This window comes from Phycodurus eques, chromosome 18, assembly GCF_024500275.1.
Source record: "Phycodurus eques isolate BA_2022a chromosome 18, UOR_Pequ_1.1, whole genome shotgun sequence".
In the NCBI taxonomy this organism is placed as follows: domain Eukaryota; kingdom Metazoa; phylum Chordata; class Actinopteri; order Syngnathiformes; family Syngnathidae; genus Phycodurus; species Phycodurus eques.
Window position 1 is genome coordinate 12,406,216 of NC_084542.1, and position 121,896 is coordinate 12,528,111.

Consider the following 121,896-nt stretch of genomic DNA (forward strand, 5'->3'; position numbering starts at 1 on the left):
CACAGCACAAAAGGGTGTGTCATAGCTACCTATTCATATCTATGGTTGTTTACTTGAGTTTACGCACCATTTCTCATCTCTCAAACATTCTATACTGATTATGGTATAGTATACAATTATTTTATTGTGAAGCCCTTCTCTAATGGCATCCAATCGGAACTGCGGTAAAAAAAAGGAAGTGCACTAACCTTAGTATTAGTCACAAATTGAAACTCGTTAAGAAATTGGAGTCGGGTGTTTTCGTCACCAGACTATGTGAGGAATATGGCTTGAAGAAAAAAAAACTAACATACATAGGAGTAAGGAAGAAAACTTACTCAAAAATAAAGCATTTGCAATGAAGTTTGATGTGGACCCTACCAAAGATAAGAAGGGCGTTGGGCATTAGCGTAAGCACATGAAAGTGTATCAAAGTAGGGACCTGGAGGAAGCTGTTTACAAGTGGTAATGTGCAACGACACATTCACGGCAGTATTGGACCATCACAGCAAGGCTTAAAAGGTAAGTTTAGATAAACTTTAAAACATTTCAAACATTCTCAAGCTTTTTTACATTTACAATAACTTTGTACTGTAATGTTTTTTTTTAGGCCACGAAAAGAAGTGCTTTATATTAACAGAAATGCTTTAACAGACAAACCCTCCCCCCATTAGTCTTGTTAATCGAGGTTCCACTGTACTATGTATTTTAAACAATTACACACGTGGACAGAGTTGTTCATACCCCTCTGTTAAGGAAAAAACCTCAATAGTGAGGGATGTAACTTGAAACTGACAAGTAGTATAAATTTAAAAATACAGAAAGTTATCCAATGAAAATCAGATATTGCTTTTATTTGTGGTTCAGCAGAATCATTTTAAAAAACAAACTAATTAAACAGGCCTGGACAAAAATGATACTATCATTAACTTAATATTTTGTTCCACAACCTTTTGAGGCAATCATTGCAAACTATTTCTGAAACCTGTCAACAGGTATTCTGGCCCACTCCTCGATAGCAAACTGCTCCAGTTGTCTCGAGTGCCTTCTCCAAACGCCATGTTTAAGCTCTTTCCACTGATGTTCAGTGGAAATTTTGATCAGCTTAAATTTTCTCCAAAATGAACGTGGCGAGGTTTTTAGCTGTATTTTTGTTTTGGGGGGTGGGGGCCATTTTCCTGTTGGAAGACCCATCACCTGCGACTGAGCTCAAGCTTTCTGGCACTAGGCAAGCACATTTCTCTCCAGAATGCCTCGAGAGATTAACACCCTGCGCCAGATCTAGAAAAGCAGCCCCAGAACATAATTGAGTCTCCTCCATGTCTCACAGTAAGGAGAGTGGTCTTTTCTTGATATGCTTAATTTTTGCATCAAGAACAGAGTTGATGTGCCTTGCCAAAAAAAAAAAACTCATCTGTCCAAAGGACATTCTCTCAGAAGCTGTGTGACTTTTCAATGTGTTTTGGAAAATTCCACCCTCGCTTTTGCTTTTGATTTGCTTTCAATCGGGGTGTTCTCCTTGGTTGTCTCCCATGAAGTCTACTTTGACTCAAACATTGACGCATGGTGCGATCTGACACTGATGTACCTTGACCTTGGATTTCACCTTTAATTTCTTTGGAGGTTGTTCTGGACTCTTTGGGTACCATTCGTTATGTTTCTTCAATTTGTCATCCAGTTTCCTCTTGTGGCCACATCCGAGGTTGGCTAGTCCTGTGGACCTTATACTCCTGCATTAATACTTGCAACTATAATCACAGGAACATCAAGATGCTTGGAGATAGTCTTAAAGCCTTTGCCTTGAACATGCTTGTCTTTAATCTCCTGAGACAATCTTTTCCTTCGCTTTCTGTGGTCAATGTTCAGTGTGGTACACACCATGTCACCAAACAGCAGAGTCACTATTTGTCACCTCAGACTGACTGGTTACAAGTTTAAAGACTCCTCCAATGCTATTTAGAGCAGTGGTCCCCAAACCCCTGGTCCGCGGACCGGTACCGGGCCGTGAGGCATTTTTTAGCGGGCTGCAGAGAAAGAATGACCAATCTATAGAATTACTGTTGCATTGTGATTCGCGTGTCAATGTGTTTTATTTTGAGAATTTACTAGATCTTCGCCGCCGCAACAGCTGTGCGACTCAACTGACACATCAAGACGACACAGAACGCTTCAGTTTCCGGTCCGAGCGGGCTGGCTAATGGCGGCAGAGCTCAAAGAACAAAATCATTTCATAAACAAATTCAGTTAATTACTGAAAAGATTTGTTGTGATTTGAACGAAACGAAAAGATTTGTTGTGTTTTGAACAAAACGTTCACGAATGAAACAACACTATATCAGAAGTCCTACTTAAAATACGGGTTTATCGCAACAGCTAACTCTCATGCACAAAGTCCGCTCTGGTACAGTCATAGGTTTCTGCTTGACACAGGCAGAACTACTTTTACAGAGTTAAAAGTCTACTCTCACTGAGGAGCTACGGAACTACGGTCTGCTCCGGCTGCCTGCAACAACTCCGACCCCCACTCCTGCATGGCGCCCACAGTTGGACGTGCCACGAACGGCCTCACCCAGCATCTTCCCTTGTTGTGTCTCGCCAGTCTCGTCCACGCTGTTGGCTGTCTCACATACTGTCTCTTAGTGTTCTGTTCGTGATAACTTTTTTTTGTTTAAGCAATAACTTTTTTTGATTAGTTAAGTCCTTACAATGCCGCCTAAGTACTGTGCTTCTGTGAAACCTTCTTCCGGGGCGCCCAAGAGGAAGACGATGATGATGATGATGATGATGACCATCAGCGAAAAAGTGAAACTTTTAGATATGATCAAACAGGCAGATGTCATGCAGCTGTGGCACGCCATTATGGCGTGAATTAATCTACAGTGCGGTACATCAAGAAAGAAGAAGCAAACATCCGCTAAACTGCTTCAATAAGGAAGCGAAACGTGTGGTAACTCCGCGTAATAAGAGACGGGGTTATGTCCTTGTACAGGGGAATTTTGAAGCAAAAGAAAAAACAAAGACAACTACCCATCACCATGTTTTTCTCCAAGGTAAACCCCCAGCTACACCATCAGTGCCTCCAACAGAAGAGTCTCCGAGTGAACCTAAAGCCTCTACGAGTCAAGTGAGAGCCTCTCCTCCGCCACCAACACAAGCCTCTTCGCCTCTCTCAGAAGGCAATGTTGATGAATGTTAATTACTGTATAAGGTTTTATACTTAAAGATTAAAGTAAATATGTGTACGGTTGTAATCTTTGTCTGAAATATGTAAAGTATAAATATTTTTTACATATTTTAAACATTCTGGTACCCACATACACGAAAATTCCTGGGGGGGCGGGGGACAAAACCTACTTCGCAGTTTTTCACCTTTCGCGGGGGGTTCTGTTCCCCATTAACCGCAAAAAACGAGGGATTACTGTATTTATATTTAATACTATTACTTTTGTCAGTTTAAAAGGTATTTCAATAGCCATTGTGGGTTTTTCTTTCATCAACAGAGGGGTGCGAACAATTTTACCATGTGTGTAGGTCTGCAGATGGTACATGAGGTCAAAGTACTCACGTCATCATTTTGCTGAGACTCCTGCATGACAAATTCTCGTACCATGGAGGGGTTGTACTCCACCAGATAAGAGAAGATATCTGTTGCTGCCCCCCGCACCTGAACGTCATCCATTCCCTGTGTCACAAGCATAGGATGTATCAGTCTGTGGATTTTAATGTTTCCACAAAGAAGGTAAACAGGAACAATTAGCTCAGCTTCCTTAAATTGCGACAAATAAAAGACAGAAAACAAACAATTGATGCAGCTTCTTCTGTTTGCTACGCAAAGTACATGACAAAATCCCAATAGTGAAGCAGGATCGCAGTACATACACTAAATCTGTGTTCAAGTGTGTCTACTCACCAGTATGACCTCCAGTGCAGGAAGAATACCCATGTTTGACAGTGTCTTGAAGAAGGCATCTCTGTTTTGAGGTTGTAATGTTTGTGAGAATGCACAGAATTCCTTCAAGAAGTTAACCTGCAGGGGAAATGCTCTCTTAAATAAGAAACATTTAGAAATGATTGGTTTGGGTTTTTTTCCCCAAATTAATCTCTGTAATACCAGTTCGTGTCTTTTGTCATCATCCGTAGCCTCATCCGTTAGCTGTGCAAAAAGATCTGTCAGGAACTTCTCATCATCCTGTCATCGAAGAGGAGAAAAAAAAGTGGTGCACACCATGTATGAATTAATCATAGAAATATCTAAAACTATGTAAGATTATCCTTGTGCTCATTTTCAAACAACTGTATTACAACCAAGTGAAAAAGCACACTATATATATCCTGATTTAGCTTTAATTTGTAATGAGTAAAGAAAATATTTTATTCATTATTTTGAACTACTTCAGTTGACATTTTGCCTATATTCCAAGTACGTTTTACTCAGCATTAACATTATGAACTAGGTTCCACGATACTACTTATGTCAACTGCTACTTGAAATGAATGTTTGTACTTTAATTTGCTTGATATGAATCTACTCTTGTCCTTAAGACTATTTCATGGTAAAATAAGGCGGTCAACTTGTACTGAACGCCACCTGAGGCAACAGCACGCACACACATTTCAGTTTTATCTCAACATAAGGCGACAACTACAAATACACACTGTTCACACATAGGGTCATATGAGCATAAACAAGTCAGATGGAAGAACAGGAATGTTCTAATGGAAAAGATTTGAATACTCAGACAAAGGATTTACAGTACGGTCCACTTTGCCGTTGACGTACTTAATTTAGTATTTTAATTTTTTTCAGGACGCGTCGCTGCTTGTATTCACAATCTGGGTTTACCCAACTATGAACATATTTTTCCTTAAAATTCAAAGGAAAAACTGATCTGATTGAATATGTGATCCAAGCTCACCTGAAGCATGCCCACAATCTCCACCTTGTTGAAAAAGATGAAGGAGTGCAGGGTGGACAGCATGTTCTCCTCAAAGACAGAAGGAGTGGGCAGTACCATGTCCTGAATGTACTGCACCCGATACGTCTGGTGTATTTTCTGACGCAGTTCAGGGTCTGCAATGGGTATCACCTCCTTAAAGCGGGCCGTCTTTGTGAGGAACTCCCGGTGCCGCCGGGGCTGCTGGAGCGCCGGGTCAAACTCCAGACAACCGATGACGTCCATGATGCATTCGTCCGAGAACATGACCTCAAAGAGCGCGGTGCGGTTGAGTAGAAAAATGCCTTTGATGATTTCGTATAGGTGGTGCAGTCCCTCCTGGTTCTCCAGATCCTCGCACACACGGAACAGTTCGAGGAGCTTGCGAATGTAGCCCTCGTTCTCCACAGCCAGTGCCAGTTTCTCGCGCCGCAGAGGCGACGGTAGCGAGGAGGCCACCAGCTCCGCCAAGTCCTCGAGCCGATTCAGCTCGCACGGCGGCAACTCCAAACCAGGCGATGACATGTCATCGAAGCGCTCTTCTTCCAGCTCGTCGACCACATCTTGGGTAATGTCCACCGAAGGGTCCTTTCCTTGCACCTTGAGAATGGAGAAAAATAATGAGAGCTGATACAGACTATTGGGGATGGGTTTAAAAAATATATTTATTTATATATATATATATATATATATATATATATATATATATTGCGTTACCATAGTTTAGTGATGGCGACTACGTTTACAATGTTGCTATCGTAAGGACAGAACCCCGCCGTAAACAGAGGACCCCCTTTCTAAATATCTCATAACTGGCAAAAGTATTGTATCGCAATAATCTCTGTGACTCCCAATTCAATACGCAAACGCACAATGCCCTTGACAGCAAAACAAAACAGTTGTAGGTGACAAGCACGCGGAGAGGTCCAGTCACCTGGCAAATCTTCTCCCAGATCTCATCGCAACCGGCTTTCTCCTGGAAGCTGAGGGCCAAATCATAGTTTTCAGCCTCTGACCACACGATGAGCGTATCCTGTCAAAAGAAAGAGAAAAACATGCATATTAACACATGCAAAACGGTCACACTGAACTCTAGCTGTATGAAAAGCACTGACCTGCTGTTTCTGGTACGCTGTGTTTGTGTTTATTTTGGACTCCAGTAGTAGAGAACCTTGCGGGTGACAAACAAGAAACAAATTAGAGTGGAAGGTATTGGCAGTGATGGGAAGTAGCGAAGTAAAAAATACTTAAGTAGGTTTTTGAGGTACCTGGACTTTACTTGAATATTTAGTTTTCTGATAAGTTTTCACTTTAATCCCCACATTTTAAAACAGACGTCTATACTCCCGAGTCCTTACTTTGCCAAAATAGGCTTGTTACTTTTTTCAACCTTCCCTAATTACATGATGTAAACATTATGTCAATAGAAAGAGGGGAAGTCAATTCATCAAGGCAGAAAAAAACAGGGGCTCTAGTAATATTGAGGATTGTAACACCAGGCAGCGTCAACTGTGACAGCAACAGATTTGGAGAGGCAAGATATTCCTCATCCGCGGCCTTATTTAAAGAATCGTTTGATGTTGTCGGCTATAAGAATGATTTAAGCCGAATATGTCTTGAGGGACACTGAAAACCTCTTGCTTCTGGCATTCAAAAATTAATCTGAAGAAAAAAAAACTTTTAAGTATTATTTTCAGCACCTGTTTTGATAGCATAATGTCAAAGCCAACGCTAGCTAGCTTGTAAACAACGTGCAACTTTTTTTTCTTCTCCTTCTTGTGAGCAAAATGTAAGTCAATAAAAGAGGGACACTATTTTATGTAGTTTTTCTTGTCCTAAGTTATCAAATTGGTGTTGTATCTAATTGACAGTAAAATGTCCTTTTTACTTTTATACTTTAGTCTATTGTTGTCCTACGTACAGGAGATGAATCAGTAGTTCTACTTTTCTAGGTCTTTTTTTATACTTATACTCAAGTATGGAGTGTGAGTATTTTTGCCACCTCTAAGTATTGGTGTGGGGTCCAGTGGCTGTCTCGGTGTTCGTAGGCTGTTCCGTCCGTGCGAATTGAGGCCAGTGAGAGAAGCCTATTTTACTTTGGCCCTGGTGTGGACTCAAACTGACCTCGTTGGCCTCTTTGTATGGTTTTCAACTAACAGTTGCCGAGTTTGTTGATACCAGTTGCTCCTGCTCTGACGTGCAGCACTACAAATTGACTCATAAAATTTTCCTCATTGGTGTTGTGATACGCTACACTGCTGCTGTTTTGTTGTGCTTGCATTATGTACATTTGCTATTTATTGCTCTCCATTCTGGGTGGATGGTAGTCTATTGAAAGTCAGTACTGTCCTCTTTAATGTTCTTTTTATGTACACTTTGTTTACTTTTATGGATACTGTGGATACTCCGCCTTCTTGGCCTGCTAATCCTTGAAAAAGAGACCTCGGTCTGAATGGGTTTTTATTTTCTGTTGAAATTAAGGTTTTGATTTGATTGCTATGCAAGCCAAACGTACTCACCGTCACTCTCGGCTCGCACCAGTAGAGACGTGCCTTTCAGTCGGTCCACATAACCCGACGAGACGTGTCCGGTGCCGCGGTCGTCCCACTGTCTGTCCTCGTTGAGGGTATAGACTTTGACTCGTCGTCGAGTGTCCGTCATCCTGGCAGGTGGTCGTAAGCGGTCTCCCCCACCTCCAGCCAACCCCTGCTGGGCTGTTACAGGGTATCTGCGTCACCTTAGTAACGCCACAACTTCCAATTCAACTTTCGGACCCCGTCCAACAATCGAACACCACAGTGGCGTTACGAGCTTGTCAGAAGAGCCAGCAATTCTTTCTCTGTAGCAGGTGCAACTCTGCCGAACCCCTCTTTCCACACGAATATATTTACACTATATTATTTCCCCCAAGAAATTAATATCACCGGATCACCACGCACTACATAAATGCCACCGTGAAGCGTACTAATACATGACAAATGTACAACACGGAGGGGATAGGAGTTTATACAACTGCTACACCGCGCAATGTTGACATTAATTTCGTGCCCATATGTGTGAGAATAAATCCAGAGGTCGACTAATTCTGCCCCAAACACTCTGCCGTTGTTAGTTAGTTGTGCTCTGACGGACACAACGTTAGCGAATAGCACAGCTAACGAGTTGACTTGCCTCCATGTACGCCAAATAACAGCGATTCGTACATTGACCGCGTTAAGGCGAAATGACCAGCGCTACACAGCGAAAGCATTATTTTCACATTTGCGGGCAGTACTGAACGTTTGTTTTAATCCGGAACAATGTTTCTAAATAGGACTCAATAATGCGCCAGCTGGCTAGCGCTAGCTGCTATTTCTTCCCAAAGTGTTCCGCCATGTTCTGGCTCGGGGCCGCGGAGAGAAAACTCTCTCCTTTCTGGTACTTATACATCCCCAAAATTATGCAAAGCAACAAGCCGTGAGCGTCAAATCACTTCGAGCGTTTTGCTTTACACCGTATTGCTATTTGTCATTCATTCCCTTATGTCTCGCTCGGATATTTGCTAACAGTCCCCCGTGAGTATTCAGCCATCTTGGGCCCCAACAGGCTGTACGGGGTTTCCAGCACAGCGACAACAGGGCTGCCCGCCACATTTAAAGAAACAGTACATGACGCCACTTGTGCTCGCTTTATTACGAGTGCGTAAGAAGAGGAAGAGCAAAGGTATTCACACACGCGCGCACACAATTTAGGATAGTTGTGTGGGGTAAAAAAAGACAGGTAAAAGTATAAGTACTGTAATATCTGTAACTCGGAGCGTGGGCCTGGTGATTGGCGGTTGTGACGTCAGCAGAACAATGAAAGCGCAAAGGAACATTTCAACTTGAACGCTGGCTTAGGGTTGTCAGTGCGTGTGGGGTAGACTGGGTGTGAGTTTTAGCTGATAGCAGCTCTTCTATAAATGTGCAGTCTGTTACGCCTAATGGTAGTAAAGGCATTACAGTACTGAATGGTATCGTTCATTTCAAAGAGCCGGTTCTAAGAACCGGGTTGTTAGCGACCGACACATCAAAACTTCTATAGCTAGCAGAGCGAGCTTAGACCATTCAAATCAAAATCAAAATCAAAATATTCTTCATGCTCAGCAGAGTATCTCCACTTTCAAATTTGCATCACTCATTTGCGCCATTGGAGTGCAGTTAGCCATGAAACGCCTCTTTTGTAAATTTAAGAATATTACTGTCTTGAGACATGAAATTGCTCCTTTGCCCAAAAATGGATACTTCTAAACGGTAGAAACCTTTTTTTATTATTCAAGTGCTGAGTGGACAATAAGACCTTATCCAACTTGTATGATTCAATCCAGTAAATAAGGAATTAAAACATAGTTTTCATGGGTTTCAATTGGCCAATAGTGGACACAATAGAACCAAAAGGAACAACTTTATGTTAACAGAAAATTACTGATATATTTTAAGATATGAAGCTGGAAATCCGATATCCCCAGCCTTGGGGAGCTTCATTACATTTGCATTAACACAGCTAAAAGGGTTTGAAAGAATAAGAAAAATACACCATAGAGCCAAGAGGATTAGATTAGTTCCTAGCTAGCCTTGGCTCGACATTCATGCTAATCATTACGTGTTTCCATATTCTAAAGTATGCTAAGGCTGTGACCTGAGTAACAAAAAATACTCAATTAGCTAATGAAAACAACTGAGAAAATACACCACTTTTTTTCCCAGATTAGACAGAATTCTGAACACCAGATGCTTGGTTTTTAGGCTGGCACAAGACAGCGCATTCGCCATGAATCATTCTTGGAGCCAACAACACCATTCTCTTAGCCATGGATGGGAAATGTCTTGTTTCGTCAAATCTGTTATGTAATCGTTGGTAATGCTCCCTGGTTCACGTTCCTCCATGTCGCTGCTTTTTTTGTTTTATCCCAATCCATCAAGATCTTGACCGCAGTTGCCTTCACCTCTTTCCATTCAGGTTTGTTTTCTTGTGGCATCATCCACAGTGGTAAAAAAACATAAAAAGCCTATTTTGACGAAATAACGTGTACCAGTAATCTGTTTTTCAAATGTAGGGAGTCAAAGTCAGAAAAATAAATACTCATGTACAAATACCTAAAAAAAAAAACTCACTAACACCGTTAGACATTTTTTACATTTCAAAATACCTTTGAGACCATTTAATGTAAAATTTTTGCACATTTTTTTAGTAAAATTTAGTAAAAATGTTCATGTAACAAGGCACCATTTACAGAATTTCCCCCGTTTTAGCATGTGTGTATCTGTGGTGAATTCATCCAATAAGACCTTCTATATGCATGAGTGCACACAAATTAATGCAGACTTTCAAATGACAACAGATATGTAATAACTTTAAAGTTGTTTATTAAAGAACACTCCCAATACCAAAATGATTACATTTGAATCAAAAGAAAATGGCCCCACAATGCCGTTTCCTTGGAATCAGATAGAATGTAAAAACAAAGAGTTTACCCGAAAAAAAAAGACAGAACCACTGTGGTCAGAATAACATAACAACTCTTGTAAATTTTGGGGAGGTCAAGTCCCACACATTTTAAATATACTGCAATCAAATACAAACCAAACGTGAATAGGCTTGTTCACGTTACTGAGAATAGCAAGTAAAAAAAAGTGTAACCCAGTTCGAAACTACAAGGCCACAGCTAGGTGACCCTGACCCAACATCATCATAGAACATCGTCCTCTATCGCACAGAACTCTTGAGAAGTTTTTGAAATGTAGCTGTGCTCCCATACATTCCTTCGAGATGCATTGAGAAGGACAACCTGCAAATCATCTGTTTATTTCCCTGCTTGGTGAGCTTGACGTCTCAGCAGGACGTAAATCTTCTCCTTGATCCAGTCTTTGTTGTACGGCTGGTATGTTTGGGTGTCCGCTCTGTAACTTCATATGACATAGGTACATAAATTTGGATCAAAGCAAATTAACACTTGAGTCGTATGACACTTACACAAGACAGCTCAGGTCTGCCAAGTCGTCAACGAAGTCAAACAACTGACTAATATCGTATGTGATGGATGGACTGTTTGGATTCATCCTTTTGAGATGCTCTTCATACATTTTGCACACACCTAGGAGAAAAATGAAGGAACAAAGTCATTAAAAACCGGACTGGGCAATATGGCCTGTAAATTAAATTTCAGATTTTCTTTAAGTTTCATTTGTTTTCTCTTCTTCACTTATAGAAAAAGCAAAAGACAATGACATTATTCAAAACATGTTTTGCTTATTTTCTCCTTCTACAATTCGCTTTATTTCTCCTGATACCAAGCAAGCTTTGAAGCAGATTTTTTTCCCAGCAGATCTTTTGCATCAACTTCCACTGAAATAATAAAAATACATCTTTTTCTTTACATATAATTTCATAAATTATTCCTCTTTGGGGGGGGGGGGACTTTTGTCAAAACATGCATGTAAAAGGTGATGAAATTTAACATAAAATGAGCAGTCAAACTGCATGGCTCGCTGGGAGACTTCCAGCTCTCTCATTTTCTTTTCTCACACAATGTTGTACAGGTGAGGCAAGGCAACCTCAGCAAAATATTTGCAGCATGGAAGCACATGACTCGGGTCAAAAGTTTCCAACATCTTGATATATCACTGCTTTTGTAACATATGAATGGGCAACATGTCTTCGGCAATGTTCAACACAATTGACTCTGCTATTGCCTGTCATATAAAAACAACGTGAAAGTTATTCAGCTTCTGTCTGCTTCCTAACAGGAATTAGGGTATTCATTTGAAAAAGTCAGAAAAGTTGCCAAATATGGTGACCAAATCGCAAAGTTAACATTGTCCGCGCTCATGTAAACTCGCTACTCTTTGTTTAAAACTACACTTAGCTGAGTCAATAACAAGTGCGCAGTACCATTGCAAACATTTACCAGTACAGATGTAAGCCACGGGTAGAAGTTAATTCGTTTTTTTAATAGCAAAAAGTCCTGACCTTCCATGCATTCATTCACCGACTCGTAGTCAGCATATGTCCGGCCTTCGGGTCTCTTGGTGGGCTGAACCAACAGGATTGTGTGCGACTGGCAAATGGACAAAAGTCAACGAGTGAGACATATTAAACATAAAATATTTAATGAAGAGTAGATAAACTGTGCATAAAGAAGTTCATTATTTAGATGTTTTACGTAACTCCTTTGACTGAGTTAGCCAGCTAGCTCGGTAGCTTAGCTGCAGCTGTCCATCCACGCCAAACTTAAATAGGGTGCAAATTTACTAGGTCGAGCCTAAAACGACGTATTCCCTTACCATGTTTGTGTTGAATGTAAACGTTGCTAATAAAAAAAAAATGCTATAAAAAAATTGGGCTTCGCAGCACTGTACGATTTACAAATCCACTTGCTTTGTAGCTGTTTATGCTAAGATAGCAAAGGGAAGTGAAGTGATACATTTCCGGTATCAAGAGAAGGGGTTTCAAAATAAAGTGTTGCTGTCAAAGTAAGAGTGAATTCTTCATTATACATTGTTAATTAACATTAAATTAACATGGTTTACTGTACACCACTATATTCTTTATGATGGTATTCTTTGTCAAGGTATTTGTTTTTGCAATAAGCAAGTTGTAAATAATTTAATATGTATTAAGTAGTAGTATATTAGTATTAGAGTAGTAGTATATTAGTATTAAGTAGTAGTATATTAGTATTAGACTAAACTGAACTAACTTATCGCCATATAGTTTTTGATTAGTGGTCTTTAATACATCAATAATACAAACAATTTGAAATTTAAATTAAAAATGGCCCTTTGAAGCACAAGGTGCACATCATAGTGGTCAGTACATCGGCCTCACAGTCGAGAGGTTCTGTTGTGGAGTTTGCATGTTCTCCCTGTGCTTACTTGTTTTTTTTTTCTCCAACTACTCTGGCTTCCACATATTAAATATAACCAAAAAAACATGCATTTTAGGTTCATTGAAGACTAAAGCTTGTCCATAATTTGAGTGTAAATGTAGGTTAATTGAAGACTAAAGATTGTCCATAAGGTGAGTTTAAATGGTTATATGTGTATATGTGCCCTGCGATTAGCTGGAGATTATTCCAGGGTATAGACGAGATAGCCTCCAAATCATCAGTGACTCTTGTGAGGACAAGCGGTATGGTAAATCAACTGATGGAAAGGCCTTTTGAATAAAAAAATAAATGCTAAAAAATTTGTTTACATTATTTAATTTGGGGAATTTGACACTTGGGCCACAATACACAACAAAATATATAAAAGTTACCAGTATCAAAAAATATGTGAATAATGAATAGGATGACACAGCAAACAGCTGGGAATATATTTCCCATTATACGAACAAAACAAAATTCAAATGAAAGGAGATAGTGGTGAGTTACATTTGCTTTGTAACTTTATACAGACAGTACATAAACACACTGTATGTAGTCTCAAATTTCATGGACTTATGGTAAAATTATGCATTACATTTTAGGATGTGGCTGCATATGGAGGGTGTATGGCCACAAACTCACATGCTCTCTGACATGCCTCAAGAGAGTCAGACAAGTTTAGTCAAGGGCAGCATAGTATTGCAGTGGTTAGCATGTCTGCGTCAAAAGGTTCTGGGTTCGAATCTCAGGTCAGGTTTGCATGTTCTCCCTGTGCTTGCAGGGGTTTTCTATGATAAGTATTTTATAAAATACTGCACTCGCCATACACTTCATTTTGTACACTCGTGCAATTGAATCAGTGCCAGAAAAAAAGCTGAATCAAAGGTTTTGCCTTTAAAAACATAATATTGATATCATTTGATTCATACTGAGAGCTCTTTCTCACCTCATTTGAGGAAATATATGTAAACGTGCAAATGCAAGCAAATAAATCCATGTTCCAAAATGAATATTTACATTTATGTTACAGCTCTGAAATGACTTGGATGATCCCACACAGTTATGACCCCCATCCATCCTAAAAAAGGGACAATGAGATCATATATTAAGGGAAATTATATGCACAAATGATTTATCTCATTTGTCTCATGCCTGTATAATGCTTTATGCATAACTGTGTAAAAAAAAAACATTTGATCTAAGTTACCCAAGTCCTCTCTATGCTATATCTACATTCATCGTGTTATTCCCCCTCCAAATAATAACAATATACATGCAAAGGGAGTACATTGTGGCCTAACCTCCATCTTACCTTAATGTAATACATTTCCCGGTCCTCATTGCAACTCCGGTGCCACAAGAGCGGCTGCAGGGGCCAAAGGGGCCAAACTTCCCCCAGCGGTCTTGCAGTGACTCTGATTGCTGCACGTGCAGATGTAAAAACCTCACTCGGTCGTAAGGGCTCACATGTTGTACAGTAGATATACATACTTAGACTGTATACACTATGAGTGTATGAGACTGCAAGCTACTCCCCATATAACACATCACATACAACATAGCTATAATACTATAGCTGGCACATTCACAGTGCAAGTATTTCGGGAACATACTGTACTGAAAATTTTGCATTTCAAACATTACCAGATGTGAGACTCACACTCAAAGCGGGTGCAACCAGCAGCTGTGGGAGAGCCAAGACACTCAGCTTATCCATTAAAAAAAAATAAAAAATTTAATCACCAAGAGGCACTGCAAAAACATTTGAGGACAGACATTAAATATCACTTTTTTACTGTATATGTATTCAAGTGTATTAACTAAAAATATAGCATTACTATTTCTGTGTTTTAAAAAATATTTTTATCCATACAATACAGTTTTATCACCGAGTAGTTTAGAAATGGAAGCTGTTCATGCATATTTCTATAACATGAAAGGTGTGTTTATGGTATGCGGTCTCATGTATGGGGGATTTTAACAGTCTTATCATTTTATAGCCACGTTTACTGCAAAGTGAGAGGAGCTTTTTTATTATTTATTCTAATGGTTTTATACAAGAATATTGAAATATTAAAGCAATAGTCATAGTCGTTTTGAAAAGCATATTTAGTATTAGAGATGCTTCTAAACAAATATGAATACAGCAACAACAAAGAATAATTAGAATTAAGGTAACAAACAGAATCTTGCATTCCACAAATGAAAAAGATCTTCTGGGAACTTTATTGCAATAATATTGTCCACAGCATGATTGCGTTCTCTGATGTTAAGAATTACATGAAGTTATTTCCTTGATGCAAAATTATTTAAGCATTTTATGTGAGATTAGCATCAATTTCAAGATGCAACCTGCTATGAGCAGAGGCACTTCAGCTTTGTTTAAGGAATAATTGTAATTCTCATACTAACAGCAGCCACTAGCGGGCTCCCAATAAATTGTCGCCAAGTGAAACGACCAGGGGCGTCATTAAACACAACACTTCAAAAAACTCGACTTAAAGTCCCTGTAAAGTGAAATTAGAGATTTGTTTCTAAATACATTATACTGTATAGACCATAAAAGGTGTTCAACAAAGCAATCAGGTTCCAAAAACAGGGTCAGTTCAAGTGACTCTGTTAATCGTCTTTTGAATTACATTTATTTGAATATGATTTTTTTTTTTTTAAATGAAATAAAAGACAGGGATAACATTTTTGGGCCATACTGTTATCATTTTTGACAGTGTTGGGCTTGTTGTGACCAGATTTAATATTGAAGGCTAGCATGCCAATAATATGTTTAAGATCGCCTTTTAAGCATATGTAATTGTATCGGAATTACTGAGTAATGGCAATAGAGAGTGACTTGGCAAACATTGTTGTCAGATACAAACCAGACCGTCATATGTCAATCTTGTCAGTGGATTGTTTTAGAGCAACTCTGTAATGATCTGACTTTAAAACATCTATGCATCTATCCATTTTCTATAGCGCTTGTTCTTATTAGGCTGGCTGGTAAGCTAGAGCGTGGCCTATCCCAGTTAACTTTGGGTGAAAGTGGGGTACAACATGGACTGGTCCATTGCATACTTAAACTCACACGTTCAAATCCAAAAGCAGAGCCATTATTCTTCTACCACGAGGCCTAAAGTCACTCTGTGTCCTTCAAAACTGCTTGCTCAGCTTCTCTACATCCTTCTCTCTGGCCTCAAAGGCGCTCTTGGTGATGCAAATGTCCTCTAGGGCTTCCATGATCTCCTGCATTTCTGTGGCGAACTCCTTGTAGCTCTCCGTCAGCTCATCCTGCTGTTGTTTCAGCTCCGTGGCAGCGTCAAGCAGCTCCTTGGCCTGGTTGCTACACTGGCTCCTCAACTGCTCCACGTCCGACAACATCATCTCCATGCTCCTCATCAGCTCATTCAAACCCTCGGCCGTCACCTCGAATGTCGCCGGGCTGTCGTCTAGTTGGATGTTGTCCGCCTCCGCCGCCGACGTCCCCGGCGCTGATATCCACTCCGCCGATGTTCCCGCAACTTGTTCTGGTTCCACCTTTGAATCTTCTTCCATGACTCCTGATGCTTGAGTTGATTAGCTGGAAGACAAGTGGATCATTCAACTTCTGACGTATGGGCTGCTCAGCTGGTGCCGACTTTAAGCTCCTTGCAGAGAGTGAAAAAGGCACTTGTAAATAATCTGCTGTGCTTGGGCACCAATAAATGTGTGTGTTTGTGTGTGTGTGTCCAGGTGCCCACCGGTGTGCTGACCTGTAATCCATTTAGGGGAGCTATCCCAAGCGACACCCTCCAGACGGATTAGCGGCCGCCCTCAGCCTTGACACTCAGGTGCACTCTCACTATACAACCAACCGAGCTTTTCATTTCAATTATATTTAATACAGAACAGTGACTCGATGGTGCTGACTCTTTGTCCCAGCAAACTGCAAACGTTTTCGATTCAGACAGACCAGTGGGTGTGCCTGCCATGTGCATTGTTTTTGGGTTAGTCCATTTGCTTAATGAACTCTTCCTAGCAACAAGTGATGTATTTGAGTCCGAGTCAGTATCTAAGTCGTTTTGTCTTTCACACCCGATTGTGTGTTATTTTATTGTTTTATATTACTATCCAGTTGCATCTCAATACATTAGAATATTGTAGAAAAGGTACCCTCTTTCAGTAGTCCCATTCAAAAAGTAAAACTCACACAATAAACATTTATTAAACGCATCGGAAAATACTTTTCAGTAGGTCTTCCTAATTTGTACATAAAAAATCATTTCGATTGTTTCTTCTAATTTCTTGAAATGGTGACTTTGGGCACTTCGTTGGTTGTAATCTTTAATCTTTAAAAATATAAAACATACATAATCATTAATATTTCACTCTGCAGTGAATTCATATGTTATGCTTTTCGATTGAACGATTGAAATGAATTAAGTTTTCCTTGATATTCAAATTTATTAAGATGTACCTGTAGTACTATAAAAGGATGCAGTCTATTGTAAAATTAAAATAATATCTATCAGTTGAGACAGCTTTGGGACACCCCATATGAGTAAGATACACTTTTTCACCAGCTGCAATTTCTAAATAGAAATGCAGATTTTTGCAGACAACCACAATGAGGACACAACAGGACATAAAGCGATGTCATTTCACAGGGCTTGAGGGTTACGATTAGCATGCATATCAAGTTTCAACAACTTCAAGCATGAATAAATTCCATTCCACACAAACAATAATACTATACAATTGTAACAAATCACGAATAAACACATATTCCCTTTTTGGGGGGCAGAAATTGGAATTTAATAAAACCTGGCTTACAAATTTTCCATTTGATAATGATTTAATTGTGAAATATGAAATATACTGTACACATGCACTGGAGATGCAATATAATTATACAGCCTTTCATGAGGGTATTCTCTTTTTTTTTCCATCATCACCTCATGGGGAAAAAAAAAAAGTGATGTGAAGGTACCTACCCTTTAAATGGCTGTAGAGATAAGGGCTGAAGAATGACCTCACCAGTCTCTTATCAAGGCAAGACAACTTGCTCTGAAAGGGATGATGTTCTTTTAATACAGAATTGTCAACAAACTCTACTGAAAACATTTTGGAATTCATATTCAGTGTATTATTTTAGATATTTTTTAAATATTATGTATCATTACTAAGGTCATTAGATGTACTGTAGTGTACTCTTTTTAGTTGTGTAAGTAGACCGAATGACTGAACACTTCCAACTAAAACACCTTTGTAAGAAATGTATGCAGTTTGTCATACATTTACACATTAAAATACAATAGCAAACTGTTCCTGATGTCACTGCTAAATACACGTTGCACATAACAAAACATGACAGTAAAGTTATTTAAACTAACCAGCGCTGGTGCGACACCGAATATGGATCGATATAATATCACATATGATGAAATAACTCAAATTCAGGGAAAGCCTTACCTGTTTCTCTGATTGTTATGTGCGAGTATCCACAGTGTTCCAGCATGTAGACTGAAGACTAGTGGATCCTTTCAGGAACTCGCCCACTTTTCACTGCTGTAAACACACACACACACACACACACACGGGCATGCACAAATACACAAAAAAATACATTTTAAAAAAACCTTGGCTTTTATTAGTATTTCTTTGTCATTTTTATAATCAGATTATTGTAATATTTAATTTTTGGACTATTTTTAGTTACAAACTAAATAAAGGAATATTGTAGTTCTTGTTTTTATTATTTGGATGCTTTAATTAAATATGTATGATATGGTATTTACAAGGGTTTGGAGATAAAGGAAGAAAAAATAAGTCAAACTGTGGATTTGATACACACGGAGGAAATCATTTATGATTATGCTAATTTGCCAAAATGAATAGATTGTAGATATTTTGTAGCTTCACAGGCAGTCATGGCACACCATTTTAACTTCAGTTTTGAAACATTGTGCCCCTCAACGAGGAGTTGAAGCTGACGTTTTTTTTTGTAAGTGCTTAGAATTTCCACACGAGGGCAGTGTTGTAACATTCTTGTTAATAATGCTCATCATAATGAAGGTAGTTTGTGTACTGCATGTGTTTTTATTATTAGTCTTTGAAGGATGAACTGTTTGAGCATTCCCTCAGAAACTGCCCAACACGTGTGATCATTTAAGTTCCAAGTGTGTGTGTGTGTGTGTCCGTGTGTCTCTGTGAGCTTTTGTGTTTGTGTGCACGTGAGAATTGTGTGGGGGTTCAGGGGTATGGATTATTTGCTATTCAAGGAGCCCAGCCAAGCGTGAGACAGAAGGGAGAAAAGGATCATTGTTGTGGTCCAGATGAGTGTCAGAGGTGCCTGGCAGAATAGATTCACTCGTGAGGTTTTTTTTTTTTTTTTAAACAAAAACACTTGCAACAACTGCCTGACCCCTTCAGACGTGGACAATCTTTTAACCTCTTTTACATCAACAACAAAAAAAGGATTAAATTACATCTGAATGTGGCTTACGGCAGATGTAAGAGGTTCTACTGTACTTTGTGTCAAATGGCATTTATGGTGAACGGGAGAAATTAATAAAATTTGTTCGGTCAAGAATAGAAGCGTAAGGCTACTGGAAAGTTCTCATTTAACCACCAATTTTTTTTTAGATTCTCTTTTTGAAAACAATTGAAGGTTTGTCACACCGACGATGCATGCCAGGCCAGTAGTTGCCGATGTAATTACGAGTATGCACACCAACTCTTTGTCCTCCAGAAGGCATCGGTTAACAATTTGACGTACAAAAATAATGTGACTCCCTTTTGTTGGTTGCTCCTTGTCCACTGCGTAGTACCGTACCTGGCTCTGCAAAGTTCTACTCATTATCCATTGGAAAAAATAGAGACTAGAAATAAAGTCAGATAACAAGCTTGCCAATACTATATGGGTAACCACCCTATAACATTGAATACGCTAGAAAAATAAAAAATAACCACATATGCTTACCCTGATAGTGCTGTATTATACTCCGCAGTCCCCACTTTGCTGCAGCGCCCTGTTTTCTTGGTTTCCTCAATCTCCTCATAGATAAAATTGGTCTATTTTCTGCAATGGTGAGAAGAAACAAAGGTATCTGTATTCTGTACTGTACTTTCCTTGAGACCGGTCTGCCATATTGTCACTTGCACGAAAATCAATATATGGCAGTTTTGCGCTCCGCCGCAGTTGTGCAGTCCTCAAAACTAGAGCCCTAAGGTTTTAAGGCCGTCTGGTTTTCGCTGTTTCCTGTGTTACTTTGTCGAAGTTGAAAACTGAGCTGTGCTAGTAGTCTGCAGTGAAAAAGCAGCATTAATGTGTACTTTGCTGGAGAAGCATTACAACAGCGCTGTAGTCTACCATTATTGTAGTCTACCATTATTGTTTTGGTTGGAAAAAATACTTAACATGCACACATATGGCCTCCATTTTCAGTGTCATTTTTAAATTTACCCACTATAATGGGTCTAATGGGTCATATATGAGAGCCATTTTCAAATGTTTACCTTTTTAGGCTCCAAAATGGTGTTGACAGGTAAACCAACAGCCAAAACAACACTGAAAAAAAAAAAATGTCTTCATTTTATAATGTGTCGTGCAAAGGTTTCCTTCACGTATCAAATGGTTGAGGCTTGGCCAGTGAGGGCAGTTTGAATGGCGAGGAGTGGAAAACTCATATATCACAGTGTAAAACAATACCTTTAGATGAATAAATTGCATCACACGCTATGTCCACATTTCATTCTGCACTTGCCTGTGAACTCGTCGCTTTTCTTTATTTGTGGCCTCGGAAAAACATCTGGTTAATTTCTGTTGAATATTTTCAGACATCCCGTCATCGCCACCAGCCATTTCTGCAGAAAATGGCACTGTTTCCCCTACTTGATTTTGCTCAATTCAATGAAAGCAATAGAAAAGCTCCCTGTCACTCGCAGAATGGGAGAGAATTATGGGCTGACACTTTGCGGTGGTGGACCCTCACAAGAATGGTCCCTTAGGGAGGACTGTAGACTAGGATTGATATCTTTACCCCCCCAACACTACTTATGGACTCTACTGGGTGAGCTTGCGAGATTTATGGCTCTCCATCTGGTTCTCTGGAGGTTTTGTTGTTATTGCTTGAAACACATGGTCGACACTAGAGTGCATGTTATTATAGGGATGGATTTGTTTCTTCAAACTTCAAACCCATAACATTTAAGTGCTACAGTAACACTCTGTTACGAATATTGTGCTTTTTGGGGGGGTAACACGGCAACAGGTGAGACCGCAAAACGAACCATCAGTGTTAACGTTGCTCTATTAAGTATACCTTTCAAGTATCTGTAATAAACATAATTCAACAGTGTGTGGTTATTTATCAACAAAGATATGATAAGTTTCTAAGTAGTCTAGCTAATTAACATATTAATTCAAGTATAATAAATGCTAACAGAAAAGCATGTCCTGGCTGGTCCACCATAATTATAGCCCACTAATGATCAGAGATAAATTTGACTGAATGTGATTTCACACACAAAAAAACACAAGCCCCTAAAGCCAACCTTAGTGGTATTTCTACTCAAACATTTTAAAGAGATTTACAGTGGTTAAACAACAAGAAAGACAGAACTTCAAACTAAATTCCACAAGTGAATATTTTCTCTAATGGGGAACTGCACAAACAGTTGAAGCTTGTGCTCCAGCCTGAGCCTTTTATATCTGGATCATTTTCCTTCTTCTGGTAAATGGGTGGGATTCCGGATCGAGCCCCTCGGGGGGATAGAGTACTAGTGCATGAATGGCTAACCCCCCACCCCCTCCCCCAACAATGGGACCTCCCTCACATCCATAGAATTTTCTTCTACACTGTCGTTGACAACACGACAAAGTCTCAGTCAAAATCCTTGAGTTTTGATGAGGAAAAAGCATGCCGGGAATGTCATGGAAAAGTGTGGGCACCTGTTGAGAAAGGCTAGGAATAGCTCATCTATGGGGTATGGTTGGATATATTAACACAAATAAAGTCTATAAAGCTGTCAAGCACATGCCGGGAACTGTCGAAACAGACACAATCCTGCTCTTGGGAGGTTAAAGGGTGAACAAGAGTACATAAATTTTGGGGGAAATTACAAGGATGTCCTTTAAGTGGGAATGCGTCAAGTTGACTTTCCAATTAATCGTCAAGTGGAACATGTGGCTCCTTTTAATAATTTCAGCTCACTCACTTTTCCGACGAACTGCTTCGCTTGGGAATGCTTGCGAAAGTAATGTAACCCAGAGCTTGAGCAGAGATGAGAGACATTTCAAATAAGATGAGAACAGATGTGCATTTTATGTTGCTGTTCCATTTAAAAATCAGCCCCCATGAATTGACGAAACAATACATCAAACAAGAGCTAAACAGGGAATGTTGACCCAGTTTTTGTTGTCTCGTTCACTCCAGTTTTTCCTATCAGAGAATCCCACTTCAAGTGATTTCATGCTGTCATGTTTTGCTTCCTTTTGGACATTTCCTGCCCTCTGCAAGGACCTCATTTTGTCTGATTGAGGCTGGAAAGCAGGTTTTTCGACACCAGGGGAAATCTGCTTTTCTTCCGCTCCTCTCACAGCTCATTATAGTGTGAACTAATTGCATGCTAACTTTAGCGAAGCGGCAGCCTACTTCCATCTGTCCGCTATCAGTAAAGTAGGGTGGGATTCTGATGTGGTTTACACCCTACAGTTAACATCCTTACTTCTTGAAGAACGTTCTAGAGAGAAACCTTTACATCAAGAGTTAGGATGATGCTAAGGAAAACTGCTGTTTGTTGTGTTATGAGATTGTTTGTCAAAATGTGTTTGTTTATGTGTATGTTGCATGTCTTGATCAGGACACTTTTTTTTTTTTAAACCCTGGCTGAATAAATAAGTTGAGCTACACTAAGCTTATCTAAGTTGAGGTAAACTAAGCTGAAATATCATATAATTAGAGCTAAACTAAAATAGCATACACATTTGTTAAGCTAAATTAAGCTAACTAAAACCTTATGTTAAAATGTGCTACACTTAGCTAAGATTAAACTAATGTAAGACAATATTTGAGCTAATTACATTATACGAAACGTAGCTAAGCTAAGTGACGCTACACTGAAGTTAGCTTTTGAACAGATCAACTGATTCAAACTAAAGTAATGAGTTAAATTAAGATAAAGCAAGTTCAGCTAATTTGAGCTCAACTAAGATCATTTGATCTAAACTGAACTAATAGGCCCCATAGTGTATAAGTAACTTTGGCTTGTTTGGAGCTAAACTAAGCTTAGTTCTACAGTACTAAGATAAGCTAATTTTAACGATGCTAAGATCAATTGAGTTAAATTAAACAGAATTAACTATAATAAACTTGGGCCAATAACTAAGGAAATTAATCCCAAAACAATTCTTTAAGGATTGTAAGTCATCTTCGTTTATAGACTTTTGCTGTTTCTTTTATAAAAATATGAACATTCAAATGTATTAATCATGTGAAGAAACATAAAGGATGGTTAAAAAAAAAAATTATTTGAAAAAAAAAAACCAGCATCATCTTGTGGCCTGGAGGGGCACTGCCCTTAATTGCCACAATGGGTAACTCCTCCCACTTTAGATACAGGAAGTGTCTCATCAAGCTCCTGGAACTTCAACCAGATTACTTCATCAACTCTGCACCAGGTGAGCCCAAGTATGATAACAAATAATCATTTGGCAGGTTAGGTTATCTAATGAGGGTGTTCCTAAGATGAGCTGACAATGCCTTCTTGACTAATGAGTTTTACATGTGTCCAATGTCAACCAGTTTCTCGTACACTGCAAAGCATTCTGGGGGGTGATTCAGTCTGCTTCGTGGCTCTCCAATGTGTACATGTTACATGTTTCCTGTGCAGACTGAGTAAGGGCAATTGTGGTGATGACAGATACACAGTATTTTTTCTTCCTGTGCTGATTAGATAGCAGCTTGCGTTCCCTGTTTCACGACCTAGAATGAGACTTGCCTTTGACACTGGCCGTGTGAACAATATCCCTACTTCAATGGTTACAATATATTTATCACGTAGCTTGCAAATACAGTATAATGTATACTTGCAATTAAAATGTAGTGGGAAATCGTACGAATGATTGACACTAAAACAGTCCTGTTTTTCAGCAAGAAGAAAGCCTCTGTGGTGATTATTTAGTAGGAAATCATTATTATTATTTTATGACAGTTCACTAGCACTGCAGTATATTCTGCTCATAAGTGACTTATTTCCCAGCGACCCTGCAACAATATTTTAGTAGGAAATTGTGCAAAAAGGTAGACATTGTAACAAGGTCATAACTGTTTTATTTTTTGTTTTTTAAAAGAGGAGATACTCTGGTCAGTATGTTGAATATTTAGTAAAAATCATACAAAATATTACCATGTTGCGCTGTACATTATTAAATTCATAACAGGACTATTAAATCAGATGAAAAGTCACACTGTTTGCGGTCATAAATGGACAGTTTTACAGCAAGAGGAGAATCACTGCGGCAGTAACATAACACTAAAACTATATGACCTTAATTCATTCATCAAAAGGTTTTTTTCCCTAGCAAACTAAAAGCCACAGCAATGTTTTGCGAATTATGCTACTTTCTGTTCTATATTAAATCCTACAAAATTCAATACAGTAAATCGAATAGACTTTTAATATTTAACTGCTGTCACAGACGTACCCTGCAAATAAACGCCTTTTTAGCACTGCTGTACAATGATAGCTATACATACAGTATAATTTAAAGCAGCAATTGTTGCACATAATCGCTTCTGTGTACAGAACATTCTTAATACCAGATGTGTGTCTTGAAAGCTACAGAACAATGGTTTATTTAACATGGCAGACATGGCTCTATATTTAGCATCTGAGTTGTCTGCCATGTATATGAAAGCGCTGCTTTTTCCCCCCACTTAATCAGCACATACAGCATAATAGGGCTGCCACACGGGCAATGGCCAGAGATGGCATTACACACCCTCTCAGGCATTTCCTGCTTTCCTCATGACCTCATGTACTAATGTCCATTAATCCTGGCAAACTCTCAGCAGCCCATTCTGTCTCAGGGTATGGTATCACAAAGGCTCTCCCACACACGCGCTAACACACAAACACACACACACACACACAGTCAGCAGACCGTGGCTCCCAGTATTTCCCAGCTGATGGCGGAGATAAGCTTTCTCATGATTGGAGGTGTCTATGTGCTTTGTATGTGTGAGAAAGCACATGGAGGCCTACAGTATGCAGCCGTATAGTTTGGCCCAGGGGAAAAACTGTAGAACAATGTAATCCTGACGCCAATCTGTTCAAAACTGCTGTCAGAATGTCTGTAACACGGTGCTAATGTAAACAAATGTACACATTAGTCTGACAGATTTGCAACCTGCAGGTGTTTTTTCTTTTTCTTTCAATGTCTAGTAATTAAAGAGCTTGTTGAAAAACATTTACATGTAGCAGTGTGCCTCTAATGCACAAATGTCTCCACTTGATTGATACTGACATTGAGGGTGTTTCTAATATTTTGGTTTGGTTTGGAACGGAGTAAAATATTACAAAATGCGAACTACTCTCTGACAGCGTCAATCATAATCAAATATTACCTTTGCCAAGTGTGGAGTGCTAAAGAACTTGCTTTGATCGCCTATTATTGGTTCATTTCTCAGATTGAAAAAAACAACAACAACTGATTTCAACAGAAAAACTGAAGGGATGGACCCTTTCAATTTTGGGGAAGAGTTTTGCTCCGAGAATTTTATTCACTTGTGTTACAGTCTACTTGTTTTAGGGCCAAATGATATGGTGTCCAACCTGATCAAACAAATGGAGCTGCATCTACACAGTTGAAACTGTATTGCCTTGGCTGTCATGATTTTTCTATGAAACAAGCCAGTTGAGACATTTACTTTACATTTTACAATGCATAGTCCAAATAGTCCTGTCCTTTCTAGCTCATAAATTTTCTTTTCAAAACTAATGGTCATTTTTCATAAAAACACATACATACAATAACTATACTATAAAAAAAATATACTGTACGTGGTCATCTTGTGTATCCTAATGCAGATTGGGTACTAACTTTTGAATACTATTGCGAATGTGATATTATTCACGGTACGGTCTTCAGAATGTGTATTTACTGGTCTCAGTGCCATATATTATAATTATGCTATCCCTGTAAATTTGTCAGAGAAGTACAAAACTATGGCAACAATGAAACTACTGTATATAGCCCCAGAATCATAATGGCAACTTCTGTTTGTTCATCACCTGCTCAACGTTCACTGCTAAACCGAACTAAAATCAGGAATCTTCAATTTGATTCAATTCAAGTGTTTAATTTGTGATGTTAAAATTTATTTGTTGACACCTGGGGTGCAGCGGTGACAGTCATGAAGCACATCCATGAACATAAATGTTTGACTTGAACTCCAAACTATTTGGACTATGAGACTTGTCCGTTCATGTCGTAGGAGGGGGGGGAAAAAATATTATAATAATCTATAACGTCTTTCACTGGAAGCCGAGACGCTGACATACCGAGAGGTCAGCAATGTTAATAGACAGCTTCGGCATTGTTTGTCTGTTCAGCTGCTACCTGAAGCCAAGTGTTTATCACTGTCAGGATTTTAGTGGTTTCAGTTGGCAATGTAGTCATCTAGCTTTGGGAAAGCTGATATTGTTAGCAAAAGCCTTTAAGGCCGATTATTGTTTGTTACAAATTATGCTGGGACGTATAAATCACATTGAAATTAACAATACCGTCACAAAACAAAGAAGCACACACATCCCCTTTGATCACAGAATGTGAATCAGATATTTCTCACTGGAATAAGATTATATTCCATGTGGGAAAAATAAAAGGCACAGCAGGGAGGGGCCGGGATGTGCGTAATAGACATATGTTGCTTCGTTCCCTGGGGTTCCTGATTATGACCCCATTTCATTTCCATTCAGGTGGGACAAACAAATCAAACACATGTTTTTGTGTCCCAATGATGGGCTTTTAATTCAGACAAGAGGACGAAGACTGGTTTTGGGTTATGGTCCCTCTTATGGGAGAGATTTTCAGGAAATATCATCATGTCTACATACGCTAATGGTGGCCTCTACTTAAGGTCCACACATTAATTGTCTAATTCGACAGTTTAGTGATGAAGTGCCGCCTCCACAACTGAAAATACAATCGGCGTTAACTGTCTTCTGGAATGTGTTTCATTGTGCTCTTCATGGTAACTAAAAGCTCTCCACTCGTGAAAAATTGTCTCCTTTAAAATACTGTACCTCAAAGTTGAGTTAACTAAGGTCACATGGTTAACCAGGTGAAAAACTTTGATTGGTCGCACAAATATCCCAAATTCAAACCGTCATTCATTGTCACAAGAAACTTCAGTAAATCTTGCAAGACCTCAGTGAGCATATAAAGGATTGATTCCGCATTTGTTCCACACTCATTCCAGATGTCACTACAGAAGGGTACCAGTGATGTCAAAGAGGAAAATGTGACCGTGTAAAAAAAAAAAAAAAGAAATGATCAAGATGTGGGAAAGTGACATGTCTCCATCCTGGTTGCTCAGCACAATAAGGCTAAATAAAAGTTTGCACTTGGCGAGTTAAAAGGTTACTCCAAATATTTTCTGCACAGTTAATAACAGTTTATGATTTCATGTTAAACACATCCGTGGAAATTGGTTAATAATTAATTATTTCTAAAGTGATGCATTTTAGATTTTTCTACTGTATTCAGGAGAAACTAGCAGTGGAGTCAAGAATGGTTGCTAGGCACACGCAGCTACAGTGGAGTCAAGAATGGTTGCTAGGCACACGCAGCTACTGTACGTCAGTCACAGTAGTTGCAGTGATTACTATCTTGACATAGAGGCATGGCATGGATAGAGGCATTTTAAGCACAGCCATGGAAAAAGAACATATGCTGACTTGACATTTACCCTCAAGTTGTAACGTCGAACAAATGAAAGATGCTGAGGTGTGTGTTTTGTCGATGAAGAATGACTGGAATGAATCTACCTCTTTGCGACCCCTCAGTGACGTCTTAGTCACATGAAAAAGCTCCCATGTCACATCTAGAGAAGTAAAGTCTCATCTAGAAGCACTTACAGGTGTCATTCATTAACAAGCGTTCCAACCTGGCAGTTACATCTTGTTGTGCACGTCAGACTTGCTGTCCGGATCGGTCTAAATGCTGATTGAAGATAAGCAAGAGATTTATGGTGGAACACATTGTATCATTAAGAAGCAGCGATGTCATGGACATGGACATGGACATTAAGACATGCTCTTAAATTTGACATTGCGTAATGCAACATTGTTCATAATAGGTCATGATGAGCACAACAAGAACTTCAACTTTTTTTGCCCCACTTCTTATCTGAAAGCGCACTTTAGAGATCAGTGGTGCTGCTACAATGACTGACATGTGAGACCATCCACTGGTTGCACGAGGAGTAGGGCCAGAAATGCTGGCCAATCTTGGTCACACACTGCAAGAAGAAAGTCAGTGCGGTAAGTAAATACATCATATTGTCGTTATTTATATGTTATTTTCTTTTTACTTCCTTTCCAATTTACCTTTTTCAATAAAAATATTCTCTATCTGCTGTATGTTTCGATCTCAAAATGTCGACTCTTCATGGCAAATATGGACGTCTGGTCACACTACAGTAAATCCATTTAAGGCCGCTAAGTTTACCTGCTATCTTTTTGCAGAACGTAGACTCATACATTACGATTGATATAATCGATCTAAAGGAGAGAAACAATTCAGCTCTTTGTCTTGTGTAGTTGCACTATACCAATTTAGAGCTACAACTAGTCAACAAAATGTAGCTCATTTAGTTTAGCATAGCTGCTAAGATCTGGGGAGATGGCTAACCTAAAATAAATTTGCCAGCCGATACATTTATTATTTATCACTTGTCCCGACTGACATGAGCATGATCCTGATCTTAAAATTAATAATTTAATGTTAACCAGATGGGTATGTGGCAGCTCATACGTGCGTTGGTAAATCAAAGCTAATTCACCTTTAAATCTATGCCAGTTGAACAATAGATGTTTTTTTTTTTTTTTTTGCCCACATCACAGCAGGTTTATTTTTGTTTTTTAAATCTCGTGAGAACATAACTGGAGACTCAACAACCTCGAGCAGTAGGCATACGGTGTAAATGTAAACCTTTAACACAACAAACATCTCCTGCCGGCATTACCAGACAACTAGCAACCCTTTATTGTTCAGTGACTGTTTTTCTCAATGTCTTTATGTCTCAAAAGTGTTCTCTGTCATTGGACTGTCTGTTGTCATACTAGAGCGGCTCCAATTACCGGAGACAAATTCCTTGTGTGTTTTTTGGACATACTTGGCAATTAAAGATGTTTCTGATTCTGCCCTGTTGTGGCAGATGTTAGATCTGTGAGATTTATTGTCCTTTTTCCCCCCTTTTTTTAACAGATGTGCTTACAGGGAGAGGCACTTAGTTGGTCATATGGAGTCAATACTACATGAAATTATAATAATACTTTCTGATGAGCACACTTCAAACAGCTCCTGTTAAACTTTGTCACACTGCAGTAAAATGATGAATGGTGAGCGTGCAGCTGTCAAGTCGCTTTCGCCCTCTGTCTCCATGACGAATGTTTTTAGACTTTGAAATGCTCCACAGGATGGCTTTGCTTTTGTGCTGTATCACATTTCTGTCTCTTGAAGGTAATCTCAAATCAGCCCCCGAACATTTTTCCACCAAGCAGTACAGTTAGGTTCAGTTCCCTACAATACGCAGTTTTTGTAATTTCTCTGTCAGAAATTGTAAAGATTCCCAAAATATCTGACCTGTACCATATCATTTTTTTTAGCATCTTTTTGGTACCAGATGTGGTCTGATACAGAAGTGTAGGCTAGAGTGAGAAAACACTTTGCGCCTAAATGTGGGGACCTTCCCCAGCAACCATCCGGACTGACACATTGTCAGACAATCTGTTATCAAGGATTTATGTGGGTGACCTGTGGGTTGCGGTGTCAGATCGTTCTCCAGAAAGTGTGCCATGTCTGGCCATAGTGTCTGAGTTTGAGAAATTTGGGTCTCCTTGACCCAATATCTGTTTGTTTCAGAATCGTGCCATTTGTATCAAAGGATTTTCTCAAGGGACTTGGTACAAGACGAGTTGGCTTTCTCTAAGGTCAGTGGTTAATTTCCATAAAACAATCAATCAATTAAATCAAATAATCTAAGACAATAATTCCTCTGTTGCTGCTGTCATCTTGGGTTGGATATCCTACAAATCGGGGGGATGTTTCTGTTTCTGTGAGAACGAGACCAAGATACTGGAAGCAGATCAAAATAGGAAAATGATCATCTGCACACCAAACAAAAAGCGCGAAACTACTTGAAGAGGTAACATTGGTCCGTCTGCAAACACACTTTGGTGTGGTTTGGGTCAGTTGATCTGTCACACAAGCACTTCACGGCCCAAAGACACAGACCAATTTTCACATGACATTAAACAAACTCCAAACTCCCCAGACAAATCTTGGTCGATCAATCCATGTATCATTTTCTGTTTTGGTCTGGACCAGAGAACCAAATTACAAGAAAGACTATGCCCTTAAATGCTCTTGAGGTGCTGTGTTATGGAGCTGACACCGCTATTGCTCTAGCCTCCACATTGGTAGAAACCCAAGCTAGAGCAGGGATCAGCATTCTAAAACATAATGTGGTGAATCCAACTGAATGTCACCACTTAATGGAAACATGGCTTCAGTTTGCATCACCAGTGTCTTTGATGGTGGTACTAACAGAAGTGAATATTATTTTATGAGATCACAGAAACATCCTCAGTCAGGCTTATGTCAGTGAAAGCCAATTTTTCTTTTGTAGTTACAGCTGTTTCAGTACTTTAGGATCGAAAGTGCATGATTTCTAGTTGTTCGTCCCGTCAGCATGACCACTAAGCCTAAGACTTGACTGCCAATTCCTCATATTTTTTGTTTTTGTTTCCAGTGCAAATAACCCTAAATAATGGCAAATATATCGTTACGATTGAAGAAAGAATATTTGTCATAAAGCACTGAGTTGAGAGATGTGATAGCCGCTTGTTTTACAAATGCTTGCTGGAGGCAAAAGGCTGAACCTTCTCTGCCCGAAGGAGGAGGGCGCCAGGAGGGGTCGTGACCTTTCACCTTCAACTGGCGGCCTCCCCTGCTGGCATGTCACGTCAGAGCAGAGGCGTGAAGTTACTGACAATAGGAGGAGAAATTGAGGAGACAAAGTGGGAAGGGCCAGCGCTGAACCATAAACAGTACTTCATACAGTATATTCTGACAATGTCTCCTTTTCCACTTTAAAACCAGTTTTATCCACTCCTAGGTTAAAAAAATAAATAAATAAATACATGCCAAGGCACCCAAATGAATCTTAGCAAATCTGGAAGCAAGTGATAGTTACTATAGTTAAGTATGTTAGTTAATTCACACTGAAACAAAAAGTTAACGAACACCAAATAAAAAACAAAAAAAGTGGGGTGTCATACAGAAAAGTTAGTTTTCAGCAAAAACACTTTTATTCCATTTTTATGTGGATGAGATTGATGACTAACAATATGTCCAAAAATTGGTTTCATACTGTACATCATAACAAAAATTCATAATATTATGCGAAAATAGTAATCATTTTACATGGATGAAGCACTAATATCTAAGTGATGGTGTAATTGGTTGTCAGTTTCTATACATGCCCAGGAAATTTTACAAGAATAAAGCTGTAAAAGCTGTTAAAATTTTAATGAGAGCAGTTACCAGGAAAAACTCAATAGTATACTCAAATAAAGTCTTTGTATTACAAGCATAAACATATACTGTATAGTACTTGTACTATTTAGAAACTTATAGTGAGGAAGTTACATTTCTATAGCAGTTTAAAAAACAATGACGCGCTCATATATTAAATTATTCTCATAATATTGTGACTTTATTTTCACCATGTTACTATTTTTCATCTGTCATCTCAGTTTTACTACCTACTTGGTAGTAATCTTTTTATTACACTGAGTCCAAATGGAATTAGTGGTTGTGCTTGACTGATAAGCTGTAGCACATCCATCATCTCTTGTGGCTTACGCTGCACAGCTGAGTGATATTTTTTTTCCTGCTGGTCACACAGGAACGGGAAATGAATGTTTGGGCATCGAGCTTTACACTTGTTCATTGATACTCGCTACATGATAAATAATAAATCCCTAAGGTATGTTGTTAAGCGCGAGTGAATAGCGCATCTGTGGAGTATCAGCACTTGCACCATGTTTTTTTGCAATATGTACTCATGAGAATTCCTTTGAAGTACTATGAAAACATAAAACACTATCGGGTTAATACACGAGAGTGTTTTAAGTTTGAACTGGAAAACAAACAATACCATCATTTCAAGATCGATAGTGTCAGGGCATAAAGACGAAAGCTACTCCACAGAACAGCGATTCCCAACCACTGTGTTGCAGCACATTAGTGAGAGATCATTTAATTATCCAATTTGATGTAATTTATCAGAAAATTATTGTTATCCTTTTTTCATCTATCTAGGACAGTGACATATATTGACAGGCACAGGAATGAAATTCTCTTTTACTGGAGGGCAGACGGTCCAGTTAACCTGTATCTACCGCTTGTCATTCCTAAAACAACAATAGCTTTGTGTTCAACTAAACAAGCCCACATTTCACACTAAGCAAATTTGTGAGTAAATTGAGACAAGAACATGACCTCCACAAAGGCGAAACTATACCCTATCTTTTTGTCTGTCCTTCAATTTTTAAGGAGGTTAAGGATGTTAAGGGTTGCTTCACAAATGGTTAGAGTCGTGTCTGTTTCCTTCTGAGATACAGCTGACATGGGATAAATTTCCATATTTTCCATTTACACTCTCCGAGTGATTGACTGATAACAATTCAGGACCTGAACTCAACCGTGACCCTAAAACCAGTAGTTTTAAAAAGCAGTATAAAAGATGGATGGATGGGTTCACTTAAACATCCATCCATCCGTCCATTTTCTGAGCCGCTTCTCCTCACTAGGGTCGCGGGGGTGCTGGAGCCTATCCCAGCTGTCATCGGGCAGGAGGCGGGGTACACCCTCAACTGGTTGCCAGCCAATCGCAGGGCACATAGGAACAAACAACCATTCGCACTCACAGTCATGCCTACGGGCAATTTAGAGTCTCCAATTCATGCATGTTTTTTTTGGGATGTGGGAGGAAACCGGAGAGCCCGGAGAAAACCCACGCAGGCACGGGGAGAACATGCAAACTCCACACAGGCGGGGCCGGGGATTGAACCCGGGTCCTCAGAACTGTGAGGCTGACGCTCTAACCAGTCGCCCCACCGTGACCCTTCACTTAAACAACATTGCATTTTGTATGAGAATCCCACTTATTCCAAATAATCCTATTTGGTTGTTCCATGGCGGCACGGTGGCCGACTGGTTAGAGCGTCAGCCTCACAGTTCTGAGGACGCGGGTTCAATCCCCGGCCCCGCCTGCGTGGAGTTTGCATGTTCTCCCCGTGCCTGCGTGGGTTTTCTCCGGGCACTCCGGTTTCCTCCCACATCCCAAAAACATGCATGAATTGGAGACTCTAAATTGCCCGTAGGCATGACTGTGAGTGCGAATGGTTGTTTGTTCCTATGTGCCTTGCGATTGGCTGGCAACCAGATCAGGGTGTACCCCGCCTCCTGCCCGATGACAGCTGGGATTGGCTCCAGCACGCCCGCGACCCTAGTGAGGAGAAGCGGCTCAGAAAATGAATGAATGAATGAATGGTTGTTCCATTGTGTTGCTTTGATGGATAAGCACTATGCTGCTTCCTGACGGAATCCAAACAAGTTCACAGTGCTTGTGTTGTAGGGCCAGACGTGATGGATATCGCCATGTGTTTGCTGTTGTAGTCAGGTGTGTATGTGTATATTTTATCTTTTATAGGGGGTAGTTGGTGTCTCTTCAGGTCCAGCCCACATTTCCATGCCAGAGACTGCAAGCAGCAGACGGACATGCTCAGACGTGCGCTGTGCTGCTGTGATATTTTTGGACTGTTGTATTAGTGAGAGAACTGACTAGAGATACTTCCCTTTTTAAAAGTGAATGATAGTCCCCCTCCCCTGTTGGGTTATTGTGAATTGCTATGCAAGAAATTTTTTTTTTACAAAGATTCCAGTTCTAAAAAAAAGAAAAGAAAATGATCGTCCTTACATAATTGATCTGGAAACAACTGACCATCAGCTCAGTGAGCACGTAAATCAGGGATTCCCAAATTGTGGTGCCTCCTTCATGGGGGTGTGCGGTTCGCAAGATTAAAAGTGTATTGATAGTCCAGTATAATACTCACAAATTTGCATTGTCTTCTTCTGAAGACCAAAAAAAGACTTCTCCCCAAAAACAGAATAATCTGATCATTTAAAAAAATGACAGAAATGCTCTTCTGCCGGTCTCCTTCTATGTCATAAAATCATAATCACATGTTTTGATCATGCTAGCTTCAATTTGGCTTTTCTTTTGACCTTTTCTTTTAGGGTGAGTGTGTGGGAAAGAGGGTGCGCTATCTCTGTCGGGATGTTGAAGCGGTGTGGCTTGAAAGGTTTAAAAAGACGTTTTTTTGCCGCCTTTATTGATATTTTGCGTGTTTCTTTGGGATATCACTGACGAAACGTGTAATGATGATCATAGAATAGGTACGCGTATATCGACAGTAAAAAGTGCTCATCTTAGCAGGAGCACATTTAACCTGAAACCTCACCTCAGTCCATTAATTCAGATAGGTCCCTAATAAAGACCAAGGTACCAAACACATGGAAATAATGGTTACACCACAGACTTGATCTGACCTGTCAAAGTAAGACAGCAGCTCAGTTCATGCATGCCTGTTTAACCCACACACACACATACACACACTCGGTAAGACAGAATTTGTTGACTATGCACCGTGTGTCACAACAGATCCCGTGCATTTGCCGACAAATGGATGTCAGCGGGGAAGCACGTTCCTGGCATCGCACCTGTAAACTGTGATTTAAGTACGCTTTTAGTCTACATCCAACCCCCACCTACTTTTGAGATTTGCTGCAAAAACACGTTTTGTGTAATTATAAGCTTTGAGAGGACAGACGGGAGGGAAGGTTTTGCCCCATTTGGCTTCAGCTGGTGATCTTTGAAAGTATTTAAATGTGCTTTTGACAGCAGACCATGCAATAGATTAATCACTTCTCTGCCACAAGGATGTGTGTTTACTGTGCATACATTTACGCACATTCCTAGGCACAAGTTTAAGTCTTAAGTTGATAGATCCTATACTTTGAGTGTGAATGTGCATATGCACGCTTGATAAATAAGGCCCCAGGACCAGGTGCATCTCCCCTGTCCTGCTGCTTGTCCAAGACACCATACGTGTTAGCAACACTATTAATGGCGTATATGTTGATGTTTTTGGAGGATACACATTTTACTAACTCCTCATGCACTTTTAAGCAACTGTCAACAGTTCTTGTGAACAAAAAGAAAAGTCGCTGTTGTATGTGTACTTTAGATTTGAGTTCAGCCACGAGAGCAGCCAGTATACTTTTTGCATTTAACTTCGGTTCCCAGCATGCATTGCACCATGCAATACTGAAATTTTGTCGTATTGAAGTTGTTCATGCGTGTTTATGTTCCCCTTTCATGTTGTGTTAGCACTAGCTTCTGCACTAACCATAAACCATAAGAATTGTCCAAAGGTTTCTGGGCTGCAGTGATCAGAGTTCTGCTCATAAAAATGATGTTTATTGTTATATAGGATCTGCAAAAGCTTATGAAAACATTATTTATTATTTATACTTTAAATGAACCCTGAGCATTATAGCATCGAACATGGTTTTTCCATGCACTAAGCCACCCCTTAAGGCCCAGTGCTCCCTGGAGGTTGTAGCTGGGTAAACTGAAGGCCAAAGAGCCAGGAGGTCATATAGGGTTAAACTGAAATAACGCTGACAGAAGCAGGCCAGTTGCAGAGAGCATGTGAAGAATCCTAACCTTAGCTGCTGTGTGTCGCGGGGCACCTCTACCATGTGCTGTAAAGCATGACGAATTTTAAAATAGCAATAATGGATGAATTTCACCTTGTTCATCCCTTTTTTGTGTAAGGGCTTCTTTGTTGGGACCTGAAATCTGGGATGTCATCAGATATGATTTAGAAAGATTAAAGTCTGTCAAAGGGGGATTTGACGGGAGATTATACCTTCATTTAAATTTCAACAACTCTGCAGGTAATTATATGATACACTGACGACTGCCCCGTTTGCGCAGGTTCTGTCAAAGAACAATAGTTTTTATATCTAAGGTCAAACGTGATCTGCTCCAGAATGCTTGTCAACCTCTGCTTTGTTCGGATACATAAAAAAAAAAAAAAAAAAAAAGACTATAGGAAGTTATGGAAATACAATGGAACCTCTGTTTTCATGATTAATCCTTTCCAAGAAGTCTGACTGAAACTGAATCGTATGAAATCTGAAGCAATATTTCCCATTGTCAATCTGTTCCAGACACCCAAAAATATAAACAAAAAATACATTTGCATAAAGAATAAATTGCATTCTAGCTGTTCCTCTGTATTTGATCCAATAAAGCTAAAGAAAAAGTCAAGATCCCTTAAGTAAATCCTTCGATGCTGAATAAAAATTTAATTCCAAATTGTACATCCTCAGCTTGCATTTGAGTTGGGAATTTTCATTATAGTATGTTATATATGTAAAAAAAAAAAAAAGCCATAAGAAAAAAATAAAACCACACACACACATTGAGTTAATCCTGAACTGAGATTATTTACATTTATTTTCTTTAAAGTCTTTGCTCTGAATTCAATTACAATTTTGGTTCAAGTACTGTTAAGTTAGAGCAAAGCTAAAGAAAAAGCAAAGTTAATATTTTGATGATCAAAACCAAACATTTATTCCCCACTGTTGCTTCACATACATACCGTAGATTTGGATTGGCGTTCCATGTTTAGCCTCTATGCTAATGAAAACAGCAACTCGCATATAAAGCCAGATTGTGTTGCATTGTGGGCCCCCCGCCTGGTCTCTCGTGTGCCCTCCCCGATGCCTCTTATATGTTCTTTCCTCCCTCGTCTTGTTATGTCTACAGTCTCCATGAATACGGCGCTCTATTCTCGGCCGCACATTCACATGAATGTACGTGAGAAAGGCGGAGGGGTCATAATGACCGGTATAAAAAGCAGTGGCAAGGAAGTTGGCAAACATTTAAATGTATTTAGCTGCACTATTAAATTAGAGAGCAGGCAAGCTATGTGATCTGAAGTAGCTCAAATAAATGTTTTTAAGGCTCTGGTGGCAAACGTTTACTCTTGGCTGCTTTTCCCCTCGCAGCTGGCTCCGTGGGCTGAGCAGCTGTGTTTGAACGTTGGCACGGCTGGTACCGAACTACTACGCGTGCACCGGTGCCCACAGAGTGAATGTTGTCTGTACAACAGGCTCTTTGTTATGTGCCATCTTATTTGTATATGTGGGTGGTATGCTTGGGTGCTTCTTAGGAACAGGTAAGTTCAAATAAAACATCCATCCATCCATTTTCTGTACCGCTTTTCCTCACTAGGGTCACGGGCTTGCTGGAGCCAACCCAGCTATCTTCGGGCGAGAGGCGGGGTACACCCCGAACTGGTCTCCAGCCAATCGCAGGGCACATATGAACAAACAACCTTTGGCTCTCACATTCACACCTACGGGCAAGTTAGAGTCTTCAATCAACCTAACATGCATGTTTTTGAGGTGTGGGAGGAAACCGGAGTGCCCAGAGAAAACCCACGCAGGCACGGGAAGAACATGCAAACTCCACACAAGCGAGGCGGGGATTTGAACTGTGAGGCAGATGTGCTAACCAGTCGCCCACCGTGCCGCCTGAAATAAAACAAAATAATTAAATTGCATTCAATTATTTGAAATAAGAAGGCAAAATCTACATTTACCATGATTAATTATGACATTTTAACTGAAAATGGTAGTTGAAAACAACATTTTTTTTTCACTGAACGTCACTGTCTCATAAGCTTTATTGGTGTTTCAAACTTGTTTTGTGACTTTAGAGGCATATTTTAGTTGAAAATGCCAGTCGAAAAAAGCCAAAGAGGAAACAAAATGTGCGAGTCATTGCAGTCAGGCTCACAGAACTGAGGTCTCATAATATTTTTTATTGTTTCAAACTAATTTTGGGACGAAATAATAATAATATTGATACGTTTTATTTGTGAGCGCCTTTGGAGAACCTCAAGGACACTGTACATGAAATACAACAACAATAAAACAAAATAATTAAAGCAGGGGTCACCAGCCTTTTGGAAACTAGGAGCTCCTTCTTGGGTAATGATTAATGTGAAAGACTATTGGTAATTCTGAAATGAGAAATTTGCTTAAATTACCTTGCATTAGATTTTATTATTAATATGTGACGACAGTGATGATGTTAATGATTTCTCACAATAATCAATAAATCAATATGCAACACATTTCTACAACATTCTTCTATATTGCTCCCACATAATGGAAAACGCTAAAGGTGGGCTAACGAATAGCATCAGTGTCACCGTGTCAAAGCCCATTTCCACAATGCATTCGAACACAAATGGTGCAGCAACACATATAACAGTTCTCACAGGTATATATTCTTTATGCTCTGTGAAGAACGACTAATATTTCTGCCGTACTGGGGAGCCGAGACCATGTACAGTATAGCCGTATGTCTGTATTATACAGCCCCCAGGTTGCCAAGGCACGCATACATGAAGTAGTAACGCAATGTCCATTGAATTGAACCACAAAAGGTGGGGAAAAACTACCAATTTTTTTGTGCAACTTTTTCTTGCTTTTTTTTGTATCTACCCTTATTCTCTTTTCCGTGTTCCTTCCAACTTTTACCGCTGACGATGTGTTGGGTGTCCCCTATGAAGACAGGTCAGCTTTGGGCTTCGGTCTTCAGCGTCTTTGTGGTCTTGTCAGTGTGTGCGTGGCTTGGCAAGGGGCGGCGGCCTAACAACAAGCATAAAAGTAATTTATCTCCCCGGCATAGAAAAGAGAGAAGCCCCGCTTCTCCCGCGTCCCTTAACCGCCCCACCAGTAACTCCTCTTTAGCCAAGTCTCCCACTCAGCAGCTGTTCCTCTCACTTTCCGCACTCTCCCCCACGCACCAGCCGCACTGTGATGCCTTTGTTTTATTGTTTGGCAGCGTTTTGGCGGCCCCCCTCGTGCAGAGCGGGGCAGGGGTCCGACTCCCTCGGAGTGCGGATGCTCGGCTGTAAGCGTCGGATTAGGGGCATCGGTTGGCTTCTAAATGAGCTTTTCGGAAGCCATTACTTTTTGGCTAGCGTTACATCCACGCTGGCTCTTAACACCTGCTTACCTGGCACGATGCTCTTTGTGCTGAGGTTGTACTTTTAAAATTAATTTTTTTTTTTGGATGGAGCAGCCACCACACACCTAATGTTATATTATGTTATGTTAGCTATAGCATTAGTGCGAAATCTTACTGTTCAGAAATGTGTGCAGTGCCTTTACAAACTTTTGGTCATTCTATTGTAAGGCAATATGTTGAAACAGTAGTTGAATGTATTAAAATAAAAATGGGTAATGGTATTCATGGTAATTCTAGTTTTGAAATTAATTGAAAGGTGCAAAACTTTGTAATGAGATGAATAGAACAAGTTTGTAAAGTGCTATGACAAAACTGTGGACAATGCCCTTTTTAAGACATAATTTTGTAACATAGTAGTTGACTGTATTAAAGCAACATATGTGTAAACTTAATAATTACAGTGTATAAAATAGATTTGAAGGTACACTGGCTCATAATTGCTTTTAGAATATGACACCTCATGATCACCCACATCACTTTGACCTGGTTCAACATTCCCAAAACATAAAATTGCAATCATTGCTGAGTGAGGCTTTTTGTATGCATATATCAGCATCTCCAGCCCTTTTCTTTTTGACCATTTGCTTGCCTAAAAAAACAAAACAGAATCAAAAACACAGAGTCAGCTGCAGCTCCAAGAGCTGTCATCTTGCTTCCGACTCGTCCGTAACAACACAATTTTGAATTGAGTGTTGCCAGAGTTGGTGGCTTTTCCAATAATGTGGACTTCAGCCCATATTTGTGGCTTTATAGTTATAGAGTCGAAGCAGTGGGCTGCTGTGTAAAAATAAATAGCACGCTGGTTTCCTGCACCTCCTATGCGCTTTCCCAACTCTGCGACGTCAACGTCGCGCCTGTGGACATGTCGGAACGATAACAATCACAGCTGTTTACCCGTCAGGGCCACTTTTCCTCATCGGAAATAACTCGGAGTAAATGGACAGAGAGCGGAGAGACAGCGCAAACTGAAATAGAGATAACCACTTCATGGGGATTTGGCGCCGTATAAATAAATGCCTATTTTTGTTTTCGGAACTTTTGTTATTTCCGCCAGCATTGCTCCGTGTGACTTTGAGTTGGTCTGACTGACTGTCGAGGTGACAAAAGTATCCACACTCTGTACTTAAGTATAATAGCCTACTTGTGCGGAAGAAAAGAAAAAAATATATGGTTAAAGTAGAAGTACTGATTAAATTCCTACACTTGAGTAAAACTAAAACAGTACAGACACTGATATGGACTTAAAGTCCTTGTAAATTGAAAATAACTGCCACTCAAATACCAGTACTACGACCTTAAAAAATGGATATTACTTTGTCTCCTGTTGTTCTTATGCACAAAACTACAATTTTGAGCCGCCTAAATCCATCCACTCAAAGCGTCCAGTGACTGGCATATATTACACCAAGTTGTCATGGAGCTTTTCCACGCCACAACAACGAGGCGCTCTCAAGCAACCACTTCAGCTCAAAGCTCCGAGCCACACGCTGGCTGTCAAGTCAGACTTGTTTATTTTCTCTCCCTCCCTCCTTGCTATTCTGTGTTTCTCTACATGGCATGCATGCACTCACTGCCGACAACGAGGCACTCTAAAGGAGCCACACCAGCGAATGATCCCAAGGGAACATGTATTTTCGAGGTGTAGGCATAGCTAGCTAGCTAACTGCACATAATGCAATGCCGCCCGATGACAACTGATGCGATCGAAGGCGGTCAAGTTCTTACTGTATAGTTACCGTGAATAGCGGGGGTCCACTTGTACAATAAAAAAGTATTTGTACTTCGTTACTTCCCATCACTGCTGACCATGCTGCTCGTCTTGTTAGTTGAAATTCGGGCCATGCAGGTTACAGGCTTGTCCGGTGGCTCTTTAACTGCCTTCCTTTTGCATTAAAGCTGACGTGCAATATAGGCGGCCTGTAACGAGCTGTCATCTTTAACACTTAGCAAAATGTCAGGCGGGTCCAGCACCCCCAATGTGTGTGTGTGTGTGTTTAGGTGTGTGTGTCACATAGAAAGAATCTCTAACAGGTGGTATCAGCTATTGGAGTTTGCCACTGAGAGGTTGAACAAAAGCTGTAGATATTTTTGAATGCCGGCTTGCGTCTGGCTCCTGTCGTACTCTTTGTGTGTTACATATGTGCGTGTGTGTGTGTCAATGTGTGGTCAGCTCCGGACTGGCCATTGTGGCCTTGGCCCTCAGCAGATGTGGTCTGAACAATGAGCTGGGTAAATAAAAGGAAGTGGTGTATAAATAGCCCCTTATGTCTGCATGAGTGGAGGTCCACTGCGATGCGTGTGTGTGTGTGTGTGTGTGTCTGTGTGTGTTCCTGTTTGAAGTGAATGGGTTGTACTGTAGAGAGTTGCACTGTGTTGAGATGCCACAGGTGCAGTTTGTTTGAATATAAAGCACATTTTTCCATTTCCAGAAATATGTTTTGGTTGCTTTCACAAAGCAAAACATGTCTTAATTTGTTTGGAAATGTGTCATTTGGGGAACAAATGGACCCCTACTAACGCCTAAAACAAAAGAAACGCCACTGCTAACCAAATCAATAGCCACTACCGAAGCAGGTTGTTCTTGCTACCACATTATCAATCAAAGCACTTACAACTAATAAGCGCATGACCTCTTTAATTTATTTTATTATTATTTTTTTTTTCTTGACCCATTCGGCTGTTAGGTCAAGCAGAATGGAAAATCTGTATCCCTTTTATGCCGGAACAGTTTTACTGTGTCACAGTGGAGTTTTTAAGATTCTGCTGTGGTATTATAATTGAGGTTTATTGAGAATCAGACTTGATCAGTCGAACAGAATTTTTTTTCTAGAAGGGAGAGACAAAAGACAAAGCACTAATTGTAAACAGGATGAGGGGGTGTTGAAAAATACAAATAATAATAATAAATAATAAAAATAAATAAGTAGAATAATAATAAAACAACAACACCCTCGACAACAAAGAATATAGAATTCCATTGTTTACTTTCACACTTATGAAAATAGTCTTGCTATTGTCAACTGTCAAATGGCACCCTACTTAGGCAAAGGAATCAAGAGTCTGGATTTAGCATGTTGAGGAAAGGTGACCAGCTATCTACGTATATGTGTAATTGAAGTTTTTGTTCTGCTGATATTTTTTCTAGTGCAATATAGTCTATGATGAGATTTAGCCACGGATTGATGTTAATAGCTTGTTTGTTTTTCCAGTTTAATAGAATTGTTTTCTTCGCGGTAGCTAACACGACAAGTAATGATTGTGAATATTTATTAGGAGGTCAATTATGCTTAAGTCGCCATGTATGCACAATCTTGGGGAAAGTGGAATCCTGCAATTTAAAATATACGAGAGTTTTTGTATAACTGAAGACCAAAAGCATTGAATTGGTGTACATTCCCATAAAGGGTTGCTCACCAAAAGACGACTTCCAAAAAAGAGGGGTTTTACTTCCCAGGTATTTTTTGCTTTTCAAGAGCATTAAAAAATTTACTTACATTAACAAGCTATTATCACAACTTTAAAGTGGTTGATATTGCCTAAAAGTAACAGACAAAGTGCAGACAGAGCAATAGTATCAGTTTAAAAAAAAAAAATGAAATTTACCATATTTGGACGTATAGGGTGTTCCGCCCGACAACGCCGATATTATCCAAGATTAACCAAACTGAAATGTTTTTAGTGTAATTGAAATATGGCATAGACCCACAGGAACTATGGGTGTGTGGTATATTCAGTGTACGGCAGTAGACAGTATAAATTTGGCCTCCGGTATTGATCTGGACTCCACCGACCAATTGCGTGTATCTTCCTCAGTGTGAAAATGGTTTCAATGGCCACAGAGCTGCCATCACCATTATTTTCATCAGCTCCAAGCCAAAACAAAAGCAAAAAACATATCACTCACATATCCAGTACATTGACATAGGGTTGGTGACATCACTAAATACTAGTCTGGCATGCATAATAAATTTTTTTTGTTTTGTTTTCGCAGGTCCATGTGAATGTCCGTGCTGTCTGAAAATGCACATAGTGTCGTTTCTCCTTTCTTGAGTGATGGTTTCAATTTCAAGCCCCTATGTCTCTCGGGCGGGCGTCCTAGATTCTGGGTTCTGTTACAGCTCCACGGGGACGTGTGTTCACATATGCGTGTGCGGTTGCGGGTCCGGGCCGGGCTGAGGCAGCTGGGTGTTGTCAGTGAAGCCGCTGATGGCCTATATTAACAGCACACTTCAGCTGAAATCCAATCCGGTTGAAGTGGGGGGTTAGTTTAAAGGCTGATAACAGCATAAAGGAAGTACAGTTAGGAGTTACTCAAATAACTTGAGCCTGATCACGCTTTCCCTCGAATAATGAGTGGCCTCCACTCCAATAGACGGCGGGCATCTCAATGAGGTTCGTTGTCCGCTAAAAACAAATAAACGGCTAATACCACTAATAGACGCCTGGTCTTTTCTGTATTTGAGTTAATTAAGGCCACTCTACTGTTGGTTGCATACTGTACTATGTGCACTATCGTTCAAAACTTTGGGGGTTACTTAAAAATTTCACTTTTTTAAAGGAACAGCACTAGTGCATATATATATAGTGCGTTGAGATACGAGTGACCTGACTGACGTGTTTTTCAAGATACGTGCCGTCATGATTTTGTTTGCATTTTTAGATACGAGTGCTGTGTGGTGGCAGTGAACTCAACTCAAGTCACTTCATAATAAGCAGCAAAGAGAATTATGCGTTGTTTATTTATAGCAACCACATAACTTTGCTTTAAAGTTGACTAGCTTAATGCTAACACATAATGGGAAATGCTATAGACAGGCTAATTAATAGCGTCGGGTTTACCGTGTTATAACCCTTTAAGCAACGGATATTTGAACACAAACGAAGCAGCAACACATGTAGACAGATAATTTGACAAATACTCACAGGCATGTATTCTTTATCCTCTAGGAAGAACGACTAATATCATTGGCTTACTGAGGAGCTGAGACCGTGCACATGTACAGTAGATTCATATGTCTGTATTATACTGCCCCCAGGTGGCAAAGGCATGTGCATAACAAGGAGCAGTACAATGTCCATTGAACAGAAGCAAAAAATATGGCAAAAATCGTTTAATTTCTTTACATTCTTTTTAATTGTCATTACAGTCAGTTTTTTTTTAATAAAGTACAGTACATATTATCGTGCTATTTATTAAAAACGAATGAATTTTTGGGGAGGCTGGCACAGATTAATGGCATGTCTATTCATTTCAATGGAGAACGATGATTTCAGTGTTTTGTGCAGTACATGGTCACAGAACGAATTACACTCGTATCTCAAAGCGCCACTGTATTATAAATGAATTAAAGATAAAGTTTTAACGTGTAAAAAACGGTGCTTTTCTTTTAAAAAATAAATAAATTTCCAAGTGATCCCCCAACTTTTGAAAGGTGGTGTAACAGCCTGTTCTGATCACCATCAATTATATCATTTACATTTGTGTTTGACACCGGAGAGATTATCTTCCTGTTTATGTCTGTGGGGCGTAGAAGGTGCTGCGTCAGCGAGTCTGCGGGTGGGGAAGGCTTTATGGCGCCCATCTTCTCTTTGGGTCACATGTGGGATGAGTTAAGACTTGTTGAGACGTGTGCATGCAGCGTAAACACAGCGGTGAAAAATTGAAGCTTTAGATGGACTTCAGGATGTCATACGTGAAGCTTATTCTTTAATCTTGATTTTAACATATTTTAATAAATATGTTATAATGATTTCAAATAATTACATTAATAATGATTAATATGTGTGTTTATTCATGTCATTATAATTAAAAGTCAATAATTTAATGATGGAACATGATTGGTCGGTAGCGTCACTACACTTATCCTCCCCACCTCCTCTGTAACACCTTCTGTATCTGATTGGTTATTCTTCGTCAGGCGCAGTAATTTAGATAAGAAATGCTGACTAATAGTTTCCATTATAGTACATTTTAATATGTTTTTATTTTGATGATTACTTCATTAAATCTTAATTCTTCAGACAAAGACGTTTTGGGCAATTGTATTCATTCAACCTGGTGGGAACAATTTGGAAGGCACAAAGCGAAGTCTATAAAGGCATGCTCGGATGAGTTTGGTGCGGAGGATCTTTAGAGCCATAACCTAAATAATGTAAAGCTCTTATTTGTTTTGGACTAAGTTCACCGAGAGGAATTTCTTCCCTTGATCAGTGTGGATTTTTGGTCGGGGTCGGGTTTTAAAGGGCTCAATGAACATTTGCAAAGCCTTGGTTGAGGGCTCACCTCTAATTTTGGGCTCGCTGGCAACAAAACCCACCACTTACCTTATTATGTCGGGGGAGACCAGGCTGGGCGGTGAGAGAGGACTGATTGGCGGAAAGCTCGAAGGCTGAGAAAAGAGGACGGTGAATGAAAGAAAGGGATTGGAAAAGGGCAAAATAGGGGGAGCATTACGAGGAGACAGACGTCTGACGGGGGAGTCTGAGTGTTCGAGAGAGCAGCCATTTTCCTTTGCTACTGTAAATAATAGCCTCCGCTTGAGTTGGACGGCTTTCACGGGTCCTTTTGTGAGCCGTGACATCTTACGTTCCCTAAAGAGAGACAGCGGGGCTTGAGCTTGGCATGGGAACCACAGAGTATTAGCGCCATATCAATATGAGGGAAAGTAAGCCTCCGCAGGTCAAAGGGAAGCTGCCAACACACACTCCTGCCCCTTTGTCCGACTAAAACCCACACAGGCAGGACACTAACTAATAATTCACATACCTTTACTCACCCGGTTTTATTGAATTCAGGTTCATGCTCTTCTTGCGATCAAATTTGTTCTTGAATCCTTCCTTTGCACTCTTTAAAAAAAAAAAAAAAAAAAAATTGTGGTATTCAACAATGTCAATACAGTGTAACCTCCAAGGGTGAAAACAATTCGTTCTGGGATGCTGATGATTCTTAAATATCTATGCAGTTTTCTTTTCGTTTTTTGCAATAGAAATAATCAGTTCAAGGGTCAAACTATTAACTGTAAAGACAATGTTTTAAGTAACATTTTAACAGTATTAACTCATAAAAGTGTAAAAAAAAAAAAAAAAGGTAACCACTGTTGATATTTTCATTGTAAAAACAATAAAAAGCAGTCATAACTTTCCTGATGAATGTAAAGGTACATTGCCTCATCTCACCTTTTAACATTCTTATTCACTTAGCAATTTAGAGTCCGCTGAACCTAAAATGCATATTTTTGGAATGTGGAGGAAATCAGATTACCCAGAGAAAAACCCACACCAGGCAAGAGTCGCACCAAGAACCTTTGACTGTGAAGCAGGTGTGACAACCACCCAAGCGCTGTGCCGCCACAAACAAACCTGTGTCCATCAATTTTACTGAAGGACACTAAAATGGATGTAGACAATATCATTGGCATAGAGGTTTTGAATATTAAAGAAATTGCTCTTACTGTGCCAGTCATCCACAACTAAACTGAATAAGCCTTCAAACTTCAACCCGAACCCCTTCAGAGAAGACCTCCAAGTCGTAGAAGGACTGCCTCAATTAGTGGCTTTTGATGGACTAGCATCCCAGAGTGAATCAGTCTTAAAATCATAGGCTGTGACTTGCTGTTGGCAGCTATAGAACACACAGAGGAAGTTGAAAATTATTTTTCCTGGTGCGGTTTAAAGAGCGTAGCTGACACTCGCTGCTCTGGCTACGGTGAGTCCATGTGTTTAATGTTAAGATGAAAAGCATGACATGAGTCAAGAATAACAAGGAGGCTGCAATTAAACCATCGAACGTGCTCTACTTCAGAGGTAGAGAACACAGTAGGCTTCATTCAGCGCCGTCTTGGTCCGATTTTTTTTTTTTTTTTTTTTTTTTTTTTCAAGCGCGTAATTGTTTATACCTGTGTGGGTTAGCACGTCTGCCTCACAGTTAAGTATGTTTTGGTCATCCTGCTGGAAGACCCATCCACGACCCATCTTCTCTATTCATGCTGAGGAAAAGCAAAAACAACCTTGACGTGCACTTGAATTGACTGATCTTCTACAGAGTCTTGTATGAGGTCAATCAAACTATGAGAACCTGTTGTGTCACTGAAAACCTACAAACCAAAGGCGGGTTTAAGGTTTATTACTTTATCATGGATGACTCATGAAAGGTGGCCACAGTACAAACAGTAAAACAAGAAAGATCTCAAAATTGTCCGCGGGAAGTCCGTGAAGATGTGAGATACTATTACTGAAATCAATGTTGGTGACGAGGCCGTCACATGAGCATGATTCACCTGCCTAATGGTCTCACGTCCTGTTTGATAGCTCCATCTGTAAACAACCAAATGAGACGTGCAGGAAATAGGGTGGAGCAGCGGAGTGATTGTTCTTCCTGTTGTTTGCAGTAACAGTTCGCAGTTGATCATTCGTGTCCCACAACACTTGAAAGATTCATTGATGAATGCAGATTCAAAAGAAATTTTTGGAAAGTCCTGAAAGAAAGAAATGATGCAGCTATTGAAAAAAAATTATTATTATATTTACATTATGACAATTGCAGGGCAAATGCATATTGACAGTAGGTTCCCCACCAATACAGTAAATAGAAAAAACACATCAACAAACAACGATTGTCAGTCACATTCACACCTCAAGACAATTTAAAGTTTTCAGTTAATCTGACATCCATATTTTTGGAATATTGGATGAAGTCAGAGTAGCTGGAGAAAACCTCTGTCTGTTGACGAGTTAAAGCGAATAATTTCAACAATAAGATTGAAGGATCGGAGGTTATCAGTTCGATTTTCCACCGAGATGGCACCTCTGTCTGTTTTTCTTTGCGTTTAAGAGTGCAAGGTGTGGTGTGGAGTTACAAAGGCTCTATGTAACTGTTTGTGGGTTTTCAAGGTTTGGGATAATAGCAGCCTGTCGCTGACCCGCATCGCCTCTGTTTGCAATGGTCACTTCTACTCCAGACTGCAGGAGTCGATCGACTCGAAGCAATGCGCTATGGGAGTTTTCAGTGGTGTGTTCAAAAGGTCTTCCAGCAGTGAGGTTATCAAGGGTCAAGTTGTAACACCATCTGCAGTTTCACAGTGAACACACGTGTGCTTGTGTTTTTACTGGAAAAGACGGCGCAAACGTTAAGAAACGCTTTATCGAAGTCAGGAAGCTATGTCAGCCAGGCAGGAACAGCAGCAACCGGCTCCCATTGAGGGGACTTTCCTCCATCCTGCTCAGTTAGGAACGCAGAACAATGACCACATGACTCTCCCTCACACACTTGAGATGATCACAAACTTGCAAACACTTGATCACAGCAGGTGTGCACCTTCGAGCTCCGCGATTCCTGCTCTTTGCTAGCAGGTTTTTTTTATTTTGTTATTAATCAGAATTTGGTCTAGACCTCTTATTGTTCCCTGAATCTTAGTTCTGCATCTTGTAGACCGTTCGTTGACATTCTGGATTATTACAGTACTGTACTTGTGTTCAACTTTGCGGGAACCGTTTTGGGGAAGATCCGTTTCTGTTCAAAGTATATTTTTGGTGGCTCAGGACCCTTGAGATATTCACGTAATAAAAATAATTTGATAAGTGACAAAGGCAGAACCGGTGTCTGCTGTGAAGTATAAAATACTTGTCGGACAGCAACATTTGCTCTCAACACAACAGAATGGAGAAAGTGAGTTTTCGTCTTCACACAGGAATTGTCCCCGCCTCAATTACCACGCTGATAGTATATCAGATGCCTGGAAAATTGCCAGGTCGACTTTATACCCCCATACCGTGACAGTCCTGTTTATACACAACAGTGAGATGAAAAAAATGGTGTCTTTGACAGGCTGGTATTGTACCAAAGGGATTAATGCGCCAAATGTCTGATAGCTACTTTTATCTGTTTGCTTTGTGGTTTGCACATCTGCCATACAGGAGGTTCGGGGTTCAAATCTTGGCTCTGGCCTTCCTGAGCAGAGTATGATTTCCCGGTGCTTGCGTTGGTTTTCTCCAGTTTCCTCCCACATTCATAACACATGCATGTTAGGTTCATTTTGTCCTTGGATGTGAATGTGAATAGGTTTGTCTAAATGTATCCAGGTGATGTACCACCATCTTCTTGCCCAAAGTCAGCTGGGAATGGATCCAGCTCACCCGTGACCCTTATGAGGACTGGGGGTATCGAAATTGGATGGATGGATGGATTATTGATACACTACAGCCAAATATCAATATTTTACATTAAACTGCAGGCACTCCAGAATAACACTGCTGGTTCTTTCATTTCTCTATGGGCCAATTCCTCACGGATCCTTGAGTTGGCTGATTGCAACCCCTACGTTGTCAATGATCCAGAGCGGATCTCTGCGTTCAAGTTAGAAATCAGTTTGGCAGAATGCCCTCCTTTCCCTTCCTCTTCCACATGACTTGGAGCCATAAATTTGGATCACCCTCATCACATTTTGGGTCAGCTGCCCACCGGAGTCCTGACTGCCTCCCCCAGCTTCTTTTCGGCCATCCCCCAACCGCACAAATGCAGGGGAAGAGAGCGCAGAGGCCTGTCGGTAAAGTGAAGTGAGAGGAGCCAGTCTTGCAGCAGTAATTGGTCAGGAAGTGGGCTGCTCAGATGCGCCAGCTCCTCACGCCCTGTCTCCCCCCACCCCTTCCTCCCAGTCAGTGAGCAGTCAGTTTGGTTGCTTCCATCTGATCCATCCCCTCCAACCACCTCCCTGGCTCTCTCACTTTCTTCCAGTGTCTGTCACTATCGGAGCTGACCTCATACAGGTGTGGACAAAGACCCTGTCTACTTTTTCCAAATGATATTGTATCAAACCCTCAGACATGGAATTAATGTGTGAAAGGATACTGGGATACCGGCATCAGAGGCAACGCTAGTCCTGGGAATGTTCGCCCGGAGGTGAGTGACAGCTTGTCATTGTCTTTGTGTGTGATTGCGGGCGAACAGCACTACGAGTGTTGTCCAATTACAAAACAACAAACTGTACTCATTTAGTCAAGTCCAAGTGTGATTTTAGTTAGCTGATCCCATGAAAGCAAAAAAACTCCAATTACGCAGCGTAAACTTTCAATTTAGCTTAAATGCTGCCACTGCCTGCAGATTTAATTAGACAGCTTGGCAGAATAACACTTTTTCTTCAAGCCTTTGGATTCCCATTGGCCGAAGTGGTCAATAAGGTAGTGATACTGTTACATTTTTGTGTCTTTAAGTTAATCAGCACAGCCTCCAAAGACCTGAGTTTGGAGCCCAATTGATGTGCTTTTCTGTCTTTACCTGTAGCACATTTAATTAAAAGAGATATTCTGGTACCAATTTGCCCCCATTTTGGTTTACTGGGGCAGCTTGCAAATGGGACACACACCCAGGGGACTGATTTATTGTAGCTGATAGTGGTTGACACCATTGTGGCGCATAGCTATTTACAACATTGCATTCAGCCAATTAGATATTGTTGGCAATAACGTAATGTCTACCTAAACACGGGTGACATAGTTGTAGCACGAAAGCGTATGATATGTTATTTTCGTACATGTCACATGTCCTTGATGGTAGAAAGGTCCCTCGTTCCCCGCTCTGCTGGACTCCTTTTCCTGGAGCAGTACCCGCGTCCTGCACTTTTAATCTCGGGCCAAACACAGCTTCCTCCACATATCCGCCACTGTTTACTCTCAATAACTCACACATACATACACACATACACACACTCACACACAGTATACACACCCTATAACACACAGTACAAATACAGTATGCAAGAACTTACAGTAAATCACTTTTCTCACCCTTAACTCTTAACTGCGGTACATACATTTAAAAAAAAAAGGTATTTTGTAAATACATGGATTTTTTTTCTTTCAGAAGTAACCCAGAAAATAAATGGCTTGACAATGGTACAAAGTATTCTCCTGTCATTCTGAAAAGTTGATATTTCTCATCATTATTTTCTTTCCTGGGTTGAGCTACATCATAGCCATGGTGCCACCCTGCTAGTTATTGTCACATACTGTTGTGTGTACAGTATGTTTCGCTGGGATGGTTCCTCAGCTTGCCGGACATTCCTTTCACTTCTCTTTGGACTCTGTTTCTTTTTAAGTGAAAAATCTTTGAGGAAGACGGCAAGACTCCCAAATTCCTGAACTTGTCTTGGCGTTGTAAGCAGACAGCAGACCGCCTGAGGGAATACCATACGGGAATCTGGAAGCTCCGTAAAATCTGGGAAAGCGAAACTCGATACAGTACTCAGGCATTTAATGAATTCCTTAACTGAATGGTCAAATTGACCCTTTATTCCAGTATGGCTAGGTCGGTGTATAGAGTATTTAAATATGTCAATTTAAATATTTTAGACAGATACAAAGATTGCACTTGTAATTGTAAAAGATCTCTCAATTGCAAAAGATTGCAATTGAGAGATAGTTGCTTAAGGTTTTCCAGTGTTAAAGTTTAAAGGGAGGTAAGTGGGCGAAGACTAGGGAGATTAATTAAAGATGGTGACAACAAAAACCCTGTGAGTTTTGTGTATGTGTCTATAGGATGAAAACGATGTGTGTCTTCAGATGATCCATCTGACCTGTGACAAGCACACCGAAGGTCTCCAAGGGAGGGAGAAACTGTATATGAATGCCCCCACCTCCCTGAATCTCCACCACCCGCAAACTCATGTCATTAGTCACAGTCTCGCTCATTCCTTGCGTCCGTCCTCTGCCACTTTCATGTGTCCTATTCTGACTCGTATATGTTGTACGCTCGTTGCACACACTAAAGCATTTGCAAGAGACCGTTCTCTTTGAGGCTTCCGTTTACTGAGCTGTCCAAAAGTAAATACTGAATGTGTGTGTGTGTGTGTTTGTGCTCCAGTAAGTGTTGAATAGGCCGTGTGTGTGAACTCTGTGGACAACTTTAGTGTTAACACTGGGGCCAGCGTGATGAGGAATGAAGTAGGTTATTGGCCGTATCCTCACACCATGACACTTTGCCTTGGGGATGAACGCTTGCTGTCACCATAGTGACCCTGATAGAACTACAGTATCGCCAACAGAGCCTTCGACTCAATTCAGTCCGTTCTAAATCTCAGTGCATGCAGGGTGCATTTTTCAGCAACCTCTTGTGAAGTATTTCATTAAAGTTTGTTTTTAAGCCCTTAGCCTGTGTTTTCAAACTGAGGGAGCACCTATGGTGAATTATTTCCATATAAACCTTTATGGTTTTGGTTGAGAACCTACCGTTCGCTTTTTCTACACAAGAATTTACAAACCTGCAATTAAAAACACAACTTCGGTAAAACCTCTAACGTGTCTACTTGAGATAACCAACACACCACACCACACCACTATGGCAAGTCATTTTGACATTAAACAGGGAAACTAATGTGTTGCAGATGTCAAATTCAGTTTTGCTTAGTCAAAAAAGAACATTCCAGATATCCGCAACTATATTCTTCCTATCCACAATTGGCATTTCATATACAGTATACTGTAGTTTAAACTTTAACACAAAGGAAACACATAATGAAGGTGAATCACACAAATGTAAAAGACTGATTTCACCTGTCTTGCTTTGGCACAAGTGTCATAAAAATACCTCAAAAGCCAAAGATAAGGTAGCTAATCCTTTGACGCTTGCTTAACTAAGGTGACTTTAGAGGTGTAATTTTCTAGAAATGTATGGTAAAAAACTTTCACAGGTTCCATTGTATATTTTCAAAAAATAGTCCAAAAATGAACACCAACATATCAGTTCAAAGAAGATGGGCAGACATTACATGGAGCCAAAAACTCCTGTCAGCATCTCTAAGCTCTCAAAACAAACATTTACATTCGTTGGCATCTGCGATCATTGGTATTATTGAGCCTCGGAGCTAACCCTGTCGTGCTAGGTGCTAGATCTTACAAGGGACAGCTGAAATGAATTCAAGACCCAACAGATCACTTATGTTATTTTCCAAGGCTTGAACAAAATTCCATCCATAGTCGTATAAGATTCTGAAGAACTGTTTTCACACTTTAAAGTCCAATGTAATTGAACCCCAAATTGATCTGTGAAATGCTAAAACTCCTATGCCAGGATCGCTTTTAAAGCAGTGCCCTATTTGTCTTTGCCTGTGTTTACGTGTTGTGAAGCTGTGAACCAAAGTGGCTCTTAGGTCGACATTCTTCAGGGAGCGGGTACGGGCCATCAGATAAGGCAGACCGTCGCTGCCTTAATCTGTCGTCAGCTGGTCGCGCTCGACTGAAGCCAAGAGTTCGGACTGTCCCCGCCGTGTGTGTTTACCAAAGTTAGAGGTGCTCATTACACTCGGAGGGGGGCGTTTAGCTTGGGAGTGGAGCTTTAAGGCCTTCGCGGGTCAGCGGATCCTCAGGCCGTTAAATACAAGGGTCGCGCTTCTTGGGATCCAGAGAATGGTACTAGGGGTTTTGATTATTGTATTGGTAGGGAGCTGGGGGGTTGGCTCCATGCTGCTGGGTCTTGTCTCTCAGTCCAACCCTCTGTCTTCGTCAACACTTTGGCCCGAGACTATTGTTCCCCTTGTTACATTTCTTTTCCCCCCATATTGTGCTGCTGTTGTCCAGCCATCGTGCGGCTTGCTCGTTAATGCCGCCCAATGCGGCACTAGTTAGGCTGCTAGCTAGTTGCTAGCATAATGGCCATAACAGTTTGCCGCGTATATCCACTCTCATCCCAAGAAACGTACAGTACCTTTTTACAAGTTTCATAAGTTTAAGTGAATTTAGACGTGAGTGCAGTCTGGACGCACAGGTCGTGCTCATCCGTCCTATATGTCATCAAAAGACGAAAGCATTCGCGATTGTTTGACAAAATAGATATGCGCAACAAGCAATGGCGGACGAAGGAGCAGATGACACTCAGTAGCACAAAGAAGATTTAGATCTGATAATTATATGGTGGAGACCGGTCAGTTCAGTTCAAATGCGCACTCCTTATAGTGCCTCATGTTTGTACGCATATTCATGTCAAGTCATGGACTCGTTCAGTCTGCATTAAAAGTCACATTTGTTTTTATAATGTGAACAACTACTTAAAAAGATCGGATTTATTAAAAAATCTGAATTGAGCATCATGCTCTGCAGTGTGAACGTCGCCTTATTGATTTCAAACGATATCTGTGCCAAAATGGCAAAGGCTTCTTGTCCGTCAACTAAACCATTCCAAACATTTCAGGTTATTCTCCAATATACCGTCTGATTATCAACTGCTCCTCAACCTTTGTTTCATAGCAACTATGTCAAGATTCGATTGATTTTGATAGTCGAAGTAGTAAGGAACCTCGCCAATGCTCTTTTGGTCATATATGTTTTTATTTCTGTCTTTTCCAAATTTGCCAGCATTATTGCTCTCAGTCGCACCTTGCTTGTCTGGTTTTCCACCGTCATGCTAAAGTTTGTATTAAGGCACCTTTCCTAAAGAATTTTTCGAATTCAGTCATCGGTCGGATAGGAAAGTTAAAAAATGAAGTAGTCTGTTTGTGATGTCACATAGGGGTGGATGAGTGGTTAGCACACCGGCTAACATTTCTGAGGTTGGAGGTTCGAATCCAGCTTCCAGCCTTCTTGTGTGGAGTTTGCATTAATTTTCAGGCATGTGTATGTATTTTTCTAGGTTGTTTGGCTTCCTCCCAACATTCAAAAGTTTTTCTTAGGTTAATTGAAAACTCCACTTGTCTAATTGGTGTGATGTTAGCTTCCCCCCCAAAGTCAGCTGGGATGGGCTCCACCTCACCCGTGACCCTAATAAGGATAAGCGCTATAGAAGGTGGATGAATGAATGGACGGAATTTCAAATTGAGATAAGTTACATTTTAAAGATTCACAAATGCGCAAAAAGTCTGGAAATGGCTTGAGACTGTTGTGGATGCGGGTCATGTCCCACCCCCTGTACTAACATTCATGTACATGATGCATCTGGGCCTCCAGCGTCTTTTCTTACACTTCTTTGTGCTCGCTGAGTTTTCTCTGATCTTGCGCACAATGCTGCCTCCCGTCTTGGAACGGGGAGCTTTTGTGTGAGCCGGACTATTGATCAACCGCTCCCACACAGTCTGATTGTACATAAGGCCTTGGACGTTGAGAGAGAAAAGATGAAGAGACAGGAGAGAACTTAATGGAGAACTCCTTGTCATTTGTTGCTTGGGAGAGCTGGTTGGGGAGGAGCCAGGGGGAGGGGAATGAGCCAGCAGGGAAGGAGCAGAGGCCATTCACACTAACACACACACATACACACACTCACATTCAAAACCACTCTGAAACACTTTTAGACACACTCATGCGTGCGGTGGATGTGTTGCCACAGGAGGGGAGGATGAAGAGCGCAGCAAGGAAGGGATCCCCCTCAGAACTGCACTGAACCAAAGAAAACAGTAGCTAGTCACAGTGTATGTATGAGTGGAAGTGAAGTCAGTGCATTTCCAGGAGTGGACTGCACACGTTTGCTCCAAGGAAGAAGGGATTCACCAATGAAAGGAAGCATGCGGGTCGTGTGAGGGGATCTGTTGCTGGGAATACTTATTGGAATACTCGGACTATGTGATGCAGCGGGGAAATCCTTCACTTCATCGCTTTTAAAACTTTCATTTGTCACCATGCCGACTGGTAAGCACAAAAACACTGCATGCATGCTTTTGTAGATTGATTTTTAAAAAACAAAAAGGGGGGGGGGGGAGTTGTGTTTAAACAATATTAATGACAGTGGAAAAAAGATCCCTTGTAGTGTTCAAACGTCACACACAACTGAACTACGATTAGTGTGGTTTGCTGTAGTTGGTGCGTGATATTTAGTTCTCAGTTGACAGCTGTGTGTGAAGTGGCTCCACAGCGTCCGCCTGTTGTACGAACACCGTCCCTGTGCTCGTTTTCTCACAGAGGGCGTTGAATGGAGCGCATTTGCCTTCTCGCAAGTTCAACTCCCGCTGTGTCATGCCTAAATTTTGGAATATTGATTCCAAAGAAGGGATTACCAATGTATTGTATTCATTGTACATGTTTTTTAAAAATTGGTTTTGTTTGTTTTTAACACTTTTTGTGGGTTTGTACCAGCACATGAGATGTCCACATGGTATCTGTTTTATCAACTTTTGATTAGGTTGAAATGTTTCCCATGTTATTTTAGAGTCAGTAGTTTCATTTCATTCATGGAATCTAATCAATTTATTTGGGCTTCTTTTGTGGTACACATACGGTATCGTAAACTGTTGGAGGATGCACTGTGGGATGTAATGTGGTCTTCTGCAACGATGCAAGTCTAAGTTTAATAACCTTCTAAGAGTAATTCTTAAAGTGAAAATGGTGAGAAAGCATTTCACAGTTTTTATTCGCTCGCACCTAACCCGCTGGATTTTTATGGCCAAAACAAGATAATTTAATGATGGTATCTTGTTGTTTCGTGTAATGTTTTAATTGATATGATTGAGGGATTAGCTAAGAAAGTAATCCTTAATGTAGTTGCAGCTAGTTTGAGAATTTTTTTTTTAGTCTAATTTGTGTGATTTTAGCTTTCTAACTGGGAATTGTTGCTCTTCCACACTTTATGTTGTAAACCTTTAGACAATTTATTGATTACATCTTGGATTTAGGGAATGCTTCTGGGACTATTACCAAGTTCAATTTCCCTGTTTTCAAAGTGGGAGACATGCGTCCCCGAATGGGGGAAACCAGAGGAAATTTGAGGAGTCACAGCACTGCAGCTTGAGAAAAATAAAGACTAAAAACTACTTTAACTTAAGCCAGGTAAAAATGTCCGTTCCTATACCGTGAAAAGGAAAGACAGCAGACAACTCCGGAAAAGAAGAAAAGCAGAAGTGTGCTGCATGATGTTAAAAAAAATTCACAAAGGCCCTGCAATGAGTTTGTAAACTGATTAAATGTTACATGACACTATGGGGCTATTTTTAAAAGAATGCTTTCAATGTTAAATAAATAAGGACATAAGTAGCACCTAGTTTAAGCGTGAATGTGGGGAAATGTTGGCATGAGTGTAACATTACATTGCATGTTCTAAAACCTATTTTAAGTGCCTTTTGATAGAGTATAGCAACGACAACCACAAATTGCTATACATGTGAGGTCGGAAGGGGCGGTCCTTTTATGTGCACTGAAGAGAGGCTCACTGTCCCACGCTTTGAAACACAATGAATCTGGTTGAGGTAATAATAGTCCAAAACTATATTTTTTCCCCTCCAATTTCGTAATCAAAAAGCATGACAACAGGTTTGTGAGGTTAGCAAGTCATAGCTCTGAAAGCCAATACAAGCCAGCTTCCTCTCACTGGGAGTGTTGGGATGCCATTCTGCAGCCTGTGACCCAAATTAGAGCCTTAAGGGTAGCCGTATTGGGGAAGGGGGCAGGGGGCCTACAAATGGCAAAGCAAGGTAGGAGGGGGGTATAATTACTGTTTAGGGCAAACTATTTGGTTCTGAGGTGATGGAGACAATAGCGAGCCCTTCATCCAACCTTCTCTCCCACCCATCTGCCCCCCTTTAACCCCCACCACCACCAGCGCACCACGTCACGCAAACTACGGCATGAGTGGGTAAAGAAGAAGGGTCAAACCTGAGGGCACGTCACTTTTGGAATCATTTGTTCTAATCAGTAAGCGCTCTTTTAAGTGTGTGGAAAATGCCAGGGGTTGGATGCAGCAGTGAGGCATTTCAATGGGCTGGAATCCAATTCAGGTCAGAAAATGAGGCAAAGGTCGTACGGATGTCCAAAAAGGGTGGCGATCCCTAAAAATAGGCGGTGTAAGTTTGCGCTCGGACGTTTTCCCACCACGGCGAGACGCCGCAGATTTCATGTGCACGTCAAAAACAAAAGTGAAACTTCTAGTTAGACATTGCACGCTGATTAGAGACTTTATGAGTCGTTCCACTTTTCATGTTGACCTTTATTATTCACTGCCAAGGAATTTAACAACATAAAATGTAAAACTGAAAAAAAAAAAAAAAAATGTAGATGTAAAACAGTAGAAGCCATGCATGTGTATGTGTGTTTACTTTTAATTTTGGTGAGGCAATGAAAATTCATTCATTGTGCTTTTGTGCAACTGTATAATATGATGATTAAAAATCATCATTAAAAAGGTAAATAACTGTGTCATTTTTACAGATAAAAACAAACGCCAGAAAATTGGAGACACTGGCTTTTCATTGGATAATAGTTTGAACCCATTAGTTTGAAGTAGGGATGTTCAATCCCACTTTTTTTCAGACCAATACCATTTTGAGTATTCACTCTTACTTACATACTCACCGATACCAAGTACTGACACCACGAGTACTTTTAATAAGATGATTCGCCGGTGTCAAACTGCCATAGTGTAGTCCATTGTGCAAGATCTTTAAAAACTTTCCTCCTTCCTCCACAAAAAAAAACATGCAACAAATTGCCTAGTCAGCACAGGTCTTTGTTGGGACAGACGATAGGTTGCAAACCCCGCCTCCTGACTACAATGCCCCCCTTGGCCTCTCCCACCTCTGCCCTCTCTCCTCTGTAAGGCCTCAGCCCCCGTGCGCTGCTGTGAAATCCTGAGTGACACTTTAAGGTCCTTAGCGTCAGTTGAGATCAAGCCTGCATCTCTATCACGAGGGCCGATGACATCAAATTTGGACTTTTGAGAGTTCAAGAGCTATAAAAGGATGGATTCAATATGCAGTATTGTCATGAGTGGAAGAAAGGAAACATGGGAGGGAAAAAAAAGCAAAGGGAGTGGGTTGCGTTTGACCTTTTGTCCTCCACTCACATCTTCCTACTTTCATTCTCTGGGGCCTCCTTCTCTCCCTTTTGCACACATTCCACATTTTTTCAATATCACGATATCTTTTCATGTGTGTCATATGTAGATGGTGAGCTCAGTTGGCCTAGAAAAAGAGCCTACGGTGATCACCAAGGTTGTGTTAAACATCCATGGAATGCACACAGCATGTAGTGAAATCCACTGTTTAATAAAGGAACAGTAGTGAATAATTGGGTTTTGATGTCATCCATCTCTTTTCTAAAGCGCTTTTTCTCATTTGGGTCCATGGCTGACATTGGGTGTGAGGTGGGGTACTCCCCAGGACTGGTTACTTGTCAATTGCAGGGCAATACTGTGTAGACAACCGTTCACACCCATGGACAATTTCGGCTTTTATGAATCTAACATGCATTGTGGCTATTGTGGCTATTTCTCCACAATTGCGTACTTCGTAGCTCTCAGTCTTTGCACGTTTTCAGCAATTATCTTCAAACATCTATATTGTATTTGGAAACCAATGATTTCACTTTCACTTCTTGTATATACTGCGACAGTTGGTTCCTGGAACGTATTCTACATATATCCATTATTTCATTTGTAAAAACGTGGTTTACTAGGATCCCTCAAGGTTCCGCTGTACTCCATAGTTGCGTTGGCTCTCTTTTGATCATTTCTCATGTTCACCCTTGTTTCATTTGGCTTTTGTACCGTATAATATTCAAAGGCAATCGTGCGAGTGATGTTCTTGGACTGCGCAGCGCTGTAGTTTAGCGGTCAGCTCGTGGCAAATAGCATTGTGTCAAGTGCGACATTTCCAACTTGCACTTGACCCTGCACTGTGCGTTTGCTATCTAGTGAGCAAAGTACACTCACTGGATTGTCCCTGCCTTCCCTTTTGCGTTCAAAGTCAATCACGACACTCCGACTGTGGAAGCGCAGGCCTATTTTCTCGTATTTGTGTGTGCGCTTGTATGCACGCGTGTGCTACTTGGTGGTCCGCAGTCATACACACAGAGCATTGCGTGTGTATTTTTACACGATAAAGTATATGCTCGGTAGAGGCACGGTCCGTCCCCGTCGGAATGCCCTGTGGTAGTATGCGCACTGCAGTCTTTAAATGATGGAAATGGATAGACAAATTGAATGGCAGGAAAATGCAGGCGGCCATTTGCCACCGCACCATTGTATAAACATACTCACAGCTTCCCTGAGCATAGCATTAGCATTAGCTATTGCAGATGCTCACCTGCTCGTTGTAAGCCGCTCGCAAACCGTCTCCAAGGAGGGCCGTAAACAGTGTTGGGGTATAACTGAATACATGTACACAGATTGCGTCATTTCATTACAAAATTGTTGTCATTGTAATTAATTACATTGCTGAGAGAAAATCTGTAATTAAATTACAGTTGCTTTTGGAAATTTCCACAATTACAATTTTAGTTACATTTGAAAATAGCCACAAAAGCTCCATTTTCTCCTAAAGTCAACGCTTGTGATTGGCTCTCTCTGGTCATGTGCCTACATGTCAACCATGACATGTTTTTCCAAAAATGACCTTGAAGCATCACCTTACGGTGCAGGCTATTAGTTTGTCGGAGAGTTTGAAAAGGTTAGACCAGGTTAGACTCATCATGTATCGTTAAACTTTTGAACACATAAAAGAACATCAACTTTTGAATAGTTTAATCTTTATAATTTGGGAATTTATATAGAACATGAAGCGATTGTGCACATTTGTTATTAGGTCAACAGGGTTTTCCACATGCTGTACACATACAGTGTAAGGCAACAAACACATTTTTAGTATGTATTTACAGAACATTTCATCATGTTTTGTTATCACTTTATTTTTTGTGGAAAGAAAAAAATGTGGTTAGTTCTAAAATAATAATCCATGGTTTTAATAAAATTTTTTAGAGGCAACATCCAAGGGTCCTTTTGATGCATTCATTCAAAATTAAGTAATCAACATATAATCAAATATAATTAGTTATATTACTTTGGGGGGGGAAAAAACAACAACAAAAAGAAACGTAACTTGTAATTGTAACCAATTACATTTCCAAAGTAATCTTCCCAACACGGGCCATAAACAGACAAGGGTGCTCACAGCTGTTTGTCGGCCATTGCGACACTAAAGCGCACTTTAACTTGCGACCATAAAGTGTGCAATTGAGAGGTGAATTGGACTGACGGGTGGTAAAGCTATAGAGGACTCTAAAACTGCTTTTATGCATCGTCGCCGTCTGTTGATTTTGTTGCAATCGGGCTGACCCGGTTTGGACTCTTGACTATAATCACAATATGAAGCCCATATGATTTACAAGAAATGACTGGGTCTCACAGTTCTGAAGTTCAAGGTTCAGATCTCGGCTCAAGTTTGCATGTTCTCCCCGTGCTTGCCTCGGTCACGGGCCGAATTAAAATCATACCTCAAGGCGACACTGTCTTCGCACCGACTGCTGTCAGACATTGCTGTCCAATGAAAAGCAAGTATATGTCAGCATAGTTTTTGAAAATGATTTCCATTGAAATATTGTTTTAATGAACTGAAAGATGACAACCATCAAAACAATAAAGACTCCTTTTGAATAAAAAATTAGAGAGATACTTACTTTGCTACAGACAGCGATGGTAATCTGTCTGGCATCTATAGGTTACAGTATTCAAATCTGACTATATTTTGAAATGAATGCATTTGTTATCACATCTATAATTTGCATTGTTTGTGTTTTGTTTGTTTTTTCTTTCCACTGGAAACAAATCAACCCAAAAAACAGACTTTATTTTATTATAAAGAAAACTAAGATGCCCCATATGATATCCAATGAAGAGAAAACTAATTTCTTTAATCCGGAGCATGACAACAACAAGAACACTTTATTTATAAAAAAAACCAAAAAAAAGGGAGACATGCTTGTCAGTTGTCACTGAACATTGATGCTGTCTGACATTATTTAAATTCAATTCAATTTTTAAAGTTATGCATTTGTGTTGAAAGACTAATTATTTAAAAAAAAAAAGTATTTTAATGTACTGCACATGCTTTTCATTTTACAGAAACAACAGTTGTTTTCCCCAATAATAACAAAACAAACAAACACTAACTCACCATTTTTGTTAACTGCTCAAAACAAACACTAACTCAGCATTTTGTCAGTGCAGTTCTCTCTGGTCTTCACTCTGGTTCTTGCTGCTTTGGTTCCAGACAGATCTGATGTTAAACATATTGAACTTGGCTAACTTGTCCTCATGCCCCCGGTGCTCTTTGTCTTTGTCTACTTAAATGAAAACCAGAGAGTGAAGCCTGGTTGCTGTGCTGGCTCATGATGATTCACTGATATATATATATTTTTTTCCCCTCTCGCTCTCTGGTGGGGCAGGGCACACACCCTGCACACCATCCATACAAACACACACACACACACACGCGTAGGGGAAAGAGTCCCAACCTGTATGCTTAGCAGCCTAATTAGAGATCATTTTCATGGATCAAGGGTTGAGCATAATCTGGGGAAGAGGTAACCAGAGCTCGCTTGTGTTAGTGCTCTGCATTTTTGTGTGTCCGTGAGCTAATTCACCCAGGAAACGTGCAGGGTGGGTCCCAAACATGAAGGTGGGAAGGAGGGCTTGGACAAACATAAGATGGAGCAACCTCTACTCGTGTTTGGGTTTCACTGCAAAAGGAAACGCATGCTTTCGCCATACTTGCCTGTCTTGGGTTCGTGCGTGTGCGTGTGTACGCGCCCGCTGCCCACCCATATCTAGATACAATGGCTAATGTGAGGGTCGTTCTGTTTTTAAGTCAGTTAGTCTTATCTCCTTGGTGATAAAACGGTGGTTTAAGTGATACACACACACACACACACATTCATGCCATAGTTTAAGTGTATTGCTCTGAGTGATAAGTATTATAAATTTGTTAAAGGGCGAAGGAAATAGTCAGTTACCCATTAAAATCACCATCGGTGATAATGTAGGCCTTTGTGCTTTGTGTACTTGTGTTGCTTATCAGAACCCCCCCCCCACACACACACACACAATGACTGTGTATGTGTTTTTATTGACTCGATTCATTATTATTGTCTGAATTGTTAAAAAGTGGGTCAGGACTGGGAGCACAAATATTTGGACTGACTCTTGTATTGTTGCCAATCTTGTTTTTGTTTGCAACATTCACTTTTACGCTATGCTGGACTCTCCAATTCCCTGTTGCTTTTCTTGGCGCGGCAAAAGAGAAAATGAGAAAAAGATGCAGACTCAAAGCATATCAATATCCGTTTACCTCAGAGATGCTTGAGCTAGTTTACGTCATTTTATATTCTTCTGGAAACACTAATGTGACAATTTAGCCCATTTATTGAGGTTGCCAGAGGTCCAGCAACAGCATCTGCAATTCATGACAGTACCTAGCTCCATAGCTGACTTGTATGCGTAAAGTATTATGAAGGTCCTCAAAGGGCAAAGAACAAAAGTTGCTAACTTTGGTCAAAATGTCAGCACATACCTTAATTACTATAAGGCAGTGGAGATGTGATTTTTTTTTGGGATAAAAAGCCAATGCTTTTAATAAATGTCTCCAAAATTGATTCAAAAGTATTATTCTGGAATACAGTTACTTCAAGTCTAATTTTGTACAACAATAATTTTCAAATGTTTTATGTATTTCCCTCAGTGACCCTTTCGAAGGTTAACCTCTCTCTACCGTCGTTTTCTACCAGTGTATACCAACTGTATCACCATGTGGCAATTGAGTAATAATCACGCCACCAATCACGGAGCAGGGGTTGGAGGTGGCAGCCAATCCCAGACGAGTCGGGCACGCACATTTTTGGCATCCAGATGCACATATCTGAGAAAAATGACTTGGAATATTACACTGATATATTGGTGGGAAACCATCTATGATTCATCACCCTCTTTACTGTACATGGGAAAAGTTTAAGAGATTTACTTTAAAAATCAAATGCTGTAGTCTAATATCTCACAATTTGTTTTCAGTTGTGTACATAAGGATGCCATTGGTCAATGACGTTGTATTGATAATGGATCATAAGAGATTACAATATGATACACCACTATATCAATATTTTATCCCAACTCTTAACTGTATGCAGTATATGAGAATTGTATCAAATCATGTACAAAAATGTGAAATAAGTAATTTATCCTACTATTTTCCACAAAGTTCTTCAATATTCCTACCTAGCAACAGTTGTATGTTCCGACTGCTCTAATAAAAACTAATGTTGACTTTTTAAGACATTGTGCTCTAAAAGAAACCCTTTGAACACCTAGAGTGTAGATAATGGAGATAAATAAGCACATTTTAAACAAAAAAGCCTTTTTAAAAGTTGTTTAATAATACGAAGCTGATAGAAGAAAATCTATCTAAAAATAGCTGATGCATTTTCCATAGCAACTTTACAGGGTGATATGTCAGCACTTTTGCTTTAAGCTTGTTATTTGGCTCAAAGTTGCCTCCTCCAGTAGCAGTTGCTACTATCATTCCGACCAGTGATACTCTGTGGTAGACCAGTCGAGCAAGAAGGATGGTTGCCAGAGTGCGCTTGAGCGAGGTGTCAGTGCGACAGAGAGCCCTATGAGGTACCCACTAGAAAGGTGAGAATGTGTATGTGTCTGTGTGTGTACGCTCTCTTGGTTTCTTTTGAGGCTACGCTCCGTTTCCCGTTTCATGTTTCTCTTCTTTTTTTTTTTTTTTGAAGGTGAGTGTGTGATCTCGGACGCTTTGATGTGAGGAGGCCTCAGATGCTTGGCAGGTAGAGAGTGGCGCAAAGGGCGTCGTATGGCGGCATTTTACTGGAATACTGGACCTGCGGGGTCGTAAGTGAGTGTCCATGCTGTGGAATCGTTGACGCTTTGATTGATGGTTGATTAGTTAGTAAGTTTGTTAGTTGGTTTAGTGCAGGGTTTCCTTGTAATAATGTGTTCTTGATCAATACTTTATGTACAGAATATGTTGATGTCATAGCAATATATGGTGGTTTTTGTTTTTAGTTTATTTGGGAAGAACCACACAAGGTTGACAACTGTCCCGACTGAACTGTTTTTTGCAGTGTCTTAAGAGTAAATTGGTACAAGAAAGCATGCATAGATATCTCGTATTTGCTGTAATTAGGACTTGACTACTGTGTTAACGTAGATTAGTGATAGACTAGGGCTTGTTCCAACTTTTTGACAACTTTGGGTCATGTTGTCGCCGTAGGAACTTTTATGTAGACCGAGCACCCTCCCGTATTTTTAACCTGTGTTTTAAACTGAAATAATTTGGGAAATCCAGGTTTGGTGTGTATGTTTGTTCGCAGGATTACAATTACTTGACACATTTCTACTAAATCCATTGAATTTTGAATTGAATTTTGTACTTTCGTGATGGGTCGGGGAAGTTATGGAGCCATTTGATCTGATTAATTTCGTGACTGCTTTCACTTCTGCTGGTTCGAATGCGGGCCTCCGGGAGTTAGTGATCCCATCTTAACGGCTTCGTCCACAGACACGAGGCCGTGAGCCAGTTTGGCACCGTCCTGATGTGAAATAGCCACAAACACAAACCTGCCTGTCCTCATGGAAAAAGACCTCTCATTCATTGCCTCAGGCAAGCGCTCAGATTTCGACTGTATCTTAATACAACTCTTCATCTAAATGCTCTGCATTCCTTTTAATGAGCGTATTATCTCTCTTGGCATGGTGGTGACTGCTAACTGGTCTTGATAGAATTCTTTCTGTGGTGTCTCAAGGCAAAACCGTGACGGTTAGCTCTACTCCTTTGGCGGCTGGTCAGCTCAGCCGTGGTCAGCTGGAATGTGAGGAATTACGTTTGTAAGCAGATAGCTTCTGTAGAATATGAACATGCTTTTGTTTTAGGGTTTAATATAGTGCATTTGTTGAGCTTGCAACTGTTTCACAAGAATGTTTTTTATTTTTCTCTTCAGACGACTACAGCTATCTGCCTGATGCGTTGCCACCTGTACCTGAAGTCCCGGACTCTGGCTCAGTCCTGAGGTCCAGCGACATCCCCAACCGTTGCCTCCGCAACCCGGCCTTCCGTTACGCCTCCTTGCGCTATTGCTCGGCCCACAGCATGGACTCCTCTCCTGACAACACCGAAAGGCCCGTCAGCTACAGCTCCACCTCTTCCTCTGCTTCCTCCCGGGACAGTCACTGCTCGCTGGGCAGCCGCTCCACCCTCGTCCACACCCCGCACTGTAACCCCGTGAACTCCGACCAGGACTCAGGGGCTATACGTTTGGAGCTGGTTCCCACCCAGCAGCTAGGATGTGGAGAGGAGGACCCTAAAGATGATGGAGGGATGGAAACAGGAAGCCAGCCAGGGAGGAAGGGCACTGAACAGATGCCGGCAGATCACTCAGAACCGGAGGTGGGTCTCGACGGGGGCGTGGAGCGGATCGGTCAGGTGCAAGGGCCCAGGACCTATGTGGATCGTGTGGTGCAGGAGATTCTGGACACGGAGAGAACCTACGTCCAGGACCTGAGAAGCATTGTGGAAGTAAGAAACACAAATACTTTTAGATTGCTGATTGCTGTACAAAGAGATTTAGAGCTTGAAACAACATCCTGGACTGTTTGCCAGTTAAACGCAGGGCACACTTAGACACATAACCATTCACGCTCACATTTGTACATTCAGGGCCTGATTTACTAAACGTTTGTGCATGCAAAAACGGGTACAAACAGATGCGGAAACTGATCTACTAATCGGACACACCCAGGATCGCGTCTTCCAAACGCGCAAAATTGCAGCGCAGTTCTTTTTGTGCGTTTTGGAAAAAGTATGATGCAAATAGATTAATTTAGCGGGTGCAGTGTGATTTCTCAAACCTGTGACAAATTGCAAAGGCAGATTTGTTTATTTATTTTTTAAATACCATGTCTGAAACCTAAATGCAAACCGGCACCACTGTGCATAACCATGAGTGCGTTACTATAGCAAGGAGGATGTGTAAGCAAAATGGGAGGTGACGGTGAAAATGTATCTTTTCCAACCCACCAAACATTTTTGAAATGCGAAAACAAATATTTTCGGAACATATCGTCTATTCAGCAATGCAATTTTTTAGCTTGTGAATTATCTAAGGGCAGACTTGGAGCCAGTCACAAGAAGGAGTCATGCCACATCACCTATGACAAAAAGCTTTTTAACTCTACATTTCCTTGCGTCAGAGTCACTTCACTTCACTCTGACGACTGGTGCTGGCATCTCCCAGAGAACCTTTTCAGATTTGCAGTCCGTTAAACGCAATGTTACCCAGGATGAAAGGTAACATGCAATTTAGCCCCTGCTATTTGTGATCTCAGTAAAATATTGCAATCTTGGTAGATCTTTGATGTAAATCACGCCCACCGAAACGTGCGCAAACTGTTAGTCGACACATAATTTAGCACCGGCTCTTTGGGATCTTAGTAAATCAGGCCCAGTGATGTATGATTTTAGGAATATGGGAGGAAGCCAGAGTACCCATAGAAAACCCATGTATGCACTTGGGCAACATGTACTCTCCACACAGGGGGACCTGAGCTGAGGTTCAAACCCAGAGCCTCTCGACTGTGACTTGTTTGAACCTCAGTGAGGTCAAAGTAGGTTGAGTTCAGAATGACTGTTGTAAATTGTTTTAGTCCAGTGGGTGGTTGACTTTGCTGTTCTCAAGAGTGGGGGGTCTTTGAATCAGCTGATAACACGCACACACACACACACACACACACACACACACACTCACACACATTCTTTGGGCCTTTGTGCTTCTCATCACACACGTGACACACAAATGCACACACACCGTCGCTTGTTGTCTGTCAGAAACTTTCAACACAATGGGGTCACCTGTGCTCGCAGCCTTCGGGTTTGGTTGAGTTACATGACACCAATACCTTTGTACTGCCGGAACAGGCGCACATTGAAAACGTGGACACGAATACACACGCACACACGCACACACACACAGTACACAAGCATATTCAGACAAATGAGCTATTTTTTAAAGTCTAGCTCGGAGCTGAATGGATCTTGTTTGCCTCCTTTCAGGGATTTGGAGGCTTTGGTTTGGATGGTCTCTGGTAGTTGCCTCAACTTTCTTGATCCCTCCTCATTGTTATTGCTGCTTTCTTGCCCTCAGATGTGTTGAGCTGACGTGATGCATGTTTTTCATGTCTGTTAACCAGTTTCGATTAAATTGATAGTGGCGTGAAATGTTTTGGTATGCTCTTGTCCATATCGACATTGGCCCCTTCATTCTCTGGCCAACACCGGTTTGTGTCTGTATACTGGATGTATGTTTCTATAAAGCTGGGCATTCAAGGATCCATTTCAGAAGTATTATTTTCTAATACCAACTTGGACTGCAACGAAAAGTCAACGCGAATGATTATAATGACCTGCATTGTACAAACTGAGTGCCACGGGTGGAGTGGTCACAATGAACATTTGGTTGTTACCAAGTGTCAAACACATCAAGAAGATGTATCAACCTCTGGACAACACAACAGCCCAGTAGAAGTGAGTCATGGGTTTTAATTGCCACACTCAGATTCCTGATATCTTGAAATTCGACAGTCGACTTAGACCTCCGTTTCTGCACTGGTACCTATTCACACAGAACAGCAACATGGCAAAAAAGCCAGCATTGATGGGCAGTGTGACTGGAGCAAGTGGCACACCTCAATGTCCTTTACAGTATGATTTATGCATGCTGTGAACAAACTGACTTTTTGAAATCATTATCATGGGATCTCAGACCTTCATCTGATCGTCAGTCAAGTGGTGGGAATCTGTCAATTGCTTCTCCCCGGAAACAACAAATGATGTCCAACAAGATCAGTTTGATTTTAAAAAGAGTTGGCCCTCATACAACTGGACATGAAACTGCCTTGATTCACACAGAGAATGTCCAGTTTTATAGACAGTTCAATAAATTGCCTGTTCTCAAAATCAAAACAGGAACCGTCTATCTAGACAGGATGAGTAGAGGCAATGAAGTTGAGGCGTGACACTTCTGATTGATGTCCCGCCTTCTCATGCTCCTTCTTCCTTCCCCCTGTCCTTTTCGGATGCAGAGGTGAGGAAAAGGGACAGCTCGACAGGAGACTAGGAAGCGGGATTTAGCTCTGAGATAAGGGTGTCCACAGCAGGTTAAGAAAACACGAAAGAGGGCTTAAGAGCTGCACTTAATCACCCTCTACTGCCCGCAGACCACCGCCAGTCCATATTAACGGACCACCCAGCCTTGGACTAGCACTTTAGATGACGGTCGATTCTTCAGCGGGATGTAAGAACATACGTGCATTCAGGCTTTCCTTGCCTCTTTAATGACAGTTCTCGTGAGGGCCGATTGTATCAGTAGCAACACTAACATCCACCGAAGCCTGCATTATTGCAACCCCCTCTTCCATAATCCCTAAATCCATGCTGCTTCCTGTAAGCGAAGAGGGTGTGAGAGGCTTAAGACAAATATTTACCCAGACTTCCATGGGCTCAGCTCTCTCAGCAGGGGTGCGGTGGTCATAGCTAAGTTATACCCTTCCCGCGAGCGAACTGTAATGTGTACCTTTTAGATTTAAGCCCTTATCACACAGTTTCCACAAAAATTATGCATTTGATCTGTGTCGGTTGAGGTATTTTTCAGACAGTGACAAGTCTTTCAACACAACAGGCAGCGGTGCTGGATTGTTGGTTGTAAACTTAAACCCCCCCCCAAAAAAAACACACACAACTCCCACTTTACCTGTCACACGTATGCCATTTGCCCCGGCTACAAGCTATAAAATACGTTTTTGACAATTTCATTGACAAATAGGCATATGTGCTGTTATGCTGGGAAATTGCCGAGTCACCTTTATCCCTCCATTACATGTATGCCACACAGAACACTAAAACAATTTTTACTTTGACAGGTAGTGAACAAAGCAATGTAAAAAGCAGGGCTTAATTTTGGCGAGTCAGCAAACTTGCCCAATAAGCGTAGGTGTAATTGCGTCAGTCATCTCCAAACAAACTGTAGTTTTTTGTTTTGTTTTGTTTTTTGACACCTTGGTGACCTTTTGAAGTTGAAATGTGGAAGTCACCTGGGACATTTTCAAACTATGAAAATGTGGATGTTTACACTGGGAATAAAGAGTAATGACTTCCTACTACAGTGCAGAGTAAAGTGTTTGGGTTGGAAACGAGCGTGCACTTGAGGAGGTTAATGGTTAACACCGGAGTGTATCAAGTTAGTACATGTTGCGTGTGATGCTTAGCAGGGAGTGTACCTTCAGAGAGGTGCGTGCATTTGAGCTGCCCATTTTTAAGCTCAGTCAGCCTGGAGGTGAACTCGGTGAGTGAGTGGGTCAAGCCGGGTCACATCCGTGACCCCGCGACTAATAAAGCATTGCCTTACGAATAACCTATGATAGGCAACGAAATCTTAACACGAACCCCCTGACTTGACTCACATAAACCTTAAGAAACAAAAATCGGCATTTTCAGTGTTTTCTCTTTTAGTTTGGAAATTAGTCATTAGTGTTTAGCATCTGTGCTAAAGCTACTGTTTAAGTTGAGCTGAGCGGTTAAGTTGAGCAGTGCTTATACAAACTGTGCTTCATGCTAAAATCACATGTCTTGCAAGATATGATATTATAACCAACATTTCCTCCCAAGGTTCAAAGTCTAATGCAAAATCATTTTAGGTTCTCGAGCTGCTAGCATCGCTTGCTGTTGTAGCGTTGGTGGTTAGCGCGCGAGTTACCATAAAATTCCTACGGCATTGCTTGTACAAACTTTACTGCACACACAAATGATCACAGTTTATTTGAACACACTTTGGTATGATAAGTATTGGCAGGTTAAGAAATTTTTATTTGCATTTTTTTTTTTTTTTTTTTTTTTTTATACTTAAGTTGCTTGTAGCAACAGATACCATCAGTGCTAAACGTCATCTGTCATTAAAAGAAAGTGGAGCAAGAGCCTATGTTGCCCAAAAGAAGCGGCGCCTGTCAGATTCAGATTTTTATGGACTTTATTTTTAGTGACTTTAATTACAGGTTGCGGAGGGAAAGACGGCATATAAGGCGTAATGGCAAAATATGGACTGGGATGTGAAATGAAACAAACAAATAAATAAATTACAGCTGCCCTGGGATAGCTATAACCGTTGATTTCCCATTTGTCTTTTTCCACCTTTCACTTTGTCTGAAGCTGATGTCGAATCGCACAGAGCGGCATGAAAAGCATCTGAGTTTTTAAACTTTTATCTTTTATCATCTGTATTTGGGGTAAATTTCATTTCAATATACACTACTCACAAAAAAATGGTTGGTCATGCTTTCAAAAGTTTAGCGATGGTCAAATTAAGATCACCTTTACAGGTTAGTTCATTGTAGGTTCATTCTTAAACTTCCTCCAAAAGCCGAATATCCCCAACTTTTTGTGAGTACTGACTTTTCAAAAATAAAGATTGCTTAAGGTTAAAGTGAGTGCAAAGGCTCGACTGAGTATGAATCTGGGACAAGTGGATGATTAACTCCGAAGATGAGAACTTTTATTGCATGAATTTATAGATTAGGAATCAGGTGACATTGCATAATTCAGTTTCTAAAGTGACTGGAAGGAATTCCTGATGTTTTTAAAAGCAGGGTGAGTCAAAGTAATGGTTGAAGACATTTATCAAGGTGAGGAAACTTTAAGGCCTTTGGTCGTGTTGTGGTTCACAACGTACGCTCAACTGACATTGAAAGCCGTGATAGGCTTTCAATGTCTGCTGTGACCCTCAATAATATAATGAGTACAGGAAATGGATAAAAGAACATTTTATTGCTCCAAAATCATCTCCTTAACGGTTCCTTTTCCACTCTGCAGGACTACTTGGAGAGTATCAGCAACCAGGCTCGGCTCGGTTTGAGCACCGAGGATAGAGGCTCTCTGTTTGGCAACATCCGGGACATCTACCACTTCAACAGGTACGGCTTTTTACAGAAACGCTATCCATCTAGAATCCACTTGTATGTTCAATGTTCGATGTAAAAGATCAAATTAAAGGTCTCTTTCTCCAGGTGTCTGCGTATTTTCTTTCATATTCTTTTCCTGTCTAACCTCCTGTCAATACTTGAGTCCGTGTAATAAATATATTTGATAACACCATACAAGCGCTTTCATACATCACGCAACACTGTCAATTTGATTGTATTACTGTAAGGGCTCATGCAATATTAAGCCAAAGGTCATCATATTCCATATCAGTATTGCCTCTTGAAAGATTGTACTCACTTTTATTCATCAGGTTCAAGTTTATTCAAAAGTTTAAATCTTAGGAGGCTCAATTATATTTTGGGGATTTGATATCACAAACTTGGATCAAATATCCGCCCCCTTACTGTTTGATAGCTCTACCCAAAGGAAAGCAAAAAAAAATAATAATAATAAATCCCTGTCCGTCTATTAACAATAGAGGTTACTAATCGTGAAACTGAGCGACATGCTGATTTCTGGGAATCGTGACAGTCCGGTGTGTGTGCGTGTGTGTGTGTGTGTGTGTGTGTGTGTGTGTGGGGTCAGTCCCTATCTGCATTTTTGACCCTGTGACAGTGCTCTAGACTGTTTTTTTTTTTGTGTGTGTGTGGTTTGAAGGATAGTTGAGGATCATGGTGGTCTTTGGACAGAAACATGCTATCTTTTTCTGCCACCCAGTCATTTGTCAGCTGTCCTGCGGCAAAAAAAAAAAAAGGAGAGAGAAAAGAAATGGGCCAGTTAAGGGAAGCTTAAAAGCAGTTTAAAGCTGTGACCTCATGCTTTAGTCAGGAAACAATAACTTTACCAGCGGCCCTTTTCCACCAGAGGATTGTTGTGTGCACACACAGGAGCTGTAGTTTTGAATCCAAGGAAGTTTCTCAAAGGCAGCTGCCCTTAGCCCTAATTTCTCTTTCCGGGTGTGACTTGTGAAGTCAAGTACAATAGTCAGAAACAACAAAACAAAAGCATTATTTGTTTGATTAAATACATGTGTTTGTGTGATATGGGAACATGGCAGACAAGTATGTATTCTGTTTTCAGGGATTTGCTTCACGACCTGGAAAAGTGCAACGCGGACCCCGTGGCAATCGCTGAATGTTTCGTATCAAAGGTAATAATGATTGTGTGTGTATGTTTTTATAATTTGTGTTTGTTTGTGGGAGGGATTATGCCAAAACTACACTAGAAAAAGCCACATTTGATTTTTAAATCAAACTGATGGACTCAGCAAGCTGTTGTAGTCTTATTTTTTTTTCTCACAGAGGATAAAGAATATATGCCTGTGACTGTGAGTGTTGTTATATTTTCCGACTACATGTTTTAATGCACCGTTTGCGTTCGGCTAGCCGTTTAAAGTGTTAGAACACCGCCACATAGATGCTATTCGTTAGCCCGTCTATGGGGTTTTGCAATGTGTGTCAGCATTAAGCCTTGGCTTATGTCTACTGAGTCCTCTTCAAGCTCTAGTTTGTTTGATCACCTTCTCCACCTCCAGACAGACTTTTTCCTAACATGCACACTGTTAAAGCTCCTTGCTTGTTGCAGCCTGTTCCAACACCTGCGTTTGACATGTGCTCGCACACACGTCAACTGTGGACAGATCACGAAGTACAGAGAATTTATCTTAAAGTTATTTCTGTGACTAAAATTTGAATACTGTATAGTCAGTATTTAGGAAAAAAAATCCAGAGGAATTTGAAGCACTGTCCAAATTTGTGTTTTGGACTCAGAAACTCTGTTGTTTTTGTTTACGTCTTTCTTGCATTTATGCCTCTTCCAACTGTTTCCCGTAAAAAGATCACCGGATCTCAACAGATTATGTGTACAGATTATGTGATGCCGCATTCCGGCGTTTCGCCGTTAAAAACTCCAGCCGCCGCAAAGCCACCAATCTGACCATGGCTGAAGCAACAAGCTCTTCCCTTTGCGTCACCGACTCGGTCCGCAAACGCCTCAGCTATTGTTGTCAGAGGCTCGTTTTTCTGCGGGCTCACAGCACCACTTCCACCAGAAGCGTAAACAAAGCAATGCGCCCACACAACCGAGTTTGCATTCCCTGAAACACACGTCCGGCTACTTTCTCTATGTACAGCATCTACCGTGATTTAGTCTTTAGTCATTTATAAGACTTTCTAAAACAATTTCATCCCACCACAAGATCTATTTAGAAATTGTTCTTGTGCAATCGTATGAAGCAGACCTAATCTTATCATGACTAAGGCTTCAAAGTTGAGATAAGCGTGTGCCAAGAAAATTATCTTAACGTAACAGTAAACTATCACTTTCCCTTAGAATACAAATTTCAAAAAGCATTTGGATGGTAGTGTTTGTTGTAAAGTTATGTTTACTGGATGATCATGTCTTCGTTTGTCTGTTATTGCTTCCTTCACACTAAATGCTCTGAAATTGGATAAGTCATGATTTATTTCTTTTGGAAAGTTGTGTAATGTTTTTGTTGTTGTTGTTGTTGTTGTTTTAGAAAAATAGTGTTTGGGTGTTGCTATGGCTATTTTTTTAGTGAGTGAATGGACCAGCCAGGACACCTTGTGTTTATTCATGCACTGGTGCTAACGTTCAGTATTGTGCACCAGGCTTGTACAAATGTTATTTTTACTGGCTTACTTGATTGTCTATTATCTATCTATTATTCCTCGCTGTACTTTAAATGCTCTGAAATTGGATGATGATTTCTTTTTAAGTGTATCACTTGTGCCTATGGCAATTTTTTTTTATAATTTTTTTTAAAGATCGTGTAATTTCAGTCAAATTTCTGGACTTGGTTTCCAAGTTTACATTTATTTAGCTTTTTGGTATTATTATTTGGTACTATTATACCAGTACGAATAGGTGTGCAACAGTTATTCTTAAAGATGATGCACAAGCTATCTTGTGTCTAAAATAGCTGAAAAATTAGAATGTTAACCTTACTGTTAGTTGCACAGAAAAAAAAAAAAATACATTTACAATTACCGGCAATGTGACCGAGCTACAACTTTGTATTTGAAGGAAACAAATCAAGTTTAGTAGCCAGGATAACGATAAATCTCCTCGTGCGCCGTGATGATTAAGCCTTATAAGTGTTTGTAAGTCACGCGACTGAGGAGTTTGCCACACAATTACATGATGACTAACTCTTGCCGTTCACTCTCCACTCTTCTAATGATAACATTAAAAAAATAATAATTTAATCCATATTATTTTTTACTTTTTAGTGGTTATATTTGAAATATATGCGCTTAGTTCGTGATTGTTTTGCTTTGATGATGATGATGATAAATAATAATAAATAAAGACATAAATGTGTAAAAAATACATGTGGCACACAAATTAGTACTCTAGCCAAACATTTATATGTCCTGTGGTCTATGTCCTAAAGTTCACCAAGTGTGTATTAGCGCTGTGTGTGGATACCATCCAAAAAACTAACAAAAAAAATGGATGGCAAACACATCTGGTTGTGTTTAGGCCTGGTCTGTGGTAGCAGACTACTGGAGACTAGGAGGAGACCTCTGCTCTTCAATTTAGGTCCTTTTCCCATGGAGCACCTCAGGCTGTGTTCCGTTGAATTATTAGCTTGAGCTCCTTAAAATCAATGTACAGTTCCCTACGGAGACAAAAATAAAAAGGCTCGGCGTCCTGTATACGTAAATCCACAATGCGGTCTGCTTGGATATAGTGATATCTGATCATCTTCCTTGCATGTTTATGATGTCGCTTCCTGTTATCTGTCAGTATCCTGTAGCCCCCTCTCAGTGTTTATGGGCATGAATAGATCTCAGCTCGACCCCCCCCCGTGTTATGCAACAGCGGGGGGTTCATCTTCAGGGCTGCAAGGGAGCCGGATGAGGAGACAAGGCCTCAGGAAACTTTGGCAAACCTCCTTCACGGCTGAACAGCTGCAAATTGTACATTTTCATAGACACCCACCTCCTGCGTATGATTTTGTCATGAAAAAAATCATGTATTAATCACTGAAAGAAATGAAAAGATCCACATTGACATATCAGATATCAAAACTAGTCAATTCAAGTTATAGCAAGGCAAAACTGTCATGACAGTTTAGCATACTGTACTTATTTATTTACTTTCATCGGGGTACCCACAGATGGTTTTACTGTAGTATAGGAGCAGTTCAGTCCGTTTTGTCTTAATCCCAATAACCACACCGTGACGAAAGCACAACCATCCAGGCATAAATTTGAAATACCAAAAGTGGTCACGTGATATGCAGAAGAGTTGCCAGGAAAACTTGAGGCAGCTTTTCGATGAAGTTGCGCTGCCTCACATATGTTTGATGTTCACACAGGCGGCATACGATCGAGAAAGGTCTCAATTAAGGCGGCGGCGTGGCTCACTGGGGGTGTATTTAATCCCAGCACTCAGGGCTGATTTAAAAGAACTTCAAACTATACGACAGTTATGTATTTGTCTCAACTATGCCGTTGTACCGTCAGCATTTTGTGCATGAAGTGCCTCACTCATATTTTAAGTACAGGCTGATGAGTAAAATTACTGAGACGAGCAGATAAACCAAACTGAAATTATTTTACTAGTAAATCTCCATTTAAGTAAAACCAAGCCACGTTTATGTTTCCTGTGACTTAAGTTTCTCATCTAATTTGCCCTTTTTTAATTTCAGAGTGAAGAATTCCACATATACACCCAGTACTGCACCAATTACCCAAGGTAAGGCTATAATCTGTCTTAATACAGTACAGTACATAATACAGCGGAACCTCTAAGGTTCAGCACAATTCATCCCAGGACACACATCAAATGTTGTTTGTAGTCACTCCGCTGAGGTCTCATGTGACTTCTTGTACGATGACGCTTTTTACTTCTGAGGTTGCACTGTGTATTTCTAATTCTTTCTACTGTACAACAGCATTATCCTGTTGTCATTGTCGCCCTGATCACATCTCCGTGTTTCTTCCCAGAGTCTCATATAACTCCGCTGTGTATGCCCATCAATGTGTTAGCTTCTCGCTAAGGAGTCAAATTGTCTGCTTGCAGTTGTGCCTCAGGGGTCGTTGTCCTGCCCTCCCTCCTTTTTTTTTTTTTTTTTTTTTTTTTTTATTCTTTCATTCACTGCTTATTGACAGACTTATGGCGCATGTTGCTGACAGATGGGGTATTATTATTTTATCAGACCTACTTCTAATGTTTTATTCTTCTCTGGGTGGGTGGTCCTAAGGGACATCTGTATGGAGTAATGTGACACTGTGTGATGGCTTAGTTTGAAACGTGAGGCTGATCTTCATGCCAAGATACACTATGAACACACCCTTGCCCTCAAGCTACAATTTCTCTCCGTGGTTTATGATAATACTCATGAACAATTAACAGGCTTATTATGTCTCATTGTGTGCTTGGGTGTGAAAGGGGCTACTGTCAGATCTTTGGACATGTGCCTTTCCCCATGTCCACACCACAGCTGGTGACCCTAGTTTAGGTCAGACAGGATAAGCACACACAAAAGTATGGGAGACGGTCACTCACGCGCTTGAACACACACACACACACACACACACACACACACACACACACACACGCATGGAGCGGCTGCAGATGTATCGAGGTCACGCCGGCATCCAAGGTCAGGTTTCCTCCAAGAACAATGTGGAGACTGTACGGAGCTCCGATGGTATTTAGACATGCAGAAATGCATGCACTCAAACAGAATGACGTTTTAGACCACTCAGAAGAGTCTTTCAGTTTAGCCCTGTATGCACAAACACACATCAAGTGTCCTTGTATCAGTTACATGCCAATCATTGCACACGCCGCCAGTAATTGGCCACTTTTAATTTTCATTTGTCAGTTAGTACATGCCACATAAATGATTGGAAGGTCTTGTCACTCAATCGTCATTGGTCAGTCCACATGTCAATCATCACCCGTAGAAGTGTTTCCCTCCACACTACGACTTGTCCTGACTGCTCAGTCAATAAATGTTTAGTATTTTGTTTGACAATTATAATTTATTTGCACATATGCATACACCCAATTGCAATTACAGTAGTAGTCATATAGTGCAGCATATTAGACATGATGGGTTATCAGCCCGCCAAGACTCAGGACGTTCTGTACACTTATCTATACTGTCAAATTATTAGTGGCCTCCATAACAGCTGTGTTTTGACTTGGTAGGTCGGTGGCTGTGCTCACCGAGTGCATGAGGAACAAGGCGTTGGCCAAGTTTTTCCGCGAGCGCCAGGAATCTCTGTGCCACTCCTTGCCTCTGGGCTCCTACCTGCTGAAGCCGGTGCAGAGGATCCTCAAGTACCATCTGCTGCTTCACGTACGTCCGTGCGGCATCTCGAGTTTCTCCTTAACGGTTAAAACATATTTGCGCATGGCCACACACGCATGGCACAAAATCAGTCAGTTTCCTTTAAAAGCAGGGTTTTTGATTGGGCTCCTTCTATCACCAAATGTTGAGACATATGGCACTCGGTGTGAACGTTCCCGCGGGTGTTTGCCACGCTTTAAATAGAAGAGGATGTAACAAAGTGCCCTAGCAGACAAATGGATGAATAGTTACATATGTTTGAATGTGGGCTTTTTTTGGGCCAGCATACTGAGGAGAAAAGAAAATGCAACTACTCACTTGGGCGATATCTGTGTTTGCAGGAGATAGCCAACCATATGGAGAAGGACACAGAAACGTATGAGGTTGTGCAGGAAGCCATAGACACCATGCAGAGAGTGGCTTGGCACATCAACGACATGAAGAGGAAGCACGAGCATGCTGTTAGGCTGCAGGTATCGTAAACAAACATCCTTCCTGACAGTTAAAACAATTCAAATCATGTGTAACCAACACACTTTCATCACTACAATCACATACCCGATTCCAGTCTTTTCAATGAGCCAATTATTATTATTGTTTTTGTCCTGCTAAATGATGTGAACTGTGGGTTGGACAGAGCCGAGGCTCTCATCCTCCCCACGTCTTATGCAAGTCACAGTTTTCCACTGGACTAATGATGGCCTTGCATAAGGAGAGCACATAAAAGGGCAGCTTGTTTCTTCTATCAGCTGGAGGCCAGAATGGTCAAATGAATTCAGGAATGTGTGCGGGGTTTATAGAACGCTTTTGGGGCAAATTACAGTCCTTGCAATCACATCAAATTTCTCAAATTTGTTGCGTTTAGTCTTGCCCACTGTACATTGGATTCATAGTTGCCCATCCAGTGTCCAGGTGAAAACTTTTATTTGGGTTCCATTCAAGTGTTGTATCTTTCTTTAATTTTGATGGAGTTGTACTTACTTTTTTTGACCTTGTTACTGGAACCTGATTATTTTGTTGGAGAGTTTTACTCGTAGCTATACATAGCATAGCGTGCAGCATTCTAAACAATTGAAGGATGTTTGATGGGCTACACTGTGGTCATCTATAACTGTAGATTTCCAGTTTTATGCTTGACTTTCATTCATTCATTCATTCATTTTCTAAAGCGCTTTTTCTCATTAGGGTTGTGTGTAAGCTGTAGCCAGCTGACTTTAGGCGAGAGGCAGGGTACAACCAGGACACAACTATTATATAAACAATAACAATCAACAAATCCATGCAGACAGACATAACATAACCAACCCAGAGTTTAATGATACTCAGCCTGTGCTCACACTGAGTTTATCTCCTGCCACTGCAGGAAATCCAGAGCTTGCTGACTAACTGGAAAGGCCCTGATCTGATCGGCTACGGCGAGCTGGTCCTCGAAGGAACTTTTCGTCTGCAGCGAGCCAAGAACGAGAGAACGCTCTTCCTATTCGACAAGCTCCTGCTTATCACCAAGAAACGAGAAGAAGCCTTCACGTACAAAGCTCACATCCTGGTCAGTCGCCGTCTCTTTAGGTAACGTTTTTGTGATGATGGTATGTTTAAACTGATGTCTTAATTGCAGTGCTGCAACCTAATGCTTGTGGAAGTCATCCCTAAAGAGCAACTGAGTTTCAGCGTGTTTCACTACAAGAATCCCAAACTACAGCACACAGTCCAGGTACCACAACATTGCAAAAGTGCAGACATGGCAATAACAGGTCATGAAGATTGTGGGTGTACTTTAAATGTTTTGTTAAACTTTTACAATCGACTACACAATCCAAGTGGGACAGCGTTTTGCATAGATATGTCCTTTGACGCTAATAGTGGCCTTTTTTGTTGCATAACTCCTGTTTTGAACTAAAACTAGAAATGTTAATCTGTGTTGTGGAAGAAAGCAGTGTTCAATTTTTTTTTCGGGCTTTATCCCAAACATATCTCATCTGTCATTTATCTTCTCTGTGATGCTTGACGCTGCCCGCAGGCCAAGTCCCAGCAAGATAAGCGCATGTGGATCTTACACCTCAAGAGACTCATACTTGAAAATCACCCTGCCAAAATCCCTGCCAAGGTGAGGAAAGACAGCTTGTCTGCGGATGGCTTCCCTTTTGTTCAGAAGTTGAAAACTTTCTGCAATGACCCTATCCCGCGTCTTTCCTCCTGCTACACCCAGAAATCAAGCAGTCATCCATTTCCAATGCAGCGTAATACATTTTATTTTCAAGATTCCGCTCTTGACGTTCTTTCGAATGTCTGCTAAGGTTTTAACAGGGTTGTGATTTTAAAGCCACATAGTGTCCAAGGTTAATGTGGAATTTCACCCTTTTGTAGGCCAAACAAGCAATCCTGGAGATGGATGCAATGCGTAAGTGCCACAATATTGAAAGTTGATTCAAAGATAAATATAGATTTTCATGTTTTGTCAAGTGATATTTTGTAAATTTATGTCCGATATGTTTTTTTTCCCCAGACCATCCTGGATTTCACTATAGCCCTGATGGTGACAAGAAGGATTCACCGCAGACCAAAGACGGCCCCAACCCTCGCAGAGGACGCAGAAAAGGTGAGAATTGCTTTCAACAAATTTTGCATCATTGACCCTTATAGAAAAAAAATATTAATTAAAAATGTGTCTCCCCAGAACCGCTGTCAAAATTACTGAAGAATGCCAAGCAAAATGCTGCCAACAGCGACGGAGAAAAGGTTGGTCATAAACAAAGTTGATGGATAGTTTACACCTATACTGGGTAAGGAACCAAAGTTGGTAACTTACTGTTAGTTTGTTTCCAAATTGGATGTCACTACATTTTAAGTCAATTTAAAAAAAGTACAAAATACATAATGTACTTCAATTGTCTGGGGTTAAAATTGTCCAAGTTTCTTATAAAGGGTTAAAGTTAAGTAACATAAGATCGCACGCACGCAATGATGCTTGCATAACCCTTTTAATTTCCTTCACCCTAGCGAACAAGTTTGGGCGCAACCCTGCTCTCTCCGGTGTCCCAGCTGGCTCTGGGCACAATAGGCCGCAGCCGCAGTCTCATCAACCAATCACAGGAGTCTTTGGACCCCGGTGACCACTACGACCACAGCGATAGAGAGGACGGGGAGGAGCCACACCAGCAAGATGCTGATGACGAGGATGATAGCGGCCTGGTAAGTTTAACATATCAAAAGACACCAACTGGTACTATTCAGTTGGGTTTGACATGTTGGATTAGTAAATCCTGATTTGATTATTTCCACTCTGGTAGGCTGTAGGCAGGATGGTGATCTAATGTGACATCATTGCAGAAACATTGGTCACTGTGACGCAAGTGGCTAAGAGTCCTCTACATTATCTCCATATTTTGTTTAAATTGTATTTTTTGTCATCTTACCATTCCATTCTAACATGGAAATGAGCAACAAAAAGGTGCCAAAAAGTATGGATTGGTTAAACACAAAAGAATACGTACCATTCCGAACTGGAGAGAACTGTTCTGCTTGGTGGAATTGGGGCCGTAGACAAGTCATCCTGTATTCCATCGATTTTGACTTCAGCTGGCATTTTTGGGACCTGATACTAAATTTTGTGTCTCTGCTTTCAGGGTGGTGGGAAGAGGTTGCGAGTCCCTGGCAAAAGCAGTCGGAAGAGGCTGAACCCCCAAGCGTCCGTGGACAGTATAGAACAGTGGAAAACCTTCAACATGAGCGCTTCAGATCTTCAGGTATGGTACTATTCAAAAACGGTCTAGCCCCTTCATTGGGATCTTTGACTAAATCTTTCTTTCCCTCCATTCAGAGAGCCAGAGAATCCCTTGTAAGGGACGGAAGTCACCACCCGCCACTCCGCAGGACCGCTCGCGTGACAGAGGAACCTCCAGAGTCCCCGATCCCATCCGTAGTTGTGACAGATAGTAATCATTCTGTTCGAAACATCTGGGCAGACCACCGCGCTCGCAGGGCCATGTTCCCCACCAGACAGCGAACCATGCAGCCCGATGACGATGAAGAGGATATCTACCAGATGTTTGTTCCTACAGAGCCAAGCGGACCAGAACCGGAGTTGCCCTCAGAGAGATCAGAGGCCCCCTCATCTCCGAGGACAGTACGGCCTTGCAGCTGGCATGTGGATCAGCTTCCCTCCGTACAGGTTGAACCTCCATCCGTCGACAGCAGGGTTTTGCGAAGGGCGAGCAGTGTAGGCGAGAATGCCACAGAGGCTCGGAAAAGTCCAGATGACGACCAGGCCGGTCATAACCTGGAAGTAATTCATACAGAGTCCTCCAGCAATGACATATCAGGATCGTCCTCAGCCGAGCAGCTGACGATGGATGACATTGAAAATGTGTATGACAACATTAGCTATGAAGACCTCAAGAGAATGGGCCTGATCAGAAGAGATTCGGATGAATGCAAGTCACGGAAAGAACCGTCTTCCAATGCACAGGGTTCCTGGAGCCAAGCAGCTAGGGCATCGAATGTTCCAGATGTCTCAGGCATCTCAGAGACTATCATTAAATTAGACGGTGGTGCCAGTGAACACAAACAGTTCCCCACCCAGGAAGGAAGACCAGCAGAGACTCCAGAGCTCCAGATAGTAGAGGAGAACATCTATGACTCCATTTGTTTTCTGGATCCTCCAGCGATAGATGTACAGGGAATCAATGTAGGTAATAAGGCAGATCCCCAGAGAGACATTCTAATGGCATCTGAGCAAGACTTAACTGGAAGCTTTAAAGAGTTTGTCTCACAGGAGAGCCTTCACTTTGGAGACGCCCTCCACGCTGTCCAGTGTTCCTCAGAGCCAGAGTACTCCTCGTCATCTGCTTCGTTGGCCTCGCAGCATTCACAGAAAGGAGATAAAATGTCAGAGCATGTAGATGAACTCTGGAATGACTTGGAGAATTACATCAGGGATAATGAGAAGAAAGCGGACCGGCTGCCTGCTGCCTTCCCAGTAAGTGCCCGTGAATCAGCCAAGCGGTCATCCTCAGTCAAAGGCAGTCCCACAAAATATCCTCCTGAACCCAGTCATCCATCTAAGAGTCCGCCTGGACATCAACCTAAACACCCTCCTGTGCGCCCATCGCAATCATTCAACATCCCGGTCATCAACCTCCCTGACCTTCAAAGTGATAGAACCACTGAAGACGAAAGTCCAAGTCCTGTTCCCACTTTGCAACCCCTTCCAGTTGTGCCAGAGCCTCCACCGGGCACAGTGAAGAGCATGCGTAACAGACTGGCCCGTCTCAGCAGCGGTAGTTTCCGGCTAGAGGACGATGATCTGGTTGAACTTCCTCCAAGAATCCCTCCTCAGAGAGAGAATCTCATCAAGGATATCCATAGTTTGTTCCCGGGGAAACTGCCAGGCCTGGACTCGTCGCTGGCTTCTTCCTCTCTCCTGCTGGGCGAGTCAGTAGACTTCCCCCTGGAACTTATGGACAAAACCAAGAGTCGTGTCTTTTTGATGGCGCGACAGTATAGCCAAAAGATAAAGAAAGCCAACCAGCTGCTGCGCATGAGGAGCATGGATCCTGGAGACTCTTGCAGTCGGGCAAGAGCTGACCGAAGGCAGAAAGACCTGGCGGCCATCCTGGAGGAAAAAAAACAGGGGGGAGCTGCTATAGGTAACACAAAACCTTTAATTACCTCAATTAGTGTCTTGTGACCTCTGCAAACCATAAAGCATGTGAGGCAGGAGGTTATATTTTCATCACTGTTTGTGGGTTGGGTAGTTACAAAACCTTCTGGAGGGTTGGCACATTGGCCAAGGAAGAAGTCATTAAAAAGCAGATTATTTTCCATGTCTATTTGTTACGGTCGGTTTGCATCAAGGCTATGTAGGGCTGGCAACCAACAGGTCCTGCAAATGTAGATGCAGTAAAATAAAATCTTCCACTTGACTACATACTGTATATACAGTAATCCCCCGTATATTCAGAATTCACCATTCACAAATTCATCAATTCAAGTTTTTTTTTTTCCTGTGAAACCTATCCACAGCTGTTTTCTGAAAAACACCCCTATCAGTATTGTACTCTTTCTGAAATGACGTAAGATGCCGCCAAAACCCTGTCGATATAGGAATTGGTGCCAAGGAGAGACAAGCTTTGTGTGTTGGGGAGGAGCTAAGTGTATCCTGGGTTATTGGCGGAAGTTACGGAGCGTCTTCGCCGCATGAGTATGTTTTTACTCTGCTAAATGGTTATTAAAAAGCAAAATCAAATCATCTGTAGACCACTTATTTGTTTAGGGTACTGTTGTAAGATACGTTACAAATGATATTCAACTGTTTTGCAATCCTAGCTTGTGGTATATTTAATGTTTAAGCTATTAATATAGGCAAATACAAACATGTTTTTGGGGGGACAGTTTTTTTTTTTTTGCTATTTGAAAAGTCCTGCTGCGGTTATCTTTGGACTACTGTAATATTGTCACCAACAGTGAGGGAGAAGTGGAACAGTATTATACAACATAACACATTTTTAGTCAAATGAGTCAGATTGGAAAAATTAGAAGAAACACATTTCTGTTTTGTACCCAAATAACTATATTATCTAAGACCAAGAAACTTCAACTGTCTTATTATCGTGTATTCTGTCTTCAGGTGCAAGGATAGCCGAGTATTCCCACCTTTACGAACAAGTCATGTTCAAGGATTCTTCCACGAGTACACACCACACTCATCCAGGTCTTCCCTCTTCTCCGTCCATGCCTGAGACCTCTCTGGAGGAGGAATGGCTCCACTCCACCTACAGCAACGGCGAGCTCTCCAACTTCGTCTGTTCCGCCGGCGACTTGCGCAATATGCGGGCCTCTTCCACGCCTCAGCGCAGACTCACGTCTTCCTGCTCCATCCCATCTCTTAAGACCACCCCGGCCTCACCGAACAGCCCGCCATCCCAGAGATGGAGCTCCTGCATATCGGCTCCGAGCGAGAAAGAAGAGCACGTCTACAGTACCATCAAGCGACATCCTTCCTTTAACGCACCATCCTCACCATCTAGGAACTGTCAGTCGGCCAGCTCTCTGAATAGCCAGCAGCCAGAGAAAAACAACCAGTCAGGACTCAAATGTAACGGATCTACTGTGGATGGGTCCACAGAAAGACTCCACGGTCCCAGTTTGGGCCGTGCCGGTCGGCAGAGTAGCCTCCCAGAGAGGTCTACTCAAGGAGAGTCGGACCTCACCTTACACGACGGCCAACATGTGGTGGTCCTGAACCGAGCGTCGGCCCTGAGCATCCTCGCCGCCACCCAGAACTACTTTGCCAACTTTAAGGACAACGGCGAGGACGATGACGACTACGTGGAGATCCGCTCGGAGGACGAAGTGGAACCAGACCAGGGCGGGTCGGCGCGGCAGAGCGGCGGCTCGGTGGCCGGATTTACCTACCAAAACCGGGGCCTCGTCCATTCGCGGAGTTTGCCCTGCACGCCCGTGCACTCCAGCGACACGCTGAGATCTCTGGAACGTGAGCATCTGGAGAAATACTTATGGAGTGAACCACAGCAGAGCCAGCCCAACATTGTCCAGTCTCTTAGGGAAAAGTTCCAGTGTCTGAGTTCCAGTAGCTTCGCTTAACATGGCCTCACAACCGAAAGCTAAATGCATATATATCGACATACTACAGCCATGCAAATTACAACGAAAGGGGATCTTGCTACTACCAACAGTTTACCCCATTAACAAAAGGGAACATAACACAAATATAGCACAAGTTCTACGTAAGCCAAAATAGATATTTTCTAACATATGTAAATACCTATATTTTATGTAACAGGCTTCAACGTAAAAGACGTATGTTGTTAGAGGTTAACAATGGCGCTTTAACTCATGCTTGCAAGCCGCCTTAGCACTTCCGGTCTTCTTATGAAGTAATCCAAATACAACAAATGGGTGTTATTGATTATAAATGGTAGGATCACATCAGAGATCAAACCAGACAAGATCTGATGATCTTTGGAGGACCTTGTCTGGCCAACCTCTTCAAACTCTATTATTTTAATCTGCATTTTCAGCACCTAGCCTGCACATCTAATGTTTAAAATTGTGCTCATGGCATTAAACACACTTTAGAATGTTTCACGTTTGCTGAATAGCTATATTCAGGCTACATTGTCTCTTTGCACACATGCACATTTTAGCAATAACTGTAACACAAATAAGGCAAGATAACATGTTGGCTATTACAAATGTAAAACTCAAACCTATTAGTCTCTTCACCAACATTGTCACCAATTATTATGCTTGAAAACAATCAAACTTGCTCATATTTTTCATTATCAATAACAAACTTAAGGCTTCATATTTATTTTGAACATGTGAGCAAAAGTCATGTTGTATATGATATGTCTGCATCTCAATGTGGATTATTATTATAATTTTTTTGTAATTACAAATTATATTCTGGGACCATAATGGCTAGCATTGAGAATTGTTGGTTTAAAGACTACAGCAATGTAAAATAGGGATGGGCATTATAATTGAGAGAGAATTCTGTCGACAATGTGTAATTAATTGTGAATTAATGTCTTCAATCAGTTAAATGCACAACTTTGGTTGCAACCACTTCTGTCTGAAGAAGACAACACGATGTCAGCTATAGGAAGTTAAACTACATTCAGGCATATTTGGTACCGCATTGGCATACAAAGAGGAGTTCAGAACATTCAGAGTCCATCCATGACGAATATGTATATATATATTTTTTTTAATTAACAATGAATCGATGAATTGAGCGACAATTTTTCCCCATAGTCAATGTATTCAAATGTCCATCCCTATTGTACATGGTGTTTTACTTCAATGGAAAGTGAGTGTTTTTCACACAAATGTATCACGCTACTGATTATACATCCACAGTTTCAGGGAGGTGTTGATAAAAGGTTTGTCTCAGTATGTTTTATATAGCGGCAACTTTAGTACAGACTGCACAAACCATCTTATTTATTCCAAAGCATCCTTATGAGCTTTTATGACTATTCATGCAAGGGCAGGTCCATTACAGGTTGTAAATGAAAGACTATTGTATTTATTAAAAGATTATTCTGATGTTTGGGGGTGTTCATTCGCCAAATTCAAATCAAATACTGTGAATTGGTAGCTTTTTTTTTTTCTCCTTTAAATCATGCACTGCTTTACGCAAGTTCCAATTGTAAAGTTAAAAAGCACAACATCATGGTCTACTGTTCATATCAAGACAGATGCATTAAAAAAACAAGTTAGTAATATGAAGTATGTTGTTTTTTTGTTTGTTTCATTGTACACGTTTGTCCTTGGCTTCACCGGTGGGGAATATCGGTCTACATTGAACCTTTTTTTTTTTTTTTTTTTTTGCACTTTTCTTCAAACGTCTACTTTGTAAACACCCTGTAAAGATGTACATTTTAGGGAAGTTATTCTCGTATGCCATAGTATGCTTTACAACGCTTCAATGTTTAGGTCAAGTGTACTGTATTTTTTATTTGTTTTTTTTAAGGCCTAGTTGTCATTGCTCAACAAAACAATGTATTGGATGTAATAAACTTAAATCCAAACTATGTTGTGTGTGTTTTTTTCCTCATTAAAAATATTTAAATTACTAGGACAATGATCCTAGAAACCTAAAAATCTTTTTATGGACATTTGGCCTTCCTGTGTGGGATTTGCATGTTCTTCCTGTGCTTGCGTCGGTATTCTCTGGGTCCTCTGGCTTCCTCCCACACTCCAAAAACATGAATGTGAAGATAAACTGTATACAAGGTGGATGAAAGGATATGGAAAAGGTAAGAGACATTTATATAGAAGAGACTGATGAATATCAATCCATCCATTTTCTATAGCGCTTGTCCTCTTTAGGGTTGCGTGTAAGCTGGTGCCTATCCCAGGTGACCCTTGACTGGTCAACAGTCATTTTCAGCGCACATATAAACAAACAACGATCCACACTCTCATTCATAGATGTAAACAAAGGACACCGTTTCAATTACGCAAACATGTATGTGGTGTGAGGGAGAAAGGCGGAGAACCTGTAAAAAACAAACAAACATGCAAGCACCTTGAGGACAGGCAAACTCCACACAGGAGCTGAGATTTTCAACCCAGAACCTCTTGACTGTGAGGCAGTTGTGTTAACCGCCGCAATACAGTGATCACATATAATGTAATGTAGAGGGTGTTGAACATGCTGAGGGAGTAATAGCAGTGTATTCTTTCGTGATCATCAAAGAAAGATAACTTTTGAAAAAATTGCAAGAATGAATGACATATGTCACATGAAAATACACACAAAATAATATAAGCAAATAAAATTATATGAAATGTGATTATTAAATTGTTGATGTCATTCATAATTGGTACAAACGTTTTTATAAGTAGTTAAAACAACAAACGTTCAATTCTGCCCTCTCGTAGTAAACATAACCAGCAGGTGGCGCACTGTCGTATTACGTACTCAGCTGCACCAAGAAGAATCACAAAGTAAGAACTGCGGGTTTCTGGGAGATGTAGTTTATTTAAAGTAACATGTTAAAAACGTACCATTATTGCCTTTGCGATACCTTTATTCAGCATACATCTGTGTGATATAAATATTCAATATTAGTTTATGACATTGATACGATTAAACTTTAGGTATGAGAATGATTTATATTTTGGTTTTCTGGAAGTTTCCGACTACGACCGGCTTACCCGTAGTACCTTGCGCCACCACCTCCTTTCTTCTCGGTTGTGTGGTGGGCTAAAATGTCGCTGCTGGATGGTCCGTTAAACGTGCTCGGCCAGCGAACAACTGGCGAGTCGGTTCGCACCCAAAATGGTGAGTTGTCGCGCTTAACTACACGATATGTGTAGTTAGCTTCTTCGTGCTCTCTGCGCTTCGAAATGGCCGACAAATGACCGCTTCCTTTATCTTCGTCAGCACATGTGCGGAGCTAAATGCTAACGCTAGCACAAAAGTCGTTGTCATGCTCGTTGTGTTTTTCCTAATGCATTAACATGGCAACCATAGCGGTGCCTCAACTGCTAATCTTCATTAGGTTTTATAATTTTATATTGCAATCCCATTGTAGTGTCTTCCACTCATTACCATGAATGGATGGCTATGCTAATGGGATAGAAAAACTCTTGTCATGGTCTGAAGGTGTGGCTGCTTCTGTGTTTCCTCACCCAATAAAATGACAGGATAATTCAAATAAAACTCTTATTTGTTTAACCAATGAGCCCACCTCAAGTTTACAACCATTTGAACACCTTCGTGGCATAAATGTACACGCCAGAAAAACCAATCTGTGAACAGTTGAATCTGCTGGTGCTGAACCACGAGTATGTGTATTCACTGGTGAACTCATTAATACATAGTAATTTCAATCTAATCTAAACAGAAAAACAAAAATTTAAATCTTGTGTGCTGGAAGTAGCATTTTGTCTGTCATTTCAGTCATGGCTGCGGCATCCATCGCTAACATCGTCAAGAGCTCCCTTGGACCAGTGGGCCTTGACAAAATGTTGGTAGACGACATTGGGGTCAGTTTGATTGATCACATGCTGCTTTTTTTATTTTTTAAAACAGTCTGACATTAATAAATTTTGTTTGAAAACATCTGTAGGACGTAACCATCACCAACGACGGAGCAACCATCTTGAAGCTCCTGGAAGTTGAGCACCCAGCTGCCAAGGTCCTGTGTGAATTGGCTGACCTGCAGGACAAGGAGGTCGGGGATGGAACCACATCTGTGGTGAGTGAAAAGGTCGGGGTCGCTGTAAAATGGCGGCCTGCTGTGTCCTGTTCTAGTACCGCGCATCTGCCTACTACTACAGTTGTGTGGCTATGCTAACAGGAGAGAGAAAGTCCCATCTATGTCTGAAGAGGTTATGCAGCCTCACCTCTGCTGCCTCTAATGAAAGGATGGAACACTGGACATTTGAATTGAATAACTGGAAGATTTATTTTCTCTTAATTGGATTAAAAATGCGTTTTTTGAATTTCCTAATAAGCGTGGTCCTAGAATGAATTAAACAGGTACAGCGGTCCCTCAATTTAACTAATCTCTGCTAGGTAATCCTCGCTGCGGAGTTGCTGAAGAGTGCAGATGAACTGGTCAAGCAGAAGATTCACCCCACGTCGGTCATCAGCGGGTATCGTCTGGCTTGCAAGTGAGAGGTCCTTCCTGGCAAAGCGTCATCTGTTGCCGACTCGAGATGGTCTGACGAACATTGACTTTGTTGTTCAGGGAAGCTGTACGCTACATCAATGAAAATCTCACCATTGGAACGGACGACTTGGGCAGGGAGTGCTTACTCAATGCAGCAAAGACATCCATGTCCTCCAAGATCATCGGAGTGTATCCTTTCTGCGTTGACTTGATCTAAGCGAGTCCGTCTGTGTACCTTTGCCGCCTTAATCCTGAATTCTCAGTGATGCAGACTTCTTCGCCAACATTGTGGTGGACGCCACCTTGGCTGTCAAGTTCGTGGACGGCAAGGGTATGGCCAAATACCCCATCAACTCGGTCAACGTGCTGAAAGCGCACGGCCGCAGCCAGAGGGAGAGTTTCTTGGTTAACGGCTACGCGCTCAACTGCACGGTCGGCTCGCAAGGTACGTCGTTTCCCATGTGCGGAAATTCTCGGAAATCAAGCACGTTCCCATTTAATTTTGCTGCCGTGTTTTTTGTGGTGGCACATGCAGTGATACGCGTGGGGCAGAGAAACCTGGCTTTGGGGAGAACGTGGTCACGGTGGCTTGTAGCCTGTGACAAATCTCTCCTGACCAGACAACAGATATAAAGCACTTGTGTCCTAACTTGTATACATTGAAACTCTGAGTGCGTCAACAGTCTCTTTTTGACCGTAGGCATGACAAAGCGAGTTCTCAACGCTAAGATCGCCTGTCTCGACTTCAGCCTACAGAAGACCAAGATGAAGATGGGCATCCAAGTTGTCATCAACGACCCAGAGAAGCTAGACCAGATCCGACAAAGGTTGATTGAGAATTTTTATTTGTTTACCCCCTTCCTTCCCTTTCCTGCTGTTCCAAAAATCCCATTTAAGTTTGCTGTGTAACTAAACTAGTAGTTCACACAGTGATATGTGTGGGAAAAGCAATGAAGGCCCCCTTCTAGCAAAGACAGCAGCTTCACTCGCAGTTGTTGTCGTCTTTAGGGGCCGAACATTTGAAAAACATTGGTTACATCTTCATGTACTTGCCTCTGGTGGGCATATTTAGTTTTTTTTTATTATTTGATAATGGTTAAGAATGGAAATCTTTGTTGCAGGGAGTCTGATATCACCAAAGAGAGGGTCCAGAAGATCCTGGCGTCCGGAGCCAATGTGGTGCTGACCACCGGGGGCATCGACGACATGTGCCTCAAGTACTTTGTGGATGTTGGCGCTATGGCTGTGAGGAGAGTTATCAAGAGGGACCTCAAACGCATCGCCAAGGCCACAGGAGGTAAGACGAGGAGCCAGCTTTGCTTTTATACACGAGATGTTGATTTATTTATTTATTGTACATTTGATCAGCCACCGTCTGCCCGTCTCTGACCAATCTGGAGGGAGAGGAGACGTTTGAGGCCACCATGCTGGGTCAAGCTGAGGAGGTCGTGCAAGAACGCATATGTGACGATGAGCTCATCCTTGTGAAGAAGTAAACAAATACTATTCTACTTGGGCTGGACGATTTATCTTGTTTTTGTGTTTTAAGCGGCTTCTGTAGTTCAAAGCATGCCCTCACTGCTTGCTCTATAACACCATGGCTCAAAATAGAAGAGAAATAGAACCAATAAGTAGGGTAGGTTAGGGTTTGGAAGCCAAAACTGTTACAGGCCATGTAGCCCAGAGAAACTTGTACACTGCAATGTCATCAGATTCCAAATTATTATTTTTTTTCTCCCAACTCTCTAGCACCAAAGCGCGCACGTCGGCCTCCATCGTTCTGCGCGGGGCTAACGACTTCATGTGTGACGAAATGGAGCGCTCGCTGCACGACGCGCTCTGCGTGGTGAAGAGAGTGCTGGAGTCAAAGTCGGTGGTCCCGGGAGGGGGCGCCGTGGAGGCGGCTCTCTCGATCTATTTGGAGAATTACGCTACAAGCATGGTAAGGAAAGCGCCACGTCTTTGTGTCGCTATTTGGACGTGACCTATCTGATTGATTTGCTATCTAATGTTTCATCAGGGTTCCCGAGAGCAGTTGGCCATCGCCGAGTTCGCTCGCTCCCTTCTCGTCATCCCCAAGACACTGGCTGTAAATGCGGCGCAGGACTCCACAGACCTGGTGGCCAAGCTGAGAGCCTTCCACAATGAGGCTCAGGTTAATCCCGAACGCAAGAATCTCAAATGGTGAGTGACTCTACAAAAGTCGGGACCAAAATAATATTCATTTTGATATACAATGCTACCTCCAACTTACGACTGAGCTGGACTTTTTTTGAGATACGAGCCCTCACTCGGCCAGGTTTTTTTTTTTTTCCTCTCTCTCGCTTCAGAGTAAAAATACATGTATTAAGATTTAAGTATCAAGCACTAGATTTAGAGTGGCAGCATTTGAGCAGATATTGAATAATTCTTCAAAAAAGAGGCTTCAAGCTGTGTATTTAACCAACCACCACATACAATAACTGTCTTACGAAAGTCAGCTAATTTAATGCTAACACAAAATGCCATGGACAGACCAGCTGAGCTAGCATCTATGTAGCACTAGTATCATCTAAAGAATGGATATTTGCACACAAATGGTGCAGCAACATGTAGACAGACAGCATTAATAACCATACTGACTGGCTCATAGTCTTTATCCTCTGCAAAAAAACGACAAATACTACTGCAGCTTATTGAGGCGTTTAGGACTTTATCCCCGACTATGCACAAATACTACTGCATCTTATTGAGCAGTTGTGACTGTTTTTGTATATATGCTGCATGATTTATACTGGCCAAGGCTTGCACACCAGATGGAGCCGAACAACGAGTCCATGAAATCATGAGAACACAAATCATTCTTACATTACACGACACATTTCAACAGCACTCTAAATTTGCGAGCTCACTACATAGTGTACTATTTATTGGAAAGGAAGTGATGCCGATATGCAGTATTTCACCGCCGGGTGGGTGGGTTTGTGCATGTGTCAGGATCGGTCTGGACCTGTTGAACGGCAAGCCGCGGGACAACCGGCAGGCGGGCGTGTACGAGCCCACCGTGGTGAAGACCAAGAGCCTGAAATTCGCCACAGAGGCGGCCATCACCATCCTGCGCATAGACGACCTCATCAAGCTGTTCCCCGAGCCCAAGGAGGGCGGCCCGTCGTACCAAGACGCCGTCAGCTCCGGGTCTTTGGAGGGTTAATTTAACGTGGCGAGCTCTTCAATGGCTCTTGCTCCAAGTGTATGTAGTCTTCGCCTGTTTACTGAGTCCCCAGTCCCCAGTCCTTTTGTTTTGGATACTTAATAAAGTTCCAATGGTTATAAGATGGCCATTGATTCAAGTTCAACATAACTTGTGCTTGGTCTGTTATGTGAAAGAAATGATTAAAAGTGGTCATATGACTTAAGTTTTATTGCTACGCACACTTTATTCACAAGTGGCAATTTATAGCAGAGATTCTTAAACGGGCATAGGGGCTCTGCAAAATAATTTGCTCTTAATTGTAATATTAAAGTCTTTATGATTGTGATAAATCACATAAAACTGATATCCATGCATGAATAAAGTACCTGTAGTTTTTTTGTTTTGTTTTGTTTCAAAAGGCACAGTCGGGGATAAAGTCCTGAACCCCCCACTCCCAGAACAAAGTGTAAATACAAGAATATAGTAAATAAAATTACTTTAAAATGACTTTCATTCCTTGTTAAACTTAGAATGTATGATGACAATTTTGGAAAAATATTTTATTACTTTTATCTCTCTCAAAACATTGGTGTAATGCCTTCTTGAAAATACACGGTAGTTATGTTTAAATGCACTCAGATTTGGGTTCATTGGAAATAAATTCTCATGTAAATGGTCCCTGGACCCAAAGTTTGAGAACCCCTCATTAACAGGAAATACAGGTCAGTTTAGTCAAGGCAAACATAACCTTATGGCACAGTCTCGTTCTCAAGTCCATTAATATTACAGGAAATTGAATGAATGTGAGTTTGAAGAGCAATGAGAATGCCCAGAAATAACACTACGAACCATTAAGTACTCTCTTATACAGAACATATAAAGCTTTTCATTGTTACCAATTACGTATGCACTGGTTGTAAAACTACTGATTTATTTCCTCATCTCGTGACCAGAGACGTTCATTTACTGAACTGCAAGTGGCTGAGGAGACTCCCATTTGAGGCATGCTTGACTAGGTTGACCTCCAAAATCACTAGTGTCAGGCAGGTACAAAATTACTGCGATTCAAGTGTAAACAGTGACGTGACCATCAGAGCCTCTCCACACACATGGCGATGCCCATCCCTCCCCCGATGCACAGGGACGCCACGCCCTTCCGCTCCCCGGTCCTCTGGAGCGCGTGCAGGAGCGTCACCAGAACCCTGCAGCCCGACATCCCGATGGGATGACCCAGCGAGATGGCGCCACCTTGCACGTTCACCTGAAGCAGGAAATGTGTTTTATGGACACATCAAATGTAAAAAAAAAAAAAAAAAAAACAACTACCTTTTCTTCTTTTATTCCGAGCTCTTTCACCACTGCAATGGACTGTGCAGCGAAGGCCTCGTTAATCTCAAAAAGATCGACCTGGTCCAGTTCCCACCCTGCCTTCTCAATCTGTAATAAGAAAGAAAAAGATTTAAGATTTACACAACAAATGCCCAATTCTGTTTTAATCCCAATATGGAATGTTTAAAATAAACATTTACTCGGACTGGCCTGTTTCTCCTATTGATTTAAAATGAGGGTAATCTCATCATTACAGTTATATTATAGTTATTGCGTCACTTGAACCATGCCGTGTACATCTTGCCTTGGTGGACAAAACGCAGGGAGAATGTAAAGAGTCCACTTGATGGGCTACGTCTCACCGCTTTTCTGATGGCAGGTATGGGCCCAGTGCCCATGACGGACGGCTCGATTCCGGCTTGAGCCCACGAAACGATTCTGGCCATGGCTCGGAGGCCCCGACTCGAGGCCTCCGATTGGCTCATGAGCACGGCGGCGGCCACGCCGTCATTAATACCTGCGGCGTGAGAATGTGTTCAAATATCCCGTACAAGAGTTCGTTGGTGCCTGTGAGGAACGTGGCGCTCACCTGAGGCGTTGCCGGCGGTGACGGTACCGCTGATGTCTTTTACGAAGCACGGCCTTAGCTTGGACATGCTCTCAAGATGGCTGCCGTGCCGAGGGAACTCATCCGCTTTTACCTCCACTGCACCTGAAGAAGTCAAGGGGAAAAACACCATGAAGATTAAGGGAATGCTTGGATTCGGAAAGTATACCCAGCATTTAATCCACATTTTGTAAATGGATAAGGGTATCAAAAATAAGAAAAAGGCTAAATACAAACACATACTTGCACGAACAAAACCTCAATTGCATGGTTTCTGAATTAAACATTCAAATAATTGATTTGTTCCATACCTTTTCTGGACGAAACCACAACTGGGACAATCTCCTGAAGGAAGTGTCCGGCTTTCTGCGCCACTTCCACCTTGTTCTGCGACCGGACGGCGAACACGTCCTGCGCCTCCCGACTCACGCCCCACTGCTTGGCCACATTCTCCGCTAGGGGAGGAACAAAAAAAATAATAATCCATAACATCACATTAATAGTGAAAAAAGATTTTACATTTTGGCCTCATTTTTTATTTATTTTTTTGTATGACCAAAACCTGCCATTTGTGTATACTTTTTATGTCCACTGCATATGCTTTAGCACGCAACCATATTCGTTTTACGCCACCCAAAAAGCGACGGCACACCTGTGACGCCCATGTGGTAGCCGTGAAAGGCGTCGGTCAAACCGTCGGCCACCATGGAGTCCTGCAGGGAGGCGTCGCCCATTTTCACTCCTGCCCTCATGTGCAGCATGTGAGGAGCCTGAAGAAGGAAAACAAGTCACGCCATGTCACTCAAATCCCTCCCAACTGTTCAATTGTTCCCTCACAATTTTGATTCAAAAATAAATAGCCATAAAGGAACTTGTCTCATAATCTCCATTGTGATGTTTTGGGGTTGATTGTGCTCTGTGAACCCTGCCTAGCAACAAGAGGAACGGGAGTCCACTGGTTCAAAATTTAGTTATAGTATTCGGTCATTTGTTCAAACAATTTATAATTGCGTACATGCAATGTATAATTGCGTCTATGTTAAATATATATTCATGCATACATTCTTATAAATACTGTTTATTAATCAAAATAAATGTATTAATCCTCACCCTGCTCATGCTTTCCATGCCTCCTGCCACCACCACCGTGGACTCTCCGGTCTGGATGGACTGAGCCCCCAGACAAACAGCTTTCAGTCCCGAGCCGCACACCATCTGGCAACTCCACGCCGGCACCGAGTAGGGGATGCCTGCCCTGACGCTGGCCTGACGTGCCGGGTTCTGCCCGTGACCTCCGAGACAGAAAGACAAACGTGTTTGGACGTTGACGATGTGAATTTTGTTTAACGGCCACTGCTGTCACCTGCCGTCAGGACGTGCCCCATGATGACCTCGGACACGTCTTCCGGCTTCACTGCAGCCCGCTTCAGGACATCCTTAATCACCACGGAACACAGGTCGTCCAAAGGCACCGCGGACAGAGAACCGTTCAAGGACCCTTTGGGGAAAAATAAAATAAAAAACACTGCAAATGGAAAATTGAATAATGCAACATATCCCACTAGACATTATGAATTTTATTATACATTCTGATATGTAGTACATGGACAGTGTAGTTGCTGCACCTAGTATATTTCAAAAATATATTTAATTTTTTTTATATAAAATCTATTATAACTTTATATGATTGCATTCAATTATTTTCATAAAACAAAAATATTCTGTATTATATATATATGTAGCATAGTAATGAGATCCAATAATAAGAATAAATAATAATTACGGCGAGATTTTAGGTTTCGTAAAAATACGAAAATAAGTAGTCGTAATCAATAAAACTCGATATGTTTCATATCCCGGTCCAACGTCCACGTTGTCATTAACCAATCATGTCACTGTCATTTCCGTGGCACTATAATTAATAGGCCAATCGCTGCCCTCGAACCAGACCGGCCACACGGAAGCTGCCAATAGGAACACGGCGTGACAGAACGTCACGAAATCAATTCTTGATCGGACTTGCAATGACGTCTCCTTTTCAATAATTTGACACAATTCCACACTTTTCTCATCAGATGTTTAACGAGCTGCAAGCTACACAGAACTACGAGCTACTGTGAAGCTCAACTCCAGCAGAAAAACACTTGAAATTGAGAAAGTAAGACGCTTTTAAATGAATGAGTGTGGTGTGTACTTTACCAATTGGTGTCCTTGCGGCAGAGACGATGACAACAGGATCTTGATTCATGTTGGCTGTCTGCTGCTGCTTAATACGACAGTACAGTACAGTCCCTGGTTGTGTGGAAACTGCGGCAGCAGCAGATCTAGTTCTACACCGCCTCTCTGCTACTGGAGTGGAACGGCACGCGAGCGCCATCATGTGTAGTGGAGGTGGTAGTGCTACCGTCACAAGGATTAAGGGTTTACGACGGAGCGACGTAATCACAATGTGTACGGAGTGAAGTTATAATTATATAAAAAAAAGTTTTTGGGTTAATCGTTGTCTGACTTTTTTTTTGCAGTTGTTTAGAAACGATAACCGTTATTAATCTCACAATGTGAATATGTGCAAATTTCTTGGAAAAAATACAATCAAATGGTTAGACCCAAAGCTAATTATATATGAAATACATTTATTGATCCAAGAGTAATAACTGGCTTTCCTTTGTATTAAAATTCTTTATTGGTATTTGGTCAGTACATGAAAAGGACTGATGTCAGAATATGAACATCTCTTATAAACTACTCACAGAATCTTTTGAACTGATGTTTTAAAATGAAATTTTAAAATTGAAATAAAAAAATATGAACACAGGTCAATATAAGTGTGATGTTTATGCCGTATAATTTTTGAACTTGAACGGGTTACAACAGCTGATGTGAGGCCGACTCAAATTAACAGCAGAATGAAACGTACTAGTGTTGTTGTTCTTTTAAATTAAACATCCACTCATTTGTGTCTAACATTAACCATCTCTCGTGTTCCTAAATGTGTTTCACAAGAAGCAAAGGGGGAAGGGCAGGAAAACAAAATGCCTGACAGCAGTGCTGCGTTACACACTATGCATTTGTTGTCATGTTCTGTATTCTGTATAAAACAAAAAGAAAAGAGAGAGACCATCAATTTTTTTCCCCTAAAGGTACATTACAAAACGGTGCCGTCGCTTGTGGTGGAGTCCAGGCCGTTTTGAGCGTGCCGTGAAGTCCTGGTGCCCTTGGTGACCTGGGCAGCCTTGTCCTCGTGGGGGTCGGCGGTGGAGTCCGTGTCGTTCGAGTGCTGAGTCAATGAGGTCTCGCTGCCCGTCGGAGAGTCCACGCTCTCGTACCCCGCGCTCAAACCGGCGGGCGCCCCCGCCCGGGCGGCACCGCCCTGGCTCCCCGACACCTCCTCCGAGTGGTTGGACAGTTTGGTCTCGGCTTCTCCTGGGCTGGACGCCATGGGCGACACGGCAAAGTCTTCGTCGGTGCTGCTAACCTCCCGGTACAGGCTGGGCTTGGCGGCGCCTTTCTGGGAAGAGGCCGCCTTGCTGGGCCCGTTGGACACCCTCCCGAAGTCTTTCTCCTTAGGGTCGGCGCCCTGCTCGGCCGGCTCGGCGGCCGGCGACCTCCTGCTGGGCCCCGCAGGGACCCCCTGAGGAGGCTGGGTGAGCTGCTGCCGGGTGTCCTTGAGTTGCTGCTGCAGGACCAGGATGGTGCTCTGCATGCCCTCCACCTCCTCATCCAGCTGGATGATGAAGTCATTCAGCTCTAAGGGGGCAACCAGCATCACAATGTAAATAGGACTAGGCCATAGGCTATTTCTGGATTTTTGTTATATTATACACTGACAGACATGTCAAAAACATGCAAAGGGTAAACTCTGGATTTTTACCGTTCTGTGAAATTTTGCATGATCTCGGCGTACAAGAGCAAATGTCACATTCTCACCGTCTTGACTGCTCTTCAGCTCCTCGCTGTACTTCTTTTGCAGGGCCAGCTCGGCCTCCAGCTGGGCGATGCGTCCCTGGGACTGCTGCTTCCCCAGCTCTTGGTTTTCTTGGATCAGCATCCGACACTTGGCCATCAGCTTCTTCCCCGTCTGGCTGCAAGGGAAACAAGGCTGACATCACATGATGAACCAGGTGACAAAAACACAGGGAGGCAAAGGCATACCGACGCATCCCACACAGACATTTTCACCAACCCTTTTATGTCTCGCTACAATAAAAACACTGTCAACTATAATCAATAGCAAACAGAGATAAATTAGTCAGGTAGAAAAACACTTTCGCATTGAACTAAAATGAAATCTGAAGTCTCAATGTTGCCAGAAACCACAAAAGAAGCCAGTTAACACTGTATGTATAATGTATAATGGGAGGCACCTTTCGTTAAGGCCTCAAAATATTAAGTATTCAACATGAGCGTGTTGCAATCTGGTCCTGTCAAATTTCCCACATATTAAATATGTATCATAATGCAATTCAATAAACTGAAACTTATGCTCAAAATAATTACTGGGTGTCAGCTTTGTGAGGTCACAACTTTGAACACAGAACAGCACAAACAGTCAAGAGAGCCAACAATTCTAAAACAGTCCTGTTTGATTGTACAATACCAATTACTGGAACTATAATTGACAACAATTGCTGAACTTTCACTACAAGACATTTTAATATTTAAAAATCCGCTTCCCAGAGGACACTGAATGAATAGGCCTGAAATGAAGTCCTCATAGTAGTGAACGTTTGAATTGAAAACAATGAACGTTACCGTATCTTCATAGCACCTTGTAGCCATGGCACAACACTTAATTGCTCTCGGTGGTCTGAGGTAGGGAAGTTTCTAACCCTAAAGCAGCTATGTGTAAAGTCACCGAATCAACTTCAAAGCATGAAAATGTTAATTTTGGGAGTGGGGGAAAACACAAAATGGCTACGAGAGAAAGATCACGAGCTCACAAATAAACAAGAAATACAAAGCGCAGGTACATCGTCATCTACTTGAAAGAACATTTGCGTTGACAGCTTGCGAACAGGACTCACGTGCGCGTAGAGCAGCGCGTTTAGGAAACACGCTGCTTTACGCGAACAAACACGAATGAGGCCGATGAGGAGAAAACAAGTCAAAAAATTAAACAGAAAACATGGAAACACACTACCATGAGCGGGGAGGGGGGATCGGGGTGGGGTGCGAGTGGACCCTCGCGGCTCAACCAAAGAGTACATTGCGGACCAGGACGTGGCTCCCGCCCACAGTTCTAGTCTTACATTTAAACCTCTGTCGCTGTATCTCGACTCTCCCAAAAGTCAGGTACGTGTGGCACGTTCCACAGTTAGGTGTCTTTTAGACAAGAACGACAATGGTCTTTAAAGGGTTCCAATTGTGCTTTTTTTTTTTTTTTTTTCAGCTAGCCGCCCCCCATTTTATCTGTCAACTGTCTGCTTTGACCGGAGGAGGCAGGAGCTGGGGAGCAGATCCGTGTGGTAAGGCAACAGTCTTCAGGAACAGTCCGGACTCCTTCAGGCCCTTTCACGGCGGGGGGCAGGACGAAAGTGTCACCTGACCATACTGTCCTTTTTTTTTTTTTTTTTAGTTAAAGTTAATGACATGTGGCTGGCACAGTGCAGATAACAAACACCAAAGTTGTTGTTTTTTTGGGGTGGTTTGGTACTTTGACTGTTTTTTTGTCAACTCCCCCCCCCCCCCACCATGGTTCCTGCAGTGAGAGTGAAGGTGGTGGGGGCGTGCAGAAGTCTTGACTTCTATTGGGGAGGTGGTGGTTGGGGAGGGGGGTGTTATTTTGATTGTCTTTACCTATCAGGTGTAAATTTCCAGGCACTCAGTTCATTTTGGGCCTGCTCCAGTTTGTCTTTAGTCTGTTCCAGTTCAGCCTTCATTTTGAGGAAAAACAAGTTGATGGCCGGGTCCACCATGGACGAGCGCAGTTGTGCCGCACTGGGCTGCTGGGCTTGCTTCAGGTACTGGATGTGCGTCTACAAGGGGAAACAAACCAGCATTACTGGGCGGCAAATGAGACAATTTCTCCATTGTGATGACTTCACTCGAGTGACAGCCGACAATACACTTTGGTTTATGACGTGGTCGTGTGGTGACTACACTGGTGACGTAATCTGAGTTTGTACACATGTCGGAAGGTGCTGTAGTTTGTCACCAGCCTGCACAAACTCAGCAGTAAAATCATAATTGCATTAAATATTTGGATGAAAAACACTTGTCAGTGATACACAAACTATCCAATGAAAAACAAGACGTGACAACTTGTTTGCAGGCCGCATGCGTAAAAAAACAAAACAACGAAATACCATACAAGTGTGCTTCAACTTTCTTATGAACGCTCCTCTCTGCCAGTCTGCTGCAGTGGTTCTTAATGTTGTTGGAGGTGCTGAACCCCACCAGTTTTATACACGCATTCAACCAATGCACTGTAATTTGAAAATTAAACTTGTTTTTGTTTTTCAAATTCAAAACATAGGTATATATTCTATCAGTGCACAAAATGAACCATGCGTCAGTTACACACAAAATCAACAAATCACAAATTTCACTCAATGGACATTCACGGTAAATCAATGTAAATTCTGCTGTTGTCCTCGAAAAGGATTGCTCGCAAAGATACGTTGTAACAAACTGAGTATCTCAGAGGTGATGCTTCTACGAACGTTCACTTTTAAACTATTATTTCAAGGATACAATACAAATTCAATTTGAAATTATTCGTTATGTACTGTGGGTACGGAAGGTTTTCAGACACCCTTAAATGTTCCACTCTGTTATATTGCAGCCATTTGTTAAAATCATTTAAGTTAAATTTTTTCCTCATTAATATACACACAGCACCCCATATTGACAGAAAAAAAAACTGAATTGTTGAAATTTTTGCTGATTTATTAAAAAAGAAAAACTGAAATATCACAGAGCCATAAGTATTCAGACCCTTTTTGTGACACTCATATTTAACTCGGGTGCTGTCCATTTCTTCTGCTCATCCTAAAAATGGTTCTACACCGTCATTGGAGTCCAGCTGTGTTTGATTATACTGATTGGACTTGATGAGGAAAGCAACACACCTGTCTATATAAGACCTTAAAGTTCACAGTGCATGTCAGAGCAAATGAGAATCATGTGGTCAAAGGAACTGCCTGAAGAGCTCAGAAACAGAATTATGGCAAGGGACAGATCTGGAAGGTTACAAAACAATTCTGCTGCACTTTATGTTCCTAAGAGTACAGTGGCCTCCATAATCCTTAAATGGAAGACGTTTGGGACGACCGGAACCCTTCCTAGAGCTGGTCGTCCGACCAAACAGAGAGCCTTGGTGAGAGCGCTAAAGAAGAACGCAAAGATCACTGTGGCTGAGTTCCAGAGATGCAGTCAGGAGATGGGCAAAAGTTCTAGAAAGTCAACCATCACTGCAGCCCTCCACCAGTTGGGGCTTTATGGCAGAGTGGCCCGACGGAAGCATCTCCTCAGTGCAAGACGCATGAAAGCCCGCATGGAGTTTGCTAAAAAAAAAAAAAAAAAAAAAAACACCTGAAGGTGGCTGCCCTCCAACGTTCACCAACCAACCTGACAGAACTGGAGAGGATCTGCAAGGAGGAATGGTAGACTATCCCCAAATCCAGGTGTGAAAAACTTGTTGCATCATTCCCATGCTCTTATTAGCTCAAAATGGTGCTTCTACTAAATACTGAGCGAAGGGTCTGAATACTTATGGCTGTGTGATATTTCAGGTTTGTTTTTAATAAATCTGCAGAAATTTCTACAATTCCGTTTTTTTTCTGTCAATAGGGAGTGCTGTGTGTACATTAACGTGGATAAAAATGAAGTTAAAGGATTTTAGCAAATGGCTGCAATATAGAAAAATAACATTTTAAGGGGGTCTGAATACTTTCCGTACACACTGTATATTACTTAATCTTCCTAGTTGCATAATCACCATCTAAAAATACCAATAATCCATTTTCTATAGCACTTGTCCTCATTAATCTCGCTATCAGGTGAGCTGGAGTTCAGCCGAGTTGGGTCAGGAGGTGGGAAACACCCAGGACCCGCTGCCAGCACAATTGCAGAAAAACATCAACATCTCACTTCTTTTAGCATATTTAAACATACCCAGTACAGGAGATTTATCACAATTGTGCCTTTTAAAAAGATGTTTACTTTTAACGCTCAAGGTTTTTTTTATTTAACGTTTATTACTGTGGTTGTAATTTGATGACTGAAAACCTGAGGTAGTTACAGTACAAAATTAAAGATGGCTAATGAAGTAGGAATTAAATCAGTTGGTGTGGGAAATCTCTAAAGACTAATTACAGATTATTGATTGTTTATGCTTTCATAACCATGTTTTCACTCAGTATGTGAATAAATCAGCGACCCAAATATTACAAAGCCCACACACTATGAAGCAAAGAACAATAGTAAGTATAATGTGTTAAATTAAGAGTTCTCTGACAATGCCGCAGTGGCCAGTGAGTGTGCTTTGACTGACAGCGAACCACAGCATAAAAAATAAGCCACCGGAAACATAAACACAATTATAATCTCTAATCTTTTTCTAGTCTATTTTTTAAAGGCATGTATTGTTTAATAGGGGCACCACTGCCATTGATAAGAGCAGAAACGTGTACATACTGTGCACTCCTGCTCCTTGGTGGCAAGCCGCATGACCAAGATGTTCTCCCTGCGTGCGGAATCCTGCTGCTGCTGCTTGAGCTTCTCCTCAGATTCCTTCAGGCCCGTGACATCATTGGCTGGCGGTCCAACAGAAGAAAGCAAAGCCATCAGGAAAATAATCCTTATCCATAAACAACACACGCACGATTGCCATGATCAATCACGTATGTGTGAGAGCTGGATTTTGTGTGTGTTCGTGTACTTACAGCAAAGCTCTGTGTATTTGGCCTCCAGGACCTGCACATACGACTCATGTTGTTTCCATCTAAGAACATGAGAATACATGACATTGAGCTGCTTGAACCAACAGGGACCTATCTCGCTAGAGATGTAATACAGTGAGTGAACCCCCACAATATCACAGTTCATAGATCGCGCTACCGCTATATTGCAGACCTTTAAGCAATTGGTTTTCATGACTTTTGACAGTGAACAGGCAAGTCTGAATTCAGTTACGCGCACTTAGTGTAGTACAACGTGCCGCGGCATGCCATCTTTTTGTTTGATAATTACCCTAAGCTCTGCTAATGTCTATGGCATTTTGCATTATATGATAGCACCAAGCTAGCAAACAAGTTTGTTTTTTACATTTTGGCATTTAAATACACAATGTTTAAGTTTCTTGTTTTATGTGTCCGTTTTACAGTACACTTTAACGAAGAGGGACAACCAGTTTGAAGCACGCACACTTTGCCTTATACTCAGAGCAATGGACAAGTGACTTCTTTTCATCAAAGTAATGTTTTATGACAGCATCCCATTTTCTTAACAGTTTGAGAGTGATAACAGGCACCATGGAATACTTTAAAACCGTGTGCTTCAACAAGTTTAAATGTCTTTAAAGCATTTCATTGGGGTAAAACTGACTTTAATGTGGTCTTTCTTAATAGTGGCTTTTCACCTATGACGGAAAGGTCTGGAATGTATCCTTCAAGATAAATTGGGTTCACTGCACTATATATATGTGTGTGCATATGTATACCTGGTGCACAGCTCCTCTCTGGTCAAGGTCTTCATATCAGATTCACTGAGGCGAACCTGGATGAAGAGACAACAAAGAACAGTCAACATAAAGAGATTTAAACAGTAGTAGCTGACTGATTGTAAATATGGGCTCACCTTTTTGGGCAAAGGCTCCTCGTTGGTCATTGTGAACTCTACAGAAAGGGGGGGGGGGGGGGCGAGCGACAGTTAATCTAGTAAATTCAAACAACTGCTGTAAACACACAGACTTAGGTTAAGATAATGTTAATGTTAGTTTTTTTATTTTTATTTTTTATTTTTTGGTGTGGACCATAGCGTCCAAGCATGACTGTAAAAGGGAAAATGAGACTACCGGCTAGTACACAGTAGCCTCACGAGTGTGGGGCAGCTAGCGGTTAGCACGAAATAGACACAGAGCTAACGTGAACAGTCGCCCGCTTACTGCACACAGTATCGCTCCCGCTGCTCCAATTGATGCAAAAATGTTAACCCGGGGCGTCTGGCTTCAATAATCACCCGATTGAAAGGCAGGAACCACGCGAATCTCGTCTACGTTTCAGGCACCTTGTTATCACAAAATGGCGGTGAAGGAAACGACTCCCTCCCTTTCGCTTCTTTTCCTCAAACTAGCGGGCTGCACAAAATCACACGGCCTGCAAACGCCACTTACCAGCAACCCCCACCTCCCCCTTTGTGGCGGTGGTCTCCGGGCGTCTCAGCTGGAACAATTCCTTCACGGCGTAGTCAGGCGAGTTTATATTTAGTCGAGGAGCTCCGAGCGTGCGGCCGTCATGTTGTTGGGCGAGGGGAGGACAGAATGGCTCCAGACGAGTCGGATGGCGGCGAAGCGAGCTCCTGCCGAGTCACACAAGGAGCTCGCAAAAAAAAAAAAAGACGATGGATCACATTGCAACACTTTAGGCACACCATATTAACGTTTAAAATATTTACAATATCGTTTAAATCTTCACTCGCAATTGGTTATTATGCACCAAATTGATTTTTTTCTTCTTTGAAAAAATATTACGCCCAATTTTAGCCTTTTTACTCCTCCTGCATTTCTCCTGGAATTCTTACTTTTCCCACAATACAAAATTGTCCATGAAAATATTTCCCATAGAATTGAAAGGAGACATTTCGCAAATTTAAGAAGAAAAAAATTGTATTATTAAAATAAACCAGGTGAGATGGGGATATATATAAATATAAAACTATATTTTTCATATTTCAAAACTTATTGAACTGATTCAAATCATTCCAACTTCACCTCATTCGGGACATCATGGGAACTATTTGTTATATTCCTCCTAGTGTTTTTTCTCAATAAAAATCCCAAATTAAGAGATATTTCACATATTAGCCTCCTCCTTTCATATTTCTTGACTGATACAAACCATTCCAACTACAAACTGTTCGAAGTAGTTATCACATTCCCCAATTTCCCAAATTTTCCACAGTAAAATTTCCAAATGAGGAGATATTTCACATATTTGCCGCCTCCTCTCACATTTCTTGAACGATTCAAACCAATTCCCATGTCAAACTGTGCAGCTCATTCAACAAATGTATATGTATTTATAACATTCCCCAAACTCCCACATTTTCCCAGTAAAATTCCCAAATTAGGAGATATTTTACATATTGACCTCTATCCAAACACTGACAGGGAAAATCTGAAAGTCCCTTCTTCCACATTTCTTAACCGATTCAAACCTCAAACTGTTTAGCTCTTTCAACGAGCTATTAAGAAAAATCCCCCAAACTCACATATCTTCACAGTAAATTTCCCCAATCAAGAAATATTCTACACATTAACCCTCTTACTTTGCACATTTTAACAATTCATACCGTTCCAACTTCACATGAGTCTACATTTAAACAATTCATTTAATTTAAAAGCTTTTAATTATTAACACGCAATTTCTACAGAAATTGTATTCTCTAATCTAGTTGTTTGTGTTATTGTTTTACTTGAAACAATAAGGGGGAGAGACAACGCTCTTTATTGGATATACGATCTTTGGAGTTCTGGCTGACTTTGCCCCAAGTTTTTGTGATTATATCCTTCTAGGTGTAAAAAAAAAAAGGTTGCTTTTCTAATATTTTATACATACCAAACACTATTTGTATTATCTATGCTGTAAGATTGCTGATTAAGTTCGTGTAAAGGTAAATAATAAAAACGTGATACATATTTAGATTTTTTATTTTTATTTCGATGAAATACACATGACGAAGAATGTTGCGCGGATATGATATAATGACACGGGTTTAAAATGTATTTCGGAAATACAAAAGCCACATAATACGTTTTAATTTAGGTTCCGCTCATAATTCCGAACAAAAAAGAAAGAAAAAAGAAAAACACCCCCGCGTGGTGACTATGGTACGGTCCGACGCGGCTGTCAAATTGAACTCGCCCACTCACTTCAGTTCAAGGGCAGTCATTGAAAAGGCACAGAAAAGAGTCTGCCTCAATCTCGTTAACGCCGACGCCAACATGCTCTGCAGAGTTGGTCAGATACGCAGGTAAAGCCAACAGTAACTCACCGACCAGCTTCTTGTTGTGCAGTCGATGTACACGCGTGAATTAGCCACGAACTCGACACTGCTGTGCTTCTTGTGCAACTTAAGCTAGCCTAGCACATGCTAACACATTCTAGCTGTTGGGCGAGGGTAGTTTGTTGCGCACTCATAAAAAAAAAAAAAAAAAAAAAGGGAGGGACAAGACCGTCAAATAATTGCGCATATTTATAATGTGTTCTGGTAACATTTAGTGCCAATTCATGTCAAATCGAACCCACTACCTTTATAATTAGGCGCTTTTGAATTCTCATGAGGCATCTAAAACCCCAAAACACATGGCTTCGCAAATAAATTATGGTGATTTAATTGGGTAAATGTGCAAGGATATTTTACATGGGGCATCAGGGTGGCCTCGTACTGTCTTTTCCAACCTTTTTTCCCAGCCAATACAAATGTGTTACATGACCCAAAAAAATCAAGGCCCAAAAGCAAACCAAATCATCACATTTCTTTCCTCAATGTGAAAGCTGGGACACAGGCAGAAACACAGAGCTCTTAAATAATAAGAGTCCGTTCTGGGTTTGAATCTCAGCTTCCTGCCTTCCTGTGTGGACTTTTCTTTTGCTTTTAATCTCACACGACGTGACACTCTACTTGTTTCAGGTGCGCTGCGAGTTTAAGTCAAGCCGTCCAGCAGGTAGCCGTGCGCAGGCAGAAGCACACACTTCCCGACCTGACCTACGACTATGGCGCCCTGGAGCCTCACATCAACGCCGAGATCATGCAGCTGCACCACAGCAAGCACCACGCCACGTACGTCAACAACCTCAACGTGACAGAGGAGAAGTATAAGGAGGCGCTCGCCAAAGGTACCACATTGTCGACTCGTGTCGGCTAATTAACGACCAGTACGGAATCGGTTGCAACGGAACCTTCTCCATTCTTTTAAACTTGCTGGAAAAAAGTTTAAAGGCTTGTTTGGTATCAAGACGTAAAGCAAATCCCAGAAGGGAGGAAAGAGCAAACAGAAAAACTTTTCAATCATGTTGATTTCATTTGCCTTTTTTTAAATGGGCAAAGCAGGGGGCCAAATTATTAAAATTGGAGAATGTGATTATTTTTATTTAGAAAACAATTTTTTTGGGGGGGGGGTGTGGAATTATTATTTTTTAACAGTATTTAAGGCTGTGTCAACCAGCCCTAGGACAAGCCACGTGCAAGGATCAATTTGTGATTGTACATTTTATGCAAGGTGGCAGTTACCATGAACACCGTGCAAGGAATGATCACATTACAGTAATGTTGCACATGCGTACATTCCTGATGTGTAACATTTGCAGTTCAGTTTATTCACATTCTTGATTGTGACTGTGTTACGCCAGATTTTTTTTTTTTTGTGTGCGTGTGTATTTTAGGAGACGTGACTGCACAGGTCACCTTTCAGCCGGCTCTCAAGTTCAACGGGGGAGGTCACATTAATCACTCCATCTTCTGGACTAACCTCTCTCCCAACGGTGGGGGTGAGCCACAAGGTAGCAAGTAGTGATTTCTTGATATGTTGGAAACTTTTGACTGTTCTCCCAAGCCACAATCAGGAGCAATCAATACCAGGAAGTTGGACAAAAACAAAACAATTGCCCATATCCTGCACTTGATTTTAGGAACTAGAAAATGACTTTTCTGACCCCTAGTGGTGACACAAACCAAAAACGCGCTGAGAATAACTGTCAGTTCATGGTGCTAAGCAGCATTGTCTGTGTCAGGGGAGCTCATGGAGGCCATCGAGCAGGACTTTGGCTCCTTCCAGAGCATGAAGGAGAGGATGTCTGCGGCTACGGTGGCGGTTCAAGGCTCAGGCTGGGGCTGGCTGGGGTACGACAAGCAAAGCGGAAGACTCTGCATCGCAGCTTGTGCCAACCAGGACCCTCTGCAGGGCACCACAGGTCAGCGACAATGTCTCTCCAGGTTTTGCTCGTCTTATCAGTTGCTACATAAACTGCCTCCGACCCGCAGGCCTCTTCCCCCTCCTTGGCATTGACGTATGGGAGCACGCGTACTACCTTCAGTACAAAAATGTCCGGCCAGACTACGTTAAGGCCATCTGGAATGTCATCAACTGGGAGAATGTGAATGAGCGTCTGCAGACTGCCAAGAAATAGACTGAGCCATCCATATGTGGATGGAAGAAAGTCATTGTAGATCACTTGTACAATTTTGTATTAAGACCCTCAAGGCTCTTGAACATGAACACCCTGCACATACTTTAATTGTCCTCTCCCTGTCTATAAAGCGCAAAAAACTGAACTATCATGTCAAAAGGTGGCCGGCTTACCTGAATCCTGACGGACGTACATGCAATGATGTAATCATAACGTGTCATCTGTCGCGGTAAAACAGATTCATGTAATCAAAGTGTTTGGTGTGTAATAAAAATATACATTGAATAGTATGGATTTTTTAAATTTTTATTTTTTTATTTTTTTTTTAAATACCTGATAGCTCGATTTTCTTCAGATAATCCATTTGGTAAGGAGCATAATGCACTAAAACAGTTTTTCCCCAACCGTTATTGAGCCAAGGCAGCTATTTTACTTTGTAGTAAATGCATTTTCTATTTCCTTAAAAGATCTGTCCTGTGATTATCTTTTAATATGAAAATGTCTGTCTTCTGAAACTGCTTTTGGATACATTCAGAATGTTAAACTGCCATTCAAATTCTACAAATAAGTTGTGGGTTCCAACTTCTTCAAAGGGCAAACATAATCCTTCATTGCGCCAATGTGATTGCCGGTTCTGATTTCACACATGAGTTTTGTCAAATGACATATTTGGGCTTTCAAACTGTTTTTTTTAAGGCATTTAAAATGTTGCATTTTGATGTGTGGGTGTTGTCGTGGGTTGATTCAAGGACAACAATGTAATACAAACACTTGCAGACTATTGTGACATGATCCGGTTCCTAAAAAAAGATTTGGCCTATAATGGCAACCCTGTGCTTGGGGTGAACAGAGGACCCTTCGCTCTCCCTTTTGGTTTTGTACGTTTACAAAAAAAACAATTACAATGCCAGTGGTGGGCAAAGTATGGTCTGTGGGCTATGTATGGCCCCTCCATTCTTTGATCTGGCCTATACCAAGCATTTAAATGATCAAGAGTACTGTAATATTTGTTGTATTAGAAAATGTCGTTCTCTAAAAAGATTAAAATGTATTTGCTTTTATTTTGAGCTCTTTAAATTGATTGATTCGCAACTGGTGGGTAGGGTCCCAAAAGTGGGATTAGGGGTGAGAAAAAAAAGGGAAAAGATCTCGGAGTGCATGGACAAACAAGCAAGCAAATATGAATTTGTGAAATGAAGGTGTGCATTTAAATTTTTGGCCAAAAGAGGGCAGTGCTTTCCAAGGTTTTCCAATATAGGCTCTAGGTTCAGCTGTATTTAAGCACCATTTTTCTTCCTTTCAAAATGATGGAAACACTTTAATCCACTCCTTGATGTAAATTTCAAATATTAAATGTAAATAAAGTTTTTGCCATCACTCAAAGGCCTGCGTGTCCTTTTTCCAGCTTGCTTCATTACACGCGGTTATGGAAAAAGCCCAAAAGGTCTCAATCAAGGACAGGTCCAAGTGTACAAATGGCTGACCTGCTTGCTCAGAGATTCTAACCAATCTCTTTGCCAGAAGAAATTTTATATTCCTAGAATCCTAAACTCTCAGGGTGAGTTTCCAGTGCAAAGTGGGGTGTCCACGCAGGCTAGCACATGTTGGCCACGTTTTTGAAATCTACTTCATGGCGTAGTGCAATATGAATAATAAAAAGACAAATGCAGTTTTAATTACATGTATGAATCATACGTATAATCAAATGAAGGATTGCCTCCAATTTCTCATTTTAAAATAGGCACTCAGAATTTAGTAGTTTCATGAGACAAAGTCTAAACATGGCCTAGATTTGCTTTTAAAAATATAGGCGTGCCCAAATTGATTTCCCTTCTCTCCCGCCACACGCAAAAAAAGAAAAACTCATGCCTGTCTTTCAAGATAAAGTTTTTGCATAAGGCAAAATATTGAGGAAATGTCTCAGAGGTTAATTCATCTCACGCCCTCCTCTTCCTGTTTTTCTCTCTCCTTACAGTATCTAAGATACCTGACCTTTTTCCAACGTTGATTTTGAATAATGCTCTTCGTGGTTTTCTAACAGCTTATTTTAGGACATTAAATGAGACTCCCATTTGGCCTGGTGTTGCTTTGATTGACTTTACATTCACCCTGGAAAGAGGACGCGTGCCAATTAATGCCTTGCTATTTTTGCTATTTTCATTTATGGCCTGCATTACGGCATAAAAACCTTGAAATGCTGTTAGTGTTTCTTTAAAACCTTCAAACATTTGTGGCGGTAGAAAAGCATATAAAACACCAAGTTGTGTCATTCAGACACATCTTTGTTTCATTTGTCAAACCAAGTACATTAGTCTTTGTACTGTATAGTGAAAGATGACTTCATTTAGCGCTGATATACAAACTATGCACGCTCTGCATTTGAACGGAGGTTATGATGCAATGGAGAAAATGGGGAAGTAAATGCAGTACAGTAACAGTATTCCACTCGATCTCGGTTGCCGTGGTTTCTACTGTTAGGGGTACATAAAAGAAGACGTACTATACTCACCAAATAAATAAATAAATAAATAATTCAGGATGAACCTTAAATATAGGTGAACTTAGTTTGACCTCCTCTAAATGTTTGAATCACATGTCCAACTGTACAATGTTTTGCTCCTTGTTTGAGAACAGCAAATAATGCAAAAAGTACAGAATCATACAACAGTTGGACATGTCTGTGCATTCAACATTTTTAAAAAGGCCAGATTAAGTTTACCTGTAAAGGTTAAAGTGCATTTTAGGTTGATCCTAATTTTTACGAGTATACTATGGATTGTTTTCACAATATAAAAGAGTTCCGAGGTGTCTTAAGAACATATTTGCGTCATGCTTTTGTGAAAATATCCAAAGGATCAAGCATCATTCACATTTTTTACAGCATATTTCTTGCCCTTGTTGCAATTGGCTGGTTTTAGGAGCGGATCTGTCATCCCGCCGCTGGGCCAATGGCGAGCCCATTATTTTTTTTGTTAGAATGACAAAAATTCTCTTCCGGTTCGCTCGGCGGCTAGTGTTCGCTGCGGCCGTGTGCGTGCTTCTACTAGTGAAAGCAGAGCCCTGAGTGTGTAAAACACGCAAGTGACCAAATCGATGAAAGCATTTTTGTGACGCATGGACCCATCGCCAAACACAAATGACCCCCTGACCCCTCGCCATCAAGTAAGTGCTGTATTTCAGAAGCTAACGCTGTTGTGTAACGCTAATCTGTGAACCGCTGAAAACTCAAAGCAGCTCTCTTTACTGTGTGGGAAGCCACCACTGGCTAATTTAACAATGTCCACACACACACACACACGCACACACATTTCGCCTTGCGCTGACCTTTTACCTTGTTACCCCAGATAAGCACCTTGTTTGCAATTGAGTGTTGCTATAAAATTAACACACATTCATTGCCATTGATGGCTTTAGGAGTCATGTTAACTGGGAAGGCTGGCAGTGAACGAGTTCAATGTTTTCGGTTTGAAGTTTTATTGTTTTTGTGAGTCCGTGGGGGCGTGCTCCCGAGTTCGCGACAAATGATTGACACCTCGTAAGTGATGCCTTCTGTCTCTGATTAGTTGTTTTTCCTCGCACAGGGTGGTTTCTTATCAAATTAGAGGCATAAGAGGGGGCCGGAGACGGTTGATCTTTTTTTCACTGACCATATCAATCATGAATCATGAATCATGAATCATATCAATGAAGAATATACAGCTGTCGGTTTTAAGAAATATGTTTTAAGAAAACGTGTTTTTTTTTAAGATTGCAAACTCCCCTTAAATAGTTTGAGAAAAAGAGAAGGGAGTTAGTTTTAACAAGAGGGTGTAACCACGGATGGTTAGGTCTTTGGAGTTACGCAACACTGAACGATGTCCTTCAGACAGTAGTGTAATAACACGCTGCTGACTTCAGGGTCATTTAGGTTTATGCTGGATTGATTTTACCTGATGAATTCTGCTCATTTAAGGACTGTTTGCATTCATTACACTGACTTTAATTGCACAGAGTTATTGTAATTTTCTGATAATGGGCCAAACTTTAAAAGGTTACTGTAACCCTAACTCTTATACTTGTATTATGTACTCCAAATCCCACCGTTTATGTATTATTCATTTGTCCAATTGAGTCTGTTGGATTTGGAATGAAGACTCCTCTTGGATTTAATCGGTGAATGGATTTTTCATCAAAAATGAACAGGCGTGTTGGCTCTGCCAGTGCACAGCAGCTCTTTGGCTGTAAGCGAAGGGATGTGTCATGGGAAACAGGCTAAAAAGAAGTGAAAAGCATCCGGAAGAGACCCAAAAGCCTGCATTTTCAAAAGGTCAATAAGGTTGGCCTTGCAGCAGACTTGGCTTGTTGTTGAGGAAGGAGCTTCCTGTACGTCATTGACAGCCATACTTAAACTGCCAGCCCTCCCAGTTAACATGGATATTTGACTTCAAAAGCCGTCAATGGCAGTGAATGAGTTAAATGGTGTCACCGAGTATCCATTATAGCCCTCACATGAAAATTATTTTACCTTTTCCACATCTAGGTGTAGTGCAACGGTGATGGTGCCAGTACAATTTAATTACCAGTATCTCTGATTATGATGTATCCATCCATCCATTTTTTTATTTCATATTTTACATTTTTGTCATGCTATTAGCTTAACTATTGATTCTGAGCTGCTCCAGATAATGTATGTCTTAGTGTTGGTAATAAAAGGTGTATTAGGTCAAGTAAGTCTCCACTGAAGGCCCATGCACAGCTCGTGACTGATAGCAACAGGTACACACAAAGTGATTTTTAACATCTTAACTGATTTTCATAACGTGAGAGGGAAGAACATAGGCGAGTGCATGTGTAAATGACTTTTAGGTAATCATCGCCATTTCAAAAAGCTTTATCAGCGAACCTCGTTCAAGGTGATGTCACAGAGGTCTCAAGGAAAAACTCCTTTTCACTGAGACTTTCAAGGAAATAGGGACATTTAAAAACTGTTTATGATCCATAGTTGTGGATAGAATATATACAAAAGTTTGTTTTCATCCACATTTGAGTTTGCTTCCATGTGACTCCGAGACTTCATTTTTGGCACTTTAAAGAAATGATCTAACGGTCAAAGAATCTTCATCCGCACTTCAGCCAACAGTGAAGCAATGATGGAGGCGAGGATGTTTGTGCTGACAAAGATCGGAAAATACGATACAAACTTTCATCAGAGAGCGTCTTTAAAGGATAAATATGTAACAAACGTGCCGTGGGGATTAATAAACTACAACAATCTGATTGTCTATCAGTTTCCAATCGGGCGACATAATTCTGGGGGAATAATAACCATGTTTGCTTCCAAAGTGACATGTTCATAACCAGACAATATATTAGGTACACCTGCACAACCCAGTGAGAGCCAACCTGTACCCTATGACAAGGGAAACCTGCCCACAAATGATACATTATTTCCCAGTCCTTCAAGAGTGAACAGTTTGACTTTATTTTAGTATCGTTTTACTTTTGTTTTTGGATCTGGTCTACCCAAAAACCCACAGAGTAAACAACTCCCCAACAGTACAAGTAGGCTTCACAGGTCAAAGGAAGGTCTTTTTCAAAATGTGAACAGCTTGCTCTCTGTTGGCTTCCAGTTGACAGACTAAGTGAGATCATGCCCCGAAGACCAAATGGCGCAAGAATCCGTCAGAATCTTTTCATTATTGTGGTCTGCTGTTTCATTATCTGTCTAAACGTATGTCCGCATGGAAAAGCTGGAGCTACAGTCAGCATGGAAAGGATGAGTTGGCCACAACAAAAAAGTTGTGACAAAAAAAAATGGAGGTAGTCTGAAGGTCAATTCATTCAAGTGACAATAGTGGCATCTTCCACAAAGAAAAAAAAACGTGAGTGCGTGAAGCGTGAGTATGGCAGTTTTTTTTGGTGTTTTTTTTTTAGGGGCTCAATACACACTCTGCCAGGGGATTTTCCATGCAGTATTCCAAAACAAATGTAATATTGGCAGTGGATCTTGACAAATGGGCCTCAAAACAAATGCATCAAAGGATCCTTCCCACTGTCTTAACTAATTTCACACTCTCTTCGCAATATTATATCTTCTTATGAGCTACAGATCGTCCACATGGGGCTTTTTCGCTTTCCATTCTCTCACTGTGAGCGATTCTATCAGTCAGGTTTGGATGGCAGTATTGTTATGTCTGCAAATTATACGACTACAAAAAAAGCAATGGACCAGACTCATGGAGCATGCCGGCCGGTTGCCTAATGACTCAGGTGCTTGCATTCATGCTGAGAATCGAGGATTATTTTGCACAATATGGGTGGCAATGAAAACTAATTTAAAAAAATTAACCGTGTCGTGACCAGCCACAGATTTGAAAGGATTTTTCAGTCTGAACGTTTCACTGGTGTGTAATAACAATGCCATTCCTCAATGTTTGGAACTCATGAAACAATCGAAAAGTGTAGCTAGTTCGGCACGAGTGTTATATTATTTAATTCCCCAAAAGTGTTATTTCAGGTTATTTGAAACAAATGTTCAGGAATGTTAAGACTCCGTTATTCCCCAACCACTTTGGATTTATGGACAAAATGTCTATTTAAAACAAAATTACAATTTTTAAGACAGCCTGTCAATATTGTCTGTGGTGTGTGTGCGTTGTTGCAACAGTTTCCTCTTGCGCAGATATCAAACAGGAGCTGCAGCGTGCTGGAAAATAGTCCAGTTATGAGTATGATCTCGTTGTTTAAGTTCTCATGCAATTCTCCCGAGAACGCTGACGTGATTCAAAATATTAGGGGAAGGGGGGGGGGCTCCACGTGAGTGACCTCATCCTCACTAGTCCCTCTGCAGAGGTCATGAAAAGCACACACATGATACGAAGCAGCACTTCACCAAACATTAGGCGCGAGTGAATGAACACGAGTGCTGCTCACAAATCAGCGTTCCTCAGCCCAGCAGCCAGTCGGAACATACAGACAGCTCCCGTTGCTATGGGACTTTTCCGTCCCCGGCTGTGGACTTTGGCCAGTCCGCATTAAGAAAAGCAGGCAGCGTATCCTGTCTCCACAATGGAGGATACATTTCAACACACAGTTAAGAGTCCAGATTCCAGAAGTACATATTTGGCCAGTGACAGAGTTTTGATGGTTTGGCCTTCCTACACCACCGCAATGAATTCGGCAGGAAAAAAAATTCAATGTGATTGAAATGTGGACTTTTCAGCAGAAGTCAACAATATTCTGAAGAAGGTTGGCGTATCAATGTCAACATTGACAATCAGTCTTGTAATATAACGGAGTACAAATACTTTGTTACTGCAGTTAAGTAGGATTTTCATGCAGCTATACTTCATTATTGATAGTTCTGCCGACCTTTTATGCAGCAGATGGCGTCCAAGAAAACTAAGGAGGTGAACGAGGAAAACGGTCTTTGCAGGTATGGTTTTTGTACATTAGAGTGAAAGACTCGTCTGACAGGAAGAAGTACCTCTAATGTGTACCTACAGTGATGGAACTATTGGCATTAAAAACAGTAGTAGTAGGCTAAATCCACATTATATTAATCCAGTTCAGTCAAAACGTCCATTTCTTCTTGGCTATCATGAGCTTGGTTAGGCATATGCTTAACAAGATGGCGAGACTCACAGGTGCTATCTAACCACTCAGCCGAAATGCAGATCTTGAACTACACCACCAAAGTCAAATCTCGATTATCAACCTTCTGTACCGCTTATCCTAACTAGGATAAACAAACAAAAATGACGATGAATCCAATGCACCCAATCCAATGTCTTATTGAAACGCGAGTAAACTGAGTTACGAGCTTGGTCGGGGTGGGAATATGTTATACGACTAGATGAATGTGCTGTTATGCTTCTTGCGCACTCGTGCTCTGTATTGTCTGAGCGCTGTCTATTTGCAGACATATGATGGGCCCTTTGCAGACACACAAGGAAGCGCTTGTGTTTCTGTCTGTCCCACATCTGTCACCATGTCGTTGTGTGTGAATAAATCTCACTTTCCAGTGCTATTTAAATGATAAAAATTGCCATCGCCGACCACGAGCATGAAGGCTGATTACTGTCTTTGCTTCAAAGTCACTCCCCTGGAAATCCAAAAAGCCTCTTTGTTTTGTTTGCCTGTCTGCATGAGTTTGCTGCCTTAAAAGAAATGTCACCACTGAAGCCTTTAAAGATGACAAATGATCATTTTCAACTCCGGCTCATTTTCCATTTTTGTTTTAAATAGTGTGGAACACACTATAAGTTTTTCCGTTCATTTTCCGATGCCCAGTGTGAGTGTCCTCACTATTAATTACTTCGACATACGGACAGAAATTACAGGACGTTTATTCCTGAGAAGTGAGTCGACTTTATCAGCAAGACTACAAAAACAATTCATCTGCTTTGTACTACTGTGCCTTCATCTTTTATTTATTTATTTTTTTGCTGAGAAATATACTTTCATGACATCACCTGCCACTGTAATGCAAAATACAGTAAAAAAAAATTACCACATACAAACATGCAGTTCTGATCTTTAACAACATTAGTGGGACTTTTAACATTATATGTCACTCTGGTTCACAGGCGTTCTAAAGCATTAATTTGGCTTGCATCTAACTGAAAATGATGATGTTTATAGGTGCCATCCTTTTGGTCTCATTTCTTATGGATAATTATTGATGACCAAACTGACAGATGTGGGAATTGTGACAAAATTATAGCAAAACCCAATGTTATTTTAGTCGAATGTGGTGTTTAGTACTGTATGTGTTAACATGACCGTTTGTGGAGTACAATTCTAGAGAGAACAAGTTGAAGATAGACAGACAAGTCTGGGCAAAATGGATTGATTTGGCAGATTTATACTCTCCAACTGCGCTGGTTTATTGAGGTGATAATGATAAAATCACATTTGGGAACTCAGAACTTCTTGAAAACCAGTGACTCACCTGCCAACTTTTTGTTTGGATTAGCCAATAAAGCTGCTGGACTTTTCCAAGGAGTGACCTGATAACAATGAAGTAATACTATGTTTTAGGAAGGTTGGCACACAACCACAGTAGTGGATTATTAATAGTGAATACCTATTTTGAGTATAAGCCATTCGCTAGGCTTGTCTAAAATTTAGAAAAATAGGCCTACAGAGGTGACAAGAAGCATATTTTCAATGAAATATTTCCTTTATACAACATAAACAGCTGCGTACTAACCGACCGCCCAACCGACGTACTGCGCTAGTTTGTGTTTTTTAAGAATTTTGTAGGAATTTCCATGTTACCTCGAGCGCGTAGCTTTCAGTGTGGCTACTTTGCGTGACACATTTGCAAACTTTGATAGTACAAAGTGTGACGAAGGTCGCTCAAGCGTGATAAAATATTGCTAAAGCGATGCTTAAAGCAAGCGTATATAATATCCAACAGTTACTTTATACAGTATTTAGAGACCTTCTTGCAAAATATAAAGAAAGAAGATGTATCAATCGATCTGTTTCTATCGCGATAGCGAGCTTGCTAGCTTGCTAGCTAATTGGCAAGCCAGCTGTGCTTGGATACAGTTTTCAGACTTTGACTTTCAATGTAATAACAATTAACCATAAAAGTCACAAAACTGCAAACCAGATAATAAAGATCAAATATGGACATTTTTTTCTTTTCCACTATCTATTCTCAAGCATTCTTGGGTCTTAGCTAAATATTTAGCAAGTCCGTGGCTATGCAAACCGATGTAGTAATGTACACTTAGCAGTGCTGTTTTTTTTCTTTTCTTCCTTTTTCCCTGTTGATTTACATTTAGAAACCTCGTAAAATGTATTTCTTGTAAATAAATTTAAAAAAAAAAAGATAGTGCACCATCTGTTTTCATTTTTCATAACAACATTTTAAATATCACAAAACTGCTAATATATATTTTATTCCTCGAGCCACTTGTAAAGGTTTCCTGGGTTTGTATGCTATTATTTTCAGTCCAAGTGATTTACTAGTAAAGAACAGAAACGAGTTCATATACTTTGTATTTATTTTTTCTTTTTTTCTTTCTGTGAGGTTTTGTTTCATCATATTTTAGACTTAAGTTTTGGGTCAAGGCGGGCACGTCTAAAACTGAAACTTTCCTAAATGAGTCCAGATGCCTTTTTCGACTCCTGCATTTTAAAGCCAACAAAGCAATAGCTGAGGCACATGGGGAAAAAAAAAATATCATGAAAATGTCATAAAAGCTGTTTTCAGTTGCCATTTATCCGTGCAGCTCCTGTGCCAGCAGCGTTGTAATGTGACCTTGTCAAAATGTGCCCTGCTGTCAAACGTTAACGGTGAATGAACCCCACATTTTAAAGTTCATGTCTGTAGTCTTTATTATCCTGTTTAATAACTCTTTGAAATTGTTTTGGATGATGCAACGTCCTTCGCAAACAGCAGCCACTGACAACATTCTGCTTTGGTTGAGTAAAACTGATGCACTGGGATTTCTATTGCAAGTTGAAATTGACGAAAGGTCTGAGTGAGCAACATTTCCATAAAGTAACAGTTTTCCAGGTTTTTTAACAATGCAATTTTTAAAATAAACATTAATAAATAAAGAATATGTTTAACATGATTATAAAATATTTATAGGACATGGAAATTTGTTTTGATTTTTAGCAGAGCAAAAAAAAAAAGAATTATGGTTTATTAAGCTTGTAAATAAAAAAAATACTTTCTGTAAATATGCAGATGAAAGAGTAGATAAAATAATATAATCTAAATACTTTTTTCAAATGTATCTAAAATTAAAAAAAAAAAAAATTCCCACCAGGTACGTTTTGAGAAAGGAAAAAAATGCTGTTATAATAATAATTTATAATAAAATAATTTATGTGAAAGTGCAAATAAAATAAATATGGTTAATATGTACAGTAAATAAGTCAAAATAAATTAAGTGGTTAAATATATTAAATAAATAAATAAAAAAACAATACAATGTGTATATATATATATATATATATATATATATATATATATATATATATATATATATATATATATATATATATATATATATATATATATATATATATACATATATATATATATATATATATATATATACATATATATATATATATATATATGGTTAACATATGCTGTAAAATATATGAATAAAATATAATAATAATATTATTAATTCTTCCTACATGTCACATTTGTAATAAATATGAGTTTTTTTACTGTAAAAGGAATAAATAAATAGATGTTAAATCTAACGTTCTATAGGCAACATTATTGTAATGAGGGAGAAAATCTATAAGTAAAACATCTGTTGTCAAAGCAGAGGGTTTAAATACATTCCTGTCTGTTTTTTTTCTTTCTGTCAAAAGTTTCACTGTGATGATGATTTAAGCTTTCTAGAATGAGGTCTTAACTTTTTCCAGGCCAAACAGTGACCCACTTATAAATGTAAAAAACACAATGTGTGTTCACGAGCACACATTCTTTAATCATCAGGAATTTTAAAAAAATAATTTAAAAAAATGGCGCAGTGGAAAGGTGCTCTTAAATGGTCACAATGACGCCAAAAAAAAGCTTTAAAAAAAATTATGTACTAACATTTTTAATGTATGACCCACGTGTGGAAAGTAAACTTGGGCCTGGATTTAATCAAGCCAGCGTGGCCTCTTGGCCTCTCTGATGTACAAGACCTTGACTCTCACCGTGCCGCATGAAAACTATTACACATGCTCTGACAGATTCTGGAAAAATGGCTGACAGCTGATACTCTGGCGCAAATGAGTGTCAGTTTGGCTGCTTCTTCGGAGGCGATGCGCTGTGTTTGTGCCTTTGCCGCTGTAATAATGTCAGGTTTTGGCTGCGCTAGATCTAATCAGACATTAATGTGGTCAGCAGCATCCGTGATGTTCACGGGCCAAACTCCTTGTCATCGGTGCATTTATCCCACAGGGACAAAGACCACCGTGATGAGATGAAAAGAAACAAACCAAAAAAAAAAGGCCATTTTCATTTTGATTTGACTTCAGTGGA

General features: G+C 40.9%; 7 protein-coding genes and 1 non-coding gene across 11 annotated transcripts in view; 4 read left to right on the plus strand and 4 right to left on the minus strand.

Annotated features, from left to right (window-relative positions):
* The window catches only part of smek1 (SMEK homolog 1, suppressor of mek1 (Dictyostelium)), a 16,550-nt gene extending 8,048 nt beyond the window's left edge, over positions 1-8,502 (minus strand). For both annotated transcript variants that reach the window (XM_061704802.1, XM_061704801.1), the window contains exons 1-7: positions 7,433-8,502; positions 6,029-6,084; positions 5,848-5,946; positions 4,896-5,513; positions 4,091-4,168; positions 3,890-4,006; positions 3,545-3,661 (exon numbers count right to left, since the gene is read on the minus strand). In XM_061704802.1, the coding sequence (XP_061560786.1) occupies positions 3,545-3,661; positions 3,890-4,006; positions 4,091-4,168; positions 4,896-5,513; positions 5,848-5,946; positions 6,029-6,084; positions 7,433-7,574 (1,227 nt within the window). In that variant the 5' untranslated portion in view covers positions 7,575-8,502. The remainder of the gene's footprint in view (positions 1-3,544; positions 3,662-3,889; positions 4,007-4,090; positions 4,169-4,895; positions 5,514-5,847; positions 5,947-6,028; positions 6,085-7,432) is intronic.
* A 1,773-nt stretch (positions 8,503-10,275) lies between these two features.
* On the minus strand, positions 10,276-12,344 carry erh (ERH mRNA splicing and mitosis factor). Of its 2 annotated transcripts, none has more exons than XM_061704524.1 (4): positions 12,215-12,344; positions 11,901-11,988; positions 10,905-11,025; positions 10,276-10,831 (listed from the first exon to the last, which is right to left on the minus strand). In XM_061704524.1, the coding sequence occupies exons 1-4, from the start codon at positions 12,215-12,217 to the stop codon at positions 10,735-10,737; spliced, it is 309 nt and encodes a 102-aa protein (XP_061560508.1). In that variant the 5' UTR covers positions 12,218-12,344; the 3' UTR covers positions 10,276-10,734. The 2 variants fall into 2 exon arrangements, with proteins under 2 accessions (XP_061560508.1, XP_061560506.1); XM_061704522.1 differs by having other exon boundaries at positions 10,276-10,837.
* A 37,598-nt stretch (positions 12,345-49,942) lies between these two features.
* LOC133417230 (pleckstrin homology domain-containing family G member 1) lies at positions 49,943-87,643 on the plus strand. 2 transcript variants are annotated; one of them, XM_061704831.1, is made up of 17 exons: positions 49,943-50,139; positions 65,937-66,511; positions 71,852-71,952; positions 73,043-73,112; positions 76,641-76,687; positions 78,152-78,302; positions 78,635-78,766; positions 79,657-79,839; positions 79,909-80,004; positions 80,311-80,397; positions 80,658-80,691; positions 80,797-80,889; positions 80,968-81,029; positions 81,291-81,482; positions 81,917-82,036; positions 82,111-83,938; positions 84,919-87,643. In XM_061704831.1, exons 2-17 carry the CDS (start codon positions 66,086-66,088, stop codon positions 85,893-85,895), a joined length of 4,599 nt encoding a protein of 1,532 aa, XP_061560815.1. In that variant the 5' UTR covers positions 49,943-50,139; positions 65,937-66,085; the 3' UTR covers positions 85,896-87,643. The 2 variants fall into 2 exon arrangements, with proteins under 2 accessions (XP_061560815.1, XP_061560814.1); XM_061704830.1 differs by lacking the exon at positions 49,943-50,139 and adding an exon at positions 55,511-55,847.
* A 1,350-nt stretch (positions 87,644-88,993) lies between these two features.
* tcp1 (t-complex 1) lies at positions 88,994-93,840 on the plus strand. Its single transcript, XM_061704520.1, has 12 exons — positions 88,994-89,109; positions 89,731-89,816; positions 89,900-90,028; positions 90,349-90,446; positions 90,524-90,634; positions 90,709-90,890; positions 91,146-91,272; positions 91,567-91,742; positions 91,814-91,937; positions 92,195-92,387; positions 92,466-92,629; positions 93,422-93,840. Exons 1-12 carry the CDS (start codon positions 89,037-89,039, stop codon positions 93,633-93,635), a joined length of 1,677 nt encoding a protein of 558 aa, XP_061560504.1. The 5' UTR covers positions 88,994-89,036; the 3' UTR covers positions 93,636-93,840.
* LOC133417448 (small nucleolar RNA SNORA29) lies at positions 89,350-89,485 on the plus strand. Its single transcript, XR_009770359.1, has one exon. It is a non-coding gene; the product is annotated as a small nucleolar RNA SNORA29 (small nucleolar RNA).
* acat2 (acetyl-CoA acetyltransferase 2) lies at positions 93,708-97,876 on the minus strand. The gene is made up of 9 exons (XM_061704521.1): positions 97,753-97,876; positions 96,917-97,051; positions 96,664-96,845; positions 96,206-96,323; positions 95,865-96,008; positions 95,536-95,658; positions 95,309-95,463; positions 94,944-95,054; positions 93,708-94,878 (listed from the first exon to the last, which is right to left on the minus strand). Exons 1-9 carry the CDS (start codon positions 97,799-97,801, stop codon positions 94,708-94,710), a joined length of 1,188 nt encoding a protein of 395 aa, XP_061560505.1. The 5' UTR covers positions 97,802-97,876; the 3' UTR covers positions 93,708-94,707.
* A 332-nt stretch (positions 97,877-98,208) lies between these two features.
* Positions 98,209-106,064, minus strand: wtap (WT1 associated protein). The gene is made up of 8 exons (XM_061704966.1): positions 105,887-106,064; positions 105,352-105,389; positions 105,215-105,270; positions 104,439-104,497; positions 104,191-104,309; positions 101,350-101,528; positions 99,481-99,635; positions 98,209-99,300 (listed from the first exon to the last, which is right to left on the minus strand). Exons 2-8 carry the CDS (start codon positions 105,379-105,381, stop codon positions 98,699-98,701), a joined length of 1,200 nt encoding a protein of 399 aa, XP_061560950.1. The 5' UTR covers positions 105,382-105,389; positions 105,887-106,064; the 3' UTR covers positions 98,209-98,698.
* A 1,535-nt stretch (positions 106,065-107,599) lies between these two features.
* On the plus strand, positions 107,600-110,186 carry sod2 (superoxide dismutase 2, mitochondrial). The gene is made up of 5 exons (XM_061705123.1): positions 107,600-107,745; positions 108,406-108,611; positions 109,158-109,274; positions 109,506-109,685; positions 109,756-110,186. The coding sequence occupies exons 1-5, from the start codon at positions 107,600-107,602 to the stop codon at positions 109,899-109,901; spliced, it is 795 nt and encodes a 264-aa protein (XP_061561107.1). The 3' UTR covers positions 109,902-110,186.
* Positions 110,187-121,896: the final 11,710 nt, after the last annotated feature.

What these genes read in the sequence shown, in the direction of transcription:
- erh (XM_061704522.1), bottom strand. An exon ending in GGTGAATGAATGCATGGAAG is followed by an intron (nt 11,026 to 11,900) that starts GTCAGGACTTTT and finishes TTTTTCTCCTAG; the next exon opens with GTGTGTGCAAAATGTATGAA. An exon ending in GCAGACCTGAGCTGTCTTGT is followed by an intron (nt 10,838 to 10,904) that starts GTAAGTGTCATA and finishes TGTCATATGAAG; the next exon opens with TTACAGAGCGGACACCCAAA.
- LOC133417230 (XM_061704830.1), top strand. An exon ending in CTGAATGTTTCGTATCAAAG is followed by an intron (nt 73,113 to 76,640) that starts GTAATAATGATT and finishes TTTTAATTTCAG; the next exon opens with AGTGAAGAATTCCACATATA. An exon ending in CCAACAGCGACGGAGAAAAG is followed by an intron (nt 81,030 to 81,290) that starts GTTGGTCATAAA and finishes CCTTCACCCTAG; the next exon opens with CGAACAAGTTTGGGCGCAAC.
- tcp1 (XM_061704520.1), top strand. Translation starts at nt 89,037, where the DNA reads ATGTCGCTGCTGGATGGTCCGTTAAACGTGCTCGGCCAGCGAACAACT. An exon ending in GGGATGGAACCACATCTGTG is followed by an intron (nt 90,029 to 90,348) that starts GTGAGTGAAAAG and finishes AATCTCTGCTAG; the next exon opens with GTAATCCTCGCTGCGGAGTT. An exon ending in AGAATTACGCTACAAGCATG is followed by an intron (nt 92,388 to 92,465) that starts GTAAGGAAAGCG and finishes ATGTTTCATCAG; the next exon opens with GGTTCCCGAGAGCAGTTGGC.
- acat2 (XM_061704521.1), bottom strand. Translation starts at nt 97,801, where the DNA reads ATGAATCAAGATCCTGTTGTCATCGTCTCTGCCGCAAGGACACCAATT. An exon ending in GCATGGAAAGCATGAGCAGG is followed by an intron (nt 96,324 to 96,663) that starts GTGAGGATTAAT and finishes TTCCTTCTTCAG; the next exon opens with GCTCCTCACATGCTGCACAT. An exon ending in CTACCACATGGGCGTCACAG is followed by an intron (nt 96,009 to 96,205) that starts GTGTGCCGTCGC and finishes TTCCTCCCCTAG; the next exon opens with CGGAGAATGTGGCCAAGCAG.
- wtap (XM_061704966.1), bottom strand. Translation starts at nt 105,381, where the DNA reads ATGACCAACGAGGAGCCTTTGCCCAAAAAG. An exon ending in CAAATACACAGAGCTTTGCT is followed by an intron (nt 104,310 to 104,438) that starts GTAAGTACACGA and finishes TTGGACCGCCAG; the next exon opens with CCAATGATGTCACGGGCCTG. An exon ending in GCTGAAGAGCAGTCAAGACG is followed by an intron (nt 99,301 to 99,480) that starts GTGAGAATGTGA and finishes TTGCCCCCTTAG; the next exon opens with AGCTGAATGACTTCATCATC.
- sod2 (XM_061705123.1), top strand. Translation starts at nt 107,600, where the DNA reads ATGGTACGGTCCGACGCGGCTGTCAAATTGAACTCGCCCACTCACTTC. An exon ending in TAAGGAGGCGCTCGCCAAAG is followed by an intron (nt 108,612 to 109,157) that starts GTACCACATTGT and finishes TGTGTATTTTAG; the next exon opens with GAGACGTGACTGCACAGGTC. An exon ending in CCCTCTGCAGGGCACCACAG is followed by an intron (nt 109,686 to 109,755) that starts GTCAGCGACAAT and finishes TCCGACCCGCAG; the next exon opens with GCCTCTTCCCCCTCCTTGGC.